This window comes from Sciurus vulgaris (assembly GCF_902686455.1).
Source record: "Sciurus vulgaris genome assembly, chromosome: 1".
Taxonomy (NCBI): domain Eukaryota; kingdom Metazoa; phylum Chordata; class Mammalia; order Rodentia; family Sciuridae; genus Sciurus; species Sciurus vulgaris.
In genome coordinates this window covers 48,331,506-48,475,684 of record NC_136461.1, presented here as the reverse complement: position 1 = coordinate 48,475,684, position 144,179 = coordinate 48,331,506, and the positions used below count along the sequence as shown (strand labels likewise).

Genomic DNA, 144,179 nt, shown 5'->3' with positions numbered 1-144,179 from the left:
GTAACAGGAGATATCTGTTTAATTTACAAAGTTAAAGTGCTAAAAAATCAACTACTAAATATAAAATCAAGTACTTTTGACTTCTTAAATTCCATAAGGTAATTTATTTAAACATTAAATGTGTTTTTATAGGTTGGTAAACAAAAACATTTTAAGATTGCTTTGTGTCTGGGTCTTCACTAAAGCAAATTTACCAAGAGTTAAAGTTCTAGCAGGTATATGCAAAGAGTCCAAAACATTTCAGCTGTGTTTCAATTAAAGTACTGTAAATAGGATAAAGTTTTTCATCGTATTAAAGGATTAATTGAAAATAACTTAGAAATTTCATAAGAAAGGTTTTTCCTAAGGTCAAATATTAATGTACTGGTATAAGTTAAAGTTTAATCCTCTATAGGTTGAAGTGAAAAGGATTTCTTAAAACATTAATCTGCTCTTATCTATTCTAAATTTTCCTAAATGTATTCACATCTTCCAAGTATACAAATCTTTAAAGGATAAGGTTTAGAAGAATATTTTACCAAGCTGGTGCTCTTCAAACTAAAGTTCAAAGAAAGGTTTGTGATTATAAAAATTATATATTTTTTAGTTCATGGCTATTTTATAAACTAAGTAGGTTTTGGTTTTATTAATTTCATTTTGTATATTCCTTGTAAACTTTAACTATTATCTGTTAGTGCCTTATAAAAGTACAACTTCTAATATAGCAACCTGAATTAATTTGAGATTAGTAGGCCATCATCTACATTAAAGGTAAGACCCAATACTCTTACTTTATAACTAATAAAGCTGGTTTGCTGGATGTTTAAGACCAAAACTTGGAGTATAAAACTTAAAGTTAAGGAATAAAAGGGCCAAGAAAGAAAATAGCCAATATTTGCCTCTTGCCCTCTGAAGTTAACTTGAACCCAGGGAACAGGGGAACTTGTCTAAGGACTTTGCAACTCTGGGCCATATGACCTCCTAATTAGGGAGATTAATGATACCTTGGAGAATGAAAAGCCGACCAGTGCACATGCTGCAAAGAGGAGGGTCAATGGAGAAGGAGATTTCCCTGATGCTTCCAAGGGAAGCCACATAATCAAGGAGACACTGACCCATCCTGGCAGAAGGCACTAAAAGAGCTTAGAGACTGCTATCAGGATCCTACGAGTGACCCCCTGAGGGAACTCAAGTGACTCTTAACAATAGAAAGTAACAAGGTCAATTTCTCCAGCTTGGTCTTAAAAATTTAGCAAAAATAGTTATAACCAAAATACAGCCATTCCTGGGCATTTAAAAGAAAAGACAATAGTTCTTTTAATGAAACTTAAGATGTACACTTGTGTCAGCCCCACAGTCCTGGTGCTTACCAAATTCTGAGATATTTTTCCTTTTGTGAGATTCATATTTACCCCTGCCTACCAAAAATTGAACTGTCCTCTATCTATACCTTGGTCTGCCTTACTCCTCAAATTGACATTTTACCTAACAACTAAAGCCTACCCATTCTAATAACAACACACACCAGGCATAGGACAGCCCTCCAAATTATTCTCTTACTCATAGGACTAAAGATGTTCACTGGGATTGGCACAAGAGCCCCAGGATTTGGAACCTCAATTCGTAACTATAAAAACTTATGAGAACAGGCATTGAAAACATCCAACCTCTTGCTGACTTAGTACTGACTTTACAAAATCAGTCAGACTCCCTGGCATCTGTCATCCTGCAAAAATGGTCAGGGAATAATGCTGTTTCTGTGTAAACCAATCAGGAGTGGTTAAAGTCAAGGTTAAACAGCTCCAGGACTTCCTAGAACAGTGGAGATGAGAACTGATTCCTCGAGGTCCTCACTGGGGAATCTAAAATGGTGGACCTTCTGGTTACTTCTCCTTATGCTCCCCTTAATATTCATCTTTCTCATAATAAACTTTCTTCCCTGCATTCTTAATTTTATACAGAAACAGCTTCTTAGTAAGGCATCTCAGGAACATGTCAAAGCCATTTTCCTCTTGCACTCACAATCTGATTCTTTGAAACAAGGGTCATTTGCCTATGGTGACCTTGATGCTCCTTCTGTATATATTCCTCTTCAGCCTTGATGGCCGGAATCTCCATATTCTCTTCCAGAACTCTGAATGGGAGGGTCCCCCTACTTTGCCTCTTCTCAGCAGGAAGCAGTCAGATGTGATATTGATGCCCCTATTCATTATTCCCTTTCAGAGTCTGGAATGAAGAAAAGGGAAAACAACAACCTCCAGGGAAGAAAGGAGGACAGTGGGTCCCAGGGAGAGAAGGAAAACAATGGGCTCTGGACTTTCACCATTTCCTGTTCTACAACTGTTGCCCTGACTGCCCAACTGACACATTCTGCTGTGATTCAGTCTAACTAAACCCTATAAAATTCAGACCCCTATTGTAACCAGTTGCCATTTTCTCTCTTGAAAATGTGTCACTCCTCTGCTTAATAAAACACTGCTGATCCATTGAAGTCTATCTCGGTTTCTTCTACTTTCTTTTTCATGTGCTTTTAATAACAATATCCCATCAAACTAAATGCATGGGGAGACTAGCAAAATAAGCAACTGCACCCATAAAAGAAAAAGACAAACTAAGGCCAACCCATATTTTGTAAGCAGCCTCTGCAAAGGAATCTTTAAGGAAGCTTAAAGGAAAGAATGGAAAGGGCCTCCTCCACTGCATATCAATATGCCTAGTATAAGAAAAAAGCCCAAAAGGAGCCTCTAGGCACAATTGACAGTGGGGGACTCACTTAAGGGTGATGGCATTGTGATAATGATGACAGAGACAGGTCAGACTCAAAAATATCCTGTGCTCCAACCCCTTGAATGCCACCTGAGAAAAAATTAAGACACAGTTTTTGTATAGGCTGGATTGTCCAACCCTCTCCTGTGATAAAATTTAATGTGTAAATTAAATGTATGGATAACATTCATAAGGACTGTTTCAGAATATGAATTTAAGAAAGTGTCCAAAACTAGAAAAGATAAAAGAAAGTTACAGGTATGGAAATGTATTTTAGTATGGAAAATTACAAGGTAAAAGAAATATTTCTTGATGAAAAAGTATTTTGTCTTATAAAGTAATATTTTTAGGCTAAAGGCCAAGATGAAAGAGGACAAAACTAAGAATGTAAGCAAGTTATGAATGTCTAAGTAAGTCACAGAAGATTTGTGGAACGTAAATCTCAGTTCGTGTTTGTGATTAAATTGGCTATAATTAACACAGTCAAAGTTATTTAAACTTTAATGTACAGATATGAAGCAAAGTCTGAAACATTGTTCTCCTCTTATCTATAAAGATAATTTTCTTGTATCTGTTAGGTTTTATTACTTAGGGAAGATAAGTCTTAAAGGAATTAGGGTTCATACCTGTTTCAAAGTCTTTCAAATGATTACTTTGTAACTGGTTAAATAAACAAATTATTTTAGGTCATAACAATATAGGTGACACCCTAAACATCTGTGACTTAGTATATGTATGCATCTGAGAACTAGATCTGTCTGTAAGCCTTGTCTAAGTGTTACGTAAAAGTTCATAAAATGAAAGTTTACGTAAGTTTACTGGCAAAATATCTAATAAGTGCTCTCTTTTATACATGGTATCTGACATGGAAGGGCCACATTGTCATTTGAAGACCTACCGTATATCTGTTTGCTTTGACAAAGTCCCTTTCTGATCACTAGCATTGTTTCCTAAATAATAAGAAATTTAAGACTATCCTTTGATTTTTACTAATACTGCTAACCCATGCAGAATTGTAACTATTATTACCATACTATGGGTTCTAATTGTACTTTAAAAGTTAAACTTAATTAAATGTAAAGCTTAGGGGAGAGCATCTTACCAATTTGGTGTTCTCCAAATTAAAATTATTTGTACCAATAGTACTAGATTTATATAGAAATAACAAATTTGGTTGGTATTTATTCATGTCATTTGATATTTTATAGCTGGATAAAGTAACCTGTTGTCAATACATTACATATACAATTTTGTTACTTTTCACACTGGAATAGGAATTTAAATGTATATTTGGAAGGTAATAAGGAGAGCCTGATCTGTTTAAAAATGACTTTGCAAAATATGAAAGCATTTTGCCACTTTTTCCACAAAAAGAAAGTTAAAAGCTCTCTTGGCCTTTGATTCATGTTTTAGATGTAACATATTGTGTTATTTGTCAAGAGCCCCTATCTGAGATAAGGCTCTGCCTTCCACCTTACTGCATATTAGAATGGTTCCAAAATAGGTTAGACTTGAGTTCATTTAGAGTTGTGTTCAAAAGATGAAATTTTGTTGTAAAGATTATTATGATATCAAAATAAACAGGGGTTATAATAGATAACTAAGTAAAGGTTTAAGATTATAAAATTCATTTTACTTGGCTCATAGATATTACACAAAGCTTAAGAGTTGATAGGAACATGGTCGGTTTTGACCAACTTGTTCTTAAACACCTGGCAGGAGAGGAGAGCCTAATCACAATCCTACATGAACATTTAAAAGGAAAAATAGGATCCAAGATGGAGGACTAGAGGATGACTGCATCTCCCCTTGCTTCAGAACTCAAGATTTAAGAAGGGGAGGTATTGAGAGACTCTGACCAACACAGAGTTGCTGGGTGAGTTTCACCCACTGGGTGAAGCTCACCTGCGTGGCAGACCGTGACAGTGGGCAGCTTCTTGGAGCAGGGCAGGGAAGCAAGCGACTTCCCCGAGCAGCCCGGCTCCCTCCGGTGGCAGGCCCGGTCCACAACCAGAGTCTCGGAGCAGGCCCACCCAGTTAGAGATTGTTCCCTCCCAGAGGCAGCCCCTAGGCCTGGACCCAGCAGCGGGCTAGGGGCAGTGTTCTTCGGAAGCACTTCATTATCAAGTTACTCCAAGACTTCAGGCTACTGAAGGCTGGGAGGTGATACACTGGAAATCTACAGGGACTCTATAAGCCAATAGAGGAAATCTGCAATATCACAGAGTCCCACTGACATCTGACCAATATGAGAAAACAAGGGAAGAAAATGTCCCAAACAAACCTAGATACTATATCAATAAAACCCAATGACAGGACAGCAGAAGAAATGTCAGAAAGGGAGTTCAGAATGTACGTAATTAAAACAATCAGGGAAGCAAGTGAGGAGATGAAAGAGCAAATGCAGGCATTGAATGATGAGATGAAAGAGCAAATGCAGGCATTAAATGATCACACCAATCAACAATTAAAAGAGCAAATACGGGAAGCAAAAGATCGTTTCAATAAAGAGTTAGAGATACTGAAAAAAAAAAAAACAAACAGAAATCCTTGAAATGAAGGAAACAATAAACCAAATTAAAAACTCCATAGAAAGCATAACCAATAGGATAGAACACCTGGAAGACAAAACCTCAGATATTGAAGAAAAAATATTTAATCTTGAAAACAAAGTTGACCAAAGAGAGAAGATGGTAAGAAATCATGAACAGAATCTACAAGAATTATGAGATATCATGAAAAGGCCAAATTTAAGAATTATTGGGATTGAGGAAGGCTTAGAGAAACAAACCAAAGGAACAAATAATCTACTCAATAATATAATATCAGAAAATTTCCCAAATCTGAAGAATGAAATGGAAAACCAAGTACAAGAGGCTTATGGGACTCCAAATGCACAAAATTACAACAGACCCACACCAAGGCACATTATTATGGAAATACCTAACATACAAAATAAAGACAGAATATTAAGGCTGTAAGAGAAAAGAATCAAATTACATTCAGGGGGAAACCAATAAGGGTATCAGCAGATTTTTCAATCCAGACCCTAAAAGCTAGAAGGGCCTGGAACAACATTTACCAAGCCCTGAAAGAAAATGAATGCCAACCAAGAATCTTATACCCAGCAAAACTTACTTTCAGATTTGATGATGAAATAAAATCCTTCCATGATAAACAAAACCTAAAAGAATTTACAAAAAGAAAGCTGGCATTACACAACATTCTCAGCAAAATATTCCATGAGGAAGAGATGAAAAACAATGGTGCAAATCAGCACAGGGAGCAACTAGCCTAAAGAAATAGCCAAATAAAGGAGGAACCAAGTCATGTCAAAAAACAAAAATGAGTCAAATGACTGGGAATACAAATCATATCACAATAATAACCCTGAATGTTAATGGCCTGAACTTATCAATCAAAAGACATAGACTAGCAGATTGGATTAAAAAGAAAAATCCAAGAATATGCTGCCTGCAAGAGACTCATCTCATAGAAAAAGATACCCATAGACTAAAGGTGAAAGGATGGGAAAAAACATACCATGCACATGGACACAGCAAAAAAGCAGGAGTATCCATCCTCATTTCAGATAATGTGGACTTTAAGCCAAAACTCGTCAAAGGGATAAAGAAGGACACTTCATACTGCTTAAGGGAAGCATAAATCAGGAAGACATAACAATCATAAACATCTATGCCCCAAACAGTGGCTCATCCATGTACGTCAAACAAATCCTTCTCAAATCCAGAAATCAAATAGACCACAACACAATAATACTAGGCGATTTTAACACACCTCTCTCACCACTGGACAGATCTTCCAAATAAAAATTGAACAAAGAAACCATAGATTTCAATAACACAATCAATAATTTAGACTTAATGGACATATATAGAATATACCATCCAACAAACAGTGAATACACTTTCTTCTCAGCAGCACATGGATCCTTCTCTAAAACAGACCATATTTTGTGCCACAAAACTAATGTTAGCAAATACAAGAAGATAGAGATACTACCTTCGATTCTATCAGATCATAAAATGGATTGAAATTATAAATAAATGAAAGAATAAAAAACAGAAACTTCTCCAACACCTGGAGATTAAATAATACGCTATTATATGATGATTGGATAACAGAAGACATCAGGAGAGAAATAAAAAAATTCTTAGAATTAAACAAGAACAAAGACACATCATATCAAAATCTCTGGTACTATGAAAGCAGTACTTACAGGAAAATTTATTTCATGGAGCGCATTCAACAAAAGAAGAAAAATCAACAAATAAATGACTTAACACTACAGCTGAAAGCCCTAGAAAAAGAAGAGCAGACCAACACCAAAAGTAGTAGAAGACAGGAAATAGTTAAAATCAGAGCTGAAATCATTGAAATTGAAACAAAAGAAGCAATAGAAAAAATTAACAAAATAAATAGTTGGTTCTTTGAAAAAATAAACAAAATTGATAAACCCTTAGCCACACTAACAAAGAGAAGACGAGAGAAAACTCAAATTACTAAAATTCGGAATGAACAAGGAAATATCACAACAGACACAAGTGAAATACAAAACATAATTAGAAGCTATTTTGAAAATCTATACTCCAATAAAACAGAAAATCTCAAAGACATCAAAAAGTTTCTAGAGACATATGAATTACCTAAACTGAACCAGGAGGACATACACAACTTAAATAGATCAATTTCAAGTAATGAAATAAAAGAAGTCATCAAAAGCCTACCAACAAAGAAAAGTCCAGGACCAGATGTGTTCTCAGCCTAGTTTTACAAAACCTTTAAAGAAGAGCTCATTCCAATACTCCTCAAAGTATTCCATGAAATAGAAGAGGAGGGAACCCTCCCAAACTCATTCTATGAAGCCAATATCACCCTGATACCTAAACCAGACAGAAACACATTGAGGAAAAAGAAAATTTCAGACCAATATCTTTAATGAACATCGACACAAAAATTCTCAACAAAATTTTAGCAAATCACATACAAAAATATATTAAAAAGATAGTGCACCATGATCAAGTGGGTTTTATTCCAGGGATGCAAGGTTGGTTCAACATCTGGAAATCAATAAATGTCATTCACCATATCAACAGACTTAAAGTTAAGAATCACATGATTATTTCAATAGATGCAGAAAAAGCTTTTGATAAAATACAGAATCCCTTCATGCTCAAAACACTGGAAAAAATAGGGATAGTGGGAACATTCCTTAACATTGTAAAGGCCATTTATGCTAAGCCCATGGCTAATATCATTCTAAATGGTGAAAAACTGAAAGCATTCCCCCTAAAAACCGGAACAAGGCAGGGATGCCCTCTTTCACCACTTGTATTCAACATTGTCCTTGAAACTCTAACCAGAGCAATTAGATAAAAGAGATTAAATGGATACAAATAGGAAAAGAAGAACTCAAACTATCCCTAGTTGCTGATGACATGATTATATATTTAGAGGAACCTGGAAATTCCACCAGAAAACTTTTAGAACTCATGTGAATTCCGTAAAGTAGCAGGTTACAAGATCAATGTTCATAAATTCAATGCATTTTTATACATAAGTGATGAATCTTCAGAAAGAGAATTTAGGAAAACTACCCCATTCACAATAGCCTTGAAAAAAATAAAATACTTGGGAATCAATCTAACAAAAGAGGTGAAAGACCTCAACAAAGAGAACTACAGAACACTAAAGAAAGAAATTAAAGAAAACCTTAGAAGATGGAAAGATCTCCCATGCTCTTGGATAGACAGAATTAATATTGTCAAAATGGCCATACTACCAAAAGTGCTATACAGATTCAATGCAATTCCAATTAAAATCTCAATGACATACCTTACAGAAATAGAGCAAGCAATCATGAAATTCATCTGGAAGAATAAGAAACCCAGAATAGCTAAAGCAATCTTTAGCAGGAAGAATGAAGCAGGAGGTATTGCAATACCAGAACTTCAACTGTACTGCAAAGCAATAGTAACAAAAACAGCATGGTATTGGTACCAAAATAGACAGGTTGATCCACAGAATAGAGGACATGGACACAAACCCAAATAAATACAATTTTTTCATATTAGACAAAAGGGCCAAAAATATGCAAAGGAGAAAAGATAGCCTTTTCAACAAATGGTGCTGGGAAAATTGGAAATCCATATGCAACAGAATGAAACTAAACCCCTATTTCTTACTCTGCACAAAACTCAACTGGAAATGGATCAAGGACCTCGGAATCAGACCAGACACCCTTCATCTTATAGAAGAAAAAGTAGGTTCTAATCTTCAACATGTCGGCCTAGGATCAGACTTCCTTAACAGGACTCCCATAGCCCAAGAAATAAAAACAAGAATCAACAACTGGGATAGATTCAAACTAAAAAGCTTTTTCTCAGCAAAGGAAACTATCAGCAATGTGAAGAGAGAGCCTACACAGTGAGAGAAAATCTTTGCCACTCATACTTCAGATAGAGCACTGACTTCCAGAATATATAAAGAACTCAAAAAACTCTACAACAAGAAGACAAATAATCCAATCAACAAATGGGCTAAGGAAATGAAGAGACACTTCACAGAAGAAGATGTGCAAGCAATCAACAGATATATGAAAAAATGTTCAACATCTCTAGTAATAAGAGAAATGCAAATCAAAACTACCCTAAGATTCCATCTCACCCCAATTAGAATGGCGATTATCAAGAACACAAGCAACAATAGGTGTTGGCGAGTATGTGGGGAAAAAGGTACACTCATACATTGCTGGTGGGGTTGCAAATTAGTGCAGCCACTCTGGAAAGCAGTGTGGAGATTCCTCAGAAAGCTTGGAATGGAGCCACCATTTGACCCAGCTATCCCACTCCTTGGCCTATACCCAAAGAACTTAAAATCAGCATATTACAGAGATACAGCCACATCAATGTTCACAGCTGCTCAATTCACTGTAGCCAGATTGTGGAACCAACCTAGATGTCCTTCAATTGATGAATGGATAAAGAAACTGTGATATATATATATAAATGATAAAGAATGATAAAATTATGGCATTTGCAGGCAAATGGATGAAATTGGAGAATATCATACTAAGTGAGATAAGCCAATCTCAAAAAACCAAAGGAGGAATGATATCACTGATAAGCGGATGAAGACACATAATGGGGGTGGGAGTTGGGTAAGAATGGAGGAAGGAAGGAATGTATAGAGGGAAAAGAGGGGTGGGAGGGGTGGGGGGAAGGGAAAAAATAACAGAATGAATCAAACAACATTACTTAAATTTATGATTACACAAATGGTATGCCTTTACTTCATGCACAGAGAAACAACATGTATCCCATTTATTTACAATAAAAAAAGAAAATAAATACATAAAAGGAAAAATAATATTTTTAATGTAACTTAAATTGTACACTTGTGTCAGCCCTTCAAAAGTAAGTAAAGCTGGAGATTATAAAGGAACGGTTCTTGTGTGGGAGTGCCTAATATTAAGGATCACAAAGTACTCCAGAATTGCAAGTTTATCCTGAGTTAATTTGAACCTGATCTCCTATACCTACATACATTGATAAACTATCTACATTGGTAACTCAATGTAGGTACATTAAACTCCATCTGTTTTTCACTGATATGAGTCACTGTTTTTGTGGTTATCAGAGAATGACTGAAATACTAATTGCTTTTGTGCTAATCGATCATAGAAAAGTAATGCTTTGTCTTGTTTATTGTTGTCTTAGCATGATCCCTGCCCTATGTGTGTCTTGTCCAGGTATCTTCCATCTGCCACTGTGGACCTCTGGGCTGTTCTAATGCTGAATACCCTTAACTGTCCACAGCCCACCTGATAGAGAACAAGCACTTTGGGTTACTTCCCCCAACTTTGCCCTCCATCAGGAAACAGCTTGGTGATATCATCATCCATATTTCCATAGAAATGGAATATAGAAATTGACAGTCAGGAAATGTAATAGTGGTCCACTTTATGCTTTGAATATAGCCCTTGCTGCTATGCCACTGCAACTTATTTTTTAAATGGACATGTTTTTTCTCTTCCTCTTTATCCCTGTTCCTCCCTAATTTCTCCCCCTCCCTAATCTGAGGGGAAACAGAATTACCTATCTTCCCAATATTAGGCAGATTTATCTGTCCTTGAGTACACAACCACCAGAGGAACGAAGTAATCCAGACTTTGGGGATGGTACCAGAAAACCTTAGAAATGACTGGTTTCCAAATTAACAAGTGAGTTATATCTCCAGCAGAAAACATGTGAAATGTAGACTTTGAATCACCTCTTTAAAGGCCCCCTGTTCCTGTTGTTGGGCAGAAATCATAGCCTCTGGAACAGGAGTTCCCTGTGTTTGTCCTTTGCTAGCAAAGCAATAAACCTTCTTTTTTCCCTTCTGCCAAAACAAACAAACAAAAAGTCATGATAAGCCAAATTTATTTCCATTAAAAATAATAAAACAATTTCTTTTTAGACTAAATCCTTAAAAGCATTCAAATAATAACAGGTCTTCTTACTGTCTTTGCTATTTATGAAAATCCTCTCTGTCTGTAGGGTTCAAAATAACTATTTTAACAACTATGTTTGTAGAGTTAGTGTCCCAGAAGCCTGCTGGTCATCTTACAGCAGGGCCCTACATTAGGAATTAGCTTCCACATTACTTCCTGCTAAAGGGGGTATGTGTGCCCTTCACTTTTAGCAAATGGGTAAAGGATGCTAGTTGTTCCTGCATTGTTTATCCCAGAATATTTTTAATTGAAGTCTCTCCCTCCTCTGGTGATGACAGGGGCAGCTGACACCCTCCAGCCACACGGGCTGCCTGGCCTTTCCCAGACTATGCTGAGAGGAAGGTGAGAGTCAAACCAGAGCCCACACCCTCTTACTAGGAACTGAAGGAGGGCAGAAGACCCGGCTGTCCAGTCATACACAAGGCCCAGCACTCACCTGGCTTGTACATAGTGCTACCACATTACAATGAGCCTGGCAGGACACTATTGTCCCTAAGCTCCTCTGGGGCCTGCCCACTGTGGAAGGATAATTTCACTGGAAGCAGAATTCTAGATTGATGAGCTTTTTCTTCCAACAATTTAAAAGTTCCACTCAACTCTCTTCTTTTTTGCATGGTTTCTGAAGAGAATTCCAGTGTAGCTCTTATCCTTTTTCCTCTAAAGGTAAGATTTTTCTCTCAGACATCTTTCAGTATTTTCTCTTTGTCTTTTATTTTATGCTATTTGAATAAAATATTCCTAAGTATAGGTTTTTATCATTTACCCTGCTTGGTGTTCCATGAGCTTCCTGAACTATGATTTGGTGTCTGGAATTAATTTTAAAATATTAATAATTACTCAAATATTCCTTTATTTATTCTCCTAAGATTTCCATTATGTGTGTTATAATTTGCACAATTATTCCACAATTCTTAAATACCTTTTTAAAATTATTTTTTCCTATTTCTACTTCAGTTTTGAGAGTTTCTTTTGACATTTCTTCTTGTTCATTGATTCTTTCACTTACTTTGTCCAGTTCATTGATAAGCCTATCATAGGTATTCTTAATTTGTAGCATTTTCTTTTAATTCTTTCTTAGACATTCTATCTCTCTGTTTACATGAGTCAACCATTCTTTTTTGTTGTCCATTTTTTTCATTAGGGCCTTTAGCATATTAATTATGGTCATTTTAAATTCCAAGTCTAATTTCAAAATTTCTACCATATCTAAATTTGGTTCTAATACTTGTTGTCTTTCTTCAAACTATGTTTTTTGTTTTGTTTTGTTTTTGTCTTTAAGGATGCCTAGTGATTGTCTGTTGAAAGCCAAATGATATGCTCAGCAACAAGAACTGAGGCAAATATGCCTTTAGTGTGAAGTTTTATGTTGACCTGGCTAAAAACAAGGTTGTTCTTTCTGTTTGCTCAGATGTCAGATATTAAAGTTCCTCCGCTCTTGTTTTTGTTTCCCCTGTTATGTTTGGGTTTTTCTAAAGACTCCTTAAGTTAGATATGCAGTAGTTTTAGTTCTATGTGCATATTATCATAGAGGAACTCCTCTGTTACGGTGGTAATACATGGCATATTAGCCAGGGTTCACAGAATGGACTAGATACATCATTAGGAAATGAGATTTATGAGATTATCAGAGTCATTCCATAAAGACCGTAAACTGGAGAGCTGGGGAAACCAATAGCTGATCAGTCCCTCAGAACATGAGGGACCAATTTTGTCACCCCAGTGGCTAGTGTGAGTCCATGTTCAAAGGCTGTAGAAGCTGGTGTCTTCAGTTCATGGATAATACAGCCCCCCAAAACACACTTGCTCAAGAAGAACTGAGTTTTCACATTCAGACAAACTTTCCCCATGCTCTACTCTTGTTCCAACTAGGTCCCCATCCTATCAAACTGTGCTTCCCACATTCAAGGAAGGACTTCTCCTCTCAATTCGATCCATGTGCCAATTATCCCTAGAAATACTCTCATGGACATACACAGAAGTGTACTTTACCAATTGCATAGGTGTCTCTCATTGTAGTCCATTTTTACAACCAAGGTTAACCATCACAAGTGGAGAAGGGGGAAGCATTCCATGGTCCCATAACTAGGTCTCTCTTTTCGTGACCCCAAGTTCCTGAGAGTGACCTTCATAAGTGTGTCACAATGCTCCCCCACCTTAGGTAAAACAGGAAGGCTAGAGAGAGCTATGGTTATTGATTTCCCTTTCCCAGGGTCAATTTGATTCTGGTAAAATAGTTTACCTTAAAGCTGGGCCTCATTAAAAGGAGAATGCCTGAGGATTTTTAAAAGGGGCTGCTTTCTTCTTTTTCCCCTGCTGGAAACTCTGATATTTACTATGGACTTGGTACAGTACTGGATGTAAAAATTTTAAAAAGTGTGAGGAACCCCTAAAACAAGGCTTACCTGGAGATTTCAAACTCCAATGTTTATCCACACTGTAGTTCAGAAATTCATCAATTGTGGTTTAAATTTAAATTTACAACTTACATTTTTATTTAAATTGCCGTTTAAATTTTCCCTACCCTAGTACTTGTGACTTCCCCTCCTGGGCTTATGATTCATTAACCTGTAATTGTCTGTATTCACCTGTGTGCCGGTTTTGAGGGTAGCAGCTACCCTGTAATTTCAATTCCCTGATGGATCTAAAGAGTTGCTGATTTTCATGCTTTTTGGCTTGTTTCTTGTTATGAGGAAAGGATTGATGGCTACCAAGTCCCTTATATGCTGTACTATGATATTCACTGTGGGACTCTGCAGAGTCATCTTTACTGATGCTGTTTATATTAGTTAAGAGGAAAATGGAGATGAAATATGTATTAGTGCTATCTTCTTTACTTGCATCATTACCTTTGTAATTTGTGTTTCATGTGAATTCTAATCACCACATAGGATCAGTTGCTTTCAGCCTAGGACTTTCTTGAATATTTCTTATAAACCATTTCTGCCAGCCATAATTTTTTTCAGTTTTTTATTTGTTCTCATTTTGGTTTTCAGTTGCTTTTTATTTTATTTATTAATTTTTTTCTATTCTGGGGATATTCTTTTTTGCTTTATTTTTTAAAATAAAATTATGCTGGGTATAATTTTCTTGGATGATGTGCATGCATGTGTGTGTGTGTGTGTGTGTGTGTGTGTGTGTGTGTGTGTGTGTGCGTGCGTCTTTCAGCACTTTGATTATGTCATCCCACTTCCTTCTGGTCTCTATCTTTCTGATTGCAAGTAAGTTGTTAACCCTATTGAAATTCCCTTGTGTTACCTGAACTATTTTTCTCACACTGCTTAAAATGGTTTTTCTCTTTTTGTTTTCCAGCAGTTTTAGTATGAAGTATTTATATGTGTATCTTCCAAAGTATTTATATGGACTTCCAAATAATTTATTTATCCTACTTGGAGCTTGTTGAATTTCTCGGAGATGTAGGTTAATGTTTTTCATTGAATTTAAGGAGTTTACTGCTATTATTACTTTTCACATGTTTCTGCTCCTTTTTCTCTGTCATCTTCTCTGACAGTCTGATGACAACATACATGGTGATGTGTCTAATAGTATCCCACATTTCTCTGAGGCTCTTTTCATAATTCTTCATTCTTTTTTTAAAACTTTATTTATTTTGATTCATGGTACACAAATGGGGTACAACTGTTGTTGCTGTGGTTGTACATTTTCTATATTTTTCAGGTTGCTTCTATTTGTCAGTCTTTCTCCAAGTTTATGGATTCTGTCCTTTTCCTTTTTTAATCTACTGCTGATCCCCTCTTGTGATTTTTGTTTAAATTTCAGTTATTGCATACTTTTCAACTGCAGAATTCCATTTGGTTATTTTTTTATGATTTCTAGCTCCTTATTGATATTCTGTATTTGATACTTGACTTCCTTAACCATGGTTTCCTTTAATATTTGGACATATTCATAAGTAAGTTGCTTTATTTTGTCAGTCATATCTGGCATCTGGCTCACTCACGGGCAGTTTCAGGTGCTTGCTTGCTTTCCTTTGTTTGGGTTACATTCTCTGGTTTCTTTATATGACTCATGATTTTTATTGAAAACTATATATTTTAAGTAAAGTAGCAATAATGGTCACAGGTTTTCCTCTAAGACTTCTGTTGTGGTTTGCATTTCCATTTATTTAGTAACTTGGTTGGTCTAACTAATTTAGTGAAGCTTATTTCTCTTACAGTTGTAAAGCCTCTGATGCCACTCCTCTAGGGTACAGACTTGGATGTGCTCAGTCACAAAGACATGGCATTGATTTTAGCAGAGCCTTCTTTGAATTTTTCTCTTTTTCTATTAAGTGTCTGCCTGTGCATTACACTCAGTTGCTAGTCTCATGGACTTCCAATTAATTGCTCTATTATTTTCAACAATGCCCTGGGGAACAAATTGTATTACAGCCTGACCCAGTTAAGATTGGGGTCCTTCTCAGGCCAGTCTTTGAGCTTTGTTCTGGCCTCAAGGAGGCTCTTCTTAGCTCTTTTCCCCTAATTGACCCAGGAAGACTTCTAGGTAGCCAGAGGTTTAGCTTTTGTTTACATGGAGCTACCAGTCTCCTCTTAATTGCCTACCACCCCAGTCTCTATCGTGTAGGGCATTCATGTCTGATCTTTATGGTTAACCTCTCCCAGTGTCAGAACTAAGTTCTATAGACACACTGGGATGAAGCCAATCTGGCCCAGTATTCTCATCCTTCTGAAATAAAACTCCTGCCCTAAAAGTGGAGGCCAGAAGGAGGAGGATATTTCCAGACCTTTCGTTAGAGTTCTTGTAGTATGGAGTTTTGGGGAAGGTTTGAGAAAAACTGACAGCCTTACCCTTTCAGGGAAATACTGTATCTTTCAACTGGGATCTAGGGAAAGTGTTCTTGGCTACACATGCCTAGAACAGAGCTTCTGGCACACTGAGATGGGGCCTTGGGAAGGAAAGCAGTGATGGCTTAGACTCTGGCTGCTTTTTACAAAAGTTTAGTAGATTTTTAAAAAGTAAGTTTCATTTGCTCTATGCCCTTAAATTAATGTTCAAAGACTCAAAGTGGTTGAGATTTTATAAGTAATTTTTACCTATTATGATTATTTCCACAGGAAGAGGGTCAGGAGAGTCTTCAGGGTACCATTATGGAGTCATTCCCTTGCAGCATTGTTTTTAATGCAAAAAAAATGAAAAAGGAAGGTATGAAAACAAACTTAAATGCCACTGATATGGAAATGAGCAATGATTGCCTAGCTGTCAAATTGAATGAATTAATTTCATATGTAGCATGCAGGATAATAACTCATAATACAGAGCTTCACATTTTAAAACAGTTGTAGAAAATTTCCTCTAACATATGTAAATATTAGAAGCATCCTATGAATGCATAGCAACTGTATTTAAAATAGGAAATTTTGGACTGGAAGGAAACAAAGTAAGCTCTAACTACTACCTCACCTTCCTCTCCACTTTGGAAAGTTAGGAAATTCTCCTTTATTTTTTGTGAAAAAAAAAAAAAAGGGCAGAGTGTGTATTTTTACATTTAGTACATGAATAGTATTCCAGAACTATGCTTCAGATTTTAAATATCTCACAAATGGTGAGACACAAGTAGGCACCACTGGATGACAGGTAAGGTTGGCTCCTGGAATCCTAACACTTCTGAGGGATCTTCACAGGACAGACCAAGAAGAAAAAGGACTAAGACATTCCTTAAACAAGTGTTTTTTAAACTCCTACTGTGTACTATACTCAGTGCTAAGAGCTTTAATGTAATGTTTTTTAATCTTCAAAACACTTTCAAATACAGGACCTTGCTTAGATGTGTTTCAGACCTGTAGATTCTTTTATTCACCATGTATTTAGTACTTAGCCTTAGTACTTACTCCGTTTCCTCAACTGCAAGATAGAACAAGATAATTTCCTGCATGATTCTGTCCAAAGTGATTTATGTGAAGAGTGCTTTATGTGCTTTTTTTTGACATATATTAAGAAGTCAAGAAATGTTGGATGCTGCTGTCACTTCTGTTTACCAGACATGGTTCTAGTCACAAGGTGAGAGGGTGTTTGGAAAACAGCTCAAATGCTTGTGGCGCTGAGATGCATAACCCGAGAGAATCATAACCCAAGAACCTCAACGGTGTCCCAGAAAGGAGGACTTTCCAAATATAAAAGAAATCGGTCCTAGCCGCGTTTTCCGAGTGTGTTGCGGGTTCTCCCAAGAACCTCAGCTCCCAGGATTTTCACGTCTGAGAACTGGGCGGGGAGGGGGCGGGGCGAGTCGGGGGGTGTGGCGAAGGTTAGGGAGGGGCGTGGCTTGGCGTGGCAGCGGTCTGGAGGGAAGCGGGCTGAAGCCGGCGAGGGAAGGAGGGGCGAGGCAGAGGCCGGGCAAGGGCGAGGCGTGGCGGAGGGCCGGGATGGAGCGGGGCGGGGAGAGTTAGGGACGGGGCGGGGCGGAGCAGAGGGCCGGGGCGGGGCAGAGGGCAGGGGCGGGGCGGGCTACACTGACAGCATCCGGCGATTACAGGAGCAGAATAGTTTGTTTGGTTCGCAGAAAAGCCGGCAGCGATCCGAGCCATGCTCGCAGCGGTGGGCTCACTGGCGACCGCCTTCTGGGCTGCGTTCCATGCCCGGACTCTGCTGCTGGGTGCTGTCGCCTTTCTGTTCTTTGCTGATTTCTTCAAAAGGCAGCGCCCAAAGAACTACCCGCCGGGACCCTGGCCCCTGCCCTTGTTTGGCAACTTCTTTCATGTGGACTTTGAGAATTCGCACGTGGCAGTTCAGCTGGTAGGAAGGGGCAAAGGTGTCCGACTGTGGCTCAGTGCTAACCCTAACATGCAGGACAAGGGACATTCTGGGGACCCGGGGCGAGAGGGATGGGTGACTGGGCCGCTCATGCTGCTGACCTGCTAAATCACACTTTGAGCTTCGTTTACCTTGCCAGTCAACTGGCATCACTACCTACCTGCCCTTTACAGTGGTGGAGGAGATTTAAATGTTTGCTATTTAAGTGTGCTACCTGTTACCTTTCTTAACATGCTTAGTTGTTTTCTTCTTAAATATTATTGAAATCCTTTTTTTTCATCTAATGTCCTTCTTAACCCCTGGTAATTTTCTTTTTCCTAACTTTATTTGATATAATACAGCCATGCCAGCTGTTTTTTGATTAGTGCATGAGTGGTATATGCTTCTCTATTGTCTTTTTTAGCCAACTTATATCATCGTATTTGAAATGAATTCTTTTAGACATCATGTACTTGGTTCTTTTTTATTATTATTATGCCTATCTCTGTCCTTAAATAGGTGAAGGTAGGACATTTCTATTTAATGTATATATTGATATATTAGGATTTAAGTCTACCGTTTTATTTATTTTTTTTTTCTGGGTTGTTTGTTGCTGTTTTTTCATTCTCATTTCCCCTTTCCTGTCTTTCTGTGGGCTACTTGGACATTTCTCTTAAAATTCAATTTTTATTCATCTGTAGTGTTTTGGAGCGTATCTCTTTGTTTCTAATGTGATTGCTCTAAATATTATGAGCTGCATAAGTAGTTTATCAGACTTTACCAGTGCCAAAATTTTCCGCTTCAAGTGAAAGATAGACATATTATAACAATTTAGGACCCTTTACCTTCACACTTTCTAATTGTGTTCAATATTATATTTATATGCACTAAAAACCACATCAGACAATATTACACTTTTGCTTTTCAGTGTCAGAAGAAATTTTGAAAAAGCAAGAATAGTCTACTGTATTTATCCATTTATTTACACAATTTGTATCTTTTTCTTCATTTCTATTGTTCCAAGTTTATAATTTCCTTTATGATGTAAATAACTTTCCTTAGCTATTCTTTTAGAGCTGGTTTGCTGGCAGATAATTCTCTTAACTTTCCTTCATCTCAAAATGTGTTTATTTCACCTTAATTTCTGAAGTCTGTTTTCACTGGACAGAATTCTAGGTCAACAGTTTCTTGGAGGAAGAGTTTTCTTGGAAAATGGAGACAGAAGGGAGGTACCCCTCAGAGTAAGGTAACCTCTCCCTTTCTTCAGAAGTAGAAGTCAGGGGTCTGAACACATCTGTACCACAGGAAAGAACAGCTCCTTATTGTAGGAGAAGGTGGAGATTACAATTATGTCCTTTAGGGAGTCTCTACTGCAGTTCAGGGGGGTGAAAGTCACAATTCTGCAGAGAAAGGGTACAGGAGAGGGTGAAAGATGAAGTTATACTATGTCCTCCACTGCAGCTACACCCTTCAGATGTGAGGAAAGCCACATCTTCATGGTATTTGCTTCCAGGACACAGAATTAGAAAGACTCCAATGTTTCTGTCCTGCTGTGCTCCTCTTTCCCTGGTGTTTTGGCTAAAAACAGTAGGATTTTCTTGGAGTTTTGTCTCTGTTAATTGGTATAGATTAAGAAGTTTGATCTGTCCTTCTTCTGCTATTAAGATAGATGTGACTAGAGAGGTTAAGTGCTTATGCTAATGTCACAAAACTGGCCTAGTTATGAGTTGCAATTCCATCTACTCAGGAGTCTGAGGCAGGAGGATCGAAAGTTTGAGGCCAACCTGGGCAATTTAGTGAAACTCTGTCTCAAAATTAAAAATTAAAAATGGATGGAGATATGACACACCAGAGTCACGACAGAGCAGAAATGACAGAGCACCCCTGGCTTTAATCCCCAGTACCACAAAACAAAACCAAGCCTGGCTAACGATGAAACTGAGACTAGGATCTTAATTCCAACCCAATGATTGTTTTTGTCACAATTCAGGTTTTATTTTATTTAGATTTGCATTCTTATATTTCTGATGTAAAGCACATGAAATTAAATGGCATAATTTAGTAATAATATTATTAAATTTATCTTCGTGCAATTGGGAAACATTAAGTATTAACAACCTGATAAGTCCTTTTCCACATTTTTTTATTGTGCATTATATAGTTGCATATAATAGAACCTGATAGGTCTTGGATCAGAATATTTTTGTTCCTCTTCACTTAACCTTCATGATAGTATAAATGTTAGGTCTCATCTGGTGGCTTTTCCATTTTACTACTGAGTCAACTGAGAACAAACAGTATTGTGATTTTCCCAGGTTATTTAGGGGATAATGACAAAACAAAGGCTTGAACCCAAGAGTATTTCACTTGACTTAAAACTTATTCTCGCTGGGCACAGTGGCTCCTGCCTGTACTCCCAGTGGCTTGGGAAGTTGAGACAGGAGGATTGCAAGTTCAAAGCTAGCCTCAGAAAAAAAGAGGTGCTAAGCAACTCAGTGAGACCAAGTCTCTAAATAAAATACAAAATAGGGCTGGGTGGGGTGTGGCTTAGTGGTTGAGTGCCCCTAAGTTCAATACCCAGTACCAAAAAAACAAAAACAAAAACAAAACCAAAACAAAACAAAACAAAAAATAACTTATTCTCTCCTATGCTACTTACCAAGCCAGGCACAGCCCAAGACAGTGTCTGATGAAGAGAGTTATATGAATTCTGGTAACCCAAATGGATACTAGAAAATGGGATTCACTGTGGATGGGAAATCCTGGAGATAATTTTTGTAGAATTTTGTAATAAATTGGACGGAATTTTAAAGGAATTTTTTGGCAAGTGACTGAGTGGATTAAAATGATAGGATATTTTAAATGGGGAAGTGGCATGAACCAAAACACAGTGGGGGCCTGTGAAGAAACTGGCCTGTTTGTGTGGCATGTGGGGGACCTTTGCTTTCCCTCCCCCGCACACTTTGAAAACTCTCCACCATTGCTAGATGGCTTATTATAGGAACCTATATTTAAATGAAAGAAAATCTTATTGGGCTAAAGTGGAAGAACTGTATATAAGATGAGTAAATTTATTAGTTAGCATGCATAGCGAGCTGTTCATAACGAAGAGATCCAAAATACAATGGTGTAAACAGGACTGAAATTTCTTTCTTTCCTACAAAAGAGTTCAGATGTAGGCAGGAAGTCCAGGATAGAGAGGTTGCTTTGTACTACAATGTCATCCAAAATCTCCAGTTCCTTCTATGCTGTTGCTCTGGTCCTTCACCAACACCATCATGTATGAGTTCTGGCCCATGAGAAGCAGGAAATGAAGGTGGTGAGTAAGCAGCTTTCATTTAAGGCTTTGACCCAGAAGATGCACTCATAACCACTACTCACATCCCACTGGTCACACCTAGAGAGGCTGGGAGGTATATTTCTTAAATTTTTTTATTCTAATTAGTTGTACATGACAACAGAATGCATTTATACATTTTGACAGATCATACATAAATGAAGTGTAATCTCTCATTTTTCTGATTATGTAAAATTTTGATGCCAGCTAAAACCTAGGCAGCTCTATCACTCAGAAAAACAGAAAGAAAATATCTTCTTCCCTTCACTGAAGGATGAGTCCTACAGAGGGTACTGTAAAGAGCCCAAACTTTATGCCTGCTGGCTATGTGCTAAATCTCTCTGCCTCTTTTTCTGAAAACTAGGGATACTTTATGGGTTATTATAAGTTTATGAATATCATGTTATTGCCAGGATGCCTAGCTTGTAGATGGGCTTATTTATGTATCTCTATATTTTTTCTTCTTCCCTCTTCTTTCAAAGCTTATAGAAAAGCCAGTTGTTGGCTGCAGGCAGGGCATCATTTATTTGGCTTGATTGTTGGATGAACCCCATCAGCCCCTTCTCTGGTCTCTGTCCCTCCATTCCTTAGTTGCTATTACCAGAGCCCTGTTCCTAAAATATACTCCATGAAATATTAGTAATAATAGTTTCATTATTAATTTCATTATTATGGGTACTTATTACAATAAGGAGGGAACTAGTAATATTCCCTATTTTATAGAAGTAGAAACCAAGACACAGAAAAGTTAAATAATTTATCCCCAAATTCACATGAAGTGAGAAGCAGACATGGATTCAAATAGGTTGTGTGATTCCAAAATTCAGACTGTTAGCACACTTCACCTCTCCTACTAAGATATCTCCAGGCTCCTATTACCAAACAAGATCCCAGTAGTTCACTCCTGTGTCTAGAGACTACTGTAGCAACCATCTTCCTTGGCAACTGGGAAAAAACTCTTTTCTCCGTGTGCTTCTGAACTTTCCCCCATCAAATAACTTATAGACAGAATGGTAACAATAAGAACTTATTTTTTATCTGAATGCTCCATAGGATTGTGAACTTCTTGAAGTTCAGGACTTATTGAACCCCCCAGCACAGGGCCTAGATCTACAATAGAGGTCATGGTCTTAAAGGGACCTTTTAGTCCAGTCAGACAGCGTGACTCCTTTTTCTTCAAACACCCACATTTTCTGCCTTTGCATTTGTATGTGCAGTTCCCATAACATAGTGTCTCTTCCTTCATAATGCATGCCCTTTTGCTGGTATCCTTACCTTTATTTAAGATCTGACTCAAATACCATTTTCAATATCTGGTTCAGGTATTCTTCCATATCTGAAGTGGAAATTCATCTCTTCCTGCAACACTTCACACTTCTCTCTGCCAGAATCACAGCATATGTCACCTGCTAGGCATTACACTTTTTTTCTGTACAGTCACCCTTTCCCAAGAAACCATTATGCTTAGCAAGAGTAGACAATCATGCACAACTATATTCATGTGTACATTGTTTTACTAGAGAGCAGATTCATGACATACATTAGACTTCCAGACTTCACACTCAAAAAGTTAAAAACCATTGTTATAAAACTTCATTTCTTTAGGTTTCTCTTTTTTTTTTTCTTTATGGGATAAAAATGCTTTTTAACTATAAAACCAACACATACACATTGAGGGAACATTTTTAAAACACAATTTGGCAAGAGAGAGACTTTTACCCCTCCTGTGCCCACCCTCCCATCACAACACACACTCACACACACCACATTCACATACATACACTCATACAGACACTCAGCAATACTTCTACAGGACTTTGGTATATATATTTCCAGATTTGCACATAATAAAAATAAAATTATATACAGAACTTTTTACTAGAGTTTCTGTGTATCAATAGGAAAAATGTTGAATACCCCCCATACAAAGATGTTTGAAAGACAGGTGATTAAAAAATACAACATGTAGACAGAAGTTTAAATGTTAAGCCTGAGAGAAATACAAAAGCTGCATGCACATTTGTTTTCATTCGAATGATACACACAAATACACACACACATGCACACATGTGTGGTTTGGTGCAAGTGAGAACTCAGGAAGACACTCTCTCACCTTCTGCTGTTGGAAGTGTGAACTGGCACACAGGTCCTTTTACTTTTCCTCTTTTTGTGACTTTGTTCTTCTGTTTCTTAAGTTTAAGGACTTAGATGAAGTAGAACCTTCGGTCATAGTAGTTCAATCTCTTGTCTCACTAACCCTTCACTTTAATTTTCTTTACTTGAAACATTCATTTTGCTACACGATGTTTTTTAAATGCCTGATTCTACATTTGGAGTTTTTATTCCTGCTATTGAATTTCCTGTCCCCATTGCTTTTATTTGTCTTTTATAGTTTCTATTTCAAACCTTTTTCTTTTTTTTTCATTTTCATTTCTCATCTTAAGCCTATTTTTGCCTTCCGAATCATCTTATTAATTTTAACCTCTTTTGTTTCTTACTCTCTGTTTTTAAAATTTCTCAAATGACTTGTTTGATGCTATCCATGGAAAAGTTAGCTCTGTCTATGAATATCTCAGATGCCCTCTGGATCATTCAATCCATGCATTGAATTGGCAGAGAGACTAAGTGCATTTAAGAATTGCTGATAATCAGTTCTAGAGCTCTAGGAGGTCAAATGTGACCTATCCATGTTTACATTGTCGATAATGCCATAAAAGTTTTTGGTCCAGCTCTGTTGAACAAAAATATACATGGGCAGAGAACTAGTAAAGATGGAATGCTGTAGTTCAAATAGTATTGGAGGGCTGAATTGCTCCCAATACAAGTTAGATTCTAGATTATATACATTGCCAGTTAGGAGTCTTAACTTGAGATTTTCAGCTAAACCTTAAAAAAAAAAAAAAAGTCTTAATTTAAATTCTACATTAGTCAAGGAATCCTTGTAAGGCTTCAAAACTTCATCAAGATGAAATAAAAAGTTTGCTTGTGTGGACCATTATTACCATTTCTTAGGAGAAATGATTTGTAAATTCTTGATTTTTCCTTACTAGCAAGACAGGATAGACTGCTAAAAATGAATGGAGATTAACAGAGGATTCTGGATCAAAAGAAAAGTGGAAAGACTAAGCTCAGGCTGTTTGTCTCTAAGGTGAACACAGGATAGTGGGATGAGATTGGATCCACTGAGTCTGCTCTGATAGAGTCAATATAGATCCATGGCTTTAAGAGCATCATAGTGGAATGTAAGTGTGGGGGTGGAGATGAGGAGGAAGGCCACAGATAATTACAGGAATTGAGCCTTTCTGTCTGGTACTGCTGCTGCTGCTGGACAGGATCCAGGCAGACAAAAGGCAGAAGGAGGGTCTACTTAGCATTCATTCTTGAATAGACAGGTTGAAAGGAACTTTGATTAATCATCATACTCTATTGTCCAGCCATGTTTGCACAAACTTGCACACTTGTGCATATTCATTCCAATCAAATATTCTCTCTCCCTCTTACCTCTTACCCCACATCTCTCATTCTCCCTTTCCTTCTCACTTTCATTCTCTTACTCCCGCTAAACTTTTCCTAGAGTCATCCCAAGTTCACATCTCTATCCTCAAATCTTACAAAATGTTTGGCAAGTTCCCTCTACCACTAAATAGCTTTGTTACCTTGCTACATCACTTGGGCTACAACTCATTTTTCTCTGCTGAAAGATGAAGAAAGTCCTTACTACCATAGAGTGACCATTAGATGAGTGAGATAAAACATGAGAGATGCCACCGTGGCACCCAGGGAACATGGCTGTTTCTGACCTTGAGCACCTTCCTCCTGCACCTCAGTGTGCTCCTGTCCTCACTATCACCCTGAGGGCGCATCCACATTCCTCTGCACACAGAACTTGTTTATTCCTTGGAGACTTGTGGGTGGCTGCGTGCCTGGAACCAGAGAAACAAAACGCCTTTCATATTGCTGCTCTCATTCTTCCTCACAGAACCTTGGGAGGGAGGATTAATTTTCTCTTTTATAGCTGGGATGCTGAGGCTCAAAAAGTGAAGCAAATTTCCCAAGAGCCCACTGTTGGTGAACCATAGAGCCAAGATCCTCCCATAGCTCCAGAGCTAGAACATTTCTCCATACCCAGCCTGCCCCCTTTAATGCACTTTCTGTTACCTAGCACATGTTGAGGAAGAGGATTTCTCCCTGGTTACTGATGTTTTGATTTATCTTAGTAAAAGTGAAGAAGATTTACCTTCCTAAATTCCATATTTGCAACACCAGCCTTACACTAAACCTACCCAGTCACTTTTGGCAGGTCAGATATGCTGTATTTTCTACCTTCATTAGATTCTAGGATGCTTCAGGTTAGAGACCTTGTTTATTTTAGTTAGCCATATCCTTATGCCTTCTTTTAGTGACACCTGATAGAAGCTCACTCTATTCATGTTGGTTGAATATATGAATCTATGTTCATAAGGAAACTTCTAATCCTACAGTGAACTAAATTTAAGTTTAGCTGAGAAGAGGGAAAAAAAGTTCAGAACCATTCCCAGCAGACTATGATGTGTGTGCATATACACACTCCCCTCGATATGAGCCCCTTTAGCTTCACACATGCCCTCTGTCCCTGGACACATACACAAGTACATATTCAACTATGACTATAACTGTTTTTCAGTTGGTGAAGAAATATGGGAATATTCTTAGCTTGGATTTTGGCAACCTGTCTTCAGTGCTCATAACTGGACTGCCCTTAATCAAAGAAGTCCTTTCCAACACAGACCAATACTTTGTGAACCGCCCTCTAACCCCTCTCCGAGCACGTATCTTTGGGAAAAATGGTAAGTTTAGCAACTCCTGTAAGGTGTGCATTTGAAATACTATGGTCTTTTCACAGTGCCTTTGTGCATGTAATTTTCCAGCACTCCCAGAAGATAACCTTATTACTAAATGCTTGCTATTAAAGGAAACTGGATGCCCACATTTCCTGCTTGTAAACTCCCTCTCCAAAGATTTATCTGGATGGGTCCTGATACAGATTTGGGATAAACCACATGTCCTGCACAAACTGGATGCTTTGATAATCAAGTAACCCCATCACCCAATTATAGCAGAGGAAGAGGCAGTGTGCCCTTTCTGTTTTCCCGTGCCAAACCCCTCCCCTTAGGAATATGGATGTGGATCTGCTTCTTTCTGCTGATGCCTCTTTTTTCCTCTCATTTCTTATGCCCTATCTTGAGGATATCTTGAGCCTTCTACTTCCTGGTCAAACGGGTTGGCATAAATACTTAAAATTGTCATTAAATAAACACAAACATTTAAAAGTTGAAACCAAAACCTCAGATCTGTTAATTGACCTTGCCAGTTTTCAGATGCTTCCAAATTCCTCTTTGAAATATTCTATCAATTAATTCTACATCCATCCACTGTATTACTCGCCACCTGAGGAACAGTGTTAGGCATAAGTGGTATAACAGTGAGGAGAGCAGATAAAATCCCTATCCTTATGTGATTCATTCTGTTCAGAAAAACAGTATTGTTTACCCATAATGATTAAAAGCCTTTTGTGTTATGATGATAAGTGCAGAAAGCACTTATTTGAAGTGTAGTCCTGGGAGTCAGGAAAAGCTTCTGTAAATAAATGACAATTCATTTAGTAACATAAAGAAACAATCAGTCAAAGGGAATAGAATGTGAAGGGTCCCCCAAAGTGAGAAGGAGAGGGAACATGAGGAATTTAAAGGTGTCTAATGTGGCCAGCAGAGGGATTTAAGGGAGATAATTAAATGGAAATGAAGCTGCTGACCTTGACCAAGAACAGCTCATGCAAGTTCTTGTTAAGAATGTTGGTTTTTATCCTAACAATGGAAATTATTGAATGGTTTTAAATAGGAGAAGGATATTGTATACACTTAAGACTTATTTAGGATGCTGCCTAGTCATGGAATGAAGAAAATAAACTTTTGTAGCATTTTAGGTTAGAGTATATAGTACCTTGGATCAGAGAAGTAGCAAGAAAATGACAGTAGGTTAGACCAGGGTAGGGACAGTGAAGCTACATCCAGTTATTCAGGAGGCAAGCCTAACAAGACATAGTGGCCCAGATGTAGGGAGAATGAGGCATTGAGGTGATTCCCACACAGGTAGATGATGAACGGTAGGATGAGGTATTTGGCTGAGTATGGCATGGGTGGGAAGTTGTATAGATAAAGCCATGACTTCAACCATGGATATTCTAAGTCTGATAAGCCTTTAATTGGCAAAGTTAAGCAGTTGTCTATATGGCTCTGGAGTTCAGGGACTGAAATAAATGATAACTATCAGTAGATGTTATTTAATATCTTAGGAGTCCTTGAGATTTCCCAGCACGAGTTGAGATGTCCCAAAAACAGGGTAAGAACAGAAGAAGCTTTAGACTTAATCTTGAAGGACTCTGCCATTTCAAGAGTTGATAGAAGATGAACCAGAAAAGAATACAGGAATTTGCTGGAAGGGTATTAAGAAGAAAATATGGAAGGGTATATCCTGAACTTCAATGTGCAAGAAAAAAGCATCTCATGCTGCTTAAAGACCAAGTGAGATGAGGTAGAAAGTTAGCCCTGGACTGACAACGAGGAGGGACATTTCATTGGGTCAGTGGAGCTGTGATGGCAAAACCAGACCTGGTTGTGCAATGAAATGATAAAAACGTTATGATAAGAAACCAAAGCCTGTGGAAGGGTCAGTTCCGCTCCCCTCTCAACTTTTCCCCAGGAACCTAATTACCCCTGGGTCCCTATCTTTTGGATTGTAAATAAATGCCCTAGGAGTCTGACTACTCCCTCCTGAAATGTAACAGATGCCTGTGGAAAGAGCCCTTTCTTCTTATCTGTTTCTATGAGCATGCTTTATGTTCGAGGCCCTGCACAAGGCCTTCAGCCCAGTAGATTAGGAATTCTTTTAAAAGAGGAAAAAAGTCCCAATGATAGGATGGGTATAAGATGACACCAAATAACTTATAAATGTCGTGAGGAACTGTGGAGCAGGGTTCAGAATTTGGAGTTTTGTTTTCCTCTGGTCCCGCCAGCATGCAATGAAGCTTGGAGTTCTCCTCCTCTCTGAGCACTGCTTGCTGCTTCTCGACCAGTCTGTTTCCTGAAATAGAGCCAAAGCCAGGTATCACAAGGAGTTGAGGAGTAGCCATGGGGAAAGGGAAGGGCTCAGGGCATTGCCTGTATAATGAAATAGATGGTGGTCTATTGAACACACCAGAATACTCTTCCCTTTCACCTCTGCTGTTCTTTCTGTGTGAAACACTCACTACTCTTGCTTTGTTGAATCATTCCTTCAGTTTTTAAAGGTCCCACTTAGGACCTCTCTTATAAAGCCTTTCTTTGTCTCCTAAAAATTAGACTTTGACTTATCCATGAGTGCATTCTTGGCACTTAGCTTAGCATAACTACTGAACTATATTTATGTGACTACTGATCAAAGCATGAGTTTTAGAATCAGGGAGACTTGAATTTGAATACCTGATTAAGTGATTACTATGTGACCTTTTAAAGTTTACTTTATCCTTTATTCCCATTCAGTAAAATGCAGGGGAGGGGAGGGAAACAATTGTATGTACTCCATAGAGCTTCTAAGAGTGTTAAATTGCATAATACATAAAAACACAAAAGTACCTGATGTTGTAAGTAATCAATAAATGTTAGCCCTTGTGTTCATTGCTTTAGGTTTTATTTCTCTGAATAATAGTCAAGTGCCTTAATGTCCTTCCTCTTCTCCGTCTGATACACATATCCATAAAATTGGATATGAATCCAATTAGAATCAGAATACCATAATATTGACTTTCTTTTCCCAAGGATTGATCATGTCCAATGGCCAAATATGGAAGGAACAAAGAAGGTTTACCCTGACAACATTAAGGAATTTTGGTTTAGGACGGAAGAGCCTAGAGGAACGCATCCAGGAGGAGGCCTACCACCTTATAGAGGCAATCAAAGAGGAGAATGGTGAGCATTTCACAAGAGCATTTACAGGAGACTGTGGCCCTTTCATTCATTGAATAGATACTTTTTAAATGCCTAAGTGCATGCCCTGTGATCAGTACTGTGTTAGGCACTGAGGATAGAACAGTAAACAAGTACCAATATGCCTCCCCCAAGGAGTGCTAGCATTAAGTGCACAAAGACAAGCATTAAGCATATTATGGAATTTAAGCCCTGATTTTCAATCTGACCTCCCTGGCACTGATGGCATCCTTGCTGTATCACATATCCTGTGTAGAGTGTTGTGGCCAGCTCCTCCTCTATGATTCTCTAGTAGGCATATGTATGTCAGCTAGAACAGATTCCTGTAGAAAATAGAAAGAATCCAATGATTTTGAAGAACTCCTCTCTTCCTTTCTTTACCTCCAGGACAGCCTTTCAACCCTCACTTCAAGATCAACAACGCAGTTTCAAACATCATTTGTTCCATCACCTTTGGGGAGCGCTTTGAGTACCATAATGCCCAGTTCCAGGAGCTGCTGAAGTTACTGGATGAGGTCACATGTCTGGAGGCTTCAAAATGCTGCCAAGTAAGCAGTCATCTTCCGTATGTTGGTTAAGGCCATTAGGGCTGATCGCATACACACCTGGGTTCTTCCTTTTTTGTTTTTTTAAGTTGAAATGTAATGTTTTAAAATTAATTTAACAAAAAGTTATTTGAAATCAAACTTTTGATTTTAGTGTTCTTCATAATGTTGAATATTTACTAAATGCGGAAACATTTCTAAGATTCCTGTAGAGTACAAAGTTATATAAGACACACATTTGTACATCTGTGTTGGTCTTTTATAAAGAACAACCCTACTGCCATTGCCTCTGAATCTCTCCTCTCCCTGTGCCTCCAAACATATCCATTTCCTTCCTGCCTCAAGCACCCTTCTGAGTGTGGTTTCTCTCTTGGTGGGTTGTTTTGAGATTCATCTGTTTTGGTTGGTCTTTTTTTTTTTTTTTTTTTAATGCAGACTAGCTTTGCCTTGTATGAATGTGCCCCTGTTTGTTCATCTGTTCTCTATTGTTTGGGCAAATGTGAGCCTTTCCCAGCTTTGGGATGTTAAGAATAGAGTTGCCATCAAGATTCTTTTACTTGTGTTCATGGGGACGCACCCAATCATTTGTCTTGCATATGTATCTGGACATAAAAGATAAATAAAGATTTCAGAACTACTTGCACTATTTACATGACCTTCAGCACTTGATACTATCAATCTTCTCACTTCATAAGTTATAGTCCTGTGGGTTTCAAACTTTATCCCTTTCTTGGTGGACCCTGTACCACAATTTTTGTCCCTCAAGGCCTTTGAATCTGTCAAAAAAACTCTCTTCAGCTTCTTGGTCTTTCAGCAACTTTTCTGAATTTGGAAAATACTTCTAGAGGAAAATCAACACTAAGTGTTGAAGTCACTGCTCCGGCTTCCCTATTCCCCTAAGCCTTGTCCCTGAGGTTATCTGACTAGGTGTGTATGTGTGAATTTTTGTGTGTGCACATGTGTGTTATTGTTTTAATCTTGGTGTTCTCTCAGTAGAATAGTTGCCCTCAAATCACTCAGTCTGCCATTCCTAAATTTTAAAAAAGTATTTGAGTTTAGAAAAAAAGAACTTTAGTTTCGAAAATTAGACATGTATAAAAGTAGAGAAAATGAAATCATGCTCCCTGTGTACTTGCTAATCAGCTCTAATAACTTTCAACACATGGCTGATCTTCCTTGATCTGTATCCATGTCCCCCTACTCCTCTGGCCCTTGAATTATTTTGGATCAAATTATCGATCTCAATTGTATATTTTAGTAAATAACTATCATAAATATAATTTTTTCAGTATATATTTCTAAAATGAACCATTTTAACAGAAATACACTATTGCACCTGAAAAATATGAATGAATACTTATTATCTTCAAATTCCTAGTCAGTGCTTGAATATTCCCAGATGCCTCACAATTGCTTTTCTGATTGTTTCCTTTGAACCAGCGTCCAAATGGGGGTCCATATATTGCATTTGGATGCTGTGTCACTGAAGTATCATTTCATCTATGACTTCCTGTCCATTTGTTTTTTTTCCCTTACAATTTATTTCTTGATAAAATTGAGTTATTTGTCCATAGAGAATTCCACATTTTGGATTTTGTAAATTGTATTCTTTTGGAATTGAATATGTTCTTCTATTCCTGTGTTTTATATACATTAGTAATTATATCTAGAGAGTTGAACAGAATTGGATTTACTTTTTGGAATTATCTACTTTTTAGGAGCTACTTAATGTCTAGTTGTCTCATATGTTAAGATTGATTGGTGGTTCCATGTGTTATTAGCCTGATCCATCTATTCTATCTATTAAGCCTAGTCCACTTTTTTTACATAATAAAAAAGTTATTGATGACCATTGCCTACACCCATCTTTCTCTGAAAGACTCATGATTGGTAATATTCTAATTCTTTATTGCTTTATTGCTATTTATTTTGTACTGATCAACTTTGGTAAACTCTTATACATATTAAATTATAATATCTGAATGTCTTTATAGACAGTCATTGTATGCAAGTAATAATAGCATTGTTTCTTCATTTCTGATTCTTCTTTTGGGGGAGGGTACCAGGGAATGAATTCAGGGGCACTCAACCACTGAGCCACATTCCCAGTCCTATTTTGTATTTTCTTTAGAGACAGGATCTCACTGAGTTGATTAGTGCCTCACTTTTGTTGAGGCTGGCTTTGAACTCACAATCCTCCTGCCTCTGCCTCCTGAGACTCTGGGACTACAGGTGTGTGCCACCACAGCTGGCCATTTCTGATTATTATAACATTTATATCTTCTTGTTTCATTGTGCTGGGAACAGTATCCAGTGTGCTAAAATTTCCTACTAAGATGGTGAATTTATTTATTGCTCCTTCTATTTCTGTCAGTTTTTACTTTGTATGTTTTATAGCTGTGTTGTTAGATGCAAACAAATTTAAATTGTTAATTTTTGTAGTAAATTGAAACATTATAATTATTTATGAGTTTTCTTTATGTTTATTCATATTTCTTCCCTAAAATTGATTTTGACTGAGATGACAATAGTTTATAATTTTCTTTTGGTTTTCAACTGGTTCATTCTTTTTTCTATACTTTCTACTTTTCTAAGTCCTTATATTTTCGATGTTTTCTTTTTAAATAGTATAAAGGTAAATTTTGTACAATTTGACAATATTTTTCTTTTTATTGGAGTACTTAGTTCCTTTCTTTTATCAAATTTATTGACAAATGAGAACTACCTTATGATCACTTTGTGGCTTCTATTTTTCTCCTGTTTTGACTCATTATTATTATTAAGTTTTCTTTGTATCCTATTTTTCCTTAAATTCATTTAGAAGATTAGCATTTTTCTATTTCTTAAGTATTTGCCTTAGAATTTTTATTATTATTATATTAGTCTTCACCCTGAAATTTTTGATGTGCACAATTAACTGCCAGCATCTGAGCTTAATGCCTTTGTGCTCTGCCAAAATAATGCATGATCTTCAGAACATACCTCTTGTCACTCCTTTAGGTCACTGTCATCATGTATTTCAGTTTGTTTTTTTAACTAGAAAGCATGAAATTGTTATTGTTTTATGCAATGTCTGTTTGTCTGCTTAATATCAGTTTCTGTTTTTATCATCCTATCTTGGATGTTAAAGCCCCCTCCTGAATTTCATTTAGTGGAGATCTTTTGGATTCAAAAATATCTTTACACTGTGATTTCCTCTAGTTTGGTCTTGAGATTTCTGCTAGGAAAATGACCATAAGCCAAGATAGCCCCTTCCTAGGAGAGCCCTGACAAGCAGGAGGGTTAAGTTTCGGGCTGACCAGGTGAGACACAATATAACAAGGTTGTGAAGTAACAGAAGCAGGATACTACTCACAGATCCTGAGAGTGAGGGCCCCCCCCCACCCCCAGTACTGGTGGGAGGTCTTGAAATGGCAGGATCTCAGACAGTGGGTGGAGAGAGAGAGAGAGAGGCAGAAAGACAGAGCTTGTGAGACCAAGTCTTCAAGGGCCATGGGTGGTCTCTCAAGCTTTCCCTGGGGGTGGTGAATTGCTAGCTTTAAGAAAATACTCTCTGGGCTTGAAAGGAAAACATATTTAAATGACTCCAGTATTAGCCATTGTTATTTTCATAGTTACCAGCTATGGGATGGGTTGGGATAGGGCCAGTGAGATGGAGAATAAGCAAGCTATATTGTAATCACAAAGGAAGAAGTTTAACTAGGTCAAAGGTGATGGGTACAGTGGAGTTTCAGGTGACTCATGTCAAATTCAATGAATACCAAGGCAGCAACTGTATTAAACAAACCTTTGATACTTCATTTTGCTTAAAACATATTAAAAAGAATTAGACCTTTTTTCTCTTTGCACACTGAAACTATTCCTTCACCATCCTCTAGGCTGCTGCCAGCAGAGTCAGCTAGACATGTATTGCTATTCCTTCAAAACTACTTTTTCCTTTTCTCTGGAAGCATTTTCTCTGGACACATTAACTGTCCAGTGGAAGGTGGCAGGGAGGGATAAAAAGTAGGCAGTGGGGCTGCAGGGGCCAACTCTGTAGGGCTTATAGGCCTGAGAAATGATGCCAGACATTATCTGAGTGCAGCGGAAAGCCATTGGAGGAACGAAAGCCAAGGAGTCAAACTGTTATATGATACTCTGGCAGCTCTGTGGAAAATAGGCTGGGAACAGGGTTAAGAGTGGAACAAGGAAACTGCTAAAAGTTATGGCAGCCTTTGGGTAGGAGGTAGCATTCGGGTTTGTACTGGGGTGGTAAGCACTTGGACTGATGAGAAGTGCGTAGAGGGTTGAAATGCCTGCCAGAGGGACTAGAGAGAGAGGAAAAGTCCCCAGCTGAAGCAAATAAAAGAGCTGGAAAGAGAAAACTTCTTACAAAGTGCAAACGTGGCCCCATGTTGTCATCATGATCATTTTGCTTTTTGCCATTAGCTCTACAATATCTTTCCATGGATAATGAAATTCCTTCCTGGACCTCATCAAACTGTCTTCAGCAACTGGGATAAGCTGAAACTGTTTGTTTCTCGTGAAGTTGAAAAGCACAAGAAAGATTGGAATCCTGACGAGTCAAGAGACTTTATTGATGCTTATCTCAAGGAAATTGAGAAGGTGAGGAAAACAAATTTGTATCCTTTGCTTTTTTCTTAAAGAACAAATAACTGTCTTTTAGTTTTCAATAGTAGCTGTTAAAGGTTATCACAAATTTAATGGCTTACTATGGTACAGATGTGCTATTCTCTCACCTTTCTGAATGACAGAAGTCCAGTTCTGATGACAGAAGTCAAACTCAGTTTCACTGGGCTGGAAGTCCAGGTGTTGGTCTGGCTAGCTCCTGTGAAGTGTCTAAAGATTGGTTTCCGTGACTTTCCCAGCTTCTGGAGGCTTTGACTTGTGGTTCCTTCCTCCATCTTCAGCACCAGGATAGCATCACCTCCCTTGTCTGAGCTCCCTGCTTCCATCTTTACGCCTTCTCTCTCTGACTCTCTGACTTTGACCTTCTTCCCTCCATTTTATAAGGATAATTCAGGATAATATTCTCAATTCAAAACCCTTAGATTAATCACATCTGTGAAATCCCTTTTGCTATCTAACAACATGCACGGGTTTCAGGGTTTTGAATGTGGACATCTTTTTGTATCATGGTTCAATCACCATAGGCGAGTAAAAACAACTCAGGAGGCTGAGGTGCTTTGAAATAAAGACAAAGGTTTAATGGCATTTGGTTTGAGGCCCTGAGAATGCCCAAATACTTCCTTTTTATCCTCCATTGCTTACCCCTACCTATACCTGAAGGAGCTATATACAGAGGGGAAAAGAGAAATTGAGCTTCAAAGCTCTATTTTAGTTGCTCTTGAGGCCAGTTACCTTATCTCAGCTCTCACTGCAGAGAACACATTTAAGCTGAATCGAATCCCAGATTTTAACCTTAAAGTCTGAGTGGGGCTTCTGCCTCCACCCCTTCCTCACCTCACCCACTTTCCAATCTTACAGACAAGAATCAGGAAATAAACCCAAGTGGGTAGAGGCCTTGGACACAGTGGTTCTGTGACTAATGCACATCACTGAATCAACATCATAATCTTTGACTCATCACATTATGTGTTCCTGTATCTGAAGGGGATACAGGATATCTTATCTCTTAGTCCACCTTATTGGCAAAATATTAATAGAATCAATATTAATTTTCTCCTTGGAGGAGGAGACTTTGTTTGCAATATGGTGTGCAGGTATGGGACCATTAACATTAAGAGCAATGTTGAAAACTGAAGCTTCAAGAGGAAGATAGAAAAGATGATGGAGTGTTATAAGGAATAATTAGTGGAATCAAAGAGGTTTAAACTACAAAAGATGTATGGAGAGATATGAAAATTGTACATAGAGAAATTCAGTTTATACTTTCTAATATCAGCACAAACATTTGTTGAGTGTTTGCTATATCCCTTTTGCATCTCAGTAAATTATAAGGCCATCTTAAGGAATGCTTCTTATTCCCATTTGATAAGGCAGGAAATGGAAGCACAGAGATATTAAATGACTTATCCTAGGTCATACAGCTAATAAGTGATCTAGTAAGTTATGTGGTCAGTATTGGAAGCGAAGTCTGTCTCATTCACATCCCCTTCTCTTTCCACTATACCAACAGCTTCCCCTGAGTTATAGGCATTGAAAAAAAAAGTGGCTGTTTTGATTTTTATCCACTACTATTTAAAAGTTTCCAGGACTTCCAGTTATCTACCCCTCCTCTCAGGCCCCACTGCAGACAATGTTAATGATATTGCTGTTCCCTGAGGAGGTCCAAGGGAAAGTCATTTCTCCTGGGGACTTCTCCTTCCAGGTTCTTTCCTTAGAATGAAGCCCCAGTCATTTTTGGTGATCACAAGTCCTCTGAATAAAGTAACAAATACTGTTTTCTAGTACACAGGCAAGAATGCTTCAAGTTTCTATGAAGAGAACCTCATCTGCAGCACCCTGGACCTCTTCTTTGCTGGAACTGAGACAACTTCCACAACACTGCGCTGGGGTCTGCTTTACTTGGCCCTCTACCCAGAAGTCCAAGGTAAGAGTGGTAGTGCGTGTGCCTGGCCCAGGACACGTGGTGCCTCCTGAACACATGGCTCAGGGTTGGGCAGAAGCTGTCTGGGTTAGCAGGGAAAGAGAGGAGAGTCAGGAGGTGGTGCACACTTGAGCATGCACACATTCACCATATTTCCAGCCAGGAACTTGAGGGGTCTTGGTAGAATAAATGTTAGAGTCCCTGCCTCCATGAAGCTCCAAGTCTAGGGGAAAACAGGGAAGCCAACTGACATTGTGATAGGGCCCAGCAAAGAATTACTGTCTCATATGAATATCTACTCATGGCCTTCCGTTCTTTTAAGTAATACCTTCCTGTTTCCCCCGATAATGCCCAGACTCTTTTTTTGGTACTGTTTTCTTTGTTGTTGTTATCGTTGTTGTTTTTTTCCATGTTAAGGCTCAAACCCAGGGCCTCATGCATGCAAGGCAAGCTCTCGGCTACTTCACAGAGCCACATCCCCAGCCCTGGTATATAATGCCCTCTGATGCACCATTTTCTGCCTATTCTGCCTCAGCAGCACCCCTCCTGCAAGGTGGCTTCACTCAATTCTGTGTCATTTTCTTGACACTGTCCTTCTTTATGCCTCTATGTCACAATAGCTGCTCTTCCCTCTGCCAAGAACATACTTTGTGAGTTTCTTCACATGGTGAACCCCCAACTCTTCTAGAAGAGTCTGCCCAATACTACTACCTGAGATGTTTCTTCATTCCTGCAGGAAATTGTGAGCTAAGAAATGACTGACAATTTCTTCCTTCAGAGCTGACCAGGGCACCTCTTTTACTGTGCTTACAGCACATTATACATAGATTCCCCACAGACTGCCATCCCTTTGAGGACAATGGTTGTTCCCAACATTTTTGTTTCTCCAGGTTCTAGAACAGTTTGGACAGGTGGAGGCTAGAAACAGTCATGGAATGGTTTTTATAATTGTGGATAACAATTTATGAATGAGACATAAGATCAATGTAGTAGATTACAGTCAACTCTCCCCCTCCCCCAAGATAAAAATAGAGAAGATTGACGTGCTTGCCCTGTACCAAGGATATATTCATTCATGAAACTTTACTTTTCTCACACATTTATTTACAAAGCATGCTTTATATGCGTGTGTATTTACATATATGCATTTTGGGTCATGATAGAAAATGCATCTCTTCCTGAACATTGCATTTTTAAAAAAGTTTAAAAGTCAGTGAGTTAGGATATGGATTTGGCTTCTGGAATGGATGCTCTAAAATAATGTTAGAGAAGTTAAAATTGATAAAAGTACACACTCAAGTTCATAGCCGCATTCTTCATAAAAGACTAAAGATGGAAGCAACCCAAAGGTTCATTGGCCATGAATGGATAAACACAATGAGGAATGTATGTGAGGTGGACTATTATTTAGCTATAAAGAGGAAATAAGTTCTGGTATATGCCATGGCATTGCTGAACTTCGAGGACATCATGCTAAGTTAAATAAGCCAGTCACAGAACAAATTTTGTATGATTCCATTTAGGTGGATTATCTCGGGTAGTCAATTTCATACAGACAAAAAGTAGAATAGTGGTGGCCACAGGCTGAGGGAGGAGGAAGTGAGTTATTTACTGTATATAGAGTATCAGTGTTGAAAAATAAAAAAGTTCTGAAGGACTTCCTGACAATAGGACTCTATTTAACATCTGAACTGTACACTTAAAAGGATTAAGATGGTGAATTTTATGTTATATGTCTTTTGCCTCATGAAACTTATTTTTAAAAAAACTGTACAGTAACACAAATAATAGATGCTTTTTTTCCTCAGGTTAAAAGAAAAAAAAAAAAAAAAACCTAAAGCTGGACTTTATAAAGCCCTTGGGGTTCCAAACTCCTTTCCACCTGTTGCTCTGTTGTATCTAGAATGGAGTCTTTCTTGGTACCCTAGGATGGCTCAGCACAAAGACAGACCTTCTACCTCTAGGAAGGGAAAGAGGGAATGGAAGCAAATGTCCTTCCTTTAAAGGCTTGTTCCAAGGAATAAACATCACTTCTACTTATGTCCTATTGGCCAGAACTTAGTCACATGGTCATAATTGGTCCCAGAAAAATCTAGGAAAGGTAGTTTTTAACTGGACAATCAGGTAGCCAGCTCAAATCACTATGACTGCAGCAAGGAGACAAATATATTGGAGGACAGCTAGCAGTTTCTGTGAGCTGAGCCATGCCAATCTTGTTGAAAGTTCACCTAAATGAATTCCTGTAAATCTCAAAACATCCTTCAATGAAAGCAGACTTATCCTCATTAATCAGATGAAAAAATTGAGGCTCAAAGGATTTGAGTAGCTTGCAGAACAATGTTGCAGAGCAGGAGTCTGCTATTCACTCTCTGCTCCCATGCTCCCCTTGAGAAGTGGGAGTCTAAAGATCTGCTATGGTCTGGATGTTTGTGTCCACCTTACCAAATCCCTATGTGGAAACCTAATTATGGTGCGATGATATTGGGAGGCGATAAACCCTCGTGAATGGCATTAGTGCCCCTGTGAAACAGTTCCTGGCAAGCTGCCTTGCTCCTTGCAACATATGCTGACACAGCAACAAGGTCCCACCTCTGAACCAGAAAGTGGGACCTCCCCAGGCACCAAATCTGCTGGTGCCTTGATCTTAGATAGCCCAGGCTCCAGTTCTATGAGAATTAAATTTCTGTTGTTTTTAAGCCATTCTGTATACGGAACTTTATCATAGAAGCCTGACCCTAATATGAGCTTCGCCACACTGATCCTGGGTATTCCATTCCTTGGCCTAATCAGACTCAAGGAAAGTGACAGAGTTGACAATTTTCTAATTCAGGACCATTTTATTTCTTTGCAACCTGATCACTAGTGGAAATGCAACAGGTGAGATCTTGTAGATCACTTCTACATCTTTAGAAAAAAGTATAGAAGTTTAAAAACTTTATAGAATTTCCCTCTTCTCTTCCAGAAAAAGTACATGCTGAGATTGACAGAGTGCTTGGCCCATGGCAGCAGCCAAGTATGGCTGCCCGAGAGTCCATGCCCTACACCAATGCTGTCATCCATGAGGTGCAGAGAATGGGCAACATCATCCCCCTGAATGTCCCCAGAGAAGTGGTGGCTGATACCACTCTGGCTGGATACTACCTGCCAAAGGTAATGAAGCACATCCAGTGTCAACTTCAAGCCTGTCTTTGAGATCATCACAGAACCTACACTTGCATTTGAAAAGTCATATATTCCTGTCCCAAAGAGTCACCTAAACGGGGAGAGAGATACATTTTACCTGATCTAATACTAACTTTTTCTCCATGTATTTAACTAGATACTAATAAGTGTTATGGGGGATAGGGAAAGAAAGATTCCTAGTGCAAATGTGTTTAGGCCAAGACTGGCTTTGTTTGCTTTTGTTTGTTCGTTTTGTTTTGTTTGCTGTGGGACTTGGTGTTCTCACTCTGCTAATGTGCATTGTGGCTTGTGGTGGCACACAGCAGGCAGCAGCAGTTCTCTGTCAGACAGTGCAGCAGAGCCCTTTTCTTTACCTTGGTAGAGCCTCTCTCAGAACTAGGGACCTGCCACACTTTGGAAAATGTGGAAGGACATTTGAGATTACCTGGGCCAAAACCACATTAATGCTGGTGTTCCTAATATCATGTCTCCACAGGTATTTTTCCAGTTTTTACTTACAGTCCCATGATGGAGAACTTTCCATTTCATGAAAGAATCCAATCCAGTGTGTGCAATGTTCATGATTAGAATGGAAGAGGAAGGAAGGAATACTTACTAAGCAATGATTCCCTGTCATGGACTAGCCTCTTTCAAAATGCCTTAGTTCTCAGGACAACTGTTATTCCCTTCTTAGAGATTAAGAAGTTGAGGCTCAGAGAAATAAGGTTTGCATGAAATCTCGACTACGAACTGACGATAGTTGAATCTAGAACCAGAGCTGTTCTGATTATTTGTATTATGCGATGCTCCCTCCACAGGATTTGTTTTGCTTTGACTTAAAAAAAAGAATCTCCATTTAATTTTTCCCAACTGGTCTCTGTTAAATCTCCTGCCTTCACTAACAGAATTCAGATCACACTCCAACTCCCCACCCACCCCACCCCTTTTTTTTTAAAACAAAAACCAACCAAAATGGATTTATTTAATATTCATTTCAGGGGTTCAACAGACTTAGTTTAAAAGACAGAAACAAAACAAAAATAATACCACAGCTCAAGCTAGAGTCCTATAGAGAAATCAAGTAAAGGACAGGTCATCTAAGGAAAAATAAACACAAAGAGAGATTGGACAGCCCTGGTCAGGGCTCTTGGCTGGAGACCTGCTTTAAGTAGGTTTCTTGCACGTACTTCTTAAAAATTGTGGGGTTTTTCCAGAGCTCAGCAGCATGTGTGTTCAAAGGGCTGTCGATGTTGGGTTCTCCTAGCAGGCTCTGGATGGAGAGCAGGATGGTCCTGAGGTCATACAGGGCAGACCACTTGTCCTTGAGGATGTCCAGGTGTTACCCTGAGTGTCCACGTTGGGGTGGTAGCAGGGTGCGAGGAACTTCACTGTGGGTGCATGGTAAGGATAGCCTCTGGGGAACTCTAAGGACAGCTTATACCTCATACCTCAGGTCTTCGTATACGATGCCAGTTGCTCCATGGATGGTCCCCCTACCCATTTGAAAAGGCAGAAATTCCTTTATCACCAGACATTATAAGGGTCATCATCTCCTGCTCTAGCCTCCTGCCCACAGGGTCCCAGGCAGCACCCCCGCAGGGCTCAGCTCCTTTACGCGCTGCAGCGATGCGGCTGCTTACAGTTTTGGGAGGCCATCCCAGCAACACTGGCAGGGAGACTGGAACTTGGAGAAAAGGACCGCACCATGTCTAAGATCTCTGCAGAGGGCTCTCCTTCCCTGCTACCTGGTCACTTTGGTCAAACTAGTAGGTCTATTCTAGTTTGTCCAAGTCTTCCAAATGTGTTGTGCTTGGGAACAATCTCCAGAGTTGGAATCAGAAGAAAGACCCAATGATTACTTGGTGACTGTCACTACAGAGCCAGAAAATGCAGCTGCTCCATGAACTATTTTCTTCCTGATAAAGCTTCTCAGGGAGGAAGGCTGAGGTCTGAGTTCCCCACCAGGTGCTGTTTGTATTTTTCTAGTCATTCATTCAACTCCAGAGAACCAGCCCATCTCAATAGACTTCTTCTACCACTGATTCTTCACATCAACCTTAATAATCATCCTGGCCTCTGAGAAATATAATTGATTACATGAAGTGGAGGCGAGGAGCCCTGGCTTTGACATCAGATAGACCTAGTTCACATGATTACTCTACCTCCCCAGCCTCTACCCCACCCACCCTCCCCCCACCCCTCTGACTCTGAGCCCATTATTTAACCTCTCAAAGTTACAATTTCTTCATCTGCAAAATGCATTTGAACCCACCTCACAGGATCCATGTGAAGTAAAATGGGATTCTACATGCTGAACCTTATAGTCAAAATAGTAGTTATTATTCTTTATTAATTCAGCAAATATCCATTAAGCATCTGAAGTGCTTAGATCTGGAAAACAACCCTAAGCAAAATAGTCACACAAGTAGCTACTAACCAACCATGCTCACTCCCCCAGGAAAAATCCTCACTGGTTATATAAAGATGCTTCCAGCATCTCCCAGGGGGACTGAGAAGCAGGTGCTGGAGGGATCGGGGAAGGCTTCCTTCTGAAGGATGTAATGCTGGAGCTGAGGATTAAAGGATTGCTGGGAGTTAGTTAATGGCAAAGTGGGGGAAGAGAACATATCATGGTAAGGTGAGCAGCATTTAAAAAGGCATTGAAATGAGTGGGAACTTGACCTGTTTGAAAAATATTAGAGGAAGGTCACTGTAGTGGGTGCTCAAAGAGAGAAGGAGAAGCTCTGAGAGGTTAAGCAATGTATCTGTGCACTGAGAGTGTCGGGAAGCTATTGAATATCAAGTTTGAGGTCTGAGTGGGTGGGGACTGTCATATACTTAAGCCACATTCAAAGCACCCGCTGCTTTCAGGGTGTGGAGCAAATTGAAAGGGGCAAGAGAGGATGTGAAGTGTAGTTAGGAAGTGATCACAGGAATCTGGGTGAGCATGGTAGAAGCCTGGACTAAGGTGGTGGTGGACATTCCATAATGGAGGTGAGGGAATCAGGAGGCATTTAAAGAAGTGTCCAGCATGACTGATGGGTTGGATGAGGCAGTGAGGGAAAGGCTCACTGGTGACAGGATTTCTTGCCATACACCTTGATGGACAGGGATTCTTTTCCCTGGATGCCTGCTTCTGTTACTCAAATAACTTTTGGGACTGGAAGCAGCATCCAAGACACTGGAGGGAAGAGAATGGAGAAGCAGAGGTAAAAGACACATTTTTCCCCCTTCGTAGAGTTGCCCTAGTTATCACTTCACTGAGTAGCTGGGTTGATTTAAGCACAGTGTGGACCAACCAGCTGTCACATTATTCTCTTGTGGATGCTTACAGGTCCCCTCCCCAGACCTACACTGACTTGTCCCTGCAGAGTAACTCTCTTATGCAGTCAAGAGTAGCTAAAACTCCCTGGTAAAATTCTCAGAAGGCAATTCCAATTCATCCTAAATTGTCCCACACAAAAGGAAGGGTCCTGGGATGTTGAGCTCAGCAGGCAGTGGGTTGGGAGGGTAGGGAAGCTCAGAATGTGCTCAGACCCCAGCATAGGAATCTGAGGACAATCTACCTTTGCCTGGGTGTGTGGTGTGGGTCAAGTCCTGCCTGACTCTTCACTGCCTTCTTTAGGGGACCATGATCCTGACCAATTTGACTGCATTACACAAGGACCCCACCGAGTGGGCCACCCCTGACACATTCAATCCTGAGCATTTTCTGGAGAATGGACAGTTTAAGAAAAGAGAAGCCTTCCTGCCTTTCTCAATGGGTGAGTTCTGATGAGCAGGAGTTGGGGAGGGCAGAATTCCTCCCTCGCCCCTTCCCCTCTCTCCTGTCTGCAATCCTTTGCTTTAGTTGGGAAGTCTCCAGAGGGTCCTGCCCAGGGTGACTCTATCTCACTGTTATTTGGAGCTCAGGAGTCTCTGGTCCAGGCATTGCCTCAGACTGCATCCACTTCCCAAGCCCTCCCTGGCCATCGATGGGGATTTCAGCCTCCCTTTGTTCTGTTTTCCAGAATACTGAGGACAGAGACTCAAACCCTGCCTCTGGCTCACAAAGTTGGATATCTGCCATCTTTATAGAGTTTTTAATTGTCACAGGTTCTTTTTAAGTGCTTTCCACTCCCAAAGAAATAGATCTGGTTTATACTGAGATGGGAGGCAGCAAGGGAGAGGGGCTACTGACTTATTGTCACAGACATTAGACAGTGACTCTAAATGCTCCCAGCTTGGCTAGGTTGGGTTCTGCTCTGCTCTATAAGCTCTTCCTGAAGATGTCCTTTTGCCTTTGCAATTTTAGTTATCTTTTAAAAATGTTGTCAATACGTGTGTATTATATGTATCTTGAAAAGTAGGAAAGGGGATACAATGAAACAATGAATCTCTCTCTCTCTCTCTCTCCCTGTGTTTTCTAGCCAGCCTGTTCCAAAAGAATATTTCAAAATCACAAAATTGTAAACAATCAATAACAAAATGTCTTAGTCCTGATATTGAGTTAGATGTGTTACATAAATTATTTCAAATAATTTATCAATTCCTTTATTTCATAAATTTTACCAAGAATCAATTGTGTCAGACATTCAGTCCATTTCATAATGATGAATGAAACAGAAGACAAAACACAGCTGCCATCAGAAAGCATGTGTCCTGCTGCAACCTTAGAAGGTTCAAATTTATCACCACTTTAGAGTTATGAAACTGAGACCTAAACAAATGTAGAAATGAAGTCATAAAACTCGTGTGGCAGAGCTGAGGCTAAATGTCAACCAGATTTATTAAAAACTAAAACTTGTGTTCCTCCTAATGCTAGCTCTGGAAATAACTAAATGCTACAGAGAAAACTCACTGCGGAATACATGATAATTTTCTTATCATTTACTTGAAATATGCATTGACTTTATGAGGCAGTATCACTTGACTACTGGTAACACTAAGGCTCAGAGAGGAAAGAACTCTCTTTCTTTCATGGCCCTGAGATTCCAAACCCTTTGCTTTCCCACTATGCTACACTGCCCTGGGTGTGTCTGGGTTGATCTGATTAGAACTTCTTTGTCTTTGCTCATCTGGTTCTGCATCACCTTTGCTCACATTAGACAAGTCACTTCTAATGTGAAAAGTTGGTATAAGATGCAGGCATGTCTGCTAGTCTTCCTGTCTGCAGTAGTTTCAAACTGTATGACAGTACAAAGTTTCAAGTGTATATTCCAATTATTATAACTATCCTTGCTTCTTGCATCTTGGATCAATAAAATGCTGCAGTGATAGAAATACGACCCTTTAGCATTACACAAGTCTTCACTTGCTGTTAACTACACTGTGATGAGAGGGATCGTAATAGAAATGGTTTTAAAAGGAAGAAGGATTCTCTTGACCTTGTAATGCCCAGATAGATTCCTTTCCTTCATATTGCAAAAGCCTCTTGCTCACAGTTCCTTGTCTCCTTCTGTTTAAACACATTCTTCTCTATGTGTTAGCTATGGTATAAAAAGAGCAGCACAGAGTGACTCACTGGTGCTTTGCTACTGAGAATTATATTACACCCTCTTAATTACAGGCTTTATTTGCAAGCATTTTATCTCAAGTAATCCTTACAGCAAACCAGTTATTAATACTTACACAGGAAATGTATTGGTATCTTCTTGCTTAACATAAGTAGACTAAAACTAAGAGAGTTGTTTCTTTCAAGATCATATGCTCCCCGCCCCCCCCGCCCCGCAACATTGGTAGGCTAGGGCCTAAGATTCAAGTATTTATAATTTCAATTTAGTGCTCTCACCAGTACAACTAGAGTGTAATTTACTTTTTCATTTTAGGATTCACTGAGTTCATACCACATGTGTCAGTTAGTATATTGCTGCAAAACAAACTAAAACTCTGATTTTATAAGCATGTGTTATTGCTCACAGATCTACAGGTAAGGTATATGGCTTTGCTGTTCTTGACTGGGTTCTCTATATCTTTGGTAGGTCAGTTAGCTGCAGACTGATTCCAGCTGGGACAACGGTGTTCTTTTCTCTCACATTTTCTCATTCTCTAGCAAGCTGGTCTGATTCTTTCACATGGTGGTGATTAGTCCTGAGAGAGAAAATAGAAGCACATTGTGGCCCATTAAGGTCCAGGCTGGAAACCATCAAGCCTGGACTCCCTCTGCATTCTGATGGCTAATGCAAGTCACAAGGCCAGCCCCAGTTCAAGAGAAGGGGAAATTGCCAGAACTCTGGATTAACTATGAAGTCATGCTGCGAATAATGTAGAACTGAGACAAGGGGAAAGTTGGAGGTGCTTTGTTCTCAGCATCTCTCTTTTTGACAGAAGAATAAAATTCAGAGAGGGCAGGCAATTGCCTGGGGATTCCCACAGAAGATGTGGCAGAATGAGGATCAGTGCTCACCTTATGGTGGCTGGGGAACCAAGAGAGGAAAGGACTTAGGATCCCAGTATCTCCTTCAAGGGCAGACCTCCAATGACCTCCCAGTAGATCCATCTTCTAAAGTTTCCACCACCTCCCAAAGACACCATAGGCTGACAAACAAGCCTTAGCACATGGGCTTCAGGGGACATTTAAGATCCAATGTTGGGGTCTTTAGCCCCCTTGCTCTTCTCAACCAGTGACAAGGGAAGGGAGCATTCCCCAACAAAGTCAGACCAGGATAGGTAGGGCCGACTGACCGCCCGCATGCAGCCCTCCGGGTGGAGGACAATCAGACGAGTCAGGGAGACCAGTCACAGCAGGAACTCGTTTATTGAGGAAGTCACACAGCTTTTATGTAGGGTGAAGTCTAGGCGGGAACCAATCAGCTTAAGGTCAGCAAGGCACGGGGAGTTCACACAGGCGAGAGTCCCATAGGACTATATGGCAAGCATGAGCTGATCACCTTTGCTGAACTGTTGTTAACCAATCCCTGACGGTGGTCCGATTTATCGTCATTAACTTTTAAAACCACCTTTGAGGCCTTGATCTTGCTCACCCGCCAGGAAGTAAGGAGTCAGCCTGAGTTAGTTAACATGTCATTAGTCCCAACATTTCCCCTTTTTTTGTTTTATATCGAGGGTGTGTCTGTCTTAGGTTGCCCCTGGGAGGGTCTTACCCATCATGGAACATCACCCTAGCAGTTTGGGGGTCCACCTTACTCGAAGGTGTGCCTGTCTTAGGTTGTCCCCCTCAGAGGATCTTACCAGTCATCGACTACCACCTTAGCACTTCAGATGGGCCCTTCAGGAGGAGCAGGGCTTAAGGGAGAGACAGTTAGACCCCAGTGTCCTGATACGAGTGATCCATAATCCTATAGGGCTCTGAATCATCATTATGAAGGGCGGTATAATGCTGTCGGACCACCATGAGCTGCGCAGACTTAGCCTGGCTTTTCAGGAAGTGGATAAGCTTATTGATTATGCAAGGCCCAAAGGTGAACACAAGGATAATGGTGATTAGTGGTCCCATAAGTGGGAGGAGGTAGGGGAGCCACCCGTGTAACCCAGTCCAGAGGAAATTCGAGTGGAGCTTGCTCCTACGACGTTCCAGATCTTCTTGTAGGTTTTTGATTTAATTTTGTACAATGCCAGAGCAGTTGGCGTAGAAAAAGCACTCTTCACCAAGGAATAGGCAAAGCCCTCCTTCCTTCGCCGTTAGCAGATCCAAACCATGATGATTTTGCTGGACGACAGCGGCCAAGGAATCAAGTTGAGCCTGTAGATCTAAGATGGTACTGGCAACATATTGCATATTGTCAATTATCTGTTGAGAAAGCGTATTATAGAGAGCGAGAGACGTGCTTATGCCTCAAATTCCAGTCCCTACTCCTGTGGCCACTCCTATCCCTAGTAGGAGGGGTATAGCGTTTATTGCCCTTTTTGCTCGTGGGTTGGAGTGCTCCACAGATGGTATGGGTAGGGACTGATTATCTGGGAGGATTGTGACCTCTGGGAATAAGAGGGCGAGAGCACATATTCCTGTCTAGTTACCAGGGAGCACATTGGATGCTGGTCCTCCACAATAAAAGACCGTACCATTTGGGGCACTTAGGGGTGTATTTGCAGTGGGAATAGCGACGTTTTTCCTGCATATATTAGGGTTCAAAGACCCATGTCCTCAGTTTGATTAGAGGTTGAGCTAGGAAGAAAACAGGTCGCATTGGGGAACAAAGAGGCAGAGAGTCCAAAAGAAGGAATATTATACCTCAAGAGGGTGTGCTCTTGGGTGAATTATATTGTTCTGGTTGATGGTAATTGAGGTTCTTGGCGGGCACCCAGATAGGGTTTGGAACACACATCCAAAACCTCTGCCAGCACTTATGAGCGGGTTAGGGCCATGCCAGCATCCAGTTCATGGATCTTTTCATTGGACTTCAATCTTAAGGTAAGGCACTTGATTAGCCCAGTGTCATTGGAAGGCAGTTAAGGGTTGATTTTTTGAAAAATTTAAAATATTTAATGTAAGCATTGCTATTCTTAATTGATCATAGGGGTTATTTCCCCTTTTTTGTTTTATTAGTTGATCTTTTAAAGTTTTATTATGTCTTTCAATTATGGCTTGCCCTTTCGGATTATATGGGATCCCTGTGGTGTGTTTAATATGCCAATTGTTGAAGAATTCTTGTAATGATTTACTTGTAAAACAGGGCCCATTATCTGTTTTGATCTGTTGAGGCAAGCCTAAAATGGCGAAACATTGTAAGAAATGGCTTTCAGTGTGCTTGGCCTTTTCACCAGAGTGAGCAGTGGCCCAGCAGGCATGGGAGTAAGTATCAGTAGACATAAGTATATATTTTAATTTTCCAAATGGTGCATAATGAGTCACATCAGTCTGCCAGATCATGTTAGGTCGTAAACCTCTGGGGTTTACCCCGGGGGATTGGAGAGGTGGAATCTGTAAGAAAAGTAGGCAAGATTTGCAGGTTCTTACAATCTTTTTTAAATCCTTTACGGGGACCAAAGGAAACTTATGATGTAACCTTCTCCAATTTAAATGGGTCAGGTCATGAAGGCCTTGGGCTAGTTGTTAAGTCCTGTTGAGGTTGGGCTGTAGCTATTGAGGTCCCTGATGTGGCTAACTGGTTGGCCACAGCAGTGCCTTGTGCAAGGGAGCTGGGTAGATTTTGACGTCCTCTTAGATGCTGTAAGAATGTGGGTTCAGCACGCTCCTTTAACAAGGACCATACCTGGATCATCAAGGGGAATTTTTATCTAACTTGATATATGATGAGACCAATATGGGTAGCAGGTTCACCACATATAGGCTATCTGAGAAAAGATTCATGGGTTTTTGTACTTGAGATAGGGCCATAGCAATTGCATAAAACTCCTTAAATTGTGCTGACCCGATAACTGGTTCAAAATGGGTAATCAGTTCCTCTTTCACTAATCTGGGAGGGGGGGTGTAAATTACAACAGCAGATCCCTCTTTTCCTCCATCTGTGAATACATTTACAGCTTTAGGGAGGGGTTTAGTGGAAAAAAGTATAGGGGGTGCCCATTTCAGTTTTGAAAATGAGGACACCCATTTGGTTGACCCATAATGGCAGTCAATCTTCCCTAAGAAGCCCTCCAATGCACAGGATACTCTATTGTTATTCCTTTGAACCCATTCAAATTCTGACAGGCGATAGGGCACTGTCAAAACATCAGGCTTTTTTCCATAGTGCCTAAGGGCAGCATCCCTGCCTTTAATCATAAGGTCAGACAATTGGTCAAGATGAGCGTAGACCCTAGGAGCCCCCCATGAGTGCGTGTATCCATTGAAGGGGCTCTCCCCGCTGAGTTAGGGCTGTGGTGGACAGCTGAGAACCGGGGAGAATCCAGAGGCTAAGGGGGTCTTTAGGCCAGTATCGAGCCAACCAGGTAGAGTTAAGGGCTACTTGTATTTTTTGGAGTATATGTTGATGGTCTTGAGTTAGGGTAACCATGTCTGTAGGATCTTCATCCCGTAGCAGGTCAAAGAGAAGGAGGATATCCTCCATAGAGATAGGAAGCCATGGTCTCAACCAATTAAGCTCCCCTAATAACTTTTGCAAATCAACCAAGGAATAGGAGGATTGGAGGAGTAATTGAGGCTTAAGGGGACAAACAGAATCCAATTTGAGCTCAGTTCCCAGTATCTTGAAGGGAGGGACAGTTTGGACCTTATCATTAGATATGTGTAGTCCTCCTTTCTCCAAAAGGCCTTGGAGTTCCTTGTATTCGGAGCTTAGTTGTAAGGCATCAGTGGCTCCTATAATAATTTCACCCATATAAATATACAAGGTAATTGGTGACCTTTTTTGTAGGGGTTGAAGGAGCTCAGAAACAAAATGTTGACAAAAGGCAGGGCTATTAGCCTTGCCTTGGGGTAGAACCACCCATTCATAATGTTCATCTGGCCCTTGGTAATTGGTAGAGGGCACTGAGAAAGCAAACTTCTCACAATCATCTGGGTGGAGTGGTATTGAGAAGAAACAATCTTTGATAACAATAACAAGAAGCAAGAGATCTCTTGGGATAGAGGGGATCCAGGGAAGACCCCTTAAAGGGGTTCCTACTGGAACCATACCACTATTAATTTTCCTGAGACCCAGAAGCATCCTCCATTTTCCTGATGTTTTTTGGATGACAAAAACTGGACTATTCCAGAGGCTTAGAGATGGTCTGATATGACCTAAGGTCAGTTGTTCTTGTACAATATCTCCTAGATGTTGGAGCTTATTTTGGGGTAATGGCCACTGTTCCACCCATACTGGCGGACCTGGGAGCCATTGGATGGCTGGCGTCATTGGAACAGTGGCCTGTAGGATTGGGGGTGTGGCCTTACCCAGGGGGCTGGGACCTTTTGCCTAGATGCCTCAAAAAGAGGGTCCCCTCTATAATTACTAAAAGGGCCAGGCAGATTGAACTGTTTTTCATATTTCTCCTGCTCAAGGAGGTCGGTCATCATACACTGCCTTGTGATCAGTCGTTATATAGACCTCAGCTTCCCCAAAAATATCTTGTCCTAATAGATTTGCAGTAAGACCTGAGGCTATGAGGGGGCACACACGTCTCCCCGGGCACCGTCCACATCCTTCCATTTGAGCCAATCTTTGGTCTCTTCTGATTTAGTATAAACTCCTATCCCAAGCAACTGGGGGCCAGGAACCAACCTCCATTGAGGTGGAACTTCCTCCTTTCTTAACACAGTCCTATCCGCTCCAGTGTTGATGAGACAATGGAACTTCTTTCCCGCTATAAAAATGTCCATTTTTGGCCTGACCCCAGGGACAATGGGAACAGTCCAATGTGCCTCAGAGGGGCTATCGGGGGGAGAAACCTCCTTTGTGTGATGGGGCTGGAGGGTGCCCCTCGATTAGTTTAAAGATTTCCCCTCAATGTCAAATTTAGATTTGCAATCCCTCTGCCAATGGAATCCCTTTCTGCATCTTGGGCAAGGCGTCTTGGGGGTGGCCAGCCTTTGAGCTGAACCTGTACAGTGTCCAGGCGGAGCCTCAGAACGCACCCAACTAGTGGGGCAATCCCTCTTGAAGTGGCCTGGTTGCCCGCAGCCATAACATACTCCTTTGCCCTTAGTTGCAACCGGAGACAAGGCTGCTGTGAGAGTCTCAGCAAGTGAGGCAGTTTGGGCCTGTAGGGCTGTGACCAAGATTGAGATTGATGCGCTTGCGTGCCAATATGTTTGGTAGCCACAATCCACCTTCCCAAGGAGTGTGATCTTTCATCCCTGCACAGGCTAATTTGTGATTGGTAGTCATTCCTTCCCAAACTAACATTTTAACAAATTGAACTCTTAGAGGCCCCGGAGGAAATTTTCTCTGAAGGCTTCTTTCTACCCTTTCAATGAAGGTTGCTAGGTCCTCAGTTGCCTTCTGGGTAATCCCTATAATGGGGGGTTCTGAGGGGCCCTCCTCTACTTTTTCCATGCCACTAACCCTAGGGCTCTTGCTTGTTCTTGATATGGAGCCAGGATGGCAGCCTGTAAGAGGCCAGTAGAGAATTGGTCACTGGACCCCGAGAGCATCCCGTAAGTAACCAGGAAGGGAGGGTTAGCGGCCTGGTTCCGTTCAGCCTGAGCATGACATTCTTCATTAAAAAAGGCACAGCACTTTAGATATAAAGGACCAGGAAGGACAGCTTTAGTTAGGTTCTTCCAATCCTGAGTGGTGCACTGCTGGTGGGCGAGGCCCTGAAGGATGGTTTCAGCCCAAGGGGAATTGGGCCCATCCTCTGAAACAGCTTTCTTTAGTTCCTTTAAATCTTGTGCCTCCCATGGGTACCATATAGCAGGCCGGTTACCCCCTGGATTAGCATGTATCAGGAAGGCCATATGGAGGGGGGGTGGTTAGAGTCAGTGAGTTCTCTCCCAGTATCATAAAATGGCCACCGGGAAGACTTCCCACCATCCAGACAAGATGGTGGCAATGAGCCTCCCCTGTGGTGGAAGTGGGCCCTTGCTATGTGTAGAGGCTGGCTGCCCTCATGGTTCCTTTGGATGGGGCAGTAGTAACCGTTCCCCAGATGAGGATGGGCAATAAGGAGGAGGGCGAGGGCTTTCACTGGAGTCTGCTGTGGCCCCAGAATCAGATGCAGCCATGGGCATGTTAGAAGCACCAAAAGTGATATTAAAGGGGTCGAAGGACTCTCCTTTAAGATCCTCAACCTTGGGAGGAGAGGACGGAGATGGATTGGGCTCCTCATTAAAGGTCTCCCCAACATTGTTTACTATGTGGCAAGTTTCTGGAAGGAGATGCAACGGGAGGAGCCAGCAGTTCTTTAGGCAGCGGCTCTTTGTGGGGAACCTTGGAGCCCCCTTTGGGAGGTCCTGGAGAGAAGCAGGCCTTAAGGGCAGATAATGTAGGGTAGACTCCCAATGGGGGACCCTCCCCTAAATTGATTTCCCTCTTCCTAACAAGTTGTTCTGCACGATCCCATGTGGACCAGTCAAAAAGATTAGCGGCAGGAAGCCAAGGGGCCACCCGAGTAGAGGTGTCCCAGGCTTTTTCCGCCTGTGTATCAGACCACTCAAGGCCCCTACTTTTTAGCATAAGCTTAAGAGCCTTGAGTGCAGGGTCATCATATGTGGTGTGCGTTGCCCCATCCTTTCAGGGATGCCCTTACCTCGAACTCACTTAGCCCGATCTGCAGGTACTTTTGGTTTTGTAGCCGCTCCTTTGCTTTGGCCTTGGCTTCTTTGAATCAGCCTCATTGGGCGCCAAGTGTTGGGGTCTTTAGACCCCTTGCTCTTCTCGACCAGCAACAAGGGAAGGGAGCACTCCCCAACAAGGCCAGACAGGGAAAGATAGGGCTGACTGACCGCCCGCACCCAGCCCTCTGGGCGGAGGACAATCAGACGAGTCAGGGAGACTAGTCACAGCAGGAACTTGTTTATTGAGGAAGTGACACAGCTTTTATGTAGGGTGAAGTCTAGGTGGGAACCAATCAGCTTAAAGGTCAGCAAGGCATGGGGTGGGGGTCACGTAGGAGAGAGTCCCATAGGACTATATGGCAAGTATGAGCTGATCACGTTTGCCGAACTGTTGTTAACCAATCCCTGATGGTGGTCCGATTTATCGTCATTAACTTTTGAAACAACCTTTGAGGCCTTGATCTTGCTCATCCACCAGGAAGTAAGGAGTCAGCCTGAGTTAGTTAATGTGTCATTAGTCCCAACAATCCAAACCTAACATTCTGTCCCTGGCCTCCAAAAGTTCATGTCCATCTCCAAGAGTCCCTCAAATATTAACTATTCTAGTATTGCTAGATAGTCCAAGTCCAACATCTTTTCAGAGACTCATAAACTCTTAGCTGTGAGTCACTAAAATAAGTTTTAAAAATTTCATACTTCCTAGATTCCTAGCTTTCTAGCATAGGTAAACATTCCCATTGCTTTTAAGTTTCTCAGTTGAGTGACGAGGGCTCCCACTATGTCTGACATGGAGAAGAGCAATGTGGAGCTCCTGAAAGATACTGGTGCTCCACTCACACTCCGGAATTTGTTTCTTAAAGTGCTGGTGAAGGCCACATCTTCTGGACCTCCCTGCCCAGTGTGGAGGAGAAGGTCTTACATGGCAACTCCACTTCAGCATTCCAGTCTCTCTCAGTCTCTTAATCCCTTCATCGACATTAAACCAAGTAATTTTAGGCATCTCCAACTCATTCACAATGAGCCATCTTTTGATCCATATTTCAACCAACCAACCAAATACAGTTAGCTCCCCTTTTAACTCTGTGGCAATATCAAGTGTAGAAGCTCTGCTTAATGGGTCCATATATCAATAAATTCAACCTGAACAAACTTTATATTCCTTCCATTATTATCCCATGCCATTAAAATCCATTTCCATACATGTGCCCCAGACCTCTGCTTGTATGAATTAGAAAATTTGAGAAGTTCTTTTGCACTGTCGTGTACCTCCTCAGAAGTCACACAGTGCCCCTTGCCTCTAGGGCTCTGTTGAGATTGGAGTCTGATTACCAGTTTAGAGGCAAAAATGGGTGCTTGGAGTGGGTCCTAAAGGGCACAAGCATTGTCCACTTGGCAGCTGTGGCAGGGAAGGTCGTTGCCATTTCCTTGGATAATGCAGGATTGGTCTTTTAGGCAGAGGTGGAGAGGACAATAGAAATGGGAAGAGTTGGCGATGCTGCCGCCACAGAGGGTGGGGAGGCCACTTCCTCTGGCAAAAGAAACTCATCAATAACTGAGGAGTTCAATGTCCCCAGCCTTATCAGGGTCTGCCCACAGGTCCCCATTCCAATTTTTAGGATCCCATTATTTTCTATGCAGTGTTCATTTTAACTGCAGACACCCTTCCAGGTCAAGAGTTAGACATGTACTATAATCCAATCAATCCCACGATGAGGGGATGGGTTTTGGCAACTTCAGTCCTATGGCCACAGGAGAGAAGATTCTCCTTCAGGGCACACATGGAAGAGTTCAGGTTACTTATGTATATCTGGTACTAGGAAAATGAATCCCTGGACCCACTGTTTTCCTTTAACATTTTGTCCAGTGATGCTGAGAACAAGCAGCCAACTTCGTTATATTCCTTGTTTTCTAAAAACGTTAAAAAGTGTGTATAGAATCACTGCATTCCCTGCCCCTCACAAGTGGTGAATTAGGAGCTTTGAATGTGTTTTGTTTTTATCTCATTAAACAATTTAGACCATAGACTATCAGCACTCTCTTCAGGAGAGTCTTTAGAAACTTTAGGTTTAGTTAAATCAGAAAGCCACCCCCAGATACCATAAAACAATTAAGGAAATTCATCATTACAATGCTGCCTCTCTGGAGCTACTTCTGATACTCAAATCTGTATTAGTCAGGGTTTCCCAGAAAGATAGAATCAATAGAATGTAATTAGAAAAGAAGACTTATTAGATTGACTTATATGATCAGAGGATAGTCTGCCAGCTGGAAAACTAGGGAAACCAGTAACTAATCAGCCCAAGAAGCTGAAAACCTCACAATGGAAGGGATGGGTGACCCAGTCAGAGGCTGAAGGTCTGGAAGCCCTCTGGACAGTCTGTGGTTCAAGTCCATTTTCTCAGGCTATAGAAGCTGGTTTCTGGTGTCTGCAGGTGATGGTAGCAGCAAAAATCCCTCCTGTTTGAGAAGAACTGAGTCTGCTTGTGCAGGCAAGCTTTCCCCATCTTCCACTGCCTGCTCCCTCTGGGCTCCCAGCTCTTGTATGGTGCCACCTACATTCAAGGCAGGTGTGCTCCCTCAGTTTACTGATCCATGTGCCAGCTGTCTCTGGAAACACTCTCACAGATACATCCAGAGTGTGGTTCACCAGCTTTCTAGGTGTCTCTCAGTTTGGTCAAGCTGACCACTGAAATTACCCATTATGTAGCCTCAGCTGTGAAATCAAATAGTCCTTGCTTTCATCTTTTTATACAGAAATTCATACCTGCTGTCCACCTGGGACCCTTGCCCTGCCATGTGACATAGGAGAAAGACTGTTTTACACATTTTGCAAGTGGGATAGGTTTAACTTTGTGAGAATGGTTCCATTAGTCACAGACACTCAGTGGTCACTGACGGAACTTGTCCTTTAACCCTGGTTTTTGACTTGACTTGTCCAATTTTGTCATGATACATGGATTCTTCTAGGAGATTCTTGGCAATTTATAATATAACTGATTTGGTACCAAATCATACTATTTCTGACAGGTAATAAGATAAAGATAAGGGGAAGAGAGATGAATTAGACACAGCTGGTGGGAAACAGGCACAAATAATATAATAATGACATAATTGGGGGCCATTTACATTTACGAAGCACTTCTGCACATGTGATCTAATTTTATTTCCTCAGTAACCTGCTATAAGTGAGGATGAAATGCAGGGATACGTACCTTAACAAATTTCCAAGAAATTTAATTACAAATGAAAAAGCCAAGTAGTAAAATCGGCTTATAGGATTAACAACAGTGAGTAATTCCTGTTATATCTCCCAGTGGAATTGCCACTAAGATAGAAAATATCAAATGTTAGCAAAGGTATTGCCTGGTTTATGGTATTTCAAACACGCTTTATCTTATTTGTGTTTTTCTTTTTTTCTGTTTTTCCCCCCATTTTAGTGAATATGTATTACTTAGGAAGAAAGTAATCTATTAAAAATACACATAAGAAAAGAGGTGGTAGCCAGGCATGGTGGCACACACCTGTAATCCCAGCAGCTCCAGAGGCTGAGGCAGGAGGATCTCTAGTTCAAAGCCAGCCTCAGCAACTTAGCAAGGCCCCAAACAACTTGGCGGGACCCTGTCTTTAAATAAAAATGTAAAAAGGGGCTGGGGATGTGGCTGAGTGCTTATGCACCCCTGAGTTCAATCTTTGACACTGAAAAAAAAAAAAAACAAAACAGAAAGGAAGATGGTGGTAATGATTGGTGTAGGGTATTGCAGCCTAAGGCGGGTGTAGAGGATGTTCACTCAGGGAAATGAGCAGGAGAAATCAGAGCAGGTTGGAATTGGAATTGGAGGCTGCCTATATGAGCTCAGATATTCAGTAAATAGATACAGAAATGAATACAGACATAAATATGGGTGTGTATACACACAATTCAGTAAATACTCATGTTATATACACACATATATTCCCCTGAGCTGTCCACTGAGATGACTTAGAACAACAACATCCAGAGAGCAACAAGCATGCCTAATGCCCAAACCTTGATTCTTGATCATTTATCCAATAAAAGCAACCAGGACTCCTGGGAAAATGGCTGATTCCAGGGTTGGGGAAAGGTAAATATTAAGTCAGTTTGGAACACGATGTTATCCTAAAAAGTCAGGAAATGCCAACTTGCATGGGCATCAGATGACCAAATCAGGAATATTCTGAGCATCAAAACAAGTTACCAATTAGCAACAGATTATAATCCTTTGAATAAAAAGAGGAATCCATGAATACATACTGATATAAATAAATGAGTGGATAAGTGGGGAGGAGAGCAAGCATTTGATTGCTACTAAGAGTGGAAGGAATGAGAGAATTTTAAAAGCATTATTTGGTATCCATCTGTAATAAATAATTTGGCCAAGAAATGACAATGGAAATTAGTGAATGAAAGGTTAATGAGGACTGGTATATTCATGTGGTCTCAAAATATTTTTAGCTATAAAGAAAAATAATTTTACTGGGGGAAATTTATTAGATACCACCTTAATCAAGCTATAACAAATAATGAAAGAAATCAAAATTGTGTACCACCTGATAGGATGAAATGAGAACACAGCATCATTTCAGTGATATTCTTACCAAAGATGCAGAACTTCACAACCTGAATCTGTTCATGAGGAAGCATGACAGACATTTACAAAATGGGTCTATAATCTTTAAAATGCCAAAGCCAATAGAATTATGTAAAGATTGAGGAAATATTCCAGACTTAAGGACCCTAAAGACACAGGGGGGCAGCAAAATGCAATACCTGATGTTGAACTGGACCCTTTTATAATAAAGGACATTTTGGAATAACTGGAAAAACCTGAATGGGATCTGAGGTTAAGATGCTGGTCATGTTATCAGTGTTAATTTCCTGACATTGACTGTTATTTTGGAGGACGTCCTTGCTTGTAGGAATCACACACTAAATTTTTTCATGTGTGATATAGTGATTTACTTTAAAGAAACTCAGGAGAAATAAGTATTTCTTTTTTGTAAATCTATGTTTAAAAATATTTCAGAATAAAAAGTACATTATGGAAAGTGTCACAGTGAAGAATTATACAGAAAGGTACTCTAGTAACAATACCACTACAAAGGTTTACTTAAAGGTTGAGTTTTAAATTGCATTCTTCTGTTTTGAGAATTAAACAGATCCATTTAATGAAGAGCTATTGTACACTCATAGTGTTTATTATTATCCAGGAAACGTGTTAAAACACTGATTACTATACAATTTGTCAACTTATTGGGCCTATTTGGATTCAGTGTGTAGCCCAATTAATATGTAAAATAAAGTTTTTATCTTAAATGCACATGTATATCTTCACTATTGCCTAGAGAGGTTACTTGTCCCCATCACGTGGCTACAGAGTGGGAGGAGTTGAACTGGATCTCTGTCCTTCTGCCTCCAGTTCTCCACATGTAACAGGGAGTGGCACCTGGCCAGGGCTGTGCCAAGTCAGTAACGGAGAGAAGGTTCCAGCCCTGGGCTCCACGATGGAAGCAAAGGCCTTCATCCAGGCCCACTTTAGAGAGCAGAACCAGGCAGTGCCAATATAGAGGGTCATCCACCTCAGCGAGACATCGGGCACAAGAGAAAGGTGATTTAAATGCTCTGATGTTTACTTAATTATATTTTGGACTTTCTTTTAAGAATTGAAAACAAATACACAGTTCTGTTGTCTGATTTTGCCACTGATGGTTTTGAAAGCCTTTTAGGCTGAACACCTACTTTCTAGACCAGCCCTGTCCTCCCACTTCTATTGCTTTGTTGTAACCAAAGGAAAGCCTGAATAAACCCTCCAGCTTCACCTGTATTCAGTTGACTTTTAAAAATGCTCATTTTGGAGGTCATCCCCCGAGCCATGTATTTTTAGTCTCCCACCAGTTTTGTTGCAGACAGCACCTCTGACAGGTGGCCGTGATGACTGTGGTTGCCTGGGTTGCTCTTCAAGGACTTTACAGCCACATTTGTGGAAAGTATTAACTCTTCCCTTGGACCTGCAGATATCTGATGGGTGACAAAATTCAAGATAAAAAGCTTGACATTTCTGCCTTCACATTGCAGCTGCCTCCTTTGCTACCTTAACCATTCAGCCAGATTTAACACTGAGTCATATGTCTACTAGGGAGTGCTTATCTGCAAAGTTGATTAGTCCTAACTTTACCTAATCTGTCTCCTCCCCTTTCAAGGCTGAAGACACCAAGATAAGAGTAACTAAGATATTCTTGAGATTTACAGACATAAGGATCGCCTGATTACCAATCACCAGCTTTTACAGACCACCAGAGTGGTACCTGGAAGTCCTCAGTCATCAGTCCTTCCCTCTCCTTGGCCTTCTTTCTTTCCCCCTCCCCTGCGGATTAAAGTTGCTTGAAACCTAGGCTGGGTTGAGATGCTCTCGTTGTCATTGCCTCCATCTTCTTTGGCTTACTGGCTTTTCAAATCATTTTTCTTGCCCCAACAACTCACCCTTGAGTGGCTGACCTTTTTGAGTGGCGACTCAATGAACTGGGGTACAGTTACAGTATACCCTGCGTTACCCTGGGGCATAGCTTTACCATTTATCTTGTTTCACAGACACTCAGGAGGCAGTGTGGCAAGGAGAATAGCTTTTTTCAAAGTCAGGTTTAAGGAAGATGAAGGAGCCTTTTTTTTTTTTTTTTTTTTTTTTTTTTGGTCTCAATTCTCCACCTTCAGGGTGCTCAGGGGCGAAGAAAGCTTTCATTCGAGAGACCTTTGTAAGAGAAGTGGGACACAAGAGAGGAAAAATACAAATGCAGATTTAGTGAGCCAGAGAACCTGTAGGTCTCAGCTCCTTGGAAATCTTTCCTCGCCAGTTTTTATTCTCATTATGAGGAAATTCAGAAGGTAAAAGAATTTAGAGTTTTAATTTCAAAAGGGATTCTGTCTCAAATCCTGCAGAAAAACATTGGGATGTTGCCCTTCATTTCAGGGGAAGTCAGTTTACCTTCACCCCAGAACTGCCTGACCCCCAAAGGCAAATGTGGTCCTGGACTTGGCATTCTGTGCTTCAGTGAATTCAAGTTGTGGTCAGACTTAATTAAGGTGCTGGGCATAAAGCCCAGGTCTGGTTAGGAGAGAGAGGGTAGCAGCCCCTGTTGGGAAGCAGGCCAGCTGAGAAGATAACTCCTCCTCTTCTGTGTTTGTCTTTCAGGAAAACGTGCATGCCTTGGAGAACAGTTGGCCAAGTCTGAGCTGTTTATTTTTTTCACTTCCCTTGCACAAAAATTTACCTTCAAACCCCCAGACAATGAGAAGTTGAGCCTGAAGTTCAGAATGGGCCTCACCGTCTCCCCAGTCAGCCACCGCATCTGTGCTATCCCTAGAGAATGATGCTGTTGGAGAAGGGAGGGGAAAGAGCAAGAAAAAAAATGGCTTGTGCTCTGGAGCTGCTGGTGCCTGCTCAGATGTGAGGAACCAGAATAAGGTGATGCTGAGGAAAGAGGATAGAAACTGGACAAAGAAGCTGGATCCAAATCCCAGTTCTGCCATCTTCCCTGAAATAGCCCCAGAAAAACTGTTCATCGATTTATCTTTTCATCTAGGAGGTGAAAAACTGATTTCCCTCCCAAAAAAAAAAAAAAATTCTTCTAAGAATGAAAGGAAATAACGGATTTTAAATGATTTGTAAATCATAAAGCACATCCTAAGAATAATGACTGCAGTGTGCCTCCTTCCCGCCTTCTTCTATGACCATGCATCCGTTCTAGCCTGTTGACATAACTCAGGTTGAAGTGGTGCAGGACAGGCAATGAGATAAGAAGTGGAACCCTGGGGCAGCTATGGAGATGGACTATAAAGTCTCTTTCATTTGTACCGTTGTGTGGGCTTTATCTTGTTTTGGCTTTAGAATGGTCCTCTGCCCAGTGAGCAAGAGAGGGAAGAATCCCTATTCATAGACAGGGAAACCAAGTGCTGTTGAAGCAGTTCCTGTGATTTGCACAAGGAAGCATCACCTTGGCATTGGACTGAGGCTGAGTAGGGTGTGACCACAATTAACCCAATCTGGACATTAGGTTTGGGGAACAAAGGTAGAAACATTTTTTCTTATAGCACCTCTGTTTTGAGTCCTCCATCAGACATCCATTCCCATGTTGTTTCACATTGGATTTAACTGTCAGCTTTTGGTGGTTAAGATTACCACCTTATAGTCTGGTTGGGCCCTGGTAGAGCATTTTATAGCAGAATATCAGAAATGCCAGAATCATGCCAGGGGTCCCAGAGGAAGAGAGAGGTCATAAAACAGACAGCCAGGGACTGTCCCAGGGAATTTTAGCCCCAAACCCAGAGCAGACCACCAACCAGTCTCGTAAACTGGACTTGCTCTCATCAAAAGGTTTATTTAGTTCCTTTAGTTTTTCTTTCTTTCCTTTTCTCTTTCTCTCTTTTTCTTTCTCTCCCCCTACCTCCCTTCCTCCCTTCCTTCCTCCCTTTCTTCCTTCTTTCCTTTCTTTCCCCAAAGGTCTGTTTTCTTAAAGTGGTTAGATCTAGGTAGTTAACAAAATGGCCAGGAGGCCATGGGGTTTTCCTTGCTGATGCTTGAATTCAGAAAAAAGCCCATTCAACACAAAAAAAGCAGCATAGAAAGGGATAGAAGGGGGCAGTATGTGACTGGGGCTAGCCTACAATGGCTGTGAGGGCCAAGGAAAGAGTACCTGGAAGGAATGATTGTGTTTCGATGTGGGAAGGAGGCTTTAGTCCCTCTTGGCTGGTAAAGAAAGAATGGGAGAGGCCAGTTGCACATTTAAGCCTTTTAAGGTCAATCTCTAGAAAACAGGGCAAGGGATAGTTCCAGACCAATCAAATCAGGCCTTGAATTTCCCCAGAGTTTGGGATCTATCTTCCATTTCTTTTCCCTTTTTGTCCCCCAGTTACATCATTCAAGTAGGAGCTCTACGGGAAATTGGTAAAAATCTTTACATTTCTGTTTCCTGAGACTTTGTTGAAGTCATCTCTGTATTCCATTCCTGCCCTGCTATACACTGTCCATGATTCCTGATGGGTAGGCACATACTACCTACTTGTGGAATAAATATAAAACTCCTGGGGACTCATCCTGACCTGGTGGATGCAGTGGGACCCAGGGCCAGTAAAGTGTCACCACAATGAGTCCCATGGAGACACTACAAATTAGGAGTCCTCTTCCCATCCAAGTATCATGCAAGGATTTTGTTAAATGTACTCTTGTAAATCCCCTATTTCTCCTTTATTTGGGAAACTTCAGGTGTCCTTACTCCCTTTGTACCTGGAACATAGTGTGCAAATAATCTGATACTATCTGCAGCGTTGTGGACAAGGTAACCAAAGGCAACCCAGGGTGTGAATCTTCTCTCCAGGACTCTGCTACAAAGAGATGCGCACAGTGAAGGAGAGAAATCTAAGATCAGGCCAGAGGTCAAGGGACTTACAGCAGAGGAGAAGCAGGGTACACACAATCCAGGTCCTCTTGTGAAAGAGGACCTGGGTCAGGCATAGCAGGACTGAAAGCACCAGGGGGAGGTCTAGTATAGGGACTGCCTTCACTGCTCTACATATTCAGACAGGAAGCAGGGGTGGGCCAGGTGACTAAGTAGCATGGATGACTTCCTGGGTAAGCAAGGAACTTTGTTAGAATAGGGGACTCCAGAGCTCAAGCTCTGGTGACTTGCTGCTCTCTTAAGCTCATTCAAGCCCACAGTCAGTTCGTGTGTGTGTGTATGTTTAGTTGTTTGCTAAGCTACCAAAAGGGAAAGGTGGGGAATACTAGGGAGCAGTGCCCAAGGACATCCAGGTTGGTCACTCCTCGATCCTCTACTGTAACTTTGGGCAAGGCATTTCAACCTGCAAGCTATTTTATTCCTTTAAAACTGGTAGGTTTCTGTTAGGGACAACGGCACATGCCTGTAATCCCACTGGCTCAGGAGGCTGAGGCAGGAGGATTGCAAGTTCAAAGCCAGCCTCAGCAATGGAGAGGTGCTGAGCAACTCTGTGAGACTGTGTCACTAAATAAAACACAAAATAGGGCTGGTGATGTGGTTCAAGGGTTGAGTGCCCCTGGGTTCAATCCCTAGTACAAGGGAAAAAAAAAAAAAAAAAAAGGTAGGTTTCCAGACTGGCGGGCAGAGGTTCAATGACTTCTCTCCATACCATGTGCTCCCCACTTCATGATTCCTCACCCACGCTTCACCCTCCCACCCACTGCAATCTAGGGCCCACTTGTGTGCAGTGCCCTTGATGTGGAAGGTATATTGTCTTTACTTTGACATCCCTTTCCCACTTCTGGGAATTTACCAGTTCAGCTCCTCTTTGGGTGACATCATCCCTCCAAATCTCAAGTTGTCTGTATTCTCAGGTTCACATAAAGTCCCATGCCCTTGTCACACCGTGAGCGGCCTTACTCTTGGTGTACAGCCTCTTGCCTACAGGAAGTTTCAAGCCTCAATGTGGCACTGATGTGTGGTACCTGGAGACTCTATAAAAATAAATAATCCTTGTGGGCTTGGAACCTCTAACCAGGGGAGGGGAAATAGCTTTTCCTCCATTTCATAGAAGATACATGGAAAGTGAGGACACCCCTCTATCAAAGAAAACCAGAGAAGTGTCAAAAACATTTTATTCAAGAAAAAATTAGAAAAAAGACCTCAGTATAGAACTGGGTTCAATCCCAAATACAGCCTGGACAAGTGGGGATTTGTAGTGGGAACAGGGTTGGGGGTTCCTGGATGGACAATTACTAAGAGGAAAATTCAGTTTTGACTAAACTGAACAGGATTATTTTTGAAGGCAGGTCACATGATCAGATACCATGAATATGTGATGAGATCTCAAGGGAGATCATTAAATATCTGAAAGTAAAATTCTATATATTTGTAATGGGAGATGTTTTGTTTTATTGTAATTACGCAGCATTTTATAATATCGTTACTTTTAAAATTTTAATTTGGTAAAATTTTGTTGCTTTCCCCAATACCCATAATATGCTGTGTCACCCTAAATGCATAAAGATCAAACCTCAGCATACTTCTACTTGAGAGTAGATGGAGCTGTGTTTGAAACAAAACCTCACATTAATAGTAGTCTCCAGTCAATTCAACAAATATTGAGGATACACTATGAATCAAATAAATAGCATGGGGCCATCCCATCTCAGGGCTCAGTCTATTGCTGGTGGAACGAGGAATGGGGGATCCCTAGTGGTCACCTGAGTTGTTCAATGTGGTTTTTCCACTTTGTTTAGTGTTTAATAATTCCAACCCAGTAAAAGCTATGGCAATCATTAAGCTTATAGATTTTTTGCAGTTATTTTGTTCCCAGTAGATGGTTTCTGTCCAGCCTCATGGAGTCTCCACCTATACATGCAGAGTTTAGCTGATCATGAAGATTTATGGACCTCCTTCTTGGCATGGTTTGCTTCTTTCTCTGCCTTACAAATTCCGATCATGTCAGTCACTCCAAACTCCAACCTACATTTTCTCATCTAATAAAGGCTATTGTGATCTGATTATTTCCCCTCCTTCGAGTAATAGGATCCAGTAAATGCCTCCAGGGAGAAAGAAAGTCAGAGATGGTGGAGTTCACTTCATTTGTCTTTTCTTTTGGCATCACAGTTCTGCAGTTCCACTTTTCTAGTATCTGAAAACTCATGTGTATTTTTTGTGTTGATTTTTCTGGTTGTTTATAGTAGAAAGGTTAGTCCACTAATAAACAGCATGAAAGAGAAGACTAGACACACAGTTGAACTTTTTATGAAACTTAAGACTGGATGAGAATAATTCAATTCCTTGTGTCTGTACTCCCTTCAATGTGATTTTACAATTCCTTCCTCAAGAGATAGAGTCCATTCAGTTTTTTTTATTCTGCAATGTCTCACTGACGGCTCACTGTTTTGACAATAGGATGTGATAAAATGACCTTTCTGAGCCCAGGAAAATTTATTTGCTCCTACTTGTACTTCTGAAACTCTTAAACAAACCCACGTAATTTTGTTGGATGCTGAGAAATTTGCAACCAAGTCATTGAAATTGCATTGTCCTAATTGACAGCTGGCCAGAGCTCTACATAAGACTAGCTGATAAAAGCAGGTTCAAGCAAATCCAAGCAAATCCAGAAGCTGAATGCATGTCCATGAGTGAACCCAGATGAACCAAGAACTTTCCAAATAAGCCAGTCTATTTCCAAACTGAGATTCATGAGTTAAATAAGTGGTTACTGTGTTTAGCCACTAAGTTTTGAGGTGCACGGTGGTACAGTAAGAGTTAACTGATACGCTCCTTGAGGGTAGGAACAGTGTTTCATTCATTTGTGTGTCTGCAGTGCTAGTAACAGTGCCTGGAACATGAGAGGGATCCAAAAATAGTTAATGAACAGAATAGATAGGATGATTGTGGGCTACTGCTATATTATATTGCCAGAAATCAAATCTCACCATTACTCCTTTGCCCGTGTCATCTCACCTGATGCCGACTTCTACTGTAATCTTTCAAGAACACAGTGGAAGAGCACCACAGGATTGTTCTGACCTCACTGACCCATGTCCTAGCTGGCTTTTGGAATGGGGTCACCTCTCCCATTTCCCCAGCTGTGCTTCTCAAGAACAGGTTGATGCCCTGGATGGATATTTTGTACTTTCTGGGTCACATTATATGTTTGTGTGTCACCATGAGCTATTTGTTCTGTCCTGGAAAACTAAGAACTTTTTCTTTTGAAACAGATTGGAAATTAAGCAAAAAGAACCAAGTGAAAAGGGTCTCTTTCAGGGTTTGGCACTAAACTGCTGATGATGCCTGTTATAAATGTAAGGGTCAGAACAGAGGCTTCTCTTTGCCCTAATACATCAAAGGTCCAAAAATATCACTGGGCTCACTGACACATAAAACCATATTAAAAGATTTCAGGGAGTAGCGTGGAGAGTCAGATGAACTAGAAGTCAGAGCTTTGTGGTTGAGCCAACTTGAATTCAAAACCCAGTTTTATCATTTATTACCTTTTTCTTGTGAATTAAACAGGTTACCTTACTTTCTTGAACTCACTGACAGTTTATAACTCCAGTTAAAGTAGATACTATAATTAGTCAAATCTTTTCTACCCCTCTCTGAGGTGGCTTTCCTTGTGGTATTTCTGTGAGATGATTATATATAACCATCATGATAAATGCAGGGATAGCCATGTGATTACCTTTGGTAAATAAAATGAGCAAAAGTTTCATGAGTCAGCTTGGAGTGCTTAAGAATAAGCTAGTAATTTAACACATTTCTTTTCTCTCTGTCATGATACCAGCAATGTCACTCATAAGGGTCTCAGTCTATGTCCAGTATGACAAAGACATGCAGCAGAATCAGTTTAATATACGATGTGAGGAACAAATGTTTTGTTGTTGGTCACTCAGATTTTGGGATTGTTCCCGCACTGCTGAGGTCTCTAATACATCACTCTTGAACTGGTTGTGAAGAACAAAGATAGATGGCTATCAAGGTGACACAGTGTGCCTGGCAAATAGTAAATTATAATAGTAATGCTGTTGTGGTTATTCTAGACAAAGGGTCCAGTTATATTGTTATGCCTCAGAGAACTTATTTTTTCCCTTAGGCAATTTGGTCTTTCCTTCACTGGGCACAGAACAATATATTCTTCTCCCTATTGGCTAGAGGATAATTAAAAATTCTTTAGAAGGTTGCCAGACTATAAAACACCAGAGCACCATTCACTGGTAATCTAGGTAAGTGGGGCCCTCTGGAGGTGGGCCTCCCAGAGTCTGCATCACCATTAGTGTGAGCCTGCTCCTCAGGGAAGCACAGGGTCATTTTTGTGATAGGAAACCTGCTCTCTTCTCTCACATCTCTTAGTCCTCCTGCTAGACTACTGCACTATTAATTTCCTGAACAAGCCAGATCTTCTATCATCATCAGGTCTTTATATGAGCTTTTCTTTTCCCTGCAAGACATGTCTAATTACACCTATTAAAGACTCCTATTCATTCTACAAAAGCTGCTTAAATGTCAACTCTGATGCATTTTCCTTGTTAGTTGCTCCCTTCTCCACTCCCTGATAATTACAAAGCTTTAATTTTCTATTTCCATGTAATCTCCCAGTGATGTTGGGCTTTTCAGAGGCAACTGTTATCTTGTTCACAGAGGTCCAGTTCTTAGTGTTTCATGCATAGTAGATGCTCAGTAAATGTTTGTTGAACATGTGGTGAGGAGCAAGCAGTCTAGTGAGCTGAATGCTACAGTGTGCCATAGATTTCCCTTCATTATGTAGCAAACTCTTTACCTCTAGTGCCTTTATTCCATATTCTGGGAATTTTATTTTACATGTAAAATTTAAAAAGCTCACATAAAGACCTGGAAAATAAGGACTTTAAAGATTATTAAGGTAATTTCTACTTTCAAGAACTGAACTTGCAGTGAGAACTTCTGAAATAGCAAAGACAGACCTTCAAAATTCATTCCTTTGAGAGTTCAGAGACCACTAGCAAAAATTGCCCAAATCAACATTTCCAGGATTCTGAAAATTAATCAAAATCTTGCAACAACTTGAGCGTTTGTTATAAAAATAAAAACCAACTCTCAGTAAGAACAGTTAAGTCCTTTTAACTTGCCCTGCCCATCTCTTCTACCCTCAGAAATATACATGAAAAGCAACCAGCTCACAACTATGGCAACTGAGAATATCAACTATAGAGTAGCCCCCAGAGGCAGCAAAAATGGGTTTGGAACACTGGTAAGCCCTATCCTCAGAAAACTGTCACTATTTAACCTTTCTGGCAGTTCCTTGTAAAACCTCATTCTCAAGATTTACATATGACCTGCTTCAAACCTCACCTTGTGGGAACCATCACATGGGGTATATGTTGAAATGAATCAGTGACAACTGTACAACATTGCAGTAACCCAAGGTGACAATACCAGTGAGTGCTAATAAGAGGGGTGAAAGGTAAACGGGAAGCTCTAACACATTCCTAGAAATCTAGAAGGCCTTGCACATGCACAGGCTGTTCCCATGCCCAGGGAAAGACCCAAGAAGGCTGTCTTTCACTCCTGGCTGACTTGAGGGCCTGGAGGAGTAGGAAGTCACATCCAGAGTGCAGTTGTAAATGTTAAGGGTATAACCCAACTCACACAGAACACTCTGGAAAAGGCTCACTTAATAGCTCAAGGCATTAAAGAAAACCTATGACCAAAGTCATCAGAACGTTATGCTAACAGAGAATCAAGTTGGCTGCACATGATGAAGAATGGAATTTTTACATAATTAATGCAAGTGAATCTTTAAACCAAAAGCAACAAAAACAACAGTCACAATAACAAATCTTGGGTGTGCGTGTGTGATGGAGTCTGATTTCCAGTTTCCAAATATCATTTAAGATGCCAAATTTCAACAACAAAAAAATCTTTAACCATGCAAAAAAAAAAAAAAAACAGGAAACTATGGCCCATGCATGGAATATGCAATGTCTAGAAACTTTCCCTGAGGAAGCCTAGATTTACTACACAGAATCTTTAAATATAATGCCCCAAAACCCTAAAGAATCATATCTAAAGAACTCCTGGTAAGCATAAGAATTATTTCTCACAGACTGAAAGATCATAATGAGATAGAACAATTTAAAAAGCAATAACTAGAAATTCTAGAACTGAAAATATAACTGAAATTTAAAATTTACTAGAGGGGCTCAGCAGGAAGATTTAGTAAACATGAAGATGGTCAATCAATGAAATTATTCTATGGGGCAAATTGAAGACAGAGGATGAGAAATGAGCAGAGCTTTAGAGACCTGTGGGACACAGGTAAGTATATCAATAGATGCATAAAGGGAGGACAGAAGGGAAAGAAAGTATATTTCAAGAATAATGGCCTATTCTCTTCCTTAGCCCATTTATAGATTGTGTTATTATTATTTTTGGTTAAGTTTGAGTTCTTTATATATATCCTAGAGATTAATGCTTTATCTGAGGTGCATGTGGTAAAGATTTTCTCCCAATCTGTAGGCTCTCTGTTCACACTGTTTCTTTTGCTGAGCTTCTCAGATTGAATTCATCCCATTCATTCTTGATTTTACTTCTAACCCAATCAATAAATGGGCTACAGAACTGAACAGACACTTCACAAAAGAAATACAATCAACCAACAAATATATGAAAAAAATGTTCATCTAGCAATTAGAGAAATGCAACTCAAAACTACTCGAAAATTTAATCTCACTCCAGTCAGAATGGCAATCATCAAAGAATACAGGCAACAATAAAAGTTGGTGAGGATGTGGGGGAAAAGGTACACTCATACACTGCTGGTGGGACTGCAAAATAGTGCAACCACTATGGAAAGCAATATGCAGATTCCTCAGAAAATTCAGAATGGAACCACTGTTGATCCAGCTATCCCAACTGCTCGATTTATACCCAAAAGACTTAAAATCAGCATACTACAGTGACACGGCCACATTAATGTTTGCAGCAGCTCAATTCACCATAGCTAAACTATGGAACCAACTTAGGTGCCCTTCAATAGATGAATGGATAAAGAAAACATATTTTATGGAATATTACTCAGAATTAATGAAGAATGAAATGATGGCATTTGCTGATAAGTGGATGGAATTGGAGAATATCATGCAGAGTGAAAAAAAAAAATCCCAAAAAACCAAAGGGCAAATGTTTTCTCTGATATGCAGATGCTAATTCACAATAAGTGGGGTGGGGGACACTAGGGAAGAACAGAGTTACTTTAGATGAGGCAAAGAGGAATGAAGGAAGGGGAGGGGACATGGGGATAGTAAAGATAGTAGAATGTAACAGACATTATTACCTTATCTACATATATGACTGCATGACTAATGCGATTCTACAACATCTACAATCAGAAAAAATGAGAAATTATACCATTTATGTATATTATCAAAGTGCATAAATGCATTCTACTGTCATGTATAACTAATTAGAACTAATTAAAAATTAAAAAGATTAAGCTTTAAAGAATGAAATCCTGGCATCTGCTGGTTAATGGATGGAGTTGGAGAATATCATGCTAAGTGAAATAAGCCAAACCCAAAAAAACCAAGGACAAATGTTTTTTCTGATATGCAGATGTCAATTCACAATAAGGGGTCAGTGGTAGGAGTGGGGGGAATAAAGAAGAAAAGAGTTACTTTATATTATATAGAGGGCAGTGAAGGATGGGGAAAGGGTATGGGGGAAGGAATGATAGTAGAGTGAAACAGACATTACCTCATGTACATATATGACTGCATGACTGATGTGATGTGATCCCATAATATGTACAATCAGAAAAATGAGAGATTATACTTCATTTATGTATGATCTATTAAAATGCACAAATGCATTCAACCGTCATGTACAACTAACTGGAACAAAAAAAATTAAAAATTATTTAAAAAGGTTAAAAAAAAAGAATAATGGCTTAAATATACCAAGAATAGGGAATACCTGTGCTTTCCTAAAACTCAATTTCACAACTTGGTATATTTGTTTTGTCTTTTTTTTTTTTTTTTTTTTGCGCGGTGCTGGGGATTGAACCCAGGGCCTTGTGCTTGCAAGGCAGGCACTCTACCAACTGAGCTATCTCCCCAGACCAACTTGGTATATTTGTATAGATTGGGAAATGTTAGGATACTAGGAAAAAGAAAACCCCAAATCCTCAAATAAATCAGCTTGAAAAAAAAATGAAAAGATTAAGAGAAACCTAGGCTGGAAGTTCACAGCTGGTATGGTTAAAAAGTGACTGCTGGCATCCAAGTTCCTTTCCCCTGTTTTTCAACTGTACCTAAGATTGTTTCAGGTACATGGTATTCCAGACTGGGGACTAAGGAAAATTGCCCATTCTTTTAGTATGCACACATCTCTACTGTTCACTCCATCAGGCAGAATTCAGCTAAATGGCCTCATACCCACCAGTTACAAGGGAGTCTGAGAAGTAAAGTTTTAAGGTGCATGGGGTTTTTTCTGGATATTTTCCCCCATATAAAATAATGGCTTTTCTATTACTAAGTGAAGAATTTGAGAATGACTACTGAGAGATAAGTAGTAGTCTCTGAAATTTTATTGCCCAGAAATGTTCTGGAATATACATTATTATTGAAAGATGTCTCCATTCTAATGGTGAATTTGGAGATATGAAAAGACACATCAAAAAAATCACTTTATATATCTTTTCACTCACAAAAAATTCAAATGAAAAACAAAACAATGCATTTTACCAACCTTAACATTTTTAGTCCTTTATTTAAACAGCAACTGAATGTATTTGAGCCCACTAAAAGCATCAAAACCAACAGACACAGAAGCAGAAAGTTTATTTACTTAAAACGTTTCATAATTATATTATTGGACAAGACCCAATATCATTTATTTAAAATAATATTCTAAATACTTACAAAAATAAATCAAATATTGCTTCTATATTTCAAGTGTCAAAGTCTTTGCCATAGAAAATAGAAAGGACTTTTTAAAAACTAAACATTACATTTAAGCTACCTCAGGTTTAGTAACTGCACACTATCTTCTTTTATGGTTTGTGCTTTATAAATTTCCAGGCTACTTTGCAATGTACAGGTTTCACATTAAAAATGTAAGAATACAACCGTATACTCACATTTTAACATAGGAATGTTTCTCATTAAATATGCACATAGAGGACCTTACAGTACTATGGCCTAAAAGTCCCCCACCCCAAAGGGCCAGAAGTGTCACTACACAGAAACAGGTGAGGTTGTGGAAGCATTATCTAACATTCAGGTTATCACGACAGTTATCAAAGATGATGACATCTGGGTATGGGATACTCAGGGTAATATTTCTAATAAGACATTCTTAATCTATACTAAATCATTAGTCTCACTCATTGAAAAAATAAACTTCAAATATTTATCAATACATTAGGTTAATCAGTATAAACATCACTGTCATGTGTACATACTTTAAAAAGAGAAAGGAACATTGATCTTAGAACTAATTCTCAAAATTAAAGATCATTTCCAAATTGGTCTATAGTTTTACTTTATAATCACTGGGATATTTAGTTCTTATAACATAGATAAAAGTTGAATATAGCTTCCATAGTATATACAGAGTCAGGCCTCCCTTACAACACAGATGTGTAAAAATCATGATGAAACATTTATAATGCTTTACCACCCACAGGGTGTCATTCTCCCTACATTAACCAGATGTGGAAAAGAATCTCACTTCTGATCAGTTCCTGAATTTCTGTATGATTAATCACAATATAGAACTTTACATTAATCTTATTTATAAATAGTTATATATCAAACATTTTAAATTCTACTTATTAACTACAAAAATGGTAAATCAGAAAATCTGTTTTTTCTGTTAAGAAAAAAGATTCTAGCCTACGTCCTTATTCAGAAATTTCACAAATTATTTAAAATTTCACGTATAATAATTGAAAATTTATTAGTAATTGAACTGGAAAACACTAATCTATTGAGATTGATGTTTTACAACAAATTCCATTAAAAGGGACCTTGAAGAGTTCATAAAATCTCAATTATAAGGAAGTAGAAACACCAAAGGGGCAGATGTTTTCATGACCAAAATATACCAAAAAGCTGTAATACTTAGAAAAGTTTAAATAACATGCTAAAACATTTTTGAAGTCTTATTTCTTTTCACTGAAAGTCACAGGCAAGCAGACACTACAAGAACATACAAAAATGCGAACTATACAATTTCACAGATTAAAAAAAAAAATCAAAATCTAAGAGGTAGTCAACAAAAGTAACCCTGATAAAACAAATATATGGACAGATTCCCTAATCTCAGAGACCTAAATACAGTATGAAATTCTTATATTTTCAGTGATTAAAAAATTATTGACTGAGAATTTAAAGCCAGTTATCTCAATGAAAAATACTGTAGATGGAACAATACTCATATTTAGAAAGAAAAGTTAAGAATAAAACCTAGACCACAGATCTATAGCAATATTTGTGCTTTATAAATTTCCAGACTACTTTGCAATGTATAGCATCAGGTAAGGCCAAATCAGCCTTACCTGATGCTATAAATAAACTTACTGTACTACAGCCATGCCCATTTTGTTTACATGCTTTGTATGGCTTCTTTCACACCAGCATTAAGTACTTGTGACAGAGATCATGTAACCCATTGAACCTGAATTATTTACTAAAGTATTTACTATCTGTCCCTTCACATAAAACTTGCTAATCTCCAGTCTAGAGATACTGCTGATATGTATTTGTTGAACTGCAGTGGAAAGATTAACTCAGTTATCACAACATATGGTATGCAATTATTCCAAATATAAAACATGAGTTACATCACAATTCAATTCCTTGTTACATCTGAAACACTTCTTTTTACTGCTGTGGGCTATATTGTTGTAGTCTATATTTGAACTGCCCAGTATAATACCCACAAGCCACATGTTTGGTTGGAGATGTGGCAGGTATACCAAGAAACTAAACTTCTTATTTTAATTAATTTAAATTGCCACATTTGTCCTGTGGCTATCATGATGAACAACACAAATTTAACAAAACTAATACTCCAAAGTTGTGATTTTTTAAAAATGTGTCCCCACCCCACCAAAAATTAGAAAGGAACATCTCTAAAAATAAGAACTTTGGGCAGAAATGAACTGCATATCATAAGCTCAGTCAAAGACAAATTCCTTCATTGGTAAACAAAATCCAATTACTCCTACATTGTTTTATCACTGATTCACCTCTTTTTAGAAGAGGCAAAACTATTATATTGTGATGCACCTTTTTTAAGAAACCAAAAGCCATAATTTTATGCTTAAAAGCAATAACTATAATTTTCACTAATTACATAAAGTATGTGTCCATTTTATACAAAGTATATTTTTCAGCTTGCTTTTCATCAGAAAGGCACCTATTACAAATGTCAGTCTACTTCCCCCTTAACATTTCAACCAAGCTCTCCAGAAGCCTTGTTTGTAGCCGGTACATGTGAGAATAATGACCTCTTTCATAATCTGCAAATCTTCCAATTAGTCATTTTTACTATGGCAAAGTCTTTTAAATAGTGAACTCTTCCAAACATTATACCTTCCATGGGATGACAAAACATACCCAATTCAATGACAGAATTAGAAGAGAGAAGTAGTAAAGCTTTGGGTATATCAAGTCAAACAAATTACGTTTGTACAGTTCTCCATATGCCTACCTCAAGATTATTTCTACATGAACCAAAAACATAAAACAAATGTAAATGCATTTTTAAATTACACATTACTGATTATATGTTATGAACTAATCAAGAAACTAGTACAAATGAAAACATTAAAATATACAATTTGAAATTATAATAATCTCAAAAGAAAAATGTTTGAGATGTGTGCTTAAATACATCTTCCAATATTCAAATATGCTTCCCAGAGAGATAGCTAATTCTATACTTTGTTTTCAGAGTCAGCTGATAAAATTAATGTGATGCAGTTTGATTTTAAAATAGCTGATTATCAAGCATCTTGACCTTTTTCAATCTGGCAGTTAGCTGAAAGGTATAAAACATTTTAAGGGCACTTCTGTTTATGTTTTCTTTTGCAGTTTAATCAGATGTTGTAGCAGGAACTTTAACAGAGAGATTTCTTCGGGTGTTGGTGATGTGCCGCTGCTGTGCTAAGAAAGACCGTGCAGGAGTACAGACACCAGTGTCTTTGCAAGCACTACCGCCGCTTATAAGCCTGGATTCCATCCCCAGTTTCTGGAATGCTAGACTCTGAGCCAAAACATATATAAATAATATAACTAAATACACACACACACACACACACACCAAAATCTTAATCCTCAAAACAGTCCTAGAAAGCTGGTTTTTCTCATTTTTATAGAAGAAAATAAGGATTCAAAAGCAGATTAATCTGCATATGGTAATGCTAACAAGAAACACAAAACTCAATTTCTCTATTTTTACCCATTAAAATTGAAATCATTAAAAATAGTAGCTTAAAGCCAGGTACAGTGGTGCATATTTGTAATCTCAGCAACTTGAGAGGCTGAGGCAGGATAATCACAAGTTTGAGGCCAGTCTTAGGAACTTAGTGAGGCCCTAGCAATTTAGTAACACCCTGTCACAAAATAAAAAATGTAAAGGGCTAGGGATGTGACTCAGTGATTAAATGTTGCTGAGTTCAATCTTGGAAACCAAACCAAAACAAAATAAACAAAACCCCAGTTGCTTAAAATAACATACTGGAGTTGGGCTTAATTACAACAACAGGAAGAGATTTCAAAGAAAATTTTTGTATTTGGACCCACTCCATCTATAAGTAGACATGCCAAACAGAAAAGCTTACATCAATAATTCTTAAAATAGGGTCTCTGAATATATTAATACATGACAAATTACTATAGTTTGGCTATAGGGTTTACTTTTTTAATAAGAGAAGGTATTACTCTCACTAGACCTCAAAACAACTTTTTTGAACTTAGCAGCATAAATAGTTAATACAAGAAATGTAGTAACTGCTCAACAAATACAGGCTGAAAAATGAAAAACAACAAACTATTTGGTATCTGCACCAATTAGTCATGGAAGAAAAACTAATGCTATGTGGGAAAGCACAACACACATATGTGTGCTATGAACAGAAATTTCCTTGTGTTAAGTTATAGATAATGGGAGAAAATAGCTAAAATAGTGTCCATTCTAGCTGATTAGAATAGCTCAGAAGAAGCTTATGTATCATGAAATGCTACTCTTGGAAACATCCCACCAAGGATGACAAAAATCCATTCATGTATAACATTATTTTTTTTTTTAGAATGGATAGACCATTAATTAAAGAATATTGCTTTGAGAATTTTGCATTACACATCTTTAGAAACCCTTTATGAGTACAAATTAAGTTTCAGCTCGAATAAGGCAATTTAAAAAATATTTGATATTTATGTTGTCCTTAATGTGTGTCAGTTAAAGGTTGATGAGTTATGAAACAATTCAATGAGGTACAACCATCATTTACATAAAAAGAGTATTAGTGAAAAATATCTGCGTGCAGTATGCATGGTCAGAGTAACTTTTGATTCAGTTATATAAACATGTTATGTCCTGGCTAATGGTATAAAATATATTTCTATTGTTCCTGGCCAAAAAAGGTTGATAAACACTGTTTTAAATATCCAATCACTGGCTACGTTTCAACTCACCTTATTATACCAGGCAGAAACAATGAGCTTTTCTTCATAGTCACGAAATTTTGCTACTTTACATTCACTCTGGAAAGAGATATGAGGACAATTAAAATCACAGGAATTGCTCAAAATCACCAAAACCAGAATAATTTCTTCACTATCTCATTGTTGAGAGAATATGAAGAATGCATTTGTGAGGCACATATAGTAGTCAAAGTGTGAAATGAGTCATGCAGAAATGCATTCACAACAACTTTAGGAAGAAGACTTGTGACTAATCTTTATTTCAGAAATTTTACTCAAAGAAACAGTGAATTAAACACATGCACACACACAGACACACACCCCCCCTTAGTGAGTCTCCTGTTGTTGTTCCTTGTATCTTGAGGGAAAAAAGCAACTGGTTTAGTTATCAAAACAGGGCTTCACCTACAGAGGCGTTGAACCAAGGAAAAAGAGGATTCAGTGTTCTAGATTCCCTGTGGTCATTTTTATGTGCTGCTGCAGAGGCTGACATCCTTTTCTTATTACTCTAACAGAGCTAATTTTGTAATTCTGTTGGGCGACAGATATAGGTGGCTCATAAAAAACTAATCCTGAAATACTTGGTTCTTCCTTAAGCAAGACACTCAAGATAAAAAGGAATGTGGGCATGGAGCCTTAAGGTGATACCCTTTGGCTTATACTGTTCCAGGAGCAGACACCCTTGAAATGATGACAGACAGAGCAGTCTCTGCTCTTTACATTATGTTTCTCCTTTCTTCTTTTGCAATGTGTATAGAGATAGATATGCAGAGCAACCTGGGGCCATCATACTTTTGGGAGTCCTATTTCAAACATTAGCATTTGTGTACATTCTCATTGGCTTTCAGTGGGAAGTAAAAGAGAGCCACTGAGATGTCAAAGATTACCTAGTGAAGCCTCACTATTTTTTAGAAGTACAGACTGAGGGCCAGAGAGAAGAGATGATAACTTTAAGATAAATTACCAATGAAGCCTCTGATTTAGGTAATATTTATTGATGTAGATACAGAAACATAAGACATAGTCTTTACCCTCAAGATATCTCAAAATGTGCCAAAAGGAAAACCAATGCTGCTATGCAATGAATTTAAAATACATGGACTCACTACAGAGAGACAACTACCCTTGCCTAAGAAATACAGGGAAACCTTTACAGAGAAAGAAACATTTTAATTGAATCTTGAACACTTAATAGCATTTCTTTAGAAAGATAACCCTTCCCAGTACTTTTCTCAACACACACCATGGTCTGAAGAAGCATTGAGAGCACATGCACATATGCTTAGTATACATTCTGATGTATGAAGGAGAAGGTTAAAGTTAAGCCTTAAAACATATTTCTACCACAGTCCATGCCTACTTATTTAGGAAAAAGGTATCTGAATAGAATGGTTTTCTGAAATATAACATTCTTGATTGGTTTAAAATGAAACCAACTATTCTTTATGAGAATTTCAAGGGCCAGGATATAAAATTCAACATAGATTTGTCATTATGTATATGTTATTAAAAGGAAGTATATATTGACTTCAAGAATAGCATTAAGTCTCACCACAGTATTAAAAAACTGTTATAAATCATTCTGCAAAACAAATTAGAACATATTCAATTACAAAATCGAGTATACAATTCCATGCTGACATATTTATCCAAGCCTCTAAAAATGTTATAACCACTAGCACTAAAATACCTGTAAATTTTAAAGATTCAGCTAATTAATGAGATCATGTCATTACTAACATAACCTTGTATGATAATAAAAATGGCTCCTTTGTTCAGGGAATTACTGGGATTCTAGGAGTACTTCATTCTCCCAGAAATTCCAACTAATTTTGTGTGGGTTTAGGTGAGAAACGACAACAGATTAGATAAATCTGACTAAGTAAAACACATTATCTTTTTTAAAAGGTAAGCTCAGTTTTTTCTTTTTCTGAGTGAAATCACATCTTCACAATCTGAAAGGAGCATAATAGTGAAGGATAGCCATAAGACTGGCTGTTAAAGAGGGAGAGAGCTAGAGTGGAGCAAATAAAGGCACGTGAACCATTTTATGGGCCAATCTAGTGGGCTAGTGAGATACTGTGTAATAAACATACTTATCGCTAAATAACTACATTTCTAACATTTTGTGAAACTTGGTTATTAATGGAAAATATACGACAGGAATTAATTATCAGAATTCCCCACAGAATAATTAAAAATGAGTGATTATGGAAATTTTACCTCCAGAATCTCAATTCTTCTCTCCTTCTCTGCCAACTGCTTTCTAAGTAGCATTATTTCAGCTGATGCTGGATTTAATTTGGGATCTAAAGTTTTTATTACCTGTTTAATGAAAAAATAATTTATGTTCACTTTCTCTTTCAAGTATTGACAATACAGCAATATTTTCTACAAAATCTCAATGAAAAAGAAAATTGTCCACAAAGTCATCTAGAAGCTAACTATTGCTTGTTTACAATTAAATTATATATTTAAAAAATCCAACATATTTTAGAGGTAAGAAATGGAATAAAAATTCAGCAAAAAAAAAAAAAAAAAAAAAAAAAAAAAAAGAACATCCCTATCCCCAAATCAAATTTTTCATCTCCAAGGCTAGGTACTCAGGGATAGTTACACTTAGCCTTTTTATTCCTTAAACTTTAAGCACTGAAGTCATGAAATAACCTTTTTCATATTTACCTGAATGTGAAAGAAAATCAAAACAAATTCAACAACTACAGAGGAACCTGATGATTTTACAGAGTAAAAAGGAAATTCTTAGCAATAATCTTTTTTACTATTGTTATCTAGTCATATGTAATTCAATATATCAGATAAATATAATTAGACCTGCTGATTTTATCTGCAAACAGTAGTGTCCTCCATTACATTTATGCAAATTACTAATAGTTGGACAGGGAAGACCAGTGGAGTATAAGTAGGAGAATGAGAGAGAGAGAATGAAAGGGAAAGGGAAAGAAATATGGAATGAAGCTAACAAAATCATGTTATATACATATATAAATGTACCAAACAGAATTTCACCTTTATGTGTATGTATAAAGTACCAATCAAAAATAAACAAAGGAATGAACGAAGCTCAGTAAAGGAGAGGAGGGAGAAAAGAAGGAGGGGAGAGAAGAAAAGGGGGAGCAATGGGGATTGAAATCAACTTGTGTGTATAATTTTGTCAAAACAAACCCAAATACTATGTATCATTATAACAGTCTTAATAAAAATAATAAAAAATCATCCCCTAAAATGAAATAAAATATACTTTTACAGAGAGAGAGAGAGAGAGAGAGAGAGAGAGAAGTGTAATCAGAATGTAGCAAAAGGATTCAGTTGAACTATGCAGAGAGTATTCTGTTAGGAAACTAGTTTGGAAAAATTAAGTATAAAGTAAAAGTAAAGTCCACAAGTTTTCAATAACGAGGACATCTGTATTAGGTAATTTTATTAATTCACTCATTCATTTATTTATTGGTACTAGGGACTGAACCCAGGGGCACTTTAACCATTGAGCTAAATCCCCAGTCCTTTTTATTTTTTGAGACAGGGTCTCACTAAGTTGCTGAGGCTGGTCTCAAGCTTGGAATCCTCCTAAAACAGCCTCTGAGTCATGGATTACAGGTGTATTCCACTGTGCCCAGCATAAATCTATTTTTAGAGGACTAAAGTTAATGAGTTAGGGAAATGGCACATATATTTATAGAGAGAAAAGAAAAAGAACAGAAGGCAAGATACCAAATTATTACTAGGGTTCAAAAACCACTTACTGAGTCTTGACATGTGGCAGATATTGTGGGAGAAGTGGATCCAGAAAATTATGAGAGAGACAGTGCTTGCTTTCATGGAGTTCACAACACAAAAGCAAACCACATTAATGGAACGGAATCATAATTAAATTACAACAAAAAATTAATTTATCCGTAAAAAAGTATGGCTGTGATTTTCTCCTATTTTCTGAATTTCCTACAATAAGCATGTGCCATTTTAGCCACTATTTTAATGTTTTCCCTTAAATAGTGTAAGAAGAAAAAAAATCCTTTTATCAAAGCAAGTAACTATCATTGAAATGATATTACTCAGTGATGGCAAGAATAAGATCTTCTTATAATAAGATATTCATTCTCTGTTTTTTTTCAATTACTTATAACCTTTTAGAATGTCATTTAGAAATAAAGTATCTTATCCTTGGGCCAATAATTCCATTTCTAGGAAACAAAGATAATAAACTGAAATAAGGGGGAAACTTTTGGTATAAATATTTGCCTATAGGTTTATTTCTAGTGAAATAAAACAAAAATGAAAACAAAGTGGAAAAAAACCCTATTTCTAATAGTAGGATAATCACTAAACTGATATATCCCACAAAATTAATTTTATTCAGGTATTATTTTAGTTTCAAAGTCAGCTCCTAAAGTATAGTGTTTGTCTTATCCACTGCTATATTCCCAATACTTAGGAGAATAGGTGCTCAATAAATACTAAATTAGATTTACATAACATGAAGAAATGGTTAAGTTTAAAAATATAAATTTCATAAATATACATGTACACATGTGTTATGATTGCTAGTCACAGAGAAAATATGTATAAAAAGGTGCCCTGTTAAGAAAATACATCAAAGTATTAACAGCAGTTGTCTCTGGTGACATTTTAATATTTTATACAATAAACATTTATGCTTTTGTATTACTTTTGTATTGGAAAAAACTGTGGCCAAGAGCAGATGCGTGGTTATCAAGTCTATTTCCTTTTCTTAGCATAGTTGTTTCTATGCCTCCTCAGAAGCTGAGTGTGCCTGAGTTCTGCCACTGAAATGGGAATTCAAGTGATATTTGCTGTTTCCAGGTCTGACCTATTATATATCCCCCATACAATCTATTCCATCTTTACTCATCAACTAGTTGAACAATATCAAGTGAACCTGGGACACACATGTTGAAGGAGGCAGAATGTCTGTCAACTTAGGACTTTGAAAGGGAACGTGGAACAGAGTCCTTTTCCCCTGTCATGACAGGACTTGATGTGATCAGGAAGCAAACTTGTATCATTGTCAAGCCTTGAGATCTTGGGTTAATCTGCTGTTGCTGGTACTACTGACAACTTACTTAGCAAATACCATGAGACTTAAATATAGAAAAGGTAGATCTATTATAACTATTTGAAAGTACCACCATAAAATTCCATTCTTTTATTCAGGAAAACTGAAAATAACACATTAATATTCTCTGAAAGAGAATACTTAATAAGGTATTTATGAAAACAAAAGATTTTATGAAAACGGAACTTACAAACATTTAAGTAAAAGTATGAAACAAGGAAAAAAAGGAATTTAGTCTGGCGATCTTTAGAATAACATTTAACTTTCTAATCTAGATTAAAGGGTAAAACAACTTAAAACAAGTTTAAAAAGCTAACTTTTCACAAAAGGTAAAATAGTGATTTTGCTAAGAGTCTAGCAAATTCTATTCTTAGCAAATGTGCTGAGTCTAACAAATAAACATTCTAGGTTCATCTTACTAAGTGCCAAATACTCCATACAATAGTGTAGTCACACTCCTAATTCTCAACAATCAATATTTAAGCCGTCCCTATTTAAGTCATGTGTTTATTTTTTCTGATGCTAGTCTGACAATATTGAATGAGACTGAAGAGTATAAGGACTGACGTGGAGACACCCTAGGAACTTGTGGGCAAGGCAAAGACTGTGGAGAGCAAAGTGATGATATAGATATAGTAACAGCACATAATCAGAAGAAAGAGGATTAATTAGAGGGGGGATACACAGGATGGATCTCTGAAAGGTAAGTCACTTACATTTCTGGCTTTCTCCAAGTACATTTTATATCTTTCTTCCATTGCTTTCATATCTTCATCTTTCTTCTGAAGAGCAGCTTCAAGTTCACTGATCTTTTGTACTATTAGTGAAAATAAAATGAAACATGACTAATTATTAGGATTTAAAATACTCCACCTTCACATAAGAAATATATTTATCAAACTTATTTTCTAAACACTGGTAAAAGAACTTAAGAGAAAAACCTTATTTCTTCTTCGTAGTGAATTCTTATCTAAAACTTTTTAAACTATAACCAATATAATCCTTGATCATTCATTGTCTATAAGCTATCTTTCTCCTTTATATCAAGCATTTCAATAAGCAAAGACATGTTCCAATTTAAGCACAATGAGAAAATATGGCATTATTTCTATTTGATGTTTTGTAGCTCATTTTAATCTGGCTTGAAATTATTTAATTCATATTTCCATAGTATTAATTTTATTATACTTTATAATGTTTGATACTCCTATATATCAATCAGTTCATTTTATTAGCTTTACCTTGTTTTGCTTTTATTTGATTATATCTTAATGAACTAAGTACTAAAATCATCATGGTTCTTACTTGTAATGTCAGTATCTATACGTTATGCAAAGACTTATGTATGGTTCATGGACCCTTCAACTAAAAAGGGAAAGCCCTTAGATTATTGTCTGCTCCAAATGTTTACAAATACCTACCATTTTGGTTTATATCTGGCTGAAGATCTTCAATAAGCTCTTGTTTCTTCTGTAATTCTTCATGGACCTCTGTTAGTTTTTCCCTAAGAAAGAGGATGCAGCCAGCTGTCAAACAGACCTAAGGATGAAAACTGTTCTCTGCCATGTAACATTTGTTGTCTCTGGGCAAGCCACTCTCTGATCCTTAGTTTCCTCACCTATGAGATGGGAATAATACCTGCCTATTCACAGAGTTTGTCATGAGCAAATAGACTGCCTTAGACATGGTAGGTATCAAAAAGCTAAATATTCTTCCCTTGCCACCCTCACTTTCCAGGGAAGTTAAAAGGAAATATTTCACAGGTTAAACACTCACAAAATCTACTTGTGATAGTTGTATATATAGCTTTTTAAACTCTTCAAATAATGTTAAGAATTTTAAAATGTAGGAGTTTAGGATGGTTGCCAGGCAGGCTGAACTTTTAGCGGGTTTTTCTTTTCACTTTTTGATGAAAAGAAAAATCAGCATCAGTGTGTTGGCCTTTATTCAAATCAGAAAAGGAAAGTAACTTCAGAAACTTTACAACCCTTTCCCCTCTCATATTTGAAATTAAATACTAGGTTTTACTTACATATGAGCTTCCAACTTCTGCTTTAGTTTGCTGGACTATAAAATTAAAAAAAGCTACTGTAAGATGACTATCTTGACAAAGGTAAATTTTCAGACATCTAAATATCTCTTTATCTCCCTTTTGAAGGTATACTATTATGTAAAATTATGAATATTTTTAAAATTTGTATTTCTGGTAATATACTTTTAAAAGAACAAAAAATTTAGGCTTTTTTATATCAAAAGAAAATAGGAAAGGAAAATAGTAAATGAAATAAGGATGAATACATTAACAGAAAGAGAAATGCCATATAATTCTGAACATAATAAATATAGAACTTGGAATTGAAGAAAAATGGAAACTGAATGTGATATACTGAAGAGTATCAAACATTCAAGTATCTAATGAATCATTATCTCAAAATATAATTTTAAGATTTATCTTTATAGTAAAGGTTATCATTATAAATACAAGAAATTTAATATTAATACTAAATGAAGCAAATGGATATTGTTGAAACAATTTAAAACATAAAACTTCCTCTCTTGACAACAGTACTTTAAATTGTAATAGTCATTTCAACTGAATAAAATATATAGTGTAGTATAATGTAGACACCAATAAATTAAAAATGAAAGATGAAGAAATTTAAAATATTTAAAACACTGCAATCCAAAATGAACACCCCCAAATAGATCCCATTTTAAAAGTATTCCCTAATGTGACTTAAAAATATTTGTATTAGAGAGGGTACGATACCGTATATATGCACATATGAGATGCCGCCATGCATGAGACGATTTCTATTTTCCAAGCCCCCAGGGAAAAAAGAGAAAATCATATAAAGTATATAAAAGACAGAAAGGAAACACAACCCTTTCAATCTTCCTTTCCATCTCTACTTACTCTGCAATTTCCTCCCCCAGCAACACAGGAATAATCACTTTAACGTTTTATCTAATCTCAATCAATTGATACCTCTCTAACACACATTCAGTCCTATCTTTTTTGTTATTATTTTTAGTTAAATACATTCTTCTCTCAACATTATTTCCTCTCCACATACAGAGATCAAAATACAGGAAAATTGAAGATAAACTGAAATTTAGGCTAAATTTGAGGTCTTTTAAAGTCCTCTTATCTCTGCCCTCACACTATCTGCCGTCAGTAGACAACGACAAGGCCTATCAGTTTAGGAGGAGGGAAGAAATAAGCATTGATGTCTTTAAGACTGCATTAAGGTTTTTGTCCTTCAAAGATTGGTATGATCCATTTCTTTAATACACTTTGTTTGAAATCATTAGTTTTTTATTATCTCTTTTCTTATTAGGAGGTTTTCTCAATTCTGACTGCCAATTATTCTCATTCAGATTTTTTTTCAGGCCAGGCTCCTTGGAATCCTGGCAGAACTGTTAAGTCCTCAAGTACAGCATGCTCTCAATCAAGAATTATCACAAATTTAGGTATAGCTGTTGAAGTAGGACAGATAGAAATCACATTACAATATATATGATCAATTTATAGGCTACAAGGTGGCAAAATCACTGCATCTGTTATGCAGATATATACGGTATTTGAGGGTACCCTCAATGATAATGGTGGCACTTTCAAACGCAAAATTAATTTGGGCATCAGGAACTGTTAAGGTGAATCCACAAGGAGCAGAATTATTTATAATTTCTAAGTTACTTACACTTTCGCCTTCAGACTTGGAGCCATGTTCTTGTAAAGACTTCTGGAGGTCCTCAATCTGCTGCTGCAATTCTCGGATGCGCTCTTTGCTCAGCCTGTTGTAAGATGAATCATATATTACCTGGTACACAGTAAGCTTTATATAATATTATATGTTTTTATTATTATACTATTTTTTTAGTAATTCATTAGTACCAGATAAGTATCTCATGTTTTAAATACATTATCAGGAATCTAACAACTTATACTCACAGCTAGAGAAACTGAGTATGAGTTTAAGTTACTTGCCCACAAATAAACAGTTAATGAATTGAAACAGAAATGGGATTCAAATCTGATTCTGCAATGTATGTGCCATCTAGTCACCAGACTGCAGAAAGAGCAGGGCTGTCATTTATTCATATGTTAAATGTCCTATCAATTGTGAAGTTACCTAATGAAATTCAAGAATAAGCAACCTAGTTGACCAAATATGCTACAATTAATGGCTCCTCCACATGTTTTACAATATGACTAAAATGCATTCACTTGATTTTTTCAGAGTGAAGCTGCTAGTGGTGACAGACAAAAACCAAATAAACCCAAACTATTTCTAAATAATGCTAATTACTTTATTAACTAGTACAATATTTTCTACTTCTGTGAATCAAGATTTCATGTCTAAGTAACTAAATCACCATGACTTCAGATTAAAAGGAAGCAGTCAGTCACCTTTGCTCGGTTTCCAACTCATTCATCTTGCGGTGCTTCTGCTCTAGCTGCTCCTGTAGCTCTTCAATACGCTCATTCTCAGTACCTTCCTGCTGCAAGCGAAGCATCTTGTTTTCATGTTGTAGTCGAATAAACACCTCCCTGATGTTGAAAAGCAAATTTGTTTTGAAATTTTAAGGTACTAGTCCCTATATTCTTAATTTTAAGAGAGAAAATTCATGTTCATTCAACAGCTATCATTTTAGAATGTGATCAAATATTCTGAAAGTTTTTTTAAAAAATTATGTTTATTAGAAGACCATGCCTCAAAACAAGTAGTAAATTATTATAAGGTACAGTATATTATGCTATATATTTTATTTACATTTTTGTTTTTAATGTGGTGCTGGGGATCAAACCCAGTGCCTCACGCATGCTAGGCAAGCGCAGTAGAGCCACAACCCCAGTCCAATTATTATGCTATATATTTTAAATGATTATTGTACAAATCCCCAAAACACAGTATGAACTAGTTTGCTTTTGTAATTTAAAAACTAGTCACGAAAGAAAATATATGAAAGAAAAGCAGTAGATTTAAGAATCTATAGTTTGTCTACAATTTTTGTTATACTTTTATGATGGCAATCAGTTTTAAATATTTTCTTGAAAAAAACTCTTAAGTATTTACATACACGTTTAAAATGCAAATTTGGTATTAAAACCAAATTTCTATTTGGTATTATACAGAAAAGTAATACTTTCCCATTTACTTCATTTCCAAATCTTATTCTCCCCTGAAACAACTAATTCCAATTAATCCCAATTTTGGTTCTTCTAATTGTCAGTACCATAATTCTAACAAGATCATATGATTCTTTTTTAAATTAACTTTAGCATAATGACTGACTCCTTGCTATGAAACTTAAGTAACTACTTCTCCCAGCACAGGTTTATAACAATGTTAGTTATATCATTTTTTGTCTTCTGATAATTTTTTAACTTTAAATGACATAATACCACCTCCAAAGTTAAAGTGACTTTGTGTTGCATAAATGTTAGTATATTTATTTTTTATGACACAACACATGACCTCATCACCCAGTAAGAGGTTATTTGTAAAATGTATAATATGTTATTGAGCAAGTTTTTGGAAATTTGTTTCTGATACATTTTTAAAATGCTATGGTAGCAACGGTTGTTTAGCAACTATTGATTTAGAAAGTTTGAACAGATAAGACAAATAAATTTTCACTCTTATTTGTTACTTTCAGGTAAATGAAATGAATTCAAGCATTTTCCAAAACAACTGGATGTTAATCATCAAAAAAGTATGTGTTTCTTTCTAGTAAAGTTTGTAAGGAACTTGGAAGTCATGACTATAATCCTAACAAAAAACTGAACAAATTGAAACAACCTTGTACACGTGATGCTAAACAAAAAAGTCAATCACAAAGGTCACATACTGTATAATTCTATGTATATGAAATGTCCATTAAAAATAGGCTTAGATTTGGAAGGAGTCAGGAATGGACAATGACTGCTAAAAGTATGGATCTCTCTGGGGGATAATGAAAATGTTTTAAATTAGATAGTAACAGTGATAATCACAAAATGATAGTGACAACTACAAATATAATAAAATAAACTCACAGAACTACATATTTTAAATGGATAAATTATATCTCAAAATGATTTAAACAAAGAATTGAGTTTGAAGTAATAAGTTCATTGCCACCAAAAAAAGGAAAACTATTGAAAATACAGATTAGTCAAATGTCTACAAGTAAACACAGCAGAAGACAAAGATAAATATTAGATCAACATAAGAAACTGTATCTTGCTTAATTTCTTTTAATTCTCCTAGTATTACTGGTAATTCCTATTTTTTTTTAACCTATGTGAATTTCAATGCCATGTAACAAATTTTTCCAGAATTAAAAAAACAAAAATAATTTCAAAAAAATAAAGACCATGTTATAAAAACTAGAATGTTCTTCTAGTATGTACAATTTTACTTCTGATAAAATTTAAAACTGCTGTGGTAACAATAATAATCTAAATTAGGAAATTTAAATAGATGAGAAACTTGTTTTCAACTTTATAACTCGAGAAATAAAAAGTTTCAAAGGTCAAGTGATTTACAAAAAGAGGAAAGAAAAGAAGAAAATAGGGAAGGAAGAAAGGAAGAAATCACATTTCAAATATTAAGTATGGTCTATCAATCAACATAAATAAATTTACCTATATTCCACTGGCATAATCTCAGCAGCAAGATTCTCAAAACTTTTTGTAGCTGATGCATCTAAACAAAAAACAGATTAATGTTTCAATATTTCAACCATTATAAAAACCTTTATTAAAATCTAACCAAATGTACCTGTTTGGTTTAGGTGATCCTGTTGTACTTGTGAACATCGAAGCTCTTCATTTGTTTCTTTCAGAGTATCTCGCTGCTCTATCAGTCTCTAAGAGAGAATTGTTGATATCAGCAAAATTTAATTCTACCTAGTTCTTTATGCTTGTAACAACTTAAGTGATTCTGATAATTATTAAAGTGATAATTTTAGTGTTTAAGAGGTTCCTTTTCTCTTGGATAAGTGATACACATAATAGCCTTTAAAAAGCATATGGCTTGTAATTTCCCCATCAGATAGTTTAACTTTGAACCAAATGAATGCAATTAAGTAACAGAGTATAAGTATGCAAATACATGGTAGGTAATAAAAAAAGCATGAACTTCGGAGGCAAAAAGACCAGACTCACCACTTCCTAAATATATTAGATATAGAGTTATTTAACTTTTTGACTTTAGTACTTGTATTTTCAAAATGGGAATACCAAAACAAAAATCCTTGCAAGTGTGTTTTCAATACTAAGTGGGACAATCTCAAGTATCACAGATTGGTGTATAAGAGATGCAGAAGACTAGGTATATCTTTTATCATTATTGTGAAATTCTATTAAAAGATGTGATCAGCATCCTACAAGTATGAATTTGTAGGAAAATACCATTTTCAAAGAACAGCAGCTAGTAATTCATGTCACTCTTTTATTTTAGAGCTTACACCAATGATGAACTTTTGAGTTCTGAATAAAAGGATCACAGGGCTCTATAAAGTAAAATTAGGGACAGGTATGAGACTCTATAAATATACTCTTCCATAAATGCAATGCAAACTCTTGAAAATTTGTCTTCATCTACTTTTACAGAGCTCTGGAAATTGGAAACCAAAGACCTACAACATTCTGAGGAATAAGTGAATCCCAAAGAATCAAAGGTTGAATGTTTTCTCTGATATGCAGATACTAATTCACAATAAGGTGGGGGGGTGCCAGGGAAGAAAAGAGGTGTTTTGGATTAGACAGAGCAGAGTGAGGGGGCTGTATGGGGGTAGGAATGATAACAGAACGAATCAGACACATGTGCATATGTGATTATATGATCTGTATAACTCTATATCATGTATAACCAGAAGAATGAGAAGTTATACTCCATTATGTATGATGTGTCAAAATGCATTCTACTGTCCTGTATAACTAATTAGAACAAATAAGAAAAATAAATTTGTTAAGCCTTCATTAGAATGATGAGATTATTGCTTTTTAAACTTGTCTCATCATGATCTCCTCTTCCCAGCTGTGGAGTAGCCTCATAAATCAAAAGCCCCTCTATCACTCTAGCTATGAAAACCAGGTCACTTTAGTGGTCAGAAGAGGCAGACTGGACAGGAAGCTACTCGTTTAAAAAAAAAAAAAATTCCATTATGCTGGATGAAGTGGTGCCTGTCTAATCCTTGTGGCTCTGGAGGCCGAGGCAGGAGGATGGCAAGTTCAAAGACAGCCTTAGCAACTTAGCAAAACCTAAGCAACTTAGCAAGACACTGTCTAAAAACACAAAAAAATTTTTAAAAGGGGGGCTGGGGATGTGGCTCAGTGGCTAAGCAACCCTGGGCTCAATTCCCAGTTCCAAAACCAAACCATCATCCTCAAAACTATCACTATTTGACTCCTGCAGCTCCCAGAAGAAGCTCCATTTACAGGAATTTTCATTATTTGACCCAATTCAGGGTGTGCTTTACAGAAGAGGTGTATTACCCAGGTGTAAATTAAACACAATCCATTGCAACTGTTTATCACCACAGTTACTGAAATTTATGATATCAGGTGGGGATAAATAAGAATCTAGCCAAAAGATTCTAAGATCTGAGTGATATGATGTCTCATAGGAGGCTATGAAAAGCTCTGACATATTTCTGAAGATCTAAAAAGCAAACCATGTGCACATGCCCAGAAAAGACCTGAGAGAGCCCGAATATCTCAGCTCTGAATGAAACTGAAGCCCTATGCAAACAGGACATAAAGGCAAAGGCAGAATTTCAAATTTCATGAGTGAAGATGGTTTTCTTTTTCCTTTTTTAGTTTGTTCAAATTAGTTACACATGATAGTAGAATGCATTTTGACATACTGTACACAAATGATGCACAACTTCTCATTCCTCTGGAGGTACATAGTGCAGAGTCACATTGGTTATGTAATCATATGAAGAAATTTTTCAATACACACACCACATATTTTGACAAAGGCTGAGAAAGTATTGAGTATTGGTTCAAGGCATCTATTGTAATCCCTGACAAGTCATGAACTAGCCACAGCGGTAACTGAGCAGGGATTTCACTGGTTGCACATTACATAGAATACAGATCTTAAAGAATCAGTCAAAAAATATCACTTTAGAAAGACAAAAACAACAGTAATAACAACAAACCCTGAGGTTGGGAGAAATAAGATTTTCAATTTTGAAATACTACATCAAATGTCAGATATTCAATAAAAGTGCCAAGTACACAGAGAAAAAGGAAAACCTCTACACAGAAAAATCAGTCAACTGAAAAAGACAATGAGATGAGCTAGTGGGTGGATACAGTAGACAAAAACCAAGTGAGCTATTATGAATATATACAAAAAACTAAAGCAAACAACATATACAGAATTAAAAGAAATCACAACAATTCACCAAGTAGAGTGTAAACAATTATTTAAAAAATAACAAGAAATTCTGAAGTTTCCAAATTTTGGAGATTCAAGATAGCAGATTAGAGGAAGGCCATAATTCTAGTTGCCCTGTAGCTTGGGATATAAGCAGAGGGAGAACTACTCAGCAAGGTGGGCAAAGAGGAAATTCACTGAAATTCAGTATAAGACAGAGTCTTCTAGAGACTCAGAAATCTGGGTGCACTGAACAAAAACTAATTATGTATACTGGAACAAAATCAGTTTCAACAGTGAAGCCAGTTCACCACACAGAGGAGAGTTAACAAAGAAGAGAAACATGATAGAGAAATATTCCCAGAAAACCCTTAAAGCATAAAAAGCAGGCTGAACTTAGCAGATCCAGAGGCTGCACAGTAAAATGCCATTTAAGAAGTGCTCTGTTTCTCAACTGGCAAGTGAAGAGGTATGGTGGGTAGCCATCTTGAGGAAGTCATACGGCAGCTTGCTGCTGCAGGAGACTGGGAGACCACAGCAAACACTGCCATACTGACCTGGCAAGCACCTAATGTATGGTCTAGGGCACACCCAGCAGAATGTGAGTGAAACAGGCACAGATTGTCCACAGGGGGATTCAAGTCAGAGATATGGACAGAAGTAGTATTCACTTTCCCTTTGAGTCTGGTAGTTTATGTGACCAACTGTAGAGGGTTGGAAAACTAACAAGTGACTGATTACACCCAGGGAATAATCCTGGGAAAGATAGATTCATGCGCAGCATAGTGTCTGAGACCTATGGAGGACTGGCTCCCTTGTCCTGCCAGCAGAATTCTTGGAGGGTTGCTAAGATCCAGATTTCCAGCAGAGACTGGCATCTACCAGCCCTAGGGGTGTGTTGATCTAATCTCTCCAGAGCAGATACACCTAAGGAAGTCCCTGAGGCTTGAATGGAGCTAAGCCCCAGTATCTGGAACTCCCCTCTAGAACTCTGCAGTAGTCCCACCTTCAGAGTACATTGATCTGGTCCATCAGGACATAACTCCAACCCAAAGCACTACCTATTTCATCCTACCTTATACTTCTAAGAAGGGAACTTTAAAGCTATTTCAATCAGCTTCAGTTTTAAGTCACACCAGCAGGCAGCTTGGTGGGCAACACAAAAACAAGAAAGTATGGAAAGAAGGACAGTCAGGCACAGGTGGTGATCATTCACCCTCACAGACAGTTGAACATCTCAGTGGAGACAATTCTTTAATTTTTTCTGCCCCCCCCCTTTTTGTGTGTGTGTGTGCATGTGTGTTTGTGTGTTCTGCCTGTGCTCATTGGTTTGTGGATTTATGTGTACCTTATATGTGTACAGTATGGATTACACATAATAACTAAGAGGAAGTTGGTCAGGAATGCAAGATTACTATAACATCGAAAAAAATCAATCAATGTAATACATCATATTAATCCAACAAAGTACAAAAACCATATACCATCCTCCTGATCCAGAAAAAGAACATGTCAAAACCCTTTTATGATAACATCATGCAACAAACAAGAAGTAGAAGAAAATTACTTCAACCTGATCACCAAAAGAAAACAATAACAAAAAATTCACTGAAAATACAAACAAACAAACAAACAAAAAACCACAGCTATGTTATACACCACTGTGAAACTGAATGCTTTCCACCTAAAATCAGCATTGGGAGAGGATGTCTGCTCTTGTCACTTCTATTCAACATTACACTGGAAGTTCTGGTCAGTGCAATTAAGCAAGAAAAATAAGTATATAAACAAAAGGCATCTGGATTGCAAAGGAAGAAGTTAAACTATTTTTATTTACACATGTTCTGATTTTATGTATAGACAATCCTGAGAAAGCCACCAAAAAAGCTATGAGAACCAATAAGCAAAATTCAAGAAGGTTGAAAGATACAAGATCAATGTATGAAAATCAGTCATGTTTCTACAGAGTAGCAATAAAAAATCCAAATTAAAACTGATAAAACAATTTGACCAGTTAATAAAATGAATGAAATATTTAAGCCAGGCACAGTCACACATGCCTGTAATCCCAGCAACTTGGAAGTTTGAGGCAGGAGGATAGCAAGATTGAGGCTGGTCTGGGCAACATAGTGAGACCCTGCCTCAAAATAAAAAATTTAAAAAAAAAATAGGACTGGGGATATACTTCAGTGGTAAAATGTCCCTGGATTCAATCCCCAGTAAAACAGCAGCAGCAATAGGAAGGAAAAAAAACAAAAAAACAAAAAAAAAAACAGAAATATTTAAGAATAAATTTTTTAAAGTGTGATCTATAAACTGAAAACTAAAAAATGTTGAAAGATTGAAGATCTAGATAAGTTAAATGATATTCCACATTCATGGATACTGTGAAAATGGCAATATTTCTAAGTCTCAACTTTATAGGGATTCAAGCAATTCCTATAAAATTTTTACCTGCATTTGTTTTGTAGGAAATGCTAGGAACAAAAATAACGAAAACAACTTATTTAAAAAAAATACTGATGGACAAATTATATCTTCCAATTTCAAAACTTAACTATAAAACTATGATAATCATGACAGTGTGGAACTAGCATAAGACTACAAATACAGACCAATGATAGAGAATGGAAAGATCAAAAATAATCCCTTACATTTTGGTCAAATTTAAAACTTATTAGGAGACTTTATTTTTTTGAGAAGTTTTAGAAGTTGTATAGCAGTGTTTTAGAAAAGTGAGCAGAAAATACAGAGTTCCTATATAGTCTCTCACCTTCCCTCTACTCCACACTTCCCCATTATTAACATCTTGCATTAACTACTGTAGTAATTTGTTACTATGCTACCATTAACTAAAGACCATTGTTACATTTGTTTGTTCTTTCTGTTATACAGACTATGAGTACTCACAAATGTATGATTACATGTATACATCATTACATTATCATATTCAAATTATTGGTAAAAGGGTTACCATTTGTCTTATCAACAAATGGTCCTGGGACAATTGCATAGTAATACACAGAGGAGAGGATGAAGTTATTAATATACAGAATGAAGTGATATCATATATGTGCCTCAGACCATCTACAAAATGGATCACAGACTAAATAGAAGAGTTAATACTTTATAAAAATCTTAAAACACAGGGATAAATCTTTGTACCTCAGGTTACACAGTGGGTTCTCATGAGCACCACCCAAAATTTCAAACAACAAAAGAAAAAAACATAGTTGTGACATTCTCAAAATGAAAAACTTCTGCTGCAAACAACACCATCAAGAAAGTGAGAAAGCAACACATAAAGTGAAAAATATTTGCATATCATATATCTGACAAGGGACTTGCACCCAGAATATAAATAGAACTCTTAAAATTCAAAAACAAAAGAATAACCTATGTAAAACATGGGCAAAGGATCTGAAGAAACACTTTTTTTAAGAAATACAAATGGTCAGCAAGTACATAAAACATATAAAGGTGTTTAAAACTGTTATCTGTGGTCCTTGTTCAAAAGGAGTTAACTGAAAGTCTAGAGGTAGAAAATGTGCACAAAGACTTATGATTGTGACTTCATTATTCCCTGCGAAAAAACAAAGTCCAATTTTTTGTCTTCAATTTCTGTGTGTTTTCTATTTCTTTCATCAATTTCTTGTAATTTACATTGTAGAGGTCTTACCCTTCCCTTGATTAAACTTATTCTCAGGTGTTTTAATTATTTATTTTGTAGCTGTTATGAATAGAACTGCCATTATGATTTCCTTCTCAGCAATCTTGTTACTGTAGTATCAAAATGCAACTAATTTTTTTCTGTGGGGGGTGGTTTACTGGCAATTAAACTCAGAGGCATTTGACCACTGAGCCACATCCCTGGCCCTATTTTGTATTTTATTTAGAGACAGGGTCTCACTGAGTTGTTTAAAAGAAAACACAGGGGTAAATCTTTGTACCTCAGGTTAAGGCTGGCTTTGAAATTTCAATATTCCTGCCTCAGCCTCCCAAGATGCTGGTATTACAGGCATGCACCACCATGCAACTGATTTTTAAATTTTTTTATTTAGTTTTACAGACTGCATTTTGATTCATTGTACACAAATGGGGTACAACTTTTCATTCTATGGTTACACATGATGTGATTCACACCATTTGTGTAACCATACATGTACATAGGGTAATGATGTCCATCCCATTCCACTATCTTTTCTACTCCTGATCCTCCCCGCCTCATTTCCCTCTACACAAGCCAAAGTTCCTCCATTCTTCTCTTACCCCTCATACCCCCACCCCCACCCCCATTATGTATCATCATCCACTTATCAGAGAAAACATTCGGCCTTTGGTTTTTTGGGATTGGCTTATTTCACTTAGCAAGATATTCTCTAATTCCATCTATTTACCTGCAAATGCTATAATTTTATTCTGCTTTATGGCTGAATAATATTCCATTGTGTATATATACCACAGTTTCTTTATTCATCTATTGAAGGGCATCTAGGTTGGTTCCACAATCTAGCTATTATGCATTGGGATGCTATAAACATCGATGTGGCTGTGTTACTGTAGTATGCTGATTTTAAGTCCTTTGGGTATAAACTGAGGAGTGATTTTCATATGTTACTTTATGTCTTACAATTCCATCATATTTGTCAGTTATAGCATTCTTTCTATATAAAGAATCATGGAAATAATATTGTTACAATGTCCATTTTACCCAAAGTGATTTACAGATTCAGTGCAATTCTCTTCAAAATACCAGTAACATTCTTCACCACAGAATGGGAAAAACAATCCTAAAATTCATATAAAAGCACAAGAGACCCTGAATAACCAAAGTAATCTTGAACAAAAGAACAAAGCTGCAGGCATTATACTACTTGATTTCAAGACGTATTGTAACAAAACAGACACACAGGCTAATACAACAGAGATCCCCAAAATAAAACCAGGCATGTACAACCAACTGATCCTCAACAAACATGCCAAAAACATACGATGAAAAAAGGACACTCCATTCAATAAATAGTACTGGGAAAAGTGAATATCCACATGTAGAAGACTGAACTTTGACCTCATCCACTCTAAAAAACTCCACTGGAAAACTTCTAAAACTCATAAATGAATTCAGCATAGAAGCAGAATATAAAATCAACACTGATAAATCAATTGCATTCCTATACTCCAAATGGATCTTTTCAAAAAGAAATTTAAAAAACTATACCATTCACAATAGCCTAGAAACAAAAACAAAAAACAAAAAACAAAACAAAATCCTTGGGAATCAATCTAACAAAAGAGGTGAAGGACCTCTACAATGAAAACTATAGAACACTAAAGAAAGAAACTGAAGATGATCTTAGAATATGGAAAGACCTCCCGTGTTCTTGGATAGGCAGAATTAAAAGTTAAGATGGTTATACTACCAAAAGCGCTACACAGATTCAATGCAACATCCATCAAAATTCAAATGATGTCCTTCATAGAAATAGAAAAAGCAGTCATGAAATTTATTTGGAAAAATAAGAGGTCCAGAATAGCCAAAGCAATTCTTAATGAGAAAAGTGAAACAGGAGGCATCACAATACCAGACCTTAAATTATATATAGAGCTGTAGTAACAAAAATAGCATGGTATTGTCACCAAAACAGACCCAAGACCAATGGAACAGAATAGAAGAGACAGAGACAAAACCACATAAATACAATTATCTCATACTAGACCAAAGGTGTCAAAACCATAAAATGGAGAAAAGACAGCTTCTTCAACAAATGGTGCTGGGAAAACTGGAAATCCATATGTAGCAGAATAAGATTTAACCCCTATCTCTCACACTGCAAAATCTCAACTCATAGCAGATCATAGTCCTAGGAGTTAGATCAGAAACTCTGCACCTGTTAGAAGAAAATGTATGGTCAATATTCCAATGTATCAGCTCAGGAAATGACTTCCTTAACAAGACTCCTAGAGCACAAGAAGTAAAATAAAAAATCAATATATGGTATGGCATCAAATTAAAAGGTTCTTCATAGCAAAGGAAATAATCAAGAGCAGGAAAAGAGAGAGTCACAGAATGGAAGAAAATCTTTGTTACCCGCACCTCAGATAGGGTGTTAATATACAAGCTGTACAAAGAACTCCAAAAACTTCATACCTTAAAAACCCCAAATAACCCAATCAATAAATGAGCAAAGGAACTGGATACTCCTCAAAAGAAAAAACATGAATAGTCAACAAATATATGAAAAAATGTTTAACATCATTAGCAATTAGAGAAAGGTAAATTAAAACTACCCTAAGATTTCATCTCATTCCAGTCAAAATGGAAAATATCAAGAATACAAGGAACAATTAATGTTAGTGAGGATGTGGGTAAAAGGGTACACTCATACAATTGGTGAGACTGCAAACTGGTGCAACCACTTTGGAAAACAGTATGGAGATTCTTCAAAAAACTAGGAATGAAACCACCATTTGACACAGTTTTCCCACTCCTCGGTATACATCCAAAGAATTTAAATCAGCATTTTACAGTGACTCAGCCAGATTGATATTTATAACAGTACAATTCACAATAGCTAAGCTACAGAATCAACCTAGGTGCCCTTCAACAGATGAATGGATTTAAAAAAGTGTGATAGGTATACACAATGGAGATCACTCTTTTTAATGAGTAGAATGATTTTATGATATTAGCTGGCAAATGTGGATAGATATGGAGACTATCATGCTAAGTAAAAATAAGCCAATCCCCAAAACCAAAGTTTGAATGTTTTATCAGATATGTGGAAGCTAACCCACAATAAAGACTGGGGTGGGGGGAGAACAGAAGTTCAGTGGAGCAGACAAAGGGGAATGAAGGGAAAGGGAGGGGATAGGAAAAGGAAAGATAGTGGAATGAATCTGACATAACTTTGCTGAATACATACATATATGAATACACACATACATATATATATGTGGTACATATATGAATATACCACATTGAAAGACCTAAATATAAGATTTGAAACTAAGAAATTATTTTAAGAAAACATACAGGAAATACTTCAAGATGTTGACATAAGCAAAGATTTTCTGGATATATAATCCCCAAAGTACTGGAATCAAAGACAAAATAGACAAATGCAAATACAGCAAACCAAAAGCTTTTACATAGCTAATGAAACAATCAAGAGTGAAGAGACAACCTACCGAATGGAAGAAAATATTTACCAAGTATTCATGTGACAAAGAATTAATATCCAGAATGTATAAGGAATTCAAAACACTTAACAAAAAAAGAAATAATCCAATTACAGAGTAGGCAAATGCTCTGACTAGACATTTCTCAAAAGAAGAAATATACATTAAACAATACATTAAAAAATACTCAACAGCATTAGTCATGAAGGAGATAAAAATAAAAACTACAATGCTTACCCAGTTAGAATGGTTATTATCAAAAAAAGAAAAAAAAACAAGAAAAAGAAAAAAATGTGAGGATATGGAGAAAAAGGAACTCACACTTTTGTTGGGAATGTAAACTGAGTACAGCATTATGGAGAATAGTATGGAGGTTCCTCAAAAAAACTAAAAATAGACATAATATGTGATCTAGCTATCTCACTTCATATCCAAAGGTAATGAACAAACACACCAAAGAGATACTTGCATATTCATGTTTAATGTGGCACTATTTATAACAGCTAAGATATGGAATCAATTATGTCCCCATCACAAGATGAATGGTTTTAAAAAAATGTGGAATATTATTCAGCCATAAAGATGAATGTTATTTGCAGCAAAATGGATGGAAGTGAAGGCCTTTTTGTTAGGAAAAATAAGCCAGGTAGAAAGACAAGTACCACATGTTCTCTCTCATATGTAGTAGTTATAATAGTAGGTTAGAATGTACAATATTAATCAGGATAATTCTTTTTAATCAGGATAATTTTGAGGAGTATATTAAAAAAGGCTCAATTTGATGAGTGCACATTACACACACGTTGAAATGTCACACTGAACCCAGTAATCTATGTACATTTTGTAACTGTTACTCAAAAATAAAATGCATTAAAAATTGAATGTACAGAGAAACAACATGTATCCCATTTGTTTACAATAAAAAAACCATACTAAAAGGCTAATAAAATTGAAATATTTGAAAAAAAATTGAATGAAGTGAAATCATTTTTACAAGATTTGTCTATATATATATACAATTTCAATTTCAAGAAAGATAGAACCAGTAGGTATTATTACCATCCTAAGAAGAGCAAGGGTAGTTAAAAAGCTATAAGAAGAATAACATATTCATATCAAATATATTTATGATTACCTCTTTTTCCTTAAGTAGAGCTTCATGTTTTTCTTCAAGTCGCTTCATTTCAAATGCTAGCGTATCTGCCCTTTTGGATTCTGAGGAAAGTTTAACATGAAGGTCCTGAACCTTTTGTCAGAAATCAAGGAAGAAACAAGAGTATAAAATATTCATAGTGTTTTGGAGTAAGTGAAAAAAAAAACTGATTAAAAATAAAATATATGTATTAAAATTATAGGCTAAGTATTTTAAAAATAGTAAATATTAAAGACTAGCCTTCTATACTAATGTTTGTCTAGGTTATTTGATAAATATCAGAATAGAATATTTTAGGTTACAGCTGCATTCTCTACCATCCTCTAAGCAGTTGTCAATAAATATTAGAAATGCTAATAAACCATTAAATCTCAAAAACAAAACACATAAGCAAAAACCAAGCTTGGAAGGCAATAAGAAGGTGAAGGACCTGGAGAATTCAACTCTGTTGTCAACCTTGATATTAAAATTACACATAGAAGAAATTCATCAGGATAAGTTCACAGCTTATTATACACAATGCTTATTTATCTTCTATATCATTCTTAAAGGATGAAATGGAATAACAAATTTGAACTCTTTCAATATTATCAAAATTAAGATATTAACTAAAAATTAAGATATTTTCTTACCTGCCTTTTGTATGTTTCTAATTGTGTACGTGCTGCATTTGCCTTCTTTAATTCTTCTTCTAAGCTGACTGTATTATGCATATACATCATGTTTGTTTCCTGTAAAGTTTTCACCTGCTTCCGAAGGTCATTTAGGTCTTGTAGTTTCTGACGATATATCTCAACTGTTGACTCCAGTTTATTTGCTTTATCAGAGGTAGCCCTGAAATAATAAAGAACAAGTATTATTGTGTAAAAAGTAACACATACACAGAGCAATTTTATTCTGGTTTTAAAAATGAATCTTCCAAGCTATAACTAAGACTTGGGCCTAAAACCATTTAACGTTCAACCTTTTTGTTATAAAGGTATAAAAGATGAAAATGCTTCAAATGTGACACACAAAGTTACCACCAAACTGTTTTTAGCCCAATGTAAAGCAAACAAACAAAAAAGGGCTTTGTGCACACAGTTAAACAAGTCTGAATTATCTAGCTTATAGAAAAATCTTGCTTTGCATATTTAAGTAAGCATCATTTTATTCTAAGTATTTAAAAAACTTAGGAAGCTAAATCAATTTATAAATTTGTCTGGCAAAGCACTTTCCTTGGAATTGCACTTAGCTGATAACTAGGCTGTAACGAAGATAAATAAACCAAATCAACTCACTAACACTTGGTCAAAATTAATGGTTATAAAGATTTTGTTTCAAATGGTTATTAAGAGCTACAAAAAACAAATAGCTAATTAAGAAAATTTAATAGATAATATTTAATAGATAATATTAATTAGCTATTAATTTTATTAATAGCTAATTAATAAAATTTAATGGATAGCCTGTTCGCTGGGTAACATTTCATAGGCAAAAGTCAAATACAGATATTTATTATAAAATATTGCCCAAGACAATCCTTGAAATAAATGTTAGGCTTCATTTCTATGTTTATCTATATTTTATCAAATACAAAAATATAAATTGTGAGAAAATATTTCCTTACAAAATATTTTCTCAAAATAAAATAATGGGTACCAGTTTAAGCTAAATGGATCATTTACAAAATCTTCAGAGAAAGGTCTCATTTTGGGTTTATGGGTGCTAATGTGCAACTGTCCAAAAAGAGTGGAACATTATTTTTCAAATGCAATTCTAACAAGCATAAGGGAAGCAAAGACTAGAAACATGGATAAAAAGTGATCAATATTTTGTACACAGGAAAACCCTAAGAATTTCTGATTAAAGTATGGAATACACACAATAGCTAATAACTTAGAATTAACACAAATATATTTAGGCATGCCATACCTAAGAACATCTATTTCATCCTTTAGGGCTCTTGTTTCTTCAGCAAGACTAGTCAATTCATCATTTCTATGCTGAAATTCAATTAATTGCTTTTCAAGTTCTTCACAGTGAACACGGTAATCATCTTTTGCAGCTTCAAGTCTTGCATAAAGAAAATAAATTATTATTTGTAATATAATCATCTATAATATTTTATAAATATTTACAATTTCCATCATTTGTCTTCCTACTGAGACATGACTTTAGCATAACATACTTATATTACACATTCAAAACAGGAAAGACTGAAGGAATAAGGTTTTATGGCTCTTAATTTTGCAATAGGCATGAAAAGAAAGTTTAATGTTCTGATTTTTCATTTGTACTTCTGAAACATGTGCCTATTAATCTCTAGTTCTGTTTTTAAAAAATAGAGATAACATGTAAAGAGGTCAAATATTAACTCTGAGGAGACTGCAATAAATTAATGACAATGTATCTGGAAAACTTTGTAATATGAGAAACTAACAAAGTGCTCAAAGAAAGGCCACAATCACCAGTTGAAATGCTTCTCATTGACCAAATCTAGGAAAATTTGAGCTTCAAAATAAATGACAGTAATAGATTTACAGTCCTTTGAAGAAGAGTTCATTTGCAGATACAATGCATAATCCTGGACTGAATTTCAAAGCAGGAGTAAAAAAATTTATAAGGAACATTGAAACAATTGATGGAATTTGAATGCAGTCTGTGGATTAGTATAATAAAGTTTAATCAGTGATAAATTTCCTATACTGTGGTTTATAAAAGGATGTCCTGGTTTTAGGAAATACACACTGAAATAGAGGCACGTCTCCAACTTAGTGTCAACCGATTCAGAAAAATATGCATATGAATAGAGAAACTGCTAAAGCAAATAGAGAAAACTATAAAACTCCCAACTATAAAACACTGTAAAAGTAAAGGAATTCCTTGTAATATTCTTGCAATCTTTTTTTGCAAGTTTGAAAGGGTATTAAAAAAAATGTATGGTAAAATAAGAATGGTTGCCTTCAAGATCCCATGGTACAAAACTCAGTGGTAAGCACACAAGCAGTAATCAGTGTTTATCAGAGGTAAGAACTCTATTTTTTTAAAAATACTTTTTTGGTTGTAGATGGACACGATACCTTTATTTATTTACTTTTAAGTGGTGATGAGGTTTAAACCTAGTGCCTCATGTGTGCTAGGTGAGCACTCTACCACTGAGCTACAGCCCCAGCCCAGAACTCTATTTTTAAAAGTAGTAATATAAATGTTCAAGTAAGAAGCATTTAAGATTTACATTTTCTTCATTGGTTGTCAGATTTTTTCTCTTCTGTAAGAAACTCCCTATTTCTTCCAGGTTTCATTATTCACTCTCTTGAACTCCCAATGGCTTGTTTACGGCCTTCATTTGTCTTGTATCTTTGAATTGTTTCACATATCCTATTTGCTTATTTGGACAAGAAGTTCAGTAAGGGAGGAAACACTTGGTATTTTTAGTAGCTTAATCAGTGTCCTAAACATGCTTAAAAGACTAATAATTAGTTGATATTATTTTATAACAACTAGTTTAATGAAAAGAACTCTATAAAATAATGTCTACTAAAAATGCTACCTGAAGTTCTCTTCCTGTAACTGTTCTAGTTGTAACTGTGCATGAAAATACTTTTTTGCAACCATTGTATTTGGATCATCAAAAGAGCCATCCAACTGGTCAAGTTTTTCATTCATCATCTCATTCTCAGAAACCAGTGAACTCTTCTCATCTTGAAGAGCAGTCACCTACAAAACAAATACACAAATATAAGCAGTAATAACAAAAAAAAAAAAATCTCACAGAATTGGGAGTTCTTGATTCTAATTCTGACACGGTCACGAAACAGCTTGGTCAACCAGATTAGATGATTTCTAAGAATACTTCCAACTCTGAAATTCTGTCTAGGAAGTTTGGGAAAAACAAAGAAGTCAAATTAATACACATATGCAGTAAACAGTAAGGATGCTTTTAAAACATACCTGAGTTTTGGGAATAAAATGTTTCTAAATTTCTAAAGTTTCATATATGAATTCAACTTCAAAACATTAATTGGTCCCTCTTTTAGGTCAAACCTAACTTTCAAAATGCTCTCACCTGGGGGATTCAAGATGGTGGACTAGAGGGTGGCTGCGTTTCGTGTTGCTCCAGGACTCAGGACTCAAGAAGAGGAGATATTGAGAGACTTGGGACCAACTCAAAGCAGCCGGGTGAGTCTCTCCCATTGGGGAGGCGTCCCGGACAGGGCGGTAGCCCAAACGCAGGGAACTTTGTGAAGTAGAGCTGCCCGGCGAGACACCCCTCCCCCCCGCTGGAGCAGTGAAAGTGGACAACTGGGAGCATCGGAGAGGTGGCTGCTCAGCACAGCGCTGGGACTCAGCGCAACCCACCCTGGCTCCGGGAGGCTGCCCAAAGGAGAGAGTGCGCAGTGAGCTGTTTGGACTGAAAGCGACCACCCCTGAACACAGGGGGCTGCCCAGAGGAGGAGAAATACGGGCTCGGCACGTCGCTTGGACTTGGAGCAGCTGCGCCAGGGCTCCGGGTGGCTATCCGGAGGAGCAGCGTGGTGAGTGGTTTGGACCCAGAGCATCTGCTCCTAAATACAGGGGCGTTGTCTGGAGAAGGAGGAGGAGTGCGGCGGGGTGCTTGGGCTCCAAGTGACTGCACCAGGGCTACGGGTGGCAGTCAGGACGAGGAGGTGCACAGTGAGTTCATGGGACTTGTGATGAACGCACCAGATCTCTGGGTGACTGCCTGGTGGAGAAGGAGGTGCGTGGTGGGTCACTTGGAGTTAGAGCGACCGCACGGAACACCAGGTGGCTGCCGGAGGAAAAGGCGTGTGCGGGTCACTGGGACTCGGAGCGATTGTAAGGGGTTCCAGGTGGCTGCTCAGAGGAGGAGCTGCATAGCCAGGCGATTAAGTGAAGAGCAGGGTCCCAGGGCCTAGGTGGCTTCTTGGTGGAAGAGCCGCACAGACAAACTGAGGGGCGAAGCGAAGGCTCCAGGACTGCGGGCAGCTTCTCTGAGGAGAGGCAGCCTAAGGAGATTCGTCTGCGAAGGGCGAGGCTTCCAGGCCCAGGAGGTAGGTCCGGGTCCCTGGGAACATTGCAGAAGAAGGCTGCCCGGCCCAGGCAGTAGTTGTGAATTGAACGGAACCTCTAGGAGGGGAACTGACCAGCGAGACCTCCCCACCAGGTGAGTCCTCCCTGCCGGGTGAGGTTCTCCCAAACGGACTGTAAAACCAGAGACACAGGCCCAAACTCGCCTTGCATCAGCCCACATCCTACTTCCCCTTTGGATGACCATTCGTCAGCAAGTGAATGTACCTCTGCCCACTAGCAGGGAATATACCCCACCGGAAGGCCACCACCCCTAGGGAGTCAGCTTCCTTGTGGAGCACCACATTATCAACTTCCTCCAAGACTTCAGGCTACTGAAGGCTAAGAGGGGATATACTAGAAATCTTCAGGGATATTATAAGTCAATAGAGGAAATCTGCAATATCACAGCGGTCAACTGATACCTGAACAATATGAAAAAACAAGGAAAGAAAATGCTGCAAACAAATCTAGATGTTACATCAATGAAACGCAACGACAGCATGGCAGAAGAAATGACAGGGAGTTCAGAATGTACATAATTAAAATGATCAGGGAAGCAAATGACGAGATGCAAGAACAAATGCAGGCACTGAATGATCACACCAATCGACAGTTAAAAGAACAAATACAGGAAGCAAAAGATCATTTCAATAAAGAGTTAGAGATATTGAAAAAAAACCAAACAGAAATCCTTGAAATGAAGGAAACAATAAACCAAATTAAGAACTCCATAGAAAGCATAACCAATAGGATAGAACACCTGGAAGACAGAACCTCAGATATGGAAGACAAAATATTTAACCTTGAAAACAAAGTGGACCAAACAGAGAAGATGGTAAGAAATCATGAACAGAATCTCCAAGAACTATGGGATATCATGAAAAGGCCAAATTTAAGAATTATTGGGATTGAGGAAGGCTTAGAGAAACAGACCAAAGGAATGAACAATCTATTCAATGAAAGACTATCAGAAAATTTCCCAAATCTGAAGAATGAAATGGAAGATCAAGTACAAGAGGCTTATAGGACTCCAAATATACAAATTTACAACAGACCCACACCAAGGCACATTATAATGAAAATACTTAACATACAATATAAGACAGAATTTTAAAGGCCGCAAGAGAGAGGAATCAAATTACATTCAGGGGGAAACCAATACGGATATCAGCAGATTTTTCAATCCAGACCCTAAAAGCTAGAAGGGCCTGGAACAACAGTTTTCAAGCCCTGAAAGAAAATGGATGCCAACCAAGAATCTTATACCCAGCAAAACTTACCTTCAAATTTGATGATGAAATAAAATCCTTCCAAGATAAACAAAAGCTAAAAGAATTTACAAAAAGAAAGCCAGCATTACAGAATATTCTCAGCAAAATATTCCACGAGGAAGAGATGAAAAACAAAGAAGCAAATCAGCAATGGGAGGAACTATCCTTAAGGAATTGTCAAATAAAGGAAGAACCAAGTCGTGTCAAAATAAATAAATAAAAAAATAAATAAAATGAACCAAATGACCGGGAATACTAGTCATATCTCAATAATAACCCTGAATATTAATGGCCTGAACTCATCAATCAAAAGACATAGACTGGCAGATTGGATCAAAAAGAAAGATCCAACAATATGTTGCCTGCAAGAGACTCACCTCATAGAAAGAGATACCCATAGACTAAAGGTGAAAGGATGGGGGAAAACATACCATGCACATGGACTCAGCAAAAAAGCTGGGGTATCCATCCTCATTTCAGATAATGTGGACTTCAAGTCAAAGTTAGTCAGAAGGGACAAAGAAGGACATTACATATTGCTTAAGGGAACCATAAATCAGGAAGACATAACAATCATAAACATCTATGCCCCAAACAGTGGCTTATCCATGTATGTCAAATAAATCCTTCTCAATTTCAGAAACCAAATAGACCATAACACAATAATACTAGGTGATTTTAACACACCTCTCTCACCACTGGACAGATCTTCCAAACAAAAATTGAACAAAGAAACCATAGATCTCAATAACACAATCAATAATTTAGACTTATCGGACATTTATAGAATATACCATCCAACCAAGAGCGAATACACTTTCTTCTCAGCAGCACATGGATCCTTCTCTAAAATAGACCATATATAATGCCACAAAGGTAATGTAAGCAAATACAAGAAGATAGAGACACTACCTTGTATTCTATCAGATCATAATGGATTGAAATTAGAAATAAATGAAAGAGTAAAATACAGGAGCTACTCCAACACCTGGAGATTAAACAATATGCTATTACATGATGAATGGATAACAGAAGATATTAGGAAGGAAATTAAAAAATTCTTAGAGGTAAATGAGAACAAAGAAACATCATATCAAAATCTTTGGGACACTATGAAAGCAGTACTTAGAGGAAAATTTATTTCATGGAGCGCATTCAATAAAAGAAGTAAAAATCAACAAATCAATGACCTAACACTACAGCTCAAAGCCCTAGAAAAAGAACAGACCAACACCAAAAGTAGTAGAAGACAGGAAATAGTTAAACTCAGAGCTGAAATCAACGAAATTGAAACAAAAGAAAAAATACAAAAAATTGACAAAATAAGTTGGTTCTTTGAAAAAATAAACAAAATTGATAAACCCTTAGCCACTCTTAGCAAAGAGAAGACGAGAGAAAACCCAAATCACTAAAATTCAGAATGAACAAGGAAATATCACAACAGACACGAGTGAAACACAAAACATAATTAGAAGCTATTTTGAAAATCTATATTCCAACAAAATAGAAAATTTCGAAGACATCAACAGGTTTCTAGAGACATATGAATTGCCTAAATTGAACGAGGAAGACATGCACAATTTAAATAGAACAATTTCAAGTAATGAAGTAGAAGAGGTCATCAAAAGCCTACCAACAAAGAAAAGTCCAGGACCAGATGGGTTCTCAGCCGAGTTCTACAAAACCTTTAAAGAAGAGCTCATTCCAATACTTCTCCAAGTATTCCATGAAATAGAAGAGGAGGGAACCCTCCCAAACTCATTCTATGAAGCCAATATTACCCTGATACCCAAACCAGACAGAGACAAATCGAGGAAAGAAAATTTCAGACCGATATCATTAATGAACATTGATGCAAAAATTCTCAATAAAATTTTAGCAAATCGCATACAGAAATATATTAAAAAGATAGTGCACCACGATCAAGTGGGTTTTATCCCAGGGATGCAAGGTTGGTTCAACATCCGGAAATCAATAAATGTAATTCACCATATCAATAGACTTAACGTCAAGAATCACATGATTATTTCAATAGATGCAGAAAAAGCATTTGATAAAATACAGCACCCTTCATGCTCAAAACACTAGAAAAAATAGGGATAGTGGGAACATTCCTTAACATTATAAAGGCCATCTATGCTAAGCCCATGGCTAATATCATTTTAAATGGTAAAAAACTGAAAGCATTCCCCCTAAAAACTGGAACAAGACAGGGATGCCCTCTTTCACCACTCCTATTCAATATCGTTCTTGAGACTCTAGCCAGAGCAATCAGACAGACCAAGGAAATTTAAGGAATACGAATAGGAAAAGAAAAACTCAAACTATCCCTATTTGAGGATGATATGATTATATACTTAGAGGAACCAGGAAATTCCACCAGAAAACTTTTAGAACTCATAAGTGAATTCAGTAAAGAAGGAGGTTACAAGATCAATGCTCATAAATCCAATGCATTTTTATACATAAGTGATAAATCCTCAGAAAGAGAAATTATGAAAACTACCCCATTCACAATAGCATCAAAAAAATAAAATAAAATACTTGGGAATCAATCTCTCAAAAGAGGTGAAAGACCTCTACAATGAGAACTACAGAACACTAAAGAAAGAAATTAAAGAAAACCTTAGAAGATGGAAAGATCTCCCGTGTTCTTGGACAGGCTGAATTAATATTGTCAAAATGGCCATACTACCAATAGTGCTATACAGATTCAATGCAATTCCAATTAAAATCCCAATGATGTACCTTACAGAAATAGAGCAAGCAATCATGAAATTCATCTGGAAGAATAAGAAACCCAGAATAGCTAAAGCAATCCTTCGCAGGAAAAATGAAGCAGGGGGTATCGCAATACCCGAACTTCAACTTTATTACAAAGCAATAGTAACAAAGACGGCATGGTATTGGTACCAAAATAGACAGGTAGACCAATGGTACAGAATAGAGGACACGGACACAAACCCAAATAAATACAACTTTCTAATACTAGACAAAGGTGCTAAAAATATGCAATGGAGAAAAGATAGCCTCTTCAACAAATGGTGCTGGGAGAATTGGAAATCCATATGCAACAGAATGAAACTAAACCCATATCTCTCACCCTGCACAAAACTCAACTCAAAATGGATTAAGGACCTTGGAATCAGACCAGAGACCCTGCAGATTATAGAAGAAAAAGTAGGTCCCGATCTTCAACATGTCGGCCTAGGACCAGACTTCCTCAACAGGACTCCCATAGCACAAGAAATAAAAGCAAGAATCAATAACTGGGATAGATTCAAACTAAAAAGCTTTCTCTCAGCAAAGGAAACTATCAGTAATGTGAAGAAAGAGCCTACAGAGTGGGAGAAAATCTTTGCCAATCATACTTCAGATAGAGCACTAATCTCCAGAATCTATAAAGACCTCAAAAAACTCTACACCAAGAATACAAATAATCCAATCGACAAATGGGCTAAGGAAACGAACAGACACTTCACAGAAGAAGATGTACAAGCAATCAACAAACATATGGAAAAATGTTCAACATCTCTAGTAATAAGAGAAATGCAAATCAAAACCACCCTAAGATTCTATCTCACCCCAATTAGAATGGCGATTATCAAGAATACAAGCAACAGGTGTTGGCGAGGATGTGGGGAGAAAGGTACACTCATACATTGCTGGTGGGGCTGCAAATTAGTGCAGCCACTCTGGACGCAGTGTGGAGATTCCTTAGAAAACTTGGAATGGAACCACCATTTGACCCAGCTATCCCACTCCTTGTTCTATACCCAAAGGACTTAAAATCAGCATACTACAGAGATACAGCCACATCAATGTTCATAGCTGCTCAATTCACAATAGCCAGACTGTGGAACCAACCTAGATGTCCTTCAATTGATGAGTGGATAAAGAAACTGTGGTATATATATACAATGGAATATTACTCTGTCATAAAGAACAATAAAATTATGGCATTTGCAGGCAAATGGATGAAATTGGAGACCATCATGCTAAGTGAGATAAGCCAATCTCAAAAAACTAAAGGACGAATGATCTCGCTGATAAGTGGATGATGACACATAAGGGGGAGGGTGGGGGGAGTTAGTGTTTGGGTTAGGGTTAGGGTTAGGGTTAGAGTTAGGGAGGGGGACAAGAATGGAGGAAGAAAGGACTGTTTAGAGGGAAAAGAAGGGTGGGAAGGGTGGGGGGGAAGGGAAAAAATAATAGAATGAATCAAACAACATTACCATATGTAAATTTGTGATTATACAAATGGTATGTCTTTAACCCATGTACAAACAGACAAACAACATGTATCCCATTTGTTTACAATAAAAAAAAAAGACAAAAAAAATGCTCTCACCTATACAAAGTTATCATTTTGGGTTTATAGTGGAAAATGATCAGTCACAAGTCACATATTCAGGAAGCAAGTATATTTGGTTGATAAATCAATATAGAAAAGCTTTACTGTCTCCATTTGCACAAGGAGACTGTGTGCTTATGATTTAAAATGAATAATAAAATCTCTAAGTACAGAACTACATGTCAGTACCTGATGCATTTTTTAAACTCATTTAAGACAAGCATATTTTGTTCTCTTGGTTCTATTTCTTTATATTTAAAAACATTCAAAAAATTTATAGGTATAGCTGTGACCTTTCATAAGATCAGAAGTTTAGAAATTATTTTACCGAGAACTAGCTAAAAAGGTGTCCCATTATGACATCCACAATATTAATGGACAAGTTTGCTATTTATAATTTCAATAGGTGCAATCAATTCTACAATAAGTTGATATATTGACACAGTGAACTAAAAAGGAAATTAAAATCAAGTGATTGCATATAATACTATATAGGCAAGTTATAAACACTGTCCTCTGTTACATTATTAAAGTGGAGGTCAAGCCTGAAGAATCCTTCAATAAACAAAACCAGTTAGCCTTCATAAGTGATCTAAACTTAGTTCAATTTGCAAATGTAAGGCAACGTACCTTGAGCTATTTCTCACAAATCCTGTGTTAAAGATAAATAGTATTTAAGCTCAACCAATATGGAGGAATCAACAAGATTAAAATTATACAACTAGGGACTTTCAAAAAAATAAAGCAACCATGTACCTGTAACCTATCAGACATGTACCTTCCTTTATTTCTGTGGCAACCCTATTACAGTCTTCCCACTAAGTTTCCTAAGTGGAGGTCCCAAATCACTTCTGGTTTGGAGCTGTCTGATTCATGAATCAAATAAACTCTATAAAACTGCATTGTACCTCAGTTCACTTTCAACACCTCTAAATGAGAAATACAAAGACAGGCTGGGAAACTGTCTCTAGGCAGACAATGTAAAGACACAACTTTCTGTTTCTAAATTCAAAGTATGCATCCATGCTTGTTATGTAAGCAATTCAGTGACTATTACCTGTCATGTATTGTTCTAAGCGATTCAGATACAAATAAGAGTTTCTGCCCTTAAGATCCTCCAGTAGAAATACAAATAAATAAGACATGTTGGAGGTTTTTCAATGAAAGTATACTACTGGGGAGGTGCCAAAATGAAAGGACTACAGGTTGAGTATCCCTCATGTGAAATGCTTTAAGGGCCAGAAGTTTTCAGGTTTTGGAATAGTTGTATCTACTTAATGAGATAATTTGAAGATAAAGCCCAAATCTAAACACAAAATTCATTTATGTTTCATACAGAACTTATAATTGTTGCCTAAGGTAACAATTTTTTTCTTTATTTAATTTTGATTCATTGTACACAAATGGAGTATAACTATTGTTCCTCTGGTTGTACACGAAGAAGAGTTATACCATTTGCATATTCATACATGTACACAGGGTAATGATGTTTAGCTTATTCTATTTTCTTTCCTTTCTCTACCCCCTCCCCACCCCTCACTTCCATCTACACAATCCATCCTTTTTCCATTCTTCCCTTACCTCCCTCTGCCCCATTATGTATCATCCAGCACTTATCAGAGAAATCATTCGGCCTTTGATTTTTTAAGATTGGCCTATTTCATTTAGCATATTCTCCAACTTCATCCATTTACCTGCAAATACCATAACTTTATTCTGCTTTATGGCTGAATAATATTCCATTGTGTATATACCACAGTTTCTTTATCTATTCATCTATTGAAGAGTATCTAGGTTGGTTCCACAATTTGGCTATTGTGAACTGAGCTGCTATAAACAGTGATGTGGCTATGTCACTGTAGTATACTGATTTTAGCTCCTTTGGGTATAGGCCAAAGAGTGGGATAGCTGGATCAAATGGTGGTTCCATTCTTTAAGGAATCTCCATACTGCTTTCCAGAGTGGCTGTACCAATTTGTAGCCCCACCAGCAATGTATGAGTGTATAAAGGTAACAATTTAAAAAAAATAATTTTGTGCATAAAACAAAGCTTGTTTACACTGAGCCAACCAAAAGCAAAGGTGTCACTATCTCAGCCACCCATATGGACAATCTGGTTGTTCGGCATCACTCTCATTCCTGACTCTGAATTTATATGCTACAGATAAACACTAATTTTCTTAATGTATTCACATGTAAATAATTAACAGTAAAATGTATGATGTACCATTAATAGAATGCTAAAAGTAGTGTGTTCATGGCAACTAGATAGCATAGTGGCATCATTGCAATCTCCGTACCCATGTTTAAACAGCGCCACCAACAAACAATGGCAGCTTTATACTACACCTGTGATGCATGTGTTATTTAAAAGGTTACTATATACTACTTCTTTTTAGGTGAAAAGAACATCACACATAGTTGGGGGACTAGGAAATGTGTTTTCTAGAGATGAAGAAGCATCTGCTAGGTGGCATTTTCAAATGTTTCCTCCTGAGTTATTTGCTTTTGTCTGTAATTCTCTGATTTATAAACCAACATAATTTCTTGTATTGTTACAAATACGTGCTGCTCTCATATTTCAAAAAGCCTATTTCACATTTTCACCATGTCATATATAGGCACTTTTTCTGCAGTGATCACCCTTATCCAAAATCTGAGCCATCCATTGATAAATGAAATGGAGCCTCGTTATTGTTAAAAACAAAACAAAAAAAACCTTCCAGAATCTGGGGAGGTAGCTCAATAGAACAGTATACACTTAGTATATACAAAGCTCTGGGTTCAATCCCTAGTACTATGAATATGCACATATCCACAAACTGAAACCCTTCTATATCCACGTCTTCCAGTTTACTGACATTCTGAAGGTATACTTTTTTGTGTATGTAAGACCAGATATCACTTTTATTTCACATGAAATATAGAATCTTTCAAAATCACCACCTTGTTCATCTTATCACTGAATACAGTCCCATACCAGAGACTGTACCAGGCATACACAACTGTCTTTATTCATTTCAGTTTCCAATACTGTCAATAACATATATAGCACCCTTCATGCTAAACTGCTTTTGAAAACCCACATCCATGCCTCAGTTCACTGCTGCTAGCATAGTGTTTCAGAAAATGTTTTATATTTACTCTTCATTGATCTAATGACACCCTGGTCACATGGATGAATTAACAAAGTCACATATGGGGGAAAGTACATGGAATAAGCATTACTTTTAATGAGAATTTCAAATGGAGGATGAGCAGAACATTTGTCAGGGAATAACAAAATCTTGCAGTCATATGGTTCATATGAGTAGTGAGCACAAGTCATGGTACAAAATGTCTGTGAACAAGTCAGAAAAGATATCCCTCCTGATCCATGCCTGTTACAATGATAAAGGACCAGTAAGAAATGTATTCCTTTAGAATAGCAAGGAGACAAAAGTTTGCCTATCATACACTTCTACATACCTGTTACATTAGCACCTTCCACCACAGTTATTCTGTAGTTGCCATTTTTCATTTGCATAGGGACTATCTCATCAGCTGTAGTCAATATCTTTCTAGGGCCAAAAAGCCAAAAACGTGATGTTTCTTCAGCATTACATCTTGCTCTGACATCAGATTTCATCAGCAATGACCTTGGCAAAATCACTAATGAATTTTTGTGATCAGCAGATGCTTTACTGCCACAAATCTTGAAAAATTTAAAGCTGTATCTCTTCTTAAATTTCAGTAAAGAGCCTGTTGAGTATTTAGTATCCTTTTTTTTTTTTTTTTTTTTTTGTGGTTCTGGGGATTGAACTCAGGGTCCTTTAACTTTTAATTTATCATGATAGATCTTTGCTTCTCAATGATTAATATACCATTCAATGGTATATGTGTTCACTGTTGACACTGATAGCTCTGTTCTTTCAACAGGTGATCAACTTCACTTTAGCTTTATGCAGTGGTTTTTAATTTTTTCTGTTCATCACTTTAGCAATACTTCACCACTTTACTCCTCTGTTTCTTTAGGTCACATATGGTAATCATTCCTATACCTACTATCCTGTTAGATGTATCACACATACACCAATGCCCGATTTCTCCAACAGCTTGAGTTTTGTGCTACAAACATAAATGCTTCCTCTTTACAACTGTTAATCACTGGAGTATGTACAGGATTTTTTTAAAATGTTTTTGATAACACCTTTATATCACAAAGCAGAAAATATTTTAAAAACTCAGTTAAGTAATGCATGTATAGGTCTGGGCCTCAAGGTATCATAGGGATCTGACATTGCATGTGGAGTCTTAGAGTGGGAGGAAAGATATATTACGACTGAAAGGAGCTGGAAAGGTTTTTATCCCTTGAGGACACCAAATAAAATATGAGTTGTACACCTGCATTTTGACTACAACTCATCACCTAAGATTGGGGGTAAAATTTTTCACTTGTCACATAGAGTCGGTGCTTTCAGATTTTGGATCATTTCAAATCTTGGATTAGGGATGCTCAACTTACTGTCTCATTCTAGCTTAAGGGTAATTGCTGTCATAAAATTGTGGATACAGGAGAAACAATGGCCTCAGTCTTTCAAACTAGGTAGGATCCTCTAAAGAAGGAAGAAGGGGGTGAATTTCAGTTTCCAACAGCTGGTAAGTAATTGCCCTTGTTCTTATCAATATGTATCAGTGTGGTTCCAGAGCCACCTTCATCACAGACACGAAAGGGCAGAACAGTCAACTTTCAAGTTCCTTGGACCCACCCTAGACCCATGACTTGGAATGTGAGTTGTTGGTTCCAGGCATCTATTTAACAAGCTCCCATGGTGCTATATTCTTTAGATTCACTCTGGATCTGCCTTTCCCCCTGTTTCGGATTTCTAACCCTCTCAACTAAAACCCATAAGATTACATGCTTGAAGTGTAATAAACAGTTAAATCTTTTAATGCAGAATTTTGTGTTCTTTCCTGTATTAAGAATTTCTGAGAAAGTTATACCAAGATTCTATGAAATTAACACCTGAATGGCTCAATCCCTAATCTTTATATGAAGTAGCCTATGAGTAAATATGACCTATCTGAAAATAACATATTTCAGTTGCTTTACATGTGTATGAGGCTGTGTGTTATAATGTACAGTTAGGAAAGATGCAGAGAATAGATTGAGACATTTGCTTCATTGAAATACAGAGGACTGATTTCTTTTAAAGATGAAGTTAGAAGACCTGAATTGTTGCTATCACTACCTAAGTTACTTTGTTATTCCTTATCTGAAAACCATTGAGAGTTAAAAATATTAACTAGCCTATCACTTCAGGTATTTACTTCATCTAGCAAGGATAATGTTAACATAACCTTGGTTCTCTGTCCTTATACTTTTCAGAGATTCAACTATTTAGCCCATTATTTGACACACACACAAAAAATGCAACTTACGTACAGTGTACTATGTAGGTACAGTTAACCTTTTAATTTTTATTAGAGCATTATAGTTATGTATAGTAGTTGGTTTATCCTGACAGAATCATACATGCATGGAATTTTATTTGAGTCCATATTCTCCCTCTTTTCCCTCCCCTCCACATGCCCCTCCCCTATTCTCCTTCCTTTACTGGTCTTTCATTCAATTATTTTTTATTGGTTCTTTCTACTTATACATAAAGGTAAAATTCCCCGTGGTATATTATACATGCACATAATGTGATTTTTTTAAAAAAAATTCACTCCACATTTCCACCCCTTTCTCATTTCTCTCCCTTCTCAATCTCCTTCTATACTACAGATCTTACCTATATCTTTATATCCAATTCTTCCCTCCTCCTTTCCTTTACTTTACTCTAGCTTCCACATAGGAGAGAAAACATTCAATCCTTTATTTTCTGATGTTCTACATTTCCATCCATCTATCAGCAAATGCCCTGATTTTATCCTTCTTTATGGCTGAATAAAACAGTATCGTACATATATATATATACATATATATATATATATATATATAATTTCTTAATCCATTCATCTACTGACAGTCATACAGGTTGATTCCATAAATCTAGTTATTGTGAATTATGCCGCTATAAACACCGAGGTTTCTGTATGAAGTTACGGTATGCTGACTTTGGAATAAATACCATGGAGTAGAATAGTAGAATAGCAGGGTCATATCATGGTTTCACTCCTCGTTTTTTGAGGAATCTTCATACTGCTTTCCATAGAAGTTGTACTACTTTACAGTCCCAATAATGTACAAGTATACCTTCTTCCCCCACATCCTTACCTGCATTTATTCTTGTGTTCTTGATATTGCCATTCTGACCAGAGTGAGATGAAACCTTACAATAGTTTTGATTTACATCACTCCTATTGCTAGAGATGCTGAAGATTGTTTTCATAAATTTGTTGGACATTTGTGTTTCTTCTTTTGAGAAGGTTCTGTTTTAGATTTTTGTCCATTTATTGATTGGTTATTTTTTTTCTGGTGCTAAGTTTGTTGAGTTCTTTATATATTCTGTATATTAATCACCTTCAGAGTAGCAAGCAAAAATTTTCTTCCATTCTGTAGACTCTCTCCCTCCACACTCTTAATCATTTGCTTTGCTTTAAAGCTTTTTAATTTGATGGCATCCCACTTATTGCCTCTTGGTTTTATTTCTTGTGCTTTGAGGGTCTTATTAGGGAAGTGAGTGCCAGCACCAATACAATGAAGTGTTGACCCCATGTTTTTTTTCTAGCAGTTGAATATTTCTAATCTAATTAATAAGTCCTTAATTCATTTTGACTTTTGTGCAGGGTGAGGGAGAGGGACCTAGTTTCATTTTTCTACTTACTTATCCAGTTTTCCCTACATCATTTGTTAAAAAGGCTGACATTTCTCCAAAATATATTTATGGCACCTTTGTCAAATATCAGATGGCTATAATCATGTGGGTTTGTCTCTGTGTCTTCTATTCTGTTTCACTGATCTTCACGTCTACTTTGATGCCAATACCATGCTGTTTTTGTTACTATAGCTCTGTGGTACAATTTAAGATAGGGTATAGTGATGTTTCCTGCATCACTTTTCTTGCTCAGTATTGTTTTGGATATTCTGGGTCTCTTATTCTTCCACATGTATTTAAGGATCTTTTTTTTTTTTTTTTCCCCCTAATTCTGTGAAGAACATCATTTGTATTTGATGGGGGACTGTATTGAATCTGTACATTACTTTTGGTACTATAGCCATTTTGAAAATATTTTAATTCTGCCTATCCAAGAACATGGGAGGTCTTGCCATCTTCTAAAGTCTTCAATTTCTTTCTTCAGAATTCTATAATTTTCATTGTAAGGATCTTTTACCTCTTAGACTAACTCCCAAGGATTTTACTTTATTTTATTTTGAGGTTATTGTGAACAGGATAGTTTTCCTGATTTCCTCCTTGGCTGAATCACAAAAGTTATTCATTTATGGGTGTTGATTTTGTGTCCTACATTTATAAGCTCTAGAAGTTTTCTGGTAGAGTTCTTTTGTTGTTCTAAATATAGGATTATGTGATCAGTAAACAGTTTGACTTCTTCTTTTCCTATTTGTATCCCTTTAGTTTCCTTCTAATGTCTGATTGCTCTGGGTAGTGTTCTGAGAATTATATTGAATAGAAGTGAATAGGGTGAACATATTTATCTTGTTTCTGATTTTACTGGAAATGTTTTCAGTTTTCCTCCATTCGGTATGATATTTGCTTTGGACTTAATCATAAATAGTGTTTATAATGCTGAGATAAGTTCCTTCTATCCCAAGCTTCTCTGGCATTTTTAACATCAAGGGTGATGGATTTATCAAAGTTCTTTTCTGCATCTATTGAGATGATCATGTGATTTTTGCCCTTAATTCTGTTTAAGTGGTAAATTACATTTATTGGTTTCAGTATGTTGAACCAATCTTGCAAACCCGGGATGAAACTCACTTGATCATGGTGCATTAACTTCTTGATTTGTTTTTGAATGCAGTTTGCAAATATTTCATAAAGGATTTCATTTATGTTCATCAGGCATACTGGTCTATAGTATTCTTTCCTTGATGTATGTTTGTCTGGTTTTGGTAATAGGATTATACTGGCTTCAAATGAATGTATTTGGAGTTGTTACCTACCTTTCAATTTCATGGAATAATTTGAGGAAAACTGGCATTAGTTCTTTAAAGATCTGGTAGAACTCTAGTAAGAATCCATCTGGTCCTGGGCTTTTGTTAGAATGCTTTTAATTGCTGTTTCAATTTCATTTCTTGATACTGGTCTATTTAGGTTCAATTTGGGCAACTCATACATCTAGAAATTTGTCAATGTCTTCTAGATTTTGCAGTTTATTTAAGTATAAATTTTCAACATAGTTTCCATAGAGCCTCTGGATTTCAGAAGTGTCTATGGTGATATCTTCTTTTTTATTTATAATTAATTTTTATGAGTCATCTCTTTCTTTTAGTTAGTCTTGTTGCACTGATCCTGAGTATTTTTATACTCAATTTCATTAATTTTGGCCCTGATCTTAACTATTTCCTGTCTTCTACTGATTTTGTATTACTTTGCTGTTCTTTTTCTAAGGTCTTAAGGTAAAACATAAGTTTATTTGTTTGGATCCCTACTTTTTTTTAATGCAGGCACTCAATGCTAGAAATTTTCCATAGAACTGCTCTTCATACTATTCTGGAGATTTTGATATGTTCTAGCTCTATTCTTGTTTCTAAGAATTTCTCAATTTCTATTTCACTCCACAGTTTATTGTGATTTCTATAATTTTTTTTTATTGTTGGCTTCTAGTTTCATTCCAGTATGATCCAACAAGATACGTGGGATTATATATATACACACACACACATATATACATATTTTTTTCTTTTTTGTATTTTCTAAGAATGACATTATGACCTAGGATATGGTCTGTGTGGAAAAAGTTTCATGAACTACTAAAAAGGTAAATTTACCTGTTTTAGGGTAAAGCATTCTTTAGATGTCTACTAGGTCCATTTGATTTATATTTTTCTTTATGTTGAAAACACCTTTATTGATTTTATGTGAAAAACATGTGTTAATATCACCTAATATTATTGTGTTAGGTCTATCTGAAATGTAACATCAAGGAGTTTTGTTTTATGTATTGGGGTATGCTGACATTCAAGGCATATATATTTACTATTTTCTTGTTAGACTCTTCCTTTTAACAGGATATAGTGGCCTTGGCTCTTCTAATTAAGTCTGGCTTGAAATCTGCTTTGTTTGATATGAAAATAGGTACTTCTACTTGTTTTCAGACTCCATTTGTGTGGAATATTTTTTTCCATCCTTTGATCTTCAGCCTGGGTCTTTGCTTGTGAGTCTCTTGCAAGCAGCATATTATAAGACTGTTTTTTTTTTTTTTAATCCATTCTGCTAATATACGTCTTTTAGTTGGGAAATTGAGATCATTAACATTCAGTTAGTATGGATACGTGTTTGTGGTTTCTTGCCATTTTGATTTTTTGCAATATTTAATATTATCTTGATTCCCATTTAATTAGATTACTCTTCTATTGATCTTCCTCTATTTGGGAGCTTTGGGGATTTGTTTTTGTGTTCCTCTGTGGTGTAATACTGTAGTGGAGGTGATGCAGAATTCTATACTGAATGTTCCAAATGTTGGGTTCTGTATTTGAGAAAATTTTGGAATGCTGTAGGTAGGTATATGAGATTTGATCCACATCCCCTATTGCTGAGGACCTGCCATTCCTGGCTGAACTTCTGAATCTCTGGGACCTCCAGTAAAATCCTTCCTTTTAGCATCTTCCCTTTAGCTCTTATGGGGTGTTAGCAATAAAGGGGCTTCCTCTCTTGGAACTCAGAGGTGAACGGCCCAGGTAAAATTTTCTTTGTGCCTGTTATAGTCTCTCTGGTTCAGGTACCCTCTGGAAATTTTCTACTTAGCTACTGGTAACTTCCTTTATGAATTCACAATATCATTTCTGCTTGCAGTTGCACAAGCTACAGGGGTATAGGAAATTTTCTGTATCCACTGGCATTTTCTGTGCCTACAAAATGCTTCTTCTCCCTGAGACGAGCTATTTTTGGATTAGCTTTCCCTGAGCAGCTTACCCTTAACAATGCTGTTTCCATTAAAATCAGCCCTCTTCTGTAATCCACAGGTTCCCACAAACCAATTTATTTTTTTTTAAATTTATCTGTTGGTCAAGTGTTCCCTTTGTCTGCACACCCCATTCTATTCAGCTGCCACCCCTGGTAACCAAACTAGTACATCTCTAACATATTATGTCTTATGACTCCATTTCTCAAAAAAAAAGAGGACTGAAGTATGGAGAAATTAATAAATTTGTCTGAGGACATACATCAGTAATGTGGCCAGGTTCTGAAAACAGACAGCCTGGTTTGACAGTCTATCCTTGAACCACTACTGCTGCCTGCACAAGTTTATTTATGAGTACCAGAATTATACATATACATATTCATATACATGTAAGTAAAACAAACTAAGCATAAGAGATTACAAATATATGTGTGTATAAATAAAAGAGAATATGTACTTTATTTTGGCTACTACTAAGTATTACTATAAGTTGTACTATAAATACTACTATAGCACTACTAAGTACTTCTATAAATTACCTCATTTAATATCTATAAAGTATGAAGCAGATAGTTCAATTTTTCTAGTTTATAAAAGATACAACTGAGACCTCATCTAAATAGCTAAAATCTCCAATTAGTAGAACGATTTTATCAAAAAAATAGATCAGCAATTTTCAATTCTCAGAGAAAATTATTTATGATATTTATGTCTGAATATAGAATTCTTCAAGAAATGATTTTAATGCTTCTTCCCTAAAACGAAACCCAACCTCTAAAACATGCTGCCAGTTAATTAGTTAAAATAAAGAAGAAACTCTGCTCTGATCAGGCTCCTTGTTCATACCTGCATATCTAGTTCTTGGCATCTTTGCTTCAGCTCTTCTTTTTCTGCTAGTGCTTCCTGAAGTTCTTCCAAAGCCCTTTTAAGCTGAAATATGAATCCAAATTTTCAGGAAATCATGTTTAATAAAAATAGAAATCTATTTTCACAATGCATGCACAATGATACTAGAAATGGATTTTTGAAATTTATTCAATTTTGTTCTCTCCATGTAAGTAATATTTACAAAGTCACATCAACATTTAAGGTTGAGGTCCCACAGGAATAAAATTTTGTGTTAATTCTTGGGAAATATTTTGAAATTTTGAGGAGGTATTTTTTTAATTATGTCACAGAAAGAACAAAGTATATTCACATTTAAATAAAAATTTTATCAAATAATTAAACTTGAAATGTATCTTGAGATGACTAGTAATGCCATGAGAAAAAAGATCCATAAAAATAAATGACTAAAGATGTATTTGCCTCTTCTTTTATCCTATCCCCTAAAACCCAGATTGTGTTACACATGGGTATACTGTCCTATAACAGAACCTATAATCTTCAAGTTATTTCTTCAATATCGGGAAAGTGAATAGAAAGAAAGACAAAAATTATACTACTTTATTATTCAAACTATGATTAAAACTTAGGACAATTTTTTAAAATTTTATTTGTTCTAATTAGTTATACATGACAGCAGAATGCATTTTGATTCATTGTACAGGAATGGAGTACAACTATTCATTTCTCTGGTTGTACATCATGTAGAGTCCTATCATTCATGGTATCATACAAGTACCTAGGATAATGATGTCAACCTTATTCCACCATCTTTCCCACTCCCCTACCTCCCTTCTTCCCTTCACTCTCCTCTGCCCAATTCAAAGTTCCTCCATTCATTCCTCTCTCCCAACCCCATTATGGATCAGCATCCACATAGCAGAGAAAACATTTGGCCTTTGGTTTTGTGAGATTGGCTTATTTTGCTTAGCATTCTTCAATTTTTTCAGACTGTCTATTACTATTTAATTGTACAACAATCTAGCATGAGCCAAAAGTGCATTACAAATGTCAGGAGGAATACTGAATACCACTCAACTCTTATAAAATAATCATAAAAAAAACCTAGAGACCACCACTACTCACATTCATGAAGGAATGTATAATATTCAATATGGATCTTAAAGCTAAATAAATTATTTTCCATGGAAAAAATATTTTAGTAGATGCTTTCCTACATAAATCTTATGGAAATAATTGGCAAAGAACTCGTATCACTGAACATTTTCCTTACATACTGAAATACTCACCTGTTGTTCTAATTCTCCAACAGCATCATTTGTAGGACAGCTCACTATTTCTTTACTCATCAACTATGAAATTAAAATAAAATATAAATATAATAATGTTGATTAAGGAAAAATATATTTATCTAAAATGGAAAGTAAAATGATTCATATTTAGCTTTTACTTTCCTTAATTTGCTGATTCTTAGAACACTATCCAAATAAAAATTTTATTAGAGGGCTAACCTAAATAACAATGTTCAAGAATATTAGTGAGGATATTAAGAACAAATTGTGCTTGAAATATGTAGACATATTTGAAATATTTGTGTCATGAAAAATTAGTTTTAAAATTGCTGAATAAAACTGAACACATTAACTGATCAATAACTTTTAAAAATCTTTATAAAGCATAAAATAACAGTTTTAAAATACAGCCTTTAAATGAGTAATATATCAAAATTCCTAATTTGAGGAGTCATTTTAAAAGTAAAAAAGGGTCCTCTAAAAGTATCATTTTTTGCACATGCAGGGCAAACTTATTTATGCAAAATCCAACTATATGCAGACTACTGAAGGCCTGAATGATGTCTGCCTCTAGATTAAGCCCCTTCCAAAATGTGTTTCCTCTATTTTCTCTCATCTCCTTTGCACTCTACCTTATCTATGCTTTTTAGCCTGATAAAGAACAAACACTGGACCCATGAATCCTGAATTTTTCTGACTCTCCTGAGATGATCAGAATCACTTAAATCCAGGCTACTGGGCTCCAAAACCTAAATATTACCACATTTGCTCATGAATCTAATATTCTCGAAGTACAGATAGTACACGTTAACTACAATATCAGGAAAGTAAAAAAGAACGTGATTAAAATTTCCATTTGCACAAAGGTTGCTTCTCCTGTTTTCCTTGATTAGTTAGAGTTATTTTTTAGACCTTGACAACATCAATTTATCAATCAGTTTTTAGAATAAGAGGTACTAAAATTGGGCTGAAGGTTTTTTACAATATTTTGGGAGAAAAACTAAGAACACTAAGTAAACCCATTGGCAAAGGGTAAGTTTATGAAAGAAAAACTATACCACAAAATTTATAACTTTTATATAACATGGTTCAAGATTTTCATACTTACATGAATATGATATAACTTACCTCTTGAATAGCGGTCATGACCACATGTTGAACGGACTCTTCAAGTGTCATTATATTTTTAATATGTTCTATGATTTAAAAAAATTCAATCTGAAAAAAATCTACTCTTTGACCATAGTACTTAACAATTCAATAACTGGAATATGAAAATTCATTTACCATCAAGTCTTTTATGCAAATATACTATTTGTCCACTAACATATTTGAACATATAAATACTATGAATTGTCTAGCTAAAATGACTGCTCCAAAATTTTGATATTATTTTCTAATACTTTTATAGAAAACAAATAAGCAAAATAAAAAATATCAATATTTTTAAATGTCTTCTTCTTTTCCCATAAAAGAAATTCTCGAATTTTCTTACAAGAAAGAAACTAATAGGCCCAGAAAGTTTCATTTATCACATATATAGTTCACTCCAGGAAGGCTTTCGATATGAGTTACACAGCCTTCTGTAAACACCTGCTCAGAATCCACTCAGTCTCACCACAAAGAGATCCTTTCACCTTCCTACAAATACACATGCAATATCCTCAAGGTAAGCTGTCTTTACAAGAAATGAAGAACCTTAGAAAGAGTCTTTAACATATTTGCAGATTTAAATTCACTTCAAATGTATGTTCTCCAGTTAAAACAACTACCCTAAAATGTTAAAGCCTTATTATTTTCTAATACTTTGTTTTAATGATTCTTCTGGAAAACTTCTAAAGTTCTCTAAATCTTCTTTTCATTTGTAAAGCCCAGATTTGGACAAAGAGTCTGACAGGTTCTGGTATACACCAGATCACTAAGGGCTAAGGGGGAGAAAAATAATTAACCAGAAGATGAACAGAACATGGAATGATTTAAGTGGATAATCTGGATAACGTCTGCTGAAATCTTCATAAAAATAATCTCCTTTCCTATCAAGAGGGGAATTGTTAATCAAACCAGTACATTATTTTAAGACTAGGATTGTTGTAGCACCTTGGAATCATTTTGAAAATTTCTCATGGCAAAGTACAAGTGTGGAAGATGTTTCATATCCTAGATGTACTTTGTTTTTAAATTTAAGTTACATGGTTAATAGTTTTTTCCATTCATTTGCACACACTTAAAAATTGAAAACTGAAACATATATTTTCAAAAGTAAATTCAATTAGATACTTAGATAATTCTGATTTTTTAATAATAAAAGTGAAACTACTTCTTTATATTTACTACCTATTAAACTTTCATTTGTATTTCCAGAAATTGAATTTCCTTTTAAAAATATGAAGACAAAACTGCTCAGTGGTACTTAGAACTAAATTATAAACAGTCTACATATTTTATTTAAATTTGCAGGATGCAACAAAATCATCATTTTAGGAAAAATTACAGCTTAAAGTGTCAATATTACTGCTTAGAATAAAAGCATCTCTTTAATTCACAAGAAAATGAAATAAATCAAACAATACAAAATAGAATCAAAGTCAAATGTTAGTTCTCTAAAAATGACTAGTATAACTGAAAAACTTGGTAATATTAATTAAACAAAAACAAGATATAATCTTAAATTAAAATAGAAATAGCATTAATCAAAGAAAAAATAGAATATATCATAATTGTAATAGAAAGCTACCAGAGTTATACATGAATTAATACTTGTCAAATTGTGATTAAATATTCTGGGAAGTTTTAAACTTCCATTAACAAATATTCCTCATTTTTATGAAAATATCCAATAAAAGTTATTTGTCATTCTCTGTGAGGAATAAAAGTCTATAAATAAGTGCTGACTTGCCCTATAAAAAAAAGGACTTTAATGATAAAGAGTAATATGAAGAGATGTATTAATAGGAGTTTTCTGATATCTAATCCCTATCTTTTTTTAATTGATAAACTATCATTGATTTCATGTTTTTCTTTGTCCTTTCTGAGTTTGTTCTTATTGAATTTACTGTGTTGTATCCTTGCTTCATCAGTTATATGACGTTGAATGTGGTTTCTAAGATCTTGCATTGAAGTATTTTTTCAAAATATGGCAACCAAATTCTTTAATAAAGGTGGCATACTAAGACCAAGTTGGATAAATCATGAAAAAGAAAATCAGCATCAAAACTCATCACCCAGGCCAACACAGGGAAGGAGATTTGGGTCTAGTTCATCAATTTATTCATTTCATGTAACCAAAAATGATACTTTGATACTCAGTAGATATGGATCACTACGTTTGGATACACAAATATTACACACCAATTCCATTATATCATTAGACTGCTGATCAAGATATATTGGACAGCTATTCTACAAAAAGAAGAACATTATCTGAAGAAGCTTGAATATAATTATAATTTAATGAATATTTATTTATGAAAATCTATTAACCTAAGGTTCTTACATGCAATATAATCTATCAGATGAATAAGTATAATTCATTGAATATCTGCTTAAATCCTAAGAATTGAATTAATTAAATCAAGCCCTAGATAATTAAACCATCTTATGCTAAGACACATTCAATTTAGCCACTGAATATGAGAATCCACGTACAAATAGGATACGTAAGATATGCAGCTTTTCAATGGCAGAGAAGGGGTTGAACTCAGATCCCCAATTTTACATTTCAGGGTGCTTTCAACCAAAATGAAACATTGAGGCTAAATGCTACCTTGCAAATACTGGCAAAAAAGGTAGTTTCAAAAAGTGAAATCCTCAGTTGATTGAACTTTACTTACCTTGCTTCTTTTCACAGTTGACGGCACAACCTAAAATAAGCTGTAGCAACCTCCCAAGCTCCACAGAATTCGAACATTCAGTTATTTGGTTTAAATCAGGGATAAGTTCTTCAGAAATCTGCTGCCCCAAAAACTGTAGAATCAAAATAATAAACTATATCACTCGTTTTTGTGGGCTACAAATACTTTACTACATTTAATTATTAAAAGGAAAATTAATTATAATTAGGTTTATGAAGCAATTCAGATAAACTAAGAAATGAAAAATCAATAATTATTTATTAAAACCAGTTGGCAATGTTAAGACAATCTCAATATTTTGTGTAATCAACCACAAGCAATGATATGTGCTTCTGATTTGATCTCATTTTCAGAGAGAGAGGGATTTGTTTACTTTAAAAAGCACTTGTTCTGGTCTACTAGGACAAAGCTTATGGCTTTCCATTAAATAATAAACAGGTTGATGTTAAGCCAAAGGATATTTGTAAAATCACAATATAAATCATTACACTTTTTTCAAATGAACAACAAGTCTAATGGATTAGTTTTTCCTATCCTCATTTTTGTTAAGTTTATTAAAATGTTTTTTGAATTGGAAAAGGATTCAAAATGACTTTTAGGTATTTGATAAATTGAAAGATCCAAAGGGCATTAAAATTTTTTGGAAAGAAATATAAGTTTAATTGTGTGACACTATTAACACATAGAAACAAAATTCTTTAATGGCAAAATTAATTCAAAACTGTTAATCATTAAGCAATAAATTCTATTTGAAAAAATAACTTAGAGCATCAACATATAAACTTTTTTTGCAAATACAAAATATATTTAAACTTTAAACCAAGTAATTCCACAAAACTTAAGAGTTCTCTAAAAATGGCAATAATATATTTTGATTGTGAATTACACTGAAATCAAATATTATGAATAAAAAGTCAAATCGTTCCTCAATGTCCATTAATTATCACATAGCATCTTGTATTTGAAGGCATATCTTTTGCATACCTCATGGTAATAACTCATAATTCCTTGAAGTACCTTCTTTAAGTTACTAGCCTAAAGTGATAAAAAAACAAAAAAGAATATGAAATAAACCTTTTTCATATTAATATGAAAGAAAATCTCTACCAAGGTGAAAGACAATAAAACTTTCCCCTGATAAAAATACCCAAAACACTGCAGTACAGTTCTTTACCAAGAGTTTTGAAAATACAACATGCAATAAAACTAATTAATAGAAATTCCAAAATGTATAATATAAAAATTAACAGAATTTTTTAAAAATGGACAAAATCATAATCAACTGTAGAGATTTAAGGACTCCTCCCTATGTAACTGATTAGAATAATTTAAACAGAAAAATTAATGAAGACATAAAAGATGCACAAAAGTATCAATAACTTTGATATACTCCACATTTGTGGAACAACTTCAAGAACCACACGTTCCTTTCAAGTGCATATGGAACACTTATGAATAGTTAGGTTCATAATATAAGTCCCAGTAAATATAAAGTATTTCTCGTATTAATGCAGGTATGTTTCCAGAAAGAAATGGGAGTAAATTAAAACTCAATCAATAAAATAAAAGTATTTAGAATTTGAATTACCTACTTCTAATTTACCATAGGTTTAAAAGAGAAATCAAAAGAGGAAATTACCAAATATTTCAGACTGAATGAAAATCAGAACACAGTACATTAAAATGCATAAGATGTGGCTAAAGCAATGTTTAATATTGGGGGAGAAAGGAGACTAAAATTTATTATTTAAACTTCCACTTTACAAAGCAAGAAAAAGAAGAACATATGTAAGCAGAAGAAAGGAAATAAGAAAGATCCAAATAGTAAATGAATTAAATAGAAAATAGTATTTAAAAAATAAAACTGAAAAACAATAAGCCAGACATTAAGGAACAAATTTCCAAATTTACTAATTTTAGGAAAGAAAGATGATGCATCACTTAAAGATCATGGGTCATTAGCATACTATTAGCATAATAATTCTGCTAAGAACAATTTTTTTGGGGGGGTAGGGAATAACCACTGTGCACATCCCCAATCCTTTTAATTTTTCATTTTGAGGACAGTGCATCAGTAAGTTGCTGAGGCTGGTCTTGAGCTTACTATTCTCCTGTCTCTACTCCCAACTTGCTGGGATTACAGGCATGCTACCATGCCCACTTGTTTAGAACAATTATATGCCAACCAAATGAAACAATTTATATGAAACAAACATTTAACTTACAAGACATAGAACTGAGAAAAGAGAAAAGATTTTAAAAATAGAAAATCAGTTTTACAGTTTCTCCTAAGATTAAACACATACTTACACAATTTAGCAATTCCACTCAAGAATTTTCCCAAAGAAAATTAAAATATTTGTTAAGCAAAAACTCACATGTGAATATTCATTGCAATTATAATCTTAACAGCTAAAAGCACAAATAATTCAAACATCCATCAACAGGTAAAGAGTTAAATTGTGGTAATATCAAAGTATTGAAACAGTATACACACCAAAAAAAAAAAAAAAGGTACTAATGTAGGCAATATGAATGAGGGAATGAGACTCAAAAACATAATGAGTGAAAGAAACTAACCACAAATAGAACACAGTCTATTGTTACATTTATTTGGAATTCTAGAAATGAAATCTATAGTTACACAAAGCAGAGAGTAGATCTATGGCCATCTGGGACCAGACACAGGGTAGAGAGGAGACGATTAACTGGGAAGGAATCTAAGTGCATATTTTTGTTTAATAGAAATGCTCTATATTTAAATATGACAGTAGTTAGATGAGAGCATACACGTGTTTGAAAGTCATAGTAAACAGTAAAATGTACTCACAAATTAATTTTTTTAAAAAGGATCTAGTCAAGTTTATTGCTAATTTTGGACTACTGTTTGGAAGAAGAGATACTCCCAGTCATTCTTCATACCTTTATTCTCCAGTTGTCCCCAACATCCTCTTTAATTCTGCTTAACCAAGATTCATTGAACCAAGCTATATCACTAAAACAAAAATATAAAGGCTAAAGGTTAAAATGTGTTTATTACATAAAACATACCAAACTGATCAACAAAGTTACTTTATAGCTTAGTTTATCCTCCTGAAAATAGTAAAGGTTTAAATGAACCCACCAAATTTTCTGTGATTCTTAAGAATTTCATTTTGGAACTTCTCATATTAAATTACTTAAGTCATTAACACCTTAAATTTAACAAACATTTACTACTAAAAATTTAATTCTTGGGCCTGCTAATACGAAGGTCTAAAGTACCACTCCTGAAGGGAATGAAAACCAACATTTTAATGAGTATCTACTATGTATTAAGCACTGTGTTTGACAGTTTTCCATGTTATTTCACTCAAACATCATAGTAACTTGGAGAAGGATATATATTATTATTCTCAGTCTTCCTATTCAAGGCATTGAGGATGAGAGAGGGAAAGTAATTTGCCATAAGTAACTAGTACATTGTGAAGCACAAAATGAATCTAGTTGAGTAGAAAGGAGTAAAATGAACTTAACTGAGGAATCTACAAACTTAGCTTTAATTAGAAGAAAAGTTACATATTTATATTGAAGGTAAAGACAAATATTTGCTATGCAAAAACTATATATATTTAATAAAGTTTTGAAGAAAACATTTGACTATACATAGTGAACAATATGTAATTATATTAACAGATTACATTCTAAACAAATATTTGGATCCTTCCACTGAGGAAGGAAATGAGGGAAATTAATATGAAAATGAATAATTAACTATTTTGACTCAGAAATAACAGCTATTAATGGAAGAAAATAAAGAACACAGATAACTACACTCGGGGAAGAATCAGATAAAGGCTCTAAGAGTTAAGCTACAATATCACAGATTGTTAGTGTTGAAGAGATCTTAAAGTCTTATCTAAATTTTTACCTGATGGAAATGTCAACTATAATATGAAGGAAAAAAGAGGTTCTTTTCCAAGGCTATGTCTTAAATTTAAATATGCAAAACTGAAACTATAACCCATTGCTTAATCTTTCTGAAATCATTCTGCTTCAAGTGTTCCAATGGAGAACATACCACTCTCATACAGTAAACAAAAAAATGGTACCACCATTTCCAATTAATTTTTTTGGAATTTGTAACTATTTTCTTTTCAGTAAATTTATGTTAATTTTACTCAACTTTTTCCAGATGCTAAGACTATAATAACCAAAACAACTTAGATAAATGTAAAAATGACAAACTGCTAACTAGGTATTTATCTGAAATGACTGAATTAATTTAATAAATCAAAGTAAAATTACTTTCTTTTTATATTAGACCGAGTAATAAAAAGTCCTACACAAAAGAGAAAGGTCAGCTGTAATGAACAATTTTATGTTAACTTGGCTAGACCACTATATCCAGATATTTGGTTAATCACATCTAGATGATGATGTGATGTTATTTTTCAGATAACATTAAACATCTAAATCAGTAGACTGAGTAAAGCACATTACCCTCCATAATGTGAGTGGTCCTCATCCAATTAGTTGAAGGCCTCCAGAAACACTGACCTCCATTGCAAGAAAGAGCAAATTCTGCCAGCAGACTACCTATGATCCTGGTAGCTCTTCAGGTTTCCAGCCTGCTGGCTTACCCCACAGATTTTGGACATTCAAATCTTTGCAACAACATGAGCCAATCCCTTAAAATAAATATCTGTGTTTACACATGCACATGCACACGCACACCAACATCTACCTTATTGCTTCTACTTCTCTGCAGTACTCTGACTATAAATCTTTTTTAACTCTCTCTCTCTCACACACACACACATACACAGTCAAAAGATATCTAAGTATATGATTCTATGCTGTAACTTTAGAAAATGAACCTAGAGATTAATCTATTCTTGTTATCTAGATTTTTTAAAATAATCTTCGATTTACATGTTTCCTTATTCTTTCCATTCCAACTCAACTCTATCTCTGAAATACTTTCAAATTTCTCCATAAGAATAAATCTGGTTTCTTTCTTATAAGCAAATTCAACCCATCTCAAACCATTAGACACTATTACACTTGATATTCAACCTCAGAAATCTGTGGATGTAACTGATATAACTTTTCTTTCTTTTCTTTTCTTTTTTTGCATTACCAAATCTATATACCTCTGGTCCCCCAACAATGAACTCCTTTTCTTAGATTTCTTAGAACTAAAATGCGACTCAAGGAACACCAAATAAGAAAGGGGATGAAGGACTAATTAAGTAAAATGTAATTAATTATTTTCTAATAAAACTAAGGTTAAAAATCATGATATTCATCTTCAACAACTTCATTAACTAAATTCAGATAATAATTAGTACCTACTGGTTACTATAAATAATATCTGTGTCTGTTTCATGAATACCCCAAGACTATTTTGCTTCAATAATCAAAAAACCTTCTGTGATTAACAACACATCAAAATGTGATCAGTATTTTGGACATGCACATGTGGACTTTCATTTTGTTACTATCCCAAATTAAAAACCTATTAGAAGGGCTTCAAGATACTAGATTTCAAGTATTAAAGTAAGAGCAATGGCTTTGGAGTCCAACCAAACTAATACAAATCCTAAGTTTGCAATTTTCTCATTATATGACTTTCCAAGTTCAATGAAATTTCTCTACACTTCTGTTGTCATGTATAAATTGAGGATAAAAATAATATCCACCCCATAGAGTATTAAAAATTTAATGAAATAACCTATCTAATGGGGTATATAATGATGTATTTAGTAAATACTAAGATTTGGTTATCATATTCTATCATTTTAAATGCTCAAATATCTTCTGAATGAACAAATAAATGCACGCTGCTTAAGGTCTCTGAATATTCTAAGTTCTTTTTCACTCTTCTCTCTCTTGCAAAAAACATCCAAAGACAATAAAAACAAGCAGAGAGGTTATCTGGTTCTGTAAGTAAAAAGCTAAGGCTTTCTTTTGGGGAAGTGGCATGCATTCTTTACACTTCTTATAAATAGAACCATGTTCCCCCAAAAAAGATATGTTTCAATTCTAACCTCTTATACCTATGAACATGACCTTATATGGACATAGCATCTTCAAAGATATAATCAAGGTAATTGAAGTTATGATGAATTAGGATGGGTCCTAAACCAATATGACCATTGCCCTTATAAGAGAAGAGACACAAATGCAGGCACAGTGGGAAGATGGCTATGTGAGGATAGAGCAGAGGTTGAATTTATGCTGTCACCAACCAAGGAATGCCTGAGACTACCAGAAGCTGGACTGGAAGGAAAAATCTTCCGCAGGAAGTTTTGCAGGGAGTAAGGCCCAGCCAATATTTTGATTTAGTCCTGCTGTAAGCTTCCAGAACTATGGGAGAATTCATTTTTGTTGTTTTAAGACACTGGTACTTTGTTAGGCAGCTCTAAGAAACTAATACCAATTAAAATCCCAATGATGTACCTTACAGAAATAGAGCAAGCAATTATGAAATTCATCTGGAAGAATAAGAAACCCAGAATAGCTAAAGCAATCCTCAGTAGAAAGAGCGAAGCAGGGGGTATCGCAATACCAGATCTTCAACTCTACTACGAAGCAATAGTAACAAAAACGGCATGGTATTGGTACCAAAACAGACAGGTAGATCAATGGTACAGAATAGAGGACATGGACACAAACCCAAATAAATACAATTTTCTCATACTAGACAAAGGTGCCAAAAATATGCAAAGGAGAAAAGATAGCCTCTTCAACAAATGGTGCTGGGAAAACAGGAAAACCATATGCAACAGAATGAAATTAAACCCCTATCTCTCACCCTGCACAAACTCAACTCACAATGGATCAAGGACCTCGGAATCAGACCAGACACCCTGCATCTTATAGAAGAAAAAGTAGGTCCAAACCTTCAACTTGTTGGCTTAGGAGCAGACTTCCTTAACAGGACTCCCTAGCCCAAGAAATAAAAGCAAGAATCAACAACTGGGATAGATTCAAACTAAAAAGCTTTCTCTCAGCAAAGGAAACTATCAGTAATGTGAAGAAAGAGCCTACAGAGTGGGAGAATATCTTTGCCATACTTCAGATAGAGCGCTAATATCCTGAATCTATAAAGAACTCAAAAAACTCTACACCAAGAATACAAATAATCCAATCAACAAATGGGCTAAGGAAATGAACAGACACTTCACAGAAGATGATGTACAAGTAATCAACAAACATATGAAAAAATGTTCAACATGTCTAGTAATAAGAGAAATGCAAATCAAAACTACCCTAAGATCTCATCTCACCCCAATTAGAATGGCAATTATCAAGAACATAAGCAACAACAGGTGTTGGCGACGATGTGGGGAAAAAGGTACACTCATACATTGCTGGTGGGGTTGCAAACTAGTGCAGCCACTCTGGAAAGCAGTATGGAGATTCCTCAGAAAGCTTGGAATGGAACCACCATTTGACCCTGCTATCCCACTCCTTGGCCTATACCCAAAGGACTTAAAATCAGCATACTACAGAGATACAGCCACATCAATGTTCATAGCTGCTCAATTCACTGTAGCCAGATTGTGGAACCAACCCAGATGCCCTTCAGTTGATGAATGGATAAAGAAACTATGGCATGTATATACAATGGAATATTACTCCGCCATGAGGAATGACAAAATTATGGCATTTGCAGGCAAATGGATGAAACTGGTGGATATCATGCTAAGTGAGATAAGCCAATCTCAAAAAACTAAAGGACGAATGATCTCGCTGATAAACGGATGAGGACATATAAGGGGGGGGTAGTAGGGGTTAGTGTTAGGGTTAGGGTTAGGTTTAGGGTTAGGGATAAGGAGGGTAGTAAGAATGGAGGAAGAAAGGAATGTATAGAGAGAAAAGAGGGGTGGGAGGGGAGGGGGAAGGGAAAAAAAATAACAGAATGAATCAAACAACATTGCCCTATGTAAATTTATGATTTTTAATTAAAATTTAAAAAAAAAGAAAGAAAAAAAAAGAAACTAATACCACTGTAGTTAGTTTTTCCTCATGTGTTTTTTAAATAACAGAAGCTTCTACATCCATTTTTTTAAAAGAGAGGTACTTACTATATATTCAAATGCAAGATAATAATTAAGAAACTGTAGAACCCTAGTAACAACTCCATGACTAAATCTTAATAGCCTGGACACCACTTTTCAAGAGTTCGTTATTTAGAAGCACATCTAATAATAGTATCTGTGCCTAAAGCATAAGATAAATAATTATCTGTAATTCTGCTACCTCTTTAAAAAGCATTAGAGAATTTCTCTTCTCACTTTCAGTAACAACTTTTATGTGATTTGATGTGAGTCACCAATAACATTTGTTACAAATTGTAAAATATAAAGTGCTTCCCAATGTTCAAACAGGATGAAATTAGCTCTTTTAACAGGGATGTGTGATACTGTGATTCGACCAAGGGAAAACGTATGCTTTAAGTCTCACTACCCAGGATTCAGACTTCTGAAAAGTTCCAAAATTGGAAAGGGGCATAAAATGGCCCCTGAATGATATGATGGCTTAGACATGTAACACATAAAAACAGGTAAATGAAGCAAAAAAACAAAAGACATTGAGACTCAAGTGTATCCACTGGTCATCTGTTAAATAAATAAAGAAAGCTTTATGATTGGCTGACTATTCTTCCTGCAGAAAGCTATTAGAGGACAGTAAAAGAGAGAGAACAAGAAAAGAAAAAGTGGAGAGCATATTGGCAGTAACAGCAAAACCCAACAGATTGTGGGAAAAAAAATTAATTGTTGACCAAAGATACAACTTAAATTTTATTTACCTGATGTTACTCTAAATATTAGGTACAATACTACAGAGGACAGGAGGTCAAAGAGTCAGATACATCAAATCATGATAAAAACAGGTCTCTTCTATTATTTTATAGCATAAAGCTACTAAAGCTACCAGTACATACGGAAATGACATCTTTGGATGACACTGTGGAAATGAGTAAACACTTATCAGTCTTACATTCATACCAACCACAATATATCACAAAGAGGAATCAAGGCGTATATTCTATAAACAAAAAGCAATGATGACTTTTCAAAATCATCAAGAAAGGACTATGTTCAGAATGTTGACTCACCAATTAAATAATTTTAAAATTGATCAGGATATAAATATTTAAGAAACACTTTTTAGAAAGCAGGAGATGTAAGACATATTTTATAATGACTGCTTCTCTTTCCATTGCCAAACAAGTTAAGTATATGTCTTTTAATGTTTATTTTGGGTTAACTCTAAGATCTGTCTGTTCACATTAGATTATTCTGAAGATTCCAAATAACTAGGATTTTAATATCATTTAAGTTGTTTTAAGAAAAAGTTTTGTTTGTTCCAATTAGTTGTACATGACAAGAGAATGCATTCACACATTTTGATGGATCATACATAAATAGAGTGTAATCTCTCATTTTTTTGATTATATATATTGCAGGATCACATCAGTCATATAGTCATACATGTACATGAGGTAATAATATCTGTTTCTCTCTACTATCATTTTAAGTTGCTTTTCTAAGAATGGTACAGAGTTTTTGCAAACACACTGATGTGAATTACAGAAAACCATTACAAGATGATGGTAATCATTAAATAAACAATTTCTGACTATAGAACAATAGTAGAGATGGAATTCTGGTCTCCCAGTAAGCTAATATAAAGTCATCATGTTCATCAGTTAATAAATTATGAGCACAGACTGGATCCTGTTTGTCCTACTAAGGGTACAGAGTTCATACTATACACTAAAACCCTAATCTTTATGTTTGGCAAATATTAGGAAATTTTGATATAATTATATAAATGGATCTAGTCCACACAGAATCACTTTATTAGTTGAGGTTGCCCCAAATCTGTGAGTTCAGATTTCACTCATATATTATTTCACTATTGATAAACTCAGAAATTACTACTCAGTGTTTATAAATAGATTTTAATTAATTTTTTCTAAATCTAGTATTTTATGCTTCAGTAATCTCTATATTAATTTCTATATATGAAATCTTAAAATTTTAATATTACAAGTTTAAGAAACATCATAAGCAAATATATCATTAGTTTAGTCTTTTTATAGTTATTAATTTGTAAACATGTGCAGAACAAGGTTAAAATAAAATCTCTTGAATGAATACGAATGCTGATCATTTATTAATTAAGATGTATCTCCAGGAACAAGCAAGAAGTAATCTGGTAAAGTGTTCCCTGGTTGTAAAAATTTCTTGGTACCATAGGTCTGAATACATCATCAAACAGGATAAAATTTCAATAATCTTTAGAAAAGTCTAAAGTGTTTTTCCCTCAGTATTGGGTTTCCAATTCTTTTCAGGCTGAGTTTGATCACTACTCACATTTGATGAAGAACTTGTGCCATGGCAACTCCATTAGTCAGCTGTTTGACATCTTGACAAGGTGAGGCAGTCTTGAATGTCTGCAGCTAAAATGACAAAAAGCAAATGACAATATTGCTTCATTATCCCTATAGGACAGCGTTATAGAATAAACAGAAAACAGCTAAAAATTGTCTTTTTATTTAAATATGGACCCTGACAATCAAATGAAGCTACTAATAGGTTTCCATGGGTATATAACCTTTTTATAAATAAAAACACCTAACATTTCATAAAACCATGCCTAACATAGTAAAGCATACATTGATGCCATGCATAAAGTAATTCAAAGCTTCTGAATAATACAAAGCCAGTTGTACAACTCTAGTCTTTTATCTATTTTTAGAAGAATATCAGGAAAAAGACTTTAAGATAATCCAACATGAGTTAAAAACTTCTCTCATATCATTTGATAGGAAAACACAGGCTAGAAATGTCAAGCCTAAAACTACTTGGAGCTTATTTATAAACTCTGAAATAAAATAGGACTTCTGCTTACGATCAACAATTAGCATTATGACATGAGGCATCAAGGGCCCATCCATCAATGACAAGTTTTTTTATTCAGTTTTGTTTTAGGTATGACTAACTTTTCAAAACTCTATATATTAAACATTAATACACACTTAAAAAGGGGAAGTAGAATGATGGCATTTTTTCACAAAAGCAAATAGAAGATAGAAAAATATTCATAAAGCAAATTATAACAAAGCAAAGATAAATAATATGCTTTCTAGAAATCTAATGTTAAACATATTATGATTCTTTTTTCCCACACATATTTATCTTCTTCACTATTCACTTTTAATTCCTAAGTTTACCATTTAACTACCATCACCCAATAGAATTCTCTCCCACCATAATTTGCCTATTGAGGTTCTATGTATTCTGAGGTTCTACAAATCTGGCTCTATCTAAAACAATGACATAAGCAGACAAAAGATAGCCACAGCTACTTTCAAAGTACACAGAGACACTTTACTGAGCTTCTATGTGGGACACTGTGGTATAGGATGGCATTACGAAAGAAAACCACCAGTTTTATACCCTTAAAGTAGCTTCAGTCAAGAATTAAGGTGAAAAGAAAAAGATACAAATCATTTTTAGATAAGGGAATGTCTATGATTACAGTATACACAAAATGTTTTGAAATAAAACAGAAGTCAACTAATCTAATTAGGGTTTGCATTTAGAAAGACTTCTTAGAGAAGATTCCTGATGGACGGTCATAAGAAATGAGCACAATATTTTCTAAGTAAAGAAAGGGCCATGGGTGGGAAGCTTCAGGAAGTAGGAATATAATAAAACCATAGTCACATGAAAAGCGATGGTATTTTGGGGGAACATATATTTGTAGTACAAAGGAGGACAGAAAGAGGCAACAATAAAAAGTGTTAAAGAAACAACAGAAGTCAGGATGCTAGAGGGTCATGACAAGAAACTTGGACTTATTTTATCCTTAGTGGCATCATCTATGTAATGGGAAATAGAACAGTTTCTACCTCATTAGATGGTTGGTAGAATTAAATGAAAGAGCAAACATATAGTGGCTGGCACAAACATAAGCTCATAGCTGTCAATGCACTTAGATATGAGCTAGGGTTTCTTAAAGTATGGGGGTCTAGGAAAAATATTTATCAGAATCTCCAGACATATTAAATCATATAATTCTCAAGTGATTCTTAGCATGTCAATTTTTGAAAACATTCTCTGGGTGATGGAGAATAACTAAGAGTAGTGAAGAAGACAGTGACATCTTTTATAGATTTTGGAGAACTATCTTAGTAACTCAAAGCAGCTTTATTCTCTGGTCAAGATCAGTTAATAGGTTCCTGCAAGGATCCTGTTGTTAAAATGGAGAGTAATGGCATAGAGGAAAGAGCGCAATGCAGACTGAGAAAACAGGATGACTTCATGGAATATCTGCTATATAAAATAAGAAGAATTTTGCAACTGAGTAGATCTACCAAGAAAATAACCTCCAGGGTTTATGACATCTTTAAAAGGAAAATAAACCATGGCTCCCATTTTTCAACCTTCCTATTTACACATTTAACTTTTTTTTTATACATTTTTTTACACATTTAACTTTTTTTATAGACTGCATTTTGATTCATTGTACAAAAATAGGGTACATCATTTCATTTCTATGGTTGTATATGATGTAGATTCATACCATTCATGTAATCACACATGTACACAGGATAATGATGTCTGTCTCATTCCACCATTTTTCATTTAATTTTTAATTATAAATTAAATCTCACATCATTAACTTTTTACAAAATAGATATGATTCATGATTTTCAAAGGACAATTTCAGAGATACTGAATATTAGGCAAAATAATAAAGACATATGTGAATGAAATATATATAATAAGCAATTGCCTCCTTGCCCTCTCTGTTCAGATTAAGATCAATTTCTCTGCCTTACTGCTCTGGACACTGAGTGTCTCCTGGAAGTTCTTAAAATAGCTGCAAAGTAAGTAAATGAGATAACAGGGAACATAATTTCATTTGGCTAAACAAAGATTTTATAATGAAGAACAGTGAATGAGTTTAAAAGCTCAGAAGGTGGAGTAGGGACAAAAGAGAATGCATCCTTTTTAACCCAACTCTTCAGAGGGCGAAAGAAGCAAAAGTCTCTTTAGTGAGTGACCCATAAAGGACAGACTGGGCTTCCATTCGTGCCCATCATAAAACATAGCATTTATGCAAATAAGCACCTTACTCTGTCTTATATTTTTAAATAAAGTAAATAATAAGAAATGTGGAAGTGTTGTTCCTCAGCTGCTTTAATATAAACATCAATGAAATTAAGGGAGTTTTCACAATTGATAGCCAAGGAAAAAGCTCAATCTTAAACTCTATCTTCATATTTTCCTCTGTTAATTCCTCATTTCTGCAAGACATTGCTTTAAGATCTTCATATAAACAGTAATTTTTAGTAATTTTCTTAATTTGCATACACATTTTTATTTTTTCCTTCATCTGCCTGACAAGTGTGCAAGAATCAAGAGAACCACTAAATGCCCTAATATTATTGGTGAAAGTAAAGCCCAAGTAAATTTCCAACATCACAGAAGCAAAGAGCAAAATCAAAGTCACCTTCATGCAAATATTTCTTCAAACTCTCACACTCCTTCCATTATGCAAATGGTGCCCACATTTATTTTTCATCCTTGAATTTTCTGCTAAGTAGCAGTACATTTCTAAGAAATAATTTAAGAGTTCCAAATCATAAAATACAACACTTCAAAAGTTATCAAAAGAGGCACCCCTTTGCCTAACTTTTCTTGATTTCTCTGATTCTATCAACTTTGGCTCCACTACCCTAGTACTAAAAGAATGGTTACTCCCAACTCTCTTCTCACCTTCATGAATTGGTCCCATCATACTTTTTTTCTTTTATCATGTATTTCCTAATACTTCTTCTCAACACATAACATTACTTAATAGCACTTCAGGAGGGTAGGGATATCTTGACAAATGTATATCTTCCTTTACCTCTCTTCAATCCACAGCCAAAGGAGACATTACTGTTAGATGGCACTGTGCCATCTACAATTCCTTGTTTGGTTTATATTTTTCAGATTTTTAAGGAATTTTGCCTTCCCTTGTCATTATACACAGCTTGCCTACTGCTCCAATTAAAGTTGATATATGCCTTCCTCAGATCCTTATACTAAGTAAAAAGTCAATAAATTAAAAGACTGTATACAGTCACATAACATTTTTTAAAAATATCACAATACAGTTCAAGAAAATTGTGTAGTTCACCACCTCACATTGAAGTCAATGACATCATAAAGACCAAGCTTACTATTTCAGTCAGAAGATGTTTAGAACACAATAGAACAGTTTAGGATACACCCTTTAATTAGCCACTTGTTTTAACAAAACAGGCCATTAAAAGTAATGTTCTCTTATTTCATGAGTGTTAATTAAATATAGCATCTAAATCCCCTATTTTAAATGAAAATACACATTAACAATTAACTAACAGCTTTTAATTCAGAAACCCGAGATATTTGCATTCTACTTAAAGCAAAAGTTATTTACTTCCAGCATGTAAAAACTGCTTTAAATTACGGTTATTTCCAAGAGATTTCATGCACCTCCAGAAATCTTTCAGATGTCTCAATTCTTTGGAATTACACACATTAAGAGATGGCTAAGGAATCTCATCAACAGATTAAGGCCTCCTGGTCCAGTCTGTTTACATTCCATTCTGTACACGTTCCCCTACACACAACTAAACAGCCGGTTTGGGGGTGAGCATCATCAACATCGCCTTGTGGGCCATCAAACACCATCCTTGCCGAATGTAGGTCAACAACCACACCTGGATGCAAGTTCTCTGATATCTAAGCAGCTCCAAGTGGTAAGATCATTTGTTCACTGGAATACTGAAAAATCTGGAAACAGACCCTACTTCTCCAAAGCCTGCACAAATGAACACGGATAAATTATACACAGAAATGCCAAATCCTTTCCTTTAAAGAAGAATGCTATGGAGCGGGGCGCGGGGTGGCGGGGAGAGGGGGTCCAAAACAGCTTTTTCTCCACACAGGAAATAACATGGATACATCTTTTTTAAGTGGCTTCTACAAAATTGGACGCCCTGGAGTTCTAAGGCAGCACCAACCCGGGAACTGAAAGAGCGAGCCTTCACCTGGCCACCTGTGTATAATCAGGACAGGGTGGTTAGGAGTAGAGGTTGGGTTCTGGAGGTCTTCGCTCCCAAAAGACACAAAGGTCCCCACAGGAAAGCTACCAAGCAGAAGGGAGAGGAGAGTAGGAAATCCAGAAAGTTCAGGCAGGGAGCAAAAACACGGCGGGAAGCGGTAAGGGCACAGACAAGCCTCCTGTCACAGCTGCCAGGAACACCATCCATCCAGATCGTGCCCTCTGGCCAGACCCTCAAAGGTTCCTTTACCTGCACCCCTGGACACAAACAAACGCACCCACACACCAGCCCCGCGCCCCGCAGGTGGCACTCTCTAGGTCAAAGGCGACCAGCAGCGCTGACCGCTGGGCACCGGTCCGCGGGCTGATGGTCGGTGCTCCTCAGACTCACCTGCGGAGAGCCAGGCCCCTCGGCCCCCTACACTCACCCAGATCATGAGGCTGTCGCAGAGCGGCAGCTCGTGCTGCGGCAGCGGCTGCGCCTCCTCCATGGCCGGGGACGAAGTCGACTACGCCTCGGACTCCGAAACCTCCCTCCTCCCGGGCTCCTCCCGGAGCCGGCGTCGACGACCTGCTCGCCGGCCAGGAAAGCTTGGTAGCCAGGCCCCGCGCCGCTCACGCGCGAAACCTCACGCTGCCGACGTCGCCGGCGTGACCCCCTCCTCACCGCCCCCGCCTCGTTCCCACGTTCGCCCCCCTCCCCCGTCTAGGTCCAGGCCGCGCAGCGCGACACCTGGGCCCCGCCCTCCGCCCCGCCCCCTTACCCTCCCTCCTGCCCACTCCAGCACACCTCGCCTAGCCGCACTGAGTGACCTGGGCGCACACCAGTCACAAAGAAAGCAGGTACCCGGGCGGGGCGGGCGGGGTGGGCGGGGCGGGAAGAGCGGGAATAGGTTGAGCAGGAAGGGATGCTGATTGGACGTGCCCTCGTGGGCTCCGACCAATCAATGTGAGACAAGCCTGCGCCTCCAGAAGGGAGCGGGAGTGGGTAGGATGAGGTTTGTGACCTGGCAGGTGCAGTGAGGGCGGGTGCTGGAGGTTGCTCTTAGGGAAGGCGAGCGCGCGTGCGCGGTGGGGATTAGCGATACTGAAGCTTCTCTCAGCTCTAAGTGGCAGAAGGAAGGAAGGACAGCGCCTGGGGTCCGCCAACAACGCTCAATCATCTTCCGGCCTCCTTCCTCTCGGTAGCACTTCTCTTGGCTATCCCTATGGAGATCCACACTGCTTCCACAGTGTCTTCAGAGTAGATCTTACCCCTGAATAAAACCTCCAGAGGAAAGATGAGTTGATTTTCTCCTAGGAGCGCATTGGAAAGGGACATTTTAATGCACAGACGTGGCAAAGAGATGTGTTTCCTAAGCAGAAGAAAATACCTTAAGTTGAAGTTATCACTATCACAGATCATGAGTAGTTAGTTTCATTCTAAACCGAACAAAAGGGGAAACCATTTTGAGGTAGAAAAATGAAATAGTTTTCAAAAAACGTGTCAGATATCTCTGTACCCATTTTCCTTTGGCTATTAAATCACTTTTCTGAGAATGTTGAGGGTGGGTAGTGGCAAATTGGAAGCTCTCCAAGGTACTGATAGACTGCTTTAGGTTTTTGAAAGAAGCCCAGATATTCTTAGTCTTGCTGTTGGTTCTCATCACTTCACTCATTCATAAATTCATCAATTCATGTTCTGCGTTAAGAAGCAGCTGGCTTGTTTAAATTGCTGCGTTTTTATATATAGACATTGAAAGTTTAAAACTGATAGATGACTGCAATTAAAAGCCCCCAAATGTAAATCAGGCTCACTCTAAAATTACCATCCATGCATTTGCTGTTGATTCCCTTAACATTATCTCACAACTTTTTTGATGTGTTTGAAATCACTTTATATTCTGAACATTGGGAGCATTGATAATATGACAATGAGAACTTCAAAATATAGGAATTGAAGACATGGTATTCATTTTGACCCTTTTTTCACACTGGCTCCTGTGGACCCCAACTTCCACATTTTAAAAATCATTGTAATTAAAATTTAAACATACATTATAAAGGTAATATAAATTGCAAATTTTAAACTTTTCAAGTATGAGTTACTATCACCATAAATATTTAGAACATATAAGAATATTTTATAACTGAGACCCACAGATTATTGAAATATTCAAAAAATTTAATAACTACTGAGAAAGGGCGATTAAATTATCCTTCTGCATGTACTATATAAATGTCTCGAGAGTAAATCCTCAGGGAAAGATGCCCAATTCTCTTCATGATATTAGATCTGTTGAAAAAAATATACAATGACAATCAGTGAATTCATTATAAAACAGAGAAATACAAATATTTCAAACAAATATTTAAAAGTTAGAAAAAACAGACCACTGAAAAAAAACAGACAAACAATAAAATGTTGAGAAGAGTTAAGTACATTTTCACACACAACTGTAACAAGCATTTTAAGAAATAAATTTTAAATATTTATGAAGAAACTTTAAAGCCATAATTCCACTTTTGGTCATAAATTCAATTGAAATCATCAGAATGCATTCAAAGACTTTGAACAATAATATGGATCTCAAGTCAATCAATAAACAAGAAAGGTTAATAACATTATAGATTAATATCTAAGAAAGTGATGCTTTAGATAATTTTTGAAAACTCAGGAAAGTTTTCACAATATTAAATAAAACTTTAGATATAAAGGATCAGTCATGAAACTTCAAGGTTATATATACTAAAAATTATAATATGTGCCCACCAAGAAGACAAAAGGAATATTCATCATACTACTGTATTATGTTTACATATGGATATAATTATTTCTGTAATCTTTTATATTTTTATTTTTTCTGTAATTAGCTTGTATTAATTTAGAGGGAAAAGACATTAGAAGAGATGCCAAATACAGTATGAGCTATCATTTCTGTTATTGTTTAGATGTGAGGTGTCCCCAGAAAGCTCTTGTGTGAGACCTCTGAAAACATGAACCCAAATAATCTTTTCTTCCTCTAAATGTCCTTGTCAAGTCTCTTGGTAACAGCCACGAAACAACTAACTAAAAAAAAAAAAAAAAAAAAAAAAAAAAATTCCAACTATTAAATTGGCATTAGTTTTAGGAATAAAACTAATTTTGAAAACTAGTTGTGAGATTATAAACTGGCAGAATCTTTCTTTTAGTTTTATAAGCTTTATGGTTATCCTTAGTAGTTGGATTGATCCCAACAAACTCATACATGCATGGAAATCAATTTCAGTTCATGATCCCCGACCTTTCCCTTCCATCTTCCCTCACCTCTCCTTTTCTCCTTCCTCTACTCTACTAGATTTTCTTTCCCCCATCCATTAATTTCTATTCGTTTGGTTCTTTTTGTTATCCTATTCTTCCCTCCCCTTTTCCTTTATTTAACTCTGGGTTCCACATATGAGAGTCAACATTAAACATTTGAGATTTTGAGTTTGACTAACTTCTCTTAGCATGATACTCTCCATTTCCATCCACTTACCAGCAAATACCATAATTTCATTCTTTTTTATGGCTGAGTAGAACTCTATTGTATATACACAGAACAATTTCCTAATCCATTCATCTATTGACAGGCATCTGGGTTGATTCCATAACTTAGCTTTTGTGAATT

At 36.9% G+C, this 144,179-nt stretch overlaps 2 protein-coding genes and 1 pseudogene across 4 annotated transcripts; 1 reads left to right on the top strand and 2 right to left on the bottom strand.

Moving 5' to 3' along the window:
* Positions 1–17,723: 17,723 nt before the first annotated feature.
* On the top strand, positions 17,724–60,212 carry CYP2J2 (cytochrome P450 family 2 subfamily J member 2). The gene is made up of 9 exons (XM_079109970.1): positions 17,724–18,007; positions 26,005–26,167; positions 29,174–29,323; positions 29,729–29,889; positions 34,315–34,491; positions 36,298–36,439; positions 39,399–39,586; positions 43,224–43,362; positions 59,906–60,212. The coding sequence occupies exons 1-9, from the start codon at positions 17,798–17,800 to the stop codon at positions 60,082–60,084; spliced, it is 1,509 nt and encodes a 502-aa protein (XP_078966096.1). The 5' UTR covers positions 17,724–17,797; the 3' UTR covers positions 60,085–60,212.
* On the bottom strand, positions 39,594–41,291 carry LOC306643717 (ubiquitin-conjugating enzyme E2 C-like; annotated as a pseudogene). Its single transcript has one exon. The product of its transcript is annotated as a ubiquitin-conjugating enzyme E2 C-like (transcript).
* A 10,720-nt stretch (positions 60,213–70,932) lies between the features above and the next one.
* Positions 70,933–142,345, bottom strand: HOOK1 (hook microtubule tethering protein 1). Of its 2 annotated transcripts, XM_079103754.1 has the most exons (23): positions 141,805–142,345; positions 140,979–141,121; positions 135,822–135,907; positions 128,371–128,443; positions 126,433–126,483; positions 125,428–125,560; positions 122,726–122,793; positions 121,595–121,657; positions 120,306–120,389; positions 102,247–102,413; positions 100,629–100,769; positions 99,347–99,548; positions 98,697–98,807; positions 87,773–87,860; positions 87,637–87,697; positions 85,417–85,557; positions 84,707–84,800; positions 83,035–83,069; positions 82,424–82,506; positions 81,719–81,819; positions 78,134–78,235; positions 75,902–75,970; positions 70,933–74,471 (listed from the first exon to the last, which is right to left on the bottom strand). In XM_079103754.1, the coding sequence occupies exons 2-23, from the start codon at positions 141,039–141,041 to the stop codon at positions 74,301–74,303; spliced, it is 2,187 nt and encodes a 728-aa protein (XP_078959880.1). In that variant the 5' UTR covers positions 141,042–141,121; positions 141,805–142,345; the 3' UTR covers positions 70,933–74,300. The 2 variants fall into 2 exon arrangements, with proteins under 2 accessions (XP_078959880.1, XP_078959879.1); XM_079103753.1 differs by lacking the exon at positions 141,805–142,345 and having other exon boundaries at positions 140,979–141,213.
* Positions 142,346–144,179: the final 1,834 nt, after the last annotated feature.

Coding starts and splice junctions, on each gene's coding strand:
- HOOK1 (XM_079103754.1), bottom strand. CDS start 141,041: ATGGAGGAGGCGCAGCCGCTGCCGCAGCACGAGCTGCCGCTCTGCGAC. Junction 87,698..87,772: donor GGATCACCTAAACCAAACAG/GTACATTTGGTT, acceptor TTTTTTGTTTAG/ATGCATCAGCTACAAAAAGT. Junction 78,236..81,718: donor ACTTGGAGAAAGCCAGAAAT/GTAAGTGACTTA, acceptor TTCATTAAACAG/GTAATAAAAACTTTAGATCC.
- CYP2J2 (XM_079109970.1), top strand. CDS start 17,798: ATGCTCGCAGCGGTGGGCTCACTGGCGACCGCCTTCTGGGCTGCGTTC. Junction 34,492..36,297: donor ATCTCAAGGAAATTGAGAAG/GTGAGGAAAACA, acceptor ACTGTTTTCTAG/TACACAGGCAAGAATGCTTC. Junction 36,440..39,398: donor CCTCTACCCAGAAGTCCAAG/GTAAGAGTGGTA, acceptor CTTCTCTTCCAG/AAAAAGTACATGCTGAGATT.